Below are 144,179 nucleotides of genomic sequence, written 5' to 3'. Positions count from 1 at the left end.
TCCTTTCTCTTTGTTGAGTAGGATTCCCATAACCTTTTGGAAGTTTTTGTCTCTTCGACATTTTTCTATGTGTTCAGGGAGTATTTCCACCTCTTCCTATTCCTCATCGGCATCATGGTCTTTCTCTTTCTCTTTCTCATTCTTGGGTGGTTCTCGATGTTGACTATGACTACCATGTTCAAGTTTATGATTAGTCATTATAGGAATGTGCTCAGTCTTAGTGTGTTGTTTTTCAAAAGGTCTTTTGAAAAAGGAATCAGACATCATGTTTAGTAATGTAGGACCTATACCTATCTTAGTATCTTCTTGGTACAAAGGATTCTTAATTTGTTGCAAATTAATGGAAAATGTTTGCTGAATTTGAGGTGACGTGGTAGGTGAGGGAAAATGTGAAGATGCCTCACTAGTCAAACTAGATATAGATTGTGTAACAAAAAGTAAGCAACCTCTGCCATGATTATCACCCCTAGCACGACCATGTCTAAGTCTAAGAGGATAAAACACATTGTCGCTTCTAGTCGCAACAGTCATAGACAAGGACAAGAACCTAGACAAGGACTACACTAAGAATGAGTCTTAAAAAGGACAAGATAATAGCAAGAATGTTGTCCACCAAGGCACAAATGGCCTGATTTAAAGGCTAGAATAGGCAGAGATTATGACCAACATGACACAAGGTATGACAAGCATTAAGAGATAAAGACAAAAGGTAACTTAAGAGATGAGACTAGTCAAAGTATGAGACACAAGTCTTCAGCTAAGCAAAGTGTCATTGTTTCAAGACTGTTTGCAGATAGAGAGTGATAAATAGATGCAAAAAAATGTAGCGTGCAGGTCGCAGATAGCTAAAATAGACCAAAAATGGTAATACTGACACAAAGTCTCGTGCGAGAAACCTTTTCAGGTTGCGCAAGGAAGTATTCTGAACCACTTGAGATTATCCTCTAGGCTGCACGAAAGTTAGTGACAATAGTTTAATTTTGCACGAGAAAGTTTGACAAACCACACAAGAACTTGGATACAATCACGCGAAATAGTGATAGAACCCTATGATTTCGCGTGAGACTTAAAAAGATCTCACACGAGAAGGCAAACTAGTTTTACAACATTGACAAGATTTTTAGACTATTCAGATAGAATAGATAGATTTACCAAAAAAATTCAATTGGACAAATAGTGAGGTTGACTTAGCAAGACGTTTAGACAATGTTTTGAGTTTGCAATTCAGGCAATGTGTTCAAAGAAGACAGTGGGAAGCAAGCAGTATTCGAAAACAATCTTGCTGAGAACAAAGTAACTCTATAGGATAGGGGAGTTTTGACTTTTTTTTATTGTAAAATGGTTTGGACTTTGTTGATGACTTGATAACAAACATGCTTTATCCCTAGAAAGAAAAATTGGTAGAGAAGGAAAAACCTTTGTCCCACATCTTATGCGCATGCATGTACCTCACACAACCATGTCACCCCCTAGAGGGCACTTGTGTTTTTGGTATATTCAAAGGACTCAATAGTATATGCTGAACGAGTGCCCTTGTGGTAGGGGATGAGCATGTATACCACCTTCAAATGTCTAGTAGCATGTCTATGGTGAGTTCTATAGGAGAGTTTATTCCCCCTCCTTGCACAAAGATTATGCCTCCTTTCAGAGGTGAACCGAGTGGCTTCTAACTACAAGGTTTTTACTTGGCTTCCATTCATATTAATTCCCAGTGGCTCTACAAGCAGAGTTGAGACTAGCAACCCACACTAGCATCTAAAAGTGCACACTACTTTCTTAGCAAGCCAGGGGCCGGTGCTAACTAGTGCACAGCCAAAGCTTCCCCTTGATATGCGATATCAAGAATCAAGGGGAAGAAATTAATTTGTATTTGGAGTCTTTTGATCTACAAAGCATCTTGATTATACTGAGTTGGAATCTCTGACAAAAGGAGTGTGCTCACTTGGGTCATTCCCAGTGGTTGGATCACTTCGATAGGCCCTCTAAAGGATTGACATAGACTGGTGGTCTAGATTTAAGGGTCAGAGTTTCTAATTTCCCTCAAGGGGAAAGAGCATAATCCTCTACCTTATTTCCTCACCCAAACACATAAAATAGATTGATTACCCACTTAGCTTAATCAATCTAGACTTATCCTTCCTCAAGATTCTGATTCCTTAAAAGGAAATCATCATCCCTTCATAGAAAATGACTCATACTAGAGAACCACCAAGTTGCTTGCCTTCTTTGGAATGTCATCTGAAGCATCTAGGTTTTTGATTCACCCTTGGTCATGACCTCCAAGTGGTGAAGACCATAATCCCCTATTCTTCTGTCTTGCACCCTAGGCAGTTCACAAGCCCCTAATTAGACTAGTTTGAAAAAAAAAAAGCAAACACACTATTTTGTGGGTTTTAAACTTGATCTTTGACATGTGTATCTTCGATAATCATCCTACAAGCAAACTATTAATCCATGTTTAAGTGGGTTTTAGAAAGAATCTTCAGAAAATGTCCTGCAAACAATAGTTAGGTTGTAGCAAAAGACTAGAGAATAGATTAAGACAATCATGTTAGTTAAATTAGATAATCTTAAGATTGAAAACTGTTCAAAAATTAAAGTTTTTGTTACAAGATCTCGCGCGAGATCTCTGACAGAGCTGTGCGAAATTATTTTCTGGCTAGTGCAAAATTCTTTTACGGCCTGTGTGAAGAAAATAGGTGCCGCACGAAGTTTCGCATGCTCAAGCACTTTCTCGCATGACACATAGAGAATCTTCGTGCATGAAAATGAACAAACTCACATGAAGATTCAAAACCTGTATGGAATTGTATGGACATAGAACACAAAAATGATTTGACAAATGCAGAGGAGGCCTAAGAAATTGATTTTTTCAGCCCCACGGTGGGCACTAGAAATGTACCTATGAATTGTGGGCCTCTGAACCTCATAGACACTTCAAGATGGTCATTACTTGTAGAATCATCCTAGAGTAAACATTGAGTTGTTTATCCAAGAGGTCTGACAGAGCAACTTGTCACCTTCTATCTTGAAGGATTTTTCCTAATTAATGTCCTCAGATTTGAGGTATAGGAAACCAGACCTTCTAAGAATGAAGGATTTAAATGAAATTAATCTAAATGAATGTGCAAAGTATTCTATATGAGAGATGCAATTTATTCTATAAATTAGAAAATAATGTTTAATCTACATGTATGCATAGTATTAATCTAGATGATATTAAAGAAAGCTAGAATGCGATGAAAGCTTGAACAAAGTGAGTGAGTAATTCAGCAAAGATTTGATAGCATAAAGATTCAACCTTTGTAATGAGGAATTAGGAGTTCCTCAAATAGAATTCCTTGAATCTATTAATGGGTGAGATTAACTCAAATCAACAGTCAGGATTGAAGCAAAGATTTAGTTAGGATGGAAACTTCCTTGTGCAGGTGAAGTGAATTGTTTCTAATCTGAGTGTGATGAGCAGTTAACATAATTTTTCATAAGTGTGAGAGAAAGTTAACTAGATTGTTTCCAATTGGAGAGAGAGTTCGCTCAGAGTTTCCATTTAGAATTGAAGAGAGAATATCGAAGAAGATATTTAATTTAATAAGTGAGATATGAACTCATAAATGCCTTTTTCATTTAATTAAATAATTTCATTTAATTAATTAGCAATGACTTCCTATTTAATTAAATAATTTTTTTAATTAATCAAAATAAGCATATTTATCAAATTAAATAAATTTAATTCCTTAGTAAATTGGCCTTAAGATATAATTTAATTCAATTAAAGTATAAATATTAAATAATTAAATTAAATACTAATCAATAGATTTCAATGTGACTAATATGAGTGTGTACTATAGGGATTAGATTATGAGTATGATGAATACAAATTAGGGTTTTCTACATCTGACAATTAAGTCAAGTAGTGAGTAGTAGAATAAGAATTGCCTATTAGAATAGCTCTTAGGATTGATTAGAAGTAAACCAGAATTGGTGATCATGGAAATGAGCCAATTTTGGGGTATTACACCTAGTACTACTCCAATTTGAGTGTCCTTATTAACTATGTAGTTTCCCAAAGGTTAAACCCATTCTTCTTGAAACCATGTTTATAGAACCTTCATGAAGTATTTTTCCTTGTGAACGATACATTAAAAATCCCCTTAAGCTCATCCATTGATAAGTAGATTCAATAATTTCCATAGAAAGTCAAATTGTGATTTTTCTACCAAGATGTTATTTTGTAGTTTTTGAGTGAAAATCGTTGAGCCACATTTCATAAGTAGTGATACAACGTGAATCCATCTCTCATTAAAATAAATGGAGAATATAGAATTCATTAGATCTATGTGATTCTTATAGACTTAAAGTAAATGGACTTCCCAAGAGGTCACCCATCCCAATACTACTCTAGCTCGAGTGTGCTTAACTATGAAGTTTCTCCATTGCTAAACCCACTTTTCTTACAACCCCATTTGAAAAACCTTCACCAACTTTTGTGTCTTATAAACCATTCATTAGAAATACCATTAAGAGCATCAATTGATAAGTAGGAGAATATTTTCACAGAAAGTCAAATTGTGATATTGCTATTAGGATTTAACTATGTAGTTTTTTAGTCAAACACATTGACCCATATTTCACAAGTAATGATTCAACACAAATCCATTTATCATAAGAATAAATGGAAGACTTATCACTCAGTAGATCTAGATGATGTTGATAGGGGTAAAGCACCAGGACTTCCTGGGAGATCACCCATACCAATACTACTCTAACACATCTATCAACCATAAGTCTCATAAGTCTTTTTGCTATAACATCTATCCTACACATATACATTCTCAAAGGATAGTGACTACATATGATATTATTCCCCTAAAAAAAATCAATATAAAGTCAACTACGCTACCAATTATAAATATAATTTCTATGAAAACAAATAATTTAATAGACAATAAAAACCTAATCTATTGCCTTGTCATGTATAGTAGCTTCCTCAACCTGATGAAAAGTATTCTATTGCAAGTCACCTACTAAAAATTGTACATAAACCTAACTTGTATGTTGTAATTTATGATTCATTTAATTACTAATATGATTTTCATTACTAAACTATGAATTTAATAACTATAATTAGAATTAAGAAATCCTACCTTAATGTCATAAGCATAAATATATCCTCGCAATAAACCTAAATAAAATTCTATTCTTTTTTCCCTTAACTAATGTTAGTAATAATATATGTTATTAATACTGCATTACATGCTTACATCTTCATTAAAACTAGTGTTAACCAAAAGCTTAAATGCATTCTCCATTTCTTAAAGAAAATACAACTATAAAGGTTAAAAAAATATTTAGTTATTACTTTGATGAGTCATGATAACACTAGTTTTGGGTTCCACTGACTCGAGATATGTGAATGTTTCCAATTTGTCTTATTGCAATTCAATTCTTACCATTGGTTGCTTAGGGTATTAGGCCTATCTTTTTATCTTCAACCTATCACCATGTTTTGTTAGTCTAATAATTGAATACCAAGGATTAGATGATTTTGGCATTTGTCTTTCCTCTTGTTTTATCTCCTCAAACTCACTAGTCATGTGGGCTTAATATTGCCAAGGAGAAAAAGGAACTTACATGATCAAGAGTTTTTCACTCTACTAGGGTTTCATGTGATTGTTGAGTTTCCTTGCATATGACTCTCTGTTTGAGCTCTCCTTCTATTTTTTCGACCTATAAAACTATATTTTACTACTAGAGTTTCTAGGCTAGTTTATAATAGCCCCAACCAGTGGTGATCTAGATGTGGATACTGGTGTTTATGGCACTACTTCAGAAAGAAATGGTGCCTCCATTAAAGAAATGTCCTCACAAGTTCGTCTCAAATGTTTTTCATGAGGTAATCTTGATATTATCCTTCATTTGCAAGAATTTGATGTTGCTTGTGATTGGTTAGAACAATATACCTTGATAGAGTATTTTGTGGGTAGGACTCCTCCTAAAGCTATGCTTTGAGAATTGGTTAACAAGAGCTAGACTCCTCATGGAGCCCACCTTGACACTATGAAAAATATTACAAAAGGTTTTTGTTTTCTTTTTGCTTTTCCAACCCATCACAGGAAGATGCAATTTTTAGCAATGGGTCTTGGTCTATGTGTTCTTCCCTACTAATTTTTCAAAGACAATCAAGAGATTTCCTCATCTTTGATGATAAAAATCTTAGGGTTCCTCTGTAGGTATGATTCCCGGGTTTTCCCTTGCCATGTTGGCCTTTTATTGAGTCCATTTCCAAAAATCTTGGCCAAATTATTATAAAGGAACAAGAAATTTGTTTCAATGGTCATCCTTAGAAATGCATTTGTGTTGAGGTTGATCTTTCCAAGGATTTTAAGGATTCTATGGAAATACAAGTTGGTTCCCAAACCTTCTCTTGGAAGGTTCTTTATTTGAACCTTCCTAATGCTTGCTATAGGTGCTAGTCAGCAAAACATAAGATTAGGGATTTTCCTTTGGGCCTAGGGTCAAACCCTTACCTAAAGAGGTTCCTACCAAACTAGAAAAAGGAAAAAAGATAAGAATTGACTAGTATTGGGCACAAGGGTAAGGCTCCCTTGACTCCTAAATAGTCATATAAAACTCTCATTTTGCTTCCTCATATCTCAATAGGAGCACAAACCCCAGCTAGTAAAGGGATGCAAGTGGTTTATTTGGAACCATACCCTAGTGTTTCATAGGGGATCAAGGTGTTTGCTAGGGCTAACACCTCGGTTGTGATTCACACTCCTCTTATTATTTCTTCCATAGTGACTTATAATGTGTTTCATTCATGCAATCCTCTCGAATGTGCTAAAAAAAAACTAGAAGAGAAATGTCAAGCCATCAGTCCAGAGGATTTTCCTTCTGGCTTTAACTTGATTTCAACTTTCTTGTAGAAATGCTACCCCTCAAGGACGAAGAAGATATGGAAAAAAATTTATGAATTTTTTATCATGGAATGTGTGAGGTCTTACAAACCTCTCCAAAAAGTACTATGTCAGGGATACCCATCATAGTCTTGGCAATTTAAATTTTCTCTACATGCAAGAAATTAAGATCTCCAGTTTCATGCTTTCTTCTACATGTCTTATCATTTGGCCAGATGGCACTATATTTTCCTCTCAACATGATTCTAGTAGAGGTGGTGTAGTTACTCTCTTATCACCTCATCTTCATTCTACTATTATTGTGCATGGTTTTGACCCCATGCATAGAATCATTTGGGTTTTTCTTTTCATTAATAATCATTCCTTTGGAGTTATTAATGTTTTTATGCTCCCAATGATGTTGCTGAAAGATCTCAATTGTGGGGTTGACTGGCTAACAAGTTTCCTCCAACTTCTTGGGTTATGTGTGGTGACTTCAATATGGTTGAGCTAGCCTTTGAAAAAGATGGAATTTTTCCTTTTCACTGTTTAGCTGGGGAAAGGGAAGCCTAGTACTACATGGATAATAAATTGGGCCTTTTTAATCTCGATACTAATTGTTTCCAACATAGTGGGCTTTGGCACACTTGGTCCTACTTTCAAGTTGGCTCTAACCCCATTTTACAATGTCTTGATCATGCCATGATTACTGCACAATATTTTTTCTCCTTTTATGAGGATTAAGATTTACCTGTCATTCACTTGCAAGATGTGATGTTATCAAACCACTATCCCATTTATTTTGCTATTTCATTGTAGACAGTTGTCTAGAGAGTTGGCAGGTCTAAATTTTTCCTCAACATCTCAATGTTGATGCATGCCTCTACCATTTCTCATATCTTATGTGTCCAGAATTTAGAACCATGTTCACACTCCTAAATAAGGTGGATTCTATGGTGGAATGATGCCATTACCAAAAGTACTCACTTTCTGCACCCTTAACCCTTTTGATGTTGATTTGTAAATTCAACTTACCAAACTATGTCATTGCAAATAGGTTGCAAATAATTATGCTACTCAAGTGGCCCAAATCAACACTCAACTTCATTGGTTGGAGGTTGGTGATAAAGATTCAATGGAGTTCTTTCAAGCTCTTCAAGCCCATCATACCAATTTTGGGATTAAAAAAAATCAAACAGGGCACTTTTTTACTCTCTAGTCTCCCTAACATCCTGCAAGCATTTTTTTTATCAGTATGAGAATGTGTTTGCCTCATAGGAAAATTCAGTTGCTCAGGAGGAAGCTCTCAAAAATTCTATTTCTATTACTCCAAACCACCTAATAGTTGAGCAACGTGCTTTTTGTGAGAAAATTCTTAGCATTTGACACCTCAAAGAAGCAACTTTTTCCATGGCGGATGATAAATGCCTCGGGTGTGATGGGTTTTCTTGTAAATTTTAGAAACACCTCTAGGAGTATATTGGTCTTGATCTACACAAAGTTTATCTTGAAGCCTATCATTCCAAAAGCCTAGGAGCTATTATCAACAAGCAAAACATTAAATTCATACCTAAACCTAGATATCCTAAGTATATTTGTAATTGGCAGCCCATTACCCTCTCAATGTGTCATATAAGATTATTGCTAAGGAAAATCCTCTTAAAATTCATCATCTCCTTCCTTTAATTGTATAGCTTGAGAAAACTGGCTTTATCAAATCTAGATATATTCTAGACAACATCATTGTTGTCTAGGAAGGTATAGAGTGGGCTTGCAAATCCAATCAGCTAGCTAATTTTTGAAGATAGATTTTTCTAAAGCCTATGAATGGATTGAATGGCCATTCATTTTGGCTATGCCATAGGCTCTTGGTTTTGGTACCTATTTTCTATAGTCTATGGAGATGATGTTCGGTGATGATAATGCTTGCATTACCATCAATAACTCCTAATTTGATGCATTTGGGCTTTTTAATTCCATTCAGTAGGGTTTCCCTCTACCTACAACATTTTTTGTTCTTATTGTTGAAGGGTTTGGCTACTTGCTAGCCCACTCCATGTCTTTAGGTTTGATTCATGTCATCTCTTTACCAGAATCCTCCACTCAACTAGTAAATGGTCATTTTTCTAATTATTCCTTTCTCACTCTTTTGGAGGATGAAGAAAACATCAAGAATGCCTTGAATTTTCCTAACACTATTTGTCAAGCCTCTAGCTTTACTATTCAATGGCATAAAATTCTCTATTATCACCATTCTATTTTGCTAGCTCCACCTTGGCTTAACCAATTTGAATGGAAATGGGTCATGCACGGGGAGATTGTCCACTTTTTAGGCATATATGTCATGCCCAAAAATATGAGGGCTAAAGACAAAACTTATTTTTTATTTTTTATTTTTTAAAGTAATAATAATTAGGTTTACTACATTTCAACTTAAGTTCATAGTCATGACAAAGAATAAATTATTAAAGTTAAACTCTTGTTATAAAATTGGTAACGACATTGGACTCATTGTTACATTAATATTACAACAATATAGTGAAATAATTTAAATATAAATATAAATTGAACTTAAATTTAACTAAACAAACCAATTTACATTATATGTTAGTCTATTATACAATTTAAACAAAATTTATTAAATTTTAATTCCAATAACAATTTTGTTTAGATTTATGATCTATTCTAAAGAAATTAATATTTATACAACTAAAGTAAAATAAACTAAAATCTAAACTAAAACATACCAAAATAATCTATAGTTAAAACCATAATAATTAACCTTCTATTTTAAAAACAATATGGTCACTTATTTTAAAGAAACCACTAATACTAAACATATTTAACTAAAACTAAATTACTCTAATCTACTTAAAAAGTACTATTTAAATTATCTTAAATTTAAAAAAAAGCTTAGATAAAATAAAACATACTAAAACTAAAATTTAAGAACATTTAGATTAACTACTTAGCCAAATCTTAAAAATATATACTAATCCCAAAATGAACTACTAACTAATATTATCAAACTAACATTAAAATAAATGTTCCTAAACTAATTTATTTTAACTCTAACACCTTTTAATTAAGAATAATTACTAATGACTAAAATATTAATGTAAAATAGAACTAACTAACAAAACACTAAAATTACTTACTAATCTACAATAACAACTAAAATACACTTTACTACAAACTAAACTAAATTAACCATATTTAAAATATAATAATATTAAAACATACTAATTACTATTAACATAAAACAACTAAAATATAAAGCTACAAATAAACTTACTAAAATAACCCACCACCTAACATTACTCAACCGACCCATGCACCCCCCACCTTTTTCTCCTACCTAGCACACTATCTCACATAGGCTCATGTCAAACTAGGGAGACATGAGTGCTGGGCAGCCCATAGTCCATAGCCCTTACTTCGATGCCTATGTGCTTTAAAAGTGCCTGCACACATTCTAACTACCAAATGGGAATCCCACTTTCCCAAAAACCTATGCACTTCCCAAGTGGGGACTGCACATGATCCCAAGGCCCACGCATTTATTGTTGATCAAAAATTTTCATGGGGTATGTGAGTGCCAAGAGAAAATAGGAGGAGAGTCTTCAACATTTTTTATTGGTTGCTTGGGTCAAACGACTGTGCCTATCAGCACATGAGGAGTAGTTTTAGCGCATGAGTAATGGCATAAAGTTTAGTTGATGGTATGAAATTTTAAACAAACCTGCCCTCACCCACTCTCCTTAGCACTTCCCAAATGCTTACACTCCATCCCTATGTGGTCGCTCTACCCAAGGTAAAAATTGCAAGTGAGATGCGACTGGGTGTGGGAAGAATAAATTAGATTCCCAACTAAATGCATTAGCCACCCATAAAGTTCAATGCCAAATATCTCCATTAATAGGATGGGTGTATGCAAGGAGGAAAATTTGATGGTTTTGAAATGAACTATATGTATTAATATTTCTTTCTTGAGTGTTGCTGCCATACAGGGTACATGTGGGTAGTACAGGGGCTAGGCTTAAAAGGTAACATAATGAAATGGGCTGTGGATAAATTTTACACCAACTAGCTCCATTCAACTCTACCACCCCTCTCTCCATTCACACTATCCAAGGTGAGGAACTTCCAAGAAATACACTGGAAAGGGAATGAGAAGGGTGAGAAAATAAAAGTTTGAAAAATTTAACCTCCTTGATTTCCTTTATAGGTCTATCCTTTCCCATGTACAAGATAAAGGGGCCCAAATCAAGGCATTAGAAAAGGTGAGGGAGAAAGTTTTAAAATCAATTTTATTGGAGTTGACTTAAAAGCTTACCTAAGAAACTTGCACTTTCCTTGCAAAGTGATGAGACCACTTGAGGTTGCGAATTTCTATGGAGGTGCACATTGGTTATGTCTCAAAAATGTTTCTTTTTGACTAATTTTAAAATCCACCTTGTTGCTCTATCCAAATCTGATGCCTAGGAAAATGGGGGGGAGGGGGGTGAAGTTATTTCATAAAGTTTATTTTGTAAGAATTTCAGCTCAAGATATTTGACAAATTAGATATGTGTATAGAGATTTATATTTGTTATTATTCTTATTTATTTCCTTTTCAAATTTAAGTCTTAAAATAAGGATTTTACAGAGAATATTCTTTGTTACCATATGAAACCATAATTCACTTGCCCATACAAAATCCAGAGGCTTTTTTTCCCTAGGACATCTTTTTTTTCTTTTTCCTGAGTGTGATAATTTTCCAACTAGAGTAATTCTCCCAAGAGGAATATATATGTATGTATGTATATTTTGTGTCATACATTTTAATACAAGTGTATATTTTTGTCAATTTATGTTTTCCAATTAATCTTATAACAAGGCATATGTTTTCTCCCTAATTGGATTTTATTAAACTCTTAATTGGCACAAGGAGATTGAATCATTTGTATTTATCAACAATGTAAAATTATTTGTTTCCAATAATCACAATATAAATCAAATTTTGCCAACATGACATTATTTCTTCCTTAGCATAATTGAACTTGAAGATTTCATAATTGATCATCACCATTTAATATATTTTTTTTTACACACATATGCATCAATTGAACAACATAAGATACAATACCAAGAGGTTTTCTCAAACGTTTTTCTCTATTAATTAACTTAGTTCAAGGCTCCATGGGAAAGAACCAGTAAGAAAACCTAACATCCTTGCCAAATACATCAAAATTTAAATACATTTTTTTACATAATGTTTCAATTCAATTGAATTCTATTCTAGGTCATTCACAAGAGATATTTTTCAATATCTTCAATGCATAAAGGGAATCATGAGAAAGACAAGAACTAACCCAGAGGTAAAAATACATAATATGATGAACAATTCAAGCATGCATCCCCAACCCATTTTTGTACAATAGGTTCAACATTGAACAAGACTAGGGGGGAGGTGGATTTTCTCAATAGGAGACGTCAATCACCATACCATAACATAGCCCTTTCTGGGCTAAAACTCAAGAACTTCCATTCTTCTACAAATGCCCTTTTGAGGCCAATACAACAAGGATTTTCATTCCTTCCCTTCTTCAAGAATTCAGATTTTCAAACATGGTATGTGATGACAAGTAGGGGTCCATACACCCTACCCTCTTTCCCTCTTCTCACCATGAGAGGAGACTCTATACTATTGAGGTCCAACTAAGGCCCTTCCCCTATACATGACCACTTCTTCAATATCCAAGGGTGAGTAATGCCAAAGCAATCCTCATGAAATCCCCTCAAAATTTTAAAGCAAAGCATAAGAATAACATCCAAGAACAAGTTAAGATCCCTCCCCAAACAACCTCAACACACATACAAGAAATACAAGAACCACACAATGCCTTATACATAAATCAAAGTATGGACAATATGAAGAACATGATCAAAAGAGTGAAGAATCCTACCTTCACAAAAAAAGTTATGGTAAAATGACAAGTGACAAGTTGAGAAGAGCTTATCCTTCCTTTCCTTCAATCTTCAAACTTCTCTCTAAAAATAGAGATTAGGCAACAACCCCAAAACTTCTCCAAAATGCATCTAAATATGATCCTAACTCAACTAGACTTTAGGTAACCCTAAGGTAGAGTTTGAGTCACCAACTCATGAGGGATACAAATAAATTTTTGCAATCAACCAAAAGCAGGGTTTTGAGTGACCCTAAAAGTCAACCAAAGAAGTTAAGGGGGTGAAAAGTACTCCCAACCCATACCCTTACCCCTAGGGTACTTAAATTTATTTTTTTCAGGCCTTAAAGACTTGATAGAAACCAGAAAATAGCTAAGAGAATAGTAGGACCCAATAACAACCTTCAAGGAAGACAATGCAAAATAGCACAATTTAGCAAGGGGTTCAGTTCCATCTTTCCATTAGATTTCCTAACTAACTATCCTGCACAATCATTCCACACATTAGTAGCTCAAGAAATGGCATGCATATATGTAAATTATTTATTAGTAAAATCATGTAAATTAAAAACATCCATTTTTCTAATAATCAATTGTTCATCTCATTCTACTCATATTTTTGACCATAAAATTGCAAAATCAAAGTGTTAGTTTTGCATTCATTTACTTCATCATCATGCATGTTCATAGAGCATTAAATGATGAAATCAAATATCTAAAGGTAAAGCATCACACATTATAAAATAGCATAATAATGTTTGGTGCATCAAATAGTGTCCTGACATATCGAGTCATGAGAATCAAAATAGTAATGTATCCACTATGCTACGATGGTTTGGGGCGAGGCCTCACATCCTCCCCCACTAGGTATGAACTTCCTCCGAGAGTTCATAGAAAAGATATGGGTACTAAGATTGCATCTATGGTGCATCCTCCCATGAATTCATAACCTCATCATAGCAATCTCATTGGACCCTAACCTGGTCCAGCTCTTGACCTCGAAATGCTAGGGTCCATCGGGAAATAATATAGATAGGCTCCAGCGCTAACTAGCTGTCCAACTCCACCTGCAAAGCATCCCAATCTATAATATGAGACTCATCATAAATGTATCCTTTAAGTACTAAAATGTGAAACACATCATGGATGCGTGACAAGCTAGGTGGCAAGGCTAAACAGTAGGCAACTAGTCCTATCCTCTCTAAGATCTTGAATGGTCCAATGAATCAGGGTGCTAACTTAGAGCCCTTTTTGAATTGAATCAAACTCTTGTGCGGCCGCACCCTCAAAAAAACTCTATCACCAACTTGATACTCTTGATCTATCCTCTTCACATTATCATACTTCTTCTGCCTATCATGTGCCTCTCTTAGGTGTTGTCTAATTAGGGTCACCTTCTACTCCATCTCCTTAACTAACTAAGGACCAATAGATACTTGATCCTTGATCCTATCCCAACTCAAGGGTGTCTTGCAAGGTCTTCCAAAGAAGGCCTCATAAGGCGACATGCCTATGGAGGAATGGTGCCCATTATTATAGAAAAACTCGACAAGATGTAGGTATTCCTCTCACTTGACCTAATGGTCCATCACGTACATACATAACATATCCTCCAAAACTTGATTCACTCACTCGGTCTAACAACCAGTCTAGGGATGGTATGTTGTACTAAAATTGAGCTTGGTGCCCAATGGTGCCTACAACTCTCTCCAAAAAGATGAAGTGAACAAGGAGTCCCTATTAGAGACGATCTTACAGGGAATTCCATGAAGTTTAAAAATGTCCCTCAAAAACACTTGAGCTATGTTCTATGTTGTGTATGTAGTACACATCAGGGAGAAATGGGTAACCTTGGTCAACGTGTCAACTGTCACCAAAATGGCATCATGGTGACAAGATGACAAGGGAAGAACAACAATAAAGTCCATAGATATAACATCCCACTTCCACTCTGCAATCTCATGAGGCTAAAGGAGCCCACCGGGATGCCAATGCTTTTCCTTCAACCTTGAACACTCAAGACATCTCTCAACTATGTTAGTAATTTGCACTCTCATAGCTGGCCAATGATACAAAGGTCTCAAATCTGTATGTAACTTCTTAACACTAGCATGCGCTGCATAAGGTGCTCTGTGAGCCTCAAGTATAATGAGCTTGTGCAAACCCCCAATGGAACGTACATACATACATACTCTATGGTGCAAAAGTCCATCAAACTCTAAAGAATAGTCTAAATACTTCCCTTCCAAGGGTCTCTGAGAATGCACTATCTGACTCACTTCTGCATAAAGCTCATCTGCTGGCAAGTGCTGAAGAATCTGCTCCCTCAAACTGGTGCTAGAAGTCATAGATAAAAGCTCATGGTGCCTCCTACTTAAGGCATCTGCAACTACATTATCCTTTCCCTTAATGTAATGAACATCAAAATCATACTCACAAAGGAGCTCCATCCACCTTCTCTATCTAGCATTAAGGTTTGGCTATGTAAATATATATTGCAAGCTCTGGTGGTTAGAATGAAGCTTAAATCTATGACCTAGAAGGAAGTGTCGCCACCTCACTAAGGCATGAACCACTATTGCAAGCTCTAAGTTATGAGTAGATTAATTGAGCTCATGAGTCTTCAACTTCCTAGAATCAAAGGAAATAGGTCATCCATCCTACATAAGAACTACTCCTATACCATCCAAAGATGCATCAATACACACCACAAAATTTGCAGATGGATCTGGTACTACAAGAATTGGTGCACTCATGAGGGCTCTCTTGAGCTCTTGGAAAGCTCTATCACACTTCTCTATCCACTCATACTTCTCTCCCTTCTTCTAAAGAGATGTGATGGGGTGTGCCAATCTAGAGAATCTTGCAATGAAGCATTGATCATAGCCTGCTAGTCCCATAAAGCTCCTCACCTCAGTGACACAGGTGGGTGCTAGCCAATCCATGATGGCCCTAATCTTTGATGGGTCTACTAAGACCCCATCGCCTGATATGACATGACCCAAATAATGTATCTCAGGTCTAAAGAATGCACACTTCGACAAGCTACCAAACAACTGATTCTCCCTCAAATTTTGCAATACCTGTCTTAGGTGCTCTTCATGCTCCTTCTCATCACAAGAATATATTAGGATTTCATCAAGGAAAAAAACAACAAACTTATCCAAAAAGGTACGAAATACTCCATTTATGAGGCTCATGAACACAGCTGGAGCATTCGTGAGGTCGAATGGTACCACAGTGAACTCATAATGACCATACCTAGTATAGAATGTAGTCTTAGGGATGTCACTATCCACAATCCTCAACTGATGATAACCTGACTTGAGATCAATCTTGGAAAATACTCGGGCACCCTCCAACTGATCGAAGAGGTCATCAATCCTAGGAAGAGGGTATCAATTCTTGATAATTACTTTGTTTAATTGTCGATAATCAATACACAACCTAAGTGATCTGTCCTTCTTCTTAATGAAGATCATTGGTGCACCCCAAGGTGACACACTAGGTTGAATTAACCCCTTCTCTAAAATGTCCTCCAACTGAGTCTTTAGTTCACTAAGCTCATGAGTAGTCATCCTATATGGTGCTCTTGATACTGGCTCTGCTCCTGGCACAAGATCAATATGAAAATCCATTGCTCTAGGTGGAGGTCTACCAAGGGGCTTTGAAGGAAAAAAATCTGTAAACTCCTATAATATTGGAAAATTTTCGAGGGATGGCTCCCCCTCTAAATCTTCCTCCCTATCACTAATGGTGATAGTGAACAACTGACATCCCTTTTGCATGCACTGTCTAAGCTACATAGTAGAAATCATACAAAGGGATATGGGTCTCTTAACCCCAAGGATCACTCTAGAGAAACCATCGTCATCAACACATTCCACCCTTTTCTATCGATAATCCATCTTGGAGTTGTGGGCATAAAGCCAATCCATGCCAAGAACAACATCATAAGAACCTAGAGGGGTAATGCATAGATCAGACATCATGGACATGTCTCCAATTTGAATCAGGCAATTATGCACCAAGGAACTAATTGACACTCTAGCTCCTAAGGCTAACTCTACCTCCCAACTAACATCCTGCCTAACTACCACCAGCCTGCAACGCTCCACAACATAAGGAGATATAAATGAATCAATAGCTTCAGAATCTAATAAAATAGTAACTATGCTACCTTGTATAATACCTGTAGCCTCGATAACTATAGCCTAATGCTCAACCTAGTGGTTATCAACCACTACAAAAACTTTGTGGGATCTACCTACATCGCCAACTCTCAACTTTGAAAATGTCCCTCTCTGACCACTGGAGGATTGTTCGTGAGGACACTCTCTAGCAATATGACCCATGCCACCACAAGTGTAACATGGTCCTCGAGTATAAGATCATGTACCCTAAGATTTAGACTACTGCAGGCCTCCTGACCTATTAGATCCACTGAAACCACCCCTAGAAGAATGGGGCCTGTACTTTCTGATCCTACATGGGACCTTGTGAATGCCACTGCTTGGGCTTGGAGCCCTGATAACCCTGTGACGATTTCTACTACTGCTACTATTGAGGTTTTTGCTACTAAAACTATTGGCCCTTAGAGGACCCTGCTATGTACTTCTGATTCCCCTTCCAAGGGGGTTTCTGCTAGGTAGAGTTTCGGTTCTGAGATCAATCTCGTGACTCCTATCTACCCCGAGTATCCTCTGTGACTAGTGCTACCTCAACTACCTATCTAAAAGTAATAGGAAAGCCAAATGAACTGGACCATGGAGTGAGAAATTTAGGCTCATGAAGAATTGATGCACTTGAAGTTTCTTGTCCTTTATGTACTCAACATATGGAAGGAGCTTGAGAAATCTTCTCTAATACTGAGCTACTATGAGACCCCTCTGATATAGAGAATGAAACTCCTCAATCTGCTTTTGTCTGAAGTGCTTAGACATGTACCTCTCTCTGAATCTTGCTAAGAATGACTCTCATGTGAGGGTATCTATCCTCACTCCTCCTATAGTCTCCTCCTGATGCCAAAAATTGGACACATCTCTTCTTAGCTGATGAACTGCAAGATGTGCCTTCATATTACTCCCATAAGGACGTAATCCAAAGCACCACTAAAGACTCTATAACTAGGCCTTTGCTACTGTCCCCTCTATGGAACCAATAAAGAGTGGCAGTCTGAGTCATATAAACTCTTTGATATCATCTCCTATATGTCTAGGAGGTCTATCAAGTGGTGGTCCTCTCTAATGAATCGACTCGCCCTCATGCTTGTACTATCCCTCTACCAGCCTCAGTAGGGGACTCCTACTCCTCTCTCTACCTCTTACCCTACCTCCTCCAGGATCCTATGCTTCCCTTTTGGGAATCTGTTGCCTTGGCTATACTGTAGGTGTTATCCTCTGCTGGACTATGCCAATCAATGTCTAGAGGGCATCCAAAATATCTTGATTCAGGTTCGGGGGTGGAGGTGGTGGAGGTGGTGGTCCATCCTCCTGTCCTGCTCTACCACCTCTCACCCTATGACCTTTGCCTCGATGTGCTTTTTTTTAAGTAATAATAATTAGGTTTACTACATTTCAACTTAAGTTCATAGTCATGACAAAGAATAAATCATTAAAGTTAAACTCTTGTTATAAAATTGCTAACGACATTGGACTCGTTGTTACAATAATATTACAAAAATATATTGAAATTATTTGCATAACAATATAAATTGAAGTTAAATTTAACTAAACAAACCAATTTACATTATCTATTAGTCTATCATACAATTTAAATAAACTTTATTAAATCTTAATTCCAATAACAATTTTGTTTAAATTTATGATCTATTCTAAAGAAATTAATATTTATATAACTAAAGTGAAATAAACTAAAATCTAAACTAAAACATACAAAAATAATCTATAGTTAAGACCATAATAATCAACCTTGTATTTTAAAAACAATATGGTCACTTAACTTTAAAGAAAACAGTAATACTAAACATATTTAACTAAAACTAAATTACTCTAATCTACTTAACAAGTACTATTTAAACTATCTTAAACTTTTTAAGAAAAACTTAGATAAAATAAAACATACTAAAACTAAAATTTAAGAACATTTAGGTTAACTACTTACCCAAATCCTAAAACTTAATTAAAATATATACTAATCCCAAAATGAACTACTAACTAATACTATAAAACTAACATTAAAATACATATTCCTTAACTAATTTATTTTAACTCTAACACCTTTTAATTAAGAATAATTACTAACAACTAAAATATTAATATAAAATAGAATGAACTAACAAAATACTAAAATTACTTACTAATCCAAAATAATAACTAAAATACACTTAACTACAAACTAAACTAAATTAACAATATATAAAATAAACTACTATTAAAACATACTAATTACTATTAAGATAAAATAACTAAAATCTAAAACTAAAAATAAACTTACTAAACTAACCCACCCCCTAACTCTACCTAACCGACCCACACACACCCCCCTCCCCCCCAATCCTTTTTCTCCTACATGGCACACTATCCCACACAGGCCCACATCAAACTAGGGAGGCATGAGTGCTAGGCAGCCTGCAATCAATGGCCCCTACCCTGATGCCTGTGCACTTTTAAAATGTCTACACATATTCTAACTACCAAGTGGTAATCCCACTTTCCCAAAAGCCTACGCGCTTCCCAAGTGGGGACTGCACACAATCCCAAGGCCCACACAATTATGGTTGAGCAAAAATTCACATGGGGTACGTGAGTGCCAAGAAAAAATAGGAGGAGATTCTTCAGCGTTTTTGATTGGTTGCTTGGGCCAAAGGACTGTGCCTATTAGCAAATGAGGAGTAGTTTTAATGCACAAGTAATGGCATAAAGTTTACTTGATGGTATGAAAATTTAAACAAACCTACCCTCACCCACTATCCTTAGCACTTCCCAAATGCTTACACTCCACCCCTATGTGGTATCTTTGCCCAAGGCAAAACTCACAGGTGAGATACAACTGGATGTGGGGAGAATAAATCAAAACCCAACTAAATACATCAGCCACCCATAAAGTTCAATGCCAAATATCTCCATTAATGGGATGGGTGTACGCAAGGAAGAAGATTTGATGGTTTTGAAATGAGCTATATGTTTTAATATTTCTTTCTTGAGTGCTGTTGCCATACAAGGTATATGTGGTCAATAAAGGGGCTAGGCTTAAAAGTAACGTAATGAAATTGGGTGTGGATAAATTTTACACCAACCAGCTCCATTCAAGTCTGCCACCCCTCCCTCCATTCACACTATCCAAGGTGGGGAACTCCCAAGAAGTATGCTACTAGGGGAATGTGAAGGGTGAGAAAATAATAGTTTGAAACATTTAACCTCCTTAATTTCCTTTACAGGTCTGTCCTTTCCCACGTACAAGGATAAAGGGGCCCAAATCAAGGCGTTAGAAAAGGTGAGGGAGAAAGTTTTAAAAACCATTTTATTGGAGTTGGCTTAAAAGCCTACTTAAGAAACTTGCACTTTCCATGCCAAGTGATGAGGCCAATTGAGGTTGTGAATTTCTATGGAGGTGCCCATGGGTTATGTCTCATAAATGTTTCTTTTTGACTTATTTTAAACTCCACCTTGCCTCTCTGTCCAAATATGATGCCTAGGAAAATGGGGGGTGAAATTATTTCATAAAGTTTATTTGGTAAGAAATTTGGCTTAAGATATTTGAGAAATTAGATATGTGTGTAGAGATTTATATTTTTTATTATTATTATTTCTTTCCTTTTCAAATTTAAGACACAAAATAAGGATTTTACATAGAATAGTCTTTGTTACCATATGAAACCATAATTCACTTGCCCATACAAAATCCAGAGGCTTATTTTTCCCTGGGACATCTTTTTTTTCTTTTTCCTTGGTGTGATAATTGTCCAACTAGAATAATTCTCCCAAGAGGAATATAATTTTCTTTTCTTTTTTGTGTCATACATTTTAATACAAGTGTATATTTTTGTCAATTTATGTTTTCCAATTAATCTTATAAGAAGGCATATGTTTTCTCCCAAATTGGATTTTACTAAACTCTTAATTGGCACAATGAGATTGAATCATTTGTATTTATCAACAATGTAAAATTATTTGTTTCCAATAATCACAATGTAAATCAAATTTTCCAACGTGACATACTTTCTTCCTTAGCATAATTGACCTTGAAGATTTCATAATTGATCATCACCATTTGATCTTTTTTTTTCACACACATATGCATCAATTGAACATCATCAAATACAATGCGATGAGGTTCTCTCAATCTTTTTTCTCTACTAATTAACCTTGTTCAATGCTGCATCAAGAAAGAACTAGTAAGAAAACCCAACATCCTTGCAAAATACACCAAAATTTAAATACATTTTTTTACATAATATTACAATTCAATTGAATTCTATTCTAGGTTATTCACAAGAGATCTTTTCCAATATCTTCAATGCATCAAGGGAATCATGGGAAATACAATAACTGACTCAGAGGTAAAACAACATAATATTATGAAAAATTCAAGCATGCATCCCCAACCCATTTTTACACAATAGGATCAACATTGAACCAGATTAGGGGGGAGGTGGATTTCCTCAATAGGAGACATCAATCAGCATACCATAACATCGCCCTTTCGGGGCTAAAAGTCAAGAACTTCCATTCTTTTACAAATGCCCTTTTGAGGCCAATACAACAAGGATTTTCATTCCTTCCCTTCTTTAAGAATTCAGATTTTCAAACATGGTATGTGATGACAAGTAAGGGCCCATACACCCTACCTCTTTCCCTCATCTCACCATGAGAGGAGACTCTACACTATTGAGGTCCAACTAAGGCCCTTCCCCCTTACATGGCCACTTCTTCTTTATCCAAGGGTAAGTAATGCCAAAACAATCCCCATGAAATCCCCTCAAAATTTCAAAGTAAAGCATAAGAATTACATCCAAGAACAAGTTAAGATCCCTCCCCAAACAACCTCAACACACATACACGCAATACAAGAACTGCAAAATGCCTTATACATAAATCAAACTATGAACAATATGAAGAACATGATCAAAAGAGTGAAGAACCCTAGCTTCACAAAAAAAGTTATGGTAAAATGACAAGTTGAGAAGAGCTTATCCTTCCTTTCTTTCAATCTTCAAACTTCTATCTAAAATTAGAGATTGGGTAACAACCCCAAAAGTTTTGCAGAATGCATCTAACTATGATCCTAACTCAACTAGATGTTAGGTAACCCCAAGGTGGAGTTTGATCACCAACTCATGAAGGAGACAAATCAATTTTCGCAATGAACCAAAAGTAGGGTTTTTGAGTGACCCTAGAAGTTAACCAAAGAGGTTAAGTGGGTGAAAAGTACTCCCAACCCATACCCTTACCCCTAGGGTACTTAAATTTAATGTTTTTAGGCCTCAAAAACTTAATAGAAACCAAAAAATAGCTAGGAGAATAGTAGGACCCAATAACAACCTTCAAGGAAGACAATGCAAAATACCACAATTTACCAAGGGGTTCAGTTCCATCTTTCCATTAGATTTCCTAGCTAATTATCCTGCACACTCATTGGACACATTAGTAGCTCAAGAAATGACATGCATATATGTAAATTACGTATTAGGAAAATAATGTAAATTAAAAACATGTATTTTTTAATAATCAATTATTCATCTCATTCTACTCATATTTTTTACCATAAAATTGCAAAATCAAAGTGTTAGTTCTACATTGATTTACTTCATCATCATGCATGTTCATAGAGCATTAAATAATGAAATCAAATATCAAAAGGTAAAGAATCACACATCATAAAATAGCATAATAATGTTTGGTGCATCAAATAGTGTCCCAACGTATCGAGTCATGAGAATCAAAATAGTAATGTATCCGCTATGCTTCGATGGGTTGGGGCAAGGCCTCACAATATAGATAGTTTGGTAATTCCCCAGGATCCCTAGGAAATTTACCCAGATTTGGCATACCTTTAGGATGGAGATTTTATTCACTATGTGGAAAGATAGAAATTTTGTTCTTTTCACTCACAATTTTCTTGAAATAAATATTGCTATGTACACTAAGGTGTGCATTTGTAATAATGTAATGATGCAGATTCAAGTAAAAGAAAAAAAGGTGCCCCTCGAGGTGGCCCACTATTAAGAGCTCCTCAATCATTGGGGCAATGCCCCTTGTATTTTTGCTATAATTCCTCTAGATGCCTCAGTTGGTACCATGCCACCTGGAGGCTACCATTGGGGGCATAGTTCTTCAGGCCACCACTCACACACACTGCATTCATAGGCTTCTCGCCACTGCTCTCCAAGATGTGGTGTTGATGGATGGTTGCACCACTCATTTTTCTTACCCTGTGGTGGCACTAGCTGGTCCTCGATGACTCCTCCTTTTTCTTAGTGGGTGGTTTCTAGAAAGTGTCTCTTTTGCGTAGAGTTGGCCATCTCACCAACATGACCTAATACAAAGGATGTTGACCAAGCTCTTGATGATGCTACTAATAGTTAAATTATTCCTAGCCTACTTAGTAATCCTAAGGATGTCTAGGGTTTTCATGATTGCAATGAACCATCCCCCTCAACTGGCACTACTTTAGTTTCTTGAGGGTTGCTTTTATAAGTATTTTTTGATGAATAGTTGTTGATTCCAGCTTGGACTATGTGAACTTTGACAGGGTGATCTTGTATCCCCCAATCATTTTTTGTGAAATGTAATCTCAGTATATTATTTATTAATATAAAATGAGTATTGATCAAAAAAAATTATTACCAACAAAAGTAAGCTATAAAAACATTCACATCCCATGACCTCTATTTTAACTCTATTTGCAAACATCATTGTTCATTTCATGAATAATTACTTTGACACAAAGAAAACATTTTTATTTTTTGTAAAAGGAAATTAATTTATGTATTTTTTTTTTCTAAAGCTAAATTTAACTTGAATAATATTAGTTCAAGTAAATAACTATAATAAGAGAAAAATAAAAATTATGATCTATTTGTTTAAAATTTATTATTTCAAATTTCTTGTGAAGGAAGTAAGAATATGTTAAACTATTGAATACAAAATAATAAAACTAGCATAACATATTATTGATCGAAATAAAATAAAAACAAAGTATACAAGGTACAATCTAATACAAATGAAATTTGAAATCTAATGATAGGTATATGTAGGATTGGGGTTGGATTTGGTTTGTAGTATAAGGTTGGAGGTTGTCCTTCGAGTTCTTGTGCATGTTTTATTCATTTCCTATAAAAGGCCAACAACTTTAATCTATTCTTTATCTCACAATCTAGTACAACACATTAAATGCTCAAGATAATTATGGTTAAAACAAGTTTTATCTAAACTGCTATAAATTTAATTTGTTGTAGATGTAGTTGATTACTATTAATGATAAGTGCTCTAACAAAATGTTTAATAGTTAATTTAGTCTTGTTCTAACAAAAGTCATGAATACCACCATCTTAACATAATATCTTAGTCTCTATTAAAATAGCTCACTAGAAAACATCATATCCATGCAAACCTCAAAAAATCCCTAACATCTAGCTAACATGTGTCCCATCTAAAACTTATGCATCTAATACAAGCCTTCGTAGATTATTAAATATTTTTTTTCTCTTTTTCAAGGGCTTGAGAGAATAAATATGCTACAAGTGGAGCCCATCAGAAATTCATATCAATCTACCTCATCCCATGACCCATACAAAATAAATATAAACTTAGCACACTTAATTGAATAAATTCTATTTTTTTAGTGTCTTATTTGTCTAATTTACTAGCCACTCCATTTCCTCCTCTTTATTAAAATTATAATAAGAAAGGTAAACTTTTGAGAGGGGGGAGGGTGAATCAACAGTTCAAACTTGGACCCATAAAACTTTCATCACACATCCATCTCATACATTCAATGTATAAACTAAAATGACATGTAAAGAATGTACATATAAAACATGTAAGAAAGTAAACATTCATACACATATGACACCAGATATGATTACATAGAAACCCTCCAAGTGAGAAGGTGAAACTAGGGTGGGGTTGAGACCTACAAATCTTCATTACTATAGTAATTAAGTGTATCAAATGAAGCTTACAATTTTTTGATCATGAGACATGATCTATCAAATAAAAGTTCTATCCTATTAAAGGCTTACAAAGACTGTTAGGTCCCACCTTGTTAGAAGATTTCAACACCTTGTTAGAAGTCTGCCTTGCTAAAGGACTATAACTTACAACTAAGTAAGAACCCTGTTAATGGATTTCAATGTAGCCTATTAGGACTACTCTGTTAAGAGATTTTGATTGAAATCACTTGTTAAAATGTTTCAACATTGATCCTATAATCAAATTTTTATTACCTAATAATAGATCACCTCTAAACAATTGTCTTCTTGATCCTTCTTGATCAAATGTCTCTTTGTTGTATCCTTTTCCTTTCCTTTGTTTTGCTCTAATTAATTTTGCAATTTTGTCTCACTTCATAACTCCTTAGCCACCATGAAAGCTCTATTTGTGCATGCAAAATTCTCTCTTCGCTCATTCAAAATTCATAGAGAGTTTAGGGTTTGTCCTCTTTAAGAAGACTTTGGTGACTTAGTGTTATATATGAATCTATGGCTAAGATTCATCCATTTCGCTACTTAATCCTTCCCATTCTCTAATTGTCTGCATGTAATTGCATAGGGAATCCAACTTAAGATTCATCCTTATCTCAAGAATATCATCATTCATCCTTAAGTCAACTCAAAATTGGTTTACATAGTTTTTGGTGTCATTATAAACAAATATATGTCAAACTATCTTACTTAGCATCTAAAGTCTCTAATGCTCGACATACACTAATCTTTATACTGTTACTCAGCATTTGTATCACTTGGCATCCACTATTCACTTGGCTCCTGAATCACTCAGCATACACTATCTACTCAGCACGAGTGGCTCGACACTCATTGTGAACTCAACATGGTCTATTATTTACATGTTTTACTTGACATGTACTACTTTTTCAACATGAGCTAAGTAAATAGCTTAAATGTGTTGACACTCACTTGTCAAAACCAATATGAGATCAACACTCTTTCTATCTAAAAAATTCTTTTTTGGTTGATCAACCAAATTTGAGATGAGTTTGAAGAGCTTCTCCAATATCTAATTTGGAATTGAATATTTTTTAATAGAATTGAATTGTATTAAGGAGTCCCTTCCAAGTGAATTTGTGAGCATTAAAATTCTCTCCTACATTCAAGACTAACCAAAGAAACACCATATTCTTCCTCATTATTTGTCACGATCCCAAAATTTATTGAATTCTATTTCAAAATGGTTCTATTATTATTTTTATCAAGACATCATGCTCCACTCATCATATAGCTTCCTTATGAAACCCCCATAAAAGTCAAGGTTGACCCACCTAGGGAATGAAGTAGTCCATAGTAGTCCTCTTAGAGACTTATAAATAAAATAACCTAATTCCTACCCCCATTCAAGGGGTGACTCCCTAAAATGACTTATGATAAAAGTAAACATAAATTTTAATCATTTTATTCATTTATGTACTCATGACTATAAAATGATCTAAAAAATAATTGAAAATTTGCTAAAAAAAATCAATAGCCTTCATATTCTCTCTTCTTAAAATTTGTACATTTCTAAACAATAAACTTAGACAATTCTTTGCCTCATACCATCTATTTCTTTATTTTTTCATTTATATTTTAGTTGACAAAAATATTATGTTATTTTATGCATTTTCTATCATATTTTTGATTTCTTCTTTTGTTATTCAAGTGACTTTATAATCTAATGAGAATGTAACATTCTTAGGAAAAAAAAATTTGATAAAGATTATCATTTGTGAGAGATATTGTGTTTAGACATGCACATATCCCAATAGCTTCCTAGATAATGAATCATATATTTTGTTTCCATGTTTCTTATTTCCTACAATTTCTTCTCCTGAAATGAGTTTTTCATTCCTATACTATAAATTTCAATACAATAGTTTGTCTTCACGCTTTAATTAAAGTGATAAGAAGACTTTATAGATAACTCTTTTTCATCACTAGTTTATTAAATAGGTTTAACCTACTATAAAGCATATTTACAATCAAATCTTTAAAATATAAAATATACAACAAAAATATGAGCCATTTCCTAATTTATAAAATTACCATTAGTTTATTTCAGTTGTCATTCCTAGGAAATATCCTTAACTAAGGGAATGTGGAGCTTTGAAAGGTATTGATTGCATTTATAACATGGGTGCTTCAGGGGAGGTTCTTAGTGAAGTAGTTGGAGCAGATGACAATGGTAATGATGTCCTTGTTACTTAGCTTATTTGTAGTTCTAGTCTTTGTTTATAGTTTGGGGTTTTCTGAGCTTTCTCCATGAGGTTTTTTCTCTTGAGGATGTCACACTACTTAAGTATGTGGAGAGTGTTACAATATATCTTTAGATTAATAAATAAATAAATGTTGACTTCTAGTTTTCATAAAGTTGCATTCTAGTAGATAGTTTATAATAATAGTAAAAAGCTTTATAGGTTTCATGAATTTAATTAAAAGACCAACTAATTGGATTGAAATCAAAATAAAATAACAATCACATTATATTCTCTTTTTGAATATGGTATCAAGTTATGCAATGATACTATTGTGTGGGTGAATGTGGTTAAATGGTGATGACACAAAGAAGTGTTCATTGTGAGTTATTTGTTTTGCAAAAATAAATATCATGCTTCAAATTTTGCTAAAAGAATATTTATTTTTTTAAAAATACATTATTTTTTATTAAAAGTTTGTGAGTTTTGGTAGCTTGGATAGTTGTTCAACCAAATGCTATTATTTAGGAAGTAATTGTTTTTCTAACTAATTTTTCATATTAGAGACAAATATTTGTTAATTAATTGACCACTTTTTGAAATAACTAGAAATCAACTTGGTTAGGGTTGCTAAGTTATTTTTAATCTTGACCATCAATTGAGAATCAATCTCGATTATTAGTTTTCCAATAGGAGTGGTATAAAAGGGGGTTTGGCGGGGCATTTGGATAACAAGTTTGTAGAAGCATTTGTAGTGTTAACAAATGAGTTTGCAGTGGTAGCAAACAGTCTTGCAGTATTAGCAAGGGTGCAATGATAGCATTAGGGATACCAACAAAGAAATATCAGCAAGAGAAATTTAGAGGTTATCTAAGTTCTTCCAATGAGAGGCAAGAAATTTTGTATCTCTTAATTTTTTGAAGTTAATATAATTTCCTCAACTATAGAATTGGTTTTCCCTTAGAGGTTTTTCCAAGGACAATTTGTCCAAAAATATTGCATTCTTTGCGCTGTGAATTTCTTTCCATATTATATAAGTAAAGTTGCAGTTGTGTTATTTTTCAATATTAGCTAGGAATTTATGTGTTAGCTTAATAATCATTTAAGATAGGAGATTAAGAATTAGTGACTGCAATAGGAATTTTCACATGTTATCAGAGCTTTGTTGAGGTTAGACGTGTTTTTTCCCTAGGAAATAAATTAAGGGTTTATAAAACCTAGATTGATCTCTTTAGATTTATTATTTATTTGATACCTTGAGATGGCTTTAGCTAGCTTGAGAGATTAGGATAGATTGGGTGGTGCCTCAAATTTTGGTCTCTAGAAGGCCTAGCTTTCTTTATTTTTGGAAGAGAATGCTATCAAAGATTATGCTACTACTGGTATAGTTGTACCTATAAATGTTGCATAGCTTGCAACATACAAGAAGGAAGATGTCAAGGTGAGGATGATGATCCTTGATGGTTTCAAGGATCATATTGTTCCACATATCTCAGAGCTAGATACAATGAAGAAGATGTGGGATGTCATTCTGAATCTGTATCAAAAGGATACTACCAATAAGAAGATGATTCTCAAAGAGAAGATGAAAATGCTTGGATGAACCAAGGAGAATATGTAACAAGTTACCTCACTAGGCATAGACTTGTCAAGGATGAGACACCAGCTAATGGAGATAGCCCTAGTGATGATGACCAATTGAGAATAGCCCTAAACGAGTTTACTAAATAATGGATTGTCTTTGTTCAAGTTGCTAGTGGACAACATAACTTACCGAGTTGTGATCAACTATGGATTGATTTCTCTCAGGAGGAGTTTAGACTAAGTTTTGTCAATGGGGCCAACAAGAGTAAAAAAAGTGAGGTGGAATAATAAAATGTTACCCTAGTAGGGAGAGGGAACACAAAGAAGGGGTTTAGCAAAGAATCAAATTCACAAAGTGAGAAGAAGAAGGACCTTTCTAAGTTTAAGTGCTTTGGATATCATGAGTATGCTCACTATATCAATGATTTCCAAAAAAGGAAGAAGGAAAAGAAGTAGGTAGTAGCTTCAGTGAGTGCAAAAGAACTCTCTAGTAGAATGGATGATGAGTTTGCACTTATAGCTTGTATGATAAGCTCAACCTTACAGACTATTTGCTATATAGATAGTGGGGCATCACTTCATATGAAAGGAGTTAGAAAGTACTTCTCTAATTATAAGGAGGAGAACACCAATATCCAAATTTCTATGGGAAACTTGTCCAAACTCAACCCAGTTGGGAAACAAACTATTCAATTTAAGAGGGAAAATGGAAAGATAATTCTAGTTCATGATGTATTGAATGTGCCAAGCTTGGGTATGAATTTTATTTATGTATCTCTTCTTTGGGATAGGGTGTATAATGTACTCTTTAGATGGACACATGTGTTGATTAAGCACAAGGATTGGAAATCATCCATAACTATTAGAGTTAGGAGTGGTCACCTTTATAGGTTTTAGTTTGACACTCCTAAGGAATTCATGAGCAATAGCAGTCCCAAAGATCTTGGAGAGCTATGGCATAAGAAGATGGGCCATATTCATCATGGAGCACACAAATTGCTTCATGAGATGGTGACAAGTGTTCCAAAAGTGAGCATAGACCATGATGATGTATGTAAGGAATGTGTGTTGTGGAAGTTTTTGAAAGAACTTTTTCTGACTAACACTAGATCTAAAGGTTTTCTTGATCCAGGATATTCATATAAATGTGGACAATTGTTGATAGAGTCTCTTAGAGGATATGAGTACTACACTGTTTTTATGAATGCTTTCTCTAGGAAGACCTGGATATACTTCTTGAAGACTAAGGATGATGTTTTTGGTCATTTCCAAGAGTTTAAGGCTCTTTTTGAGAACTTGATAGGAAGGAAGATAAAGGTTTTTGGCTAGATAATTGAGGCAAGTACAAAGGAAATAACGTCCAGGAGTTCTATACCAAAGAAGGAATCAAGAGAGTGGAGTATTCCTTATAATCCACAATAGAATGGAGTTGTTGAGAGGAAGAACCATTCTATATTGGAGGTGGAAAGAGCTATGCAATATGACACGAATATGCCCTTCTACTTATGGGAAGAAGTGTGTAATAAAATAGTCTACATTCAAAATAGGGTTCCACACAAGGCACTAGGGAAGATGACATAAGAGGAAGCTTTTATAGGAAGGAAGCCAAATGTTGGTCACTTCAAAATATTTGGGAGTTTGATATATTGTCATATTCTAGGTGATATTCATACCAAGTTAGATCAAACTATAGAGAGGGGGTACTTTTTTGGGTACAGTGAAACCTCAAAGGTTTATAGGGTTTTTATACTTGTGACCAAAAGAATTGTTGTTAGACATGATATTAAGTTCATGGAGGACAAGGAATTTATAAGGTCTAGAGATTTTCTAGTAGATGATTAGAGTGAGTGACCATCAAAAGCTCTAAGGTCTAGTCGAGGGAAAAAATCACAAGTATAGTTACCAGTACAAGTGTAGGCTTAGGAGGTGAAGTTTCATACAACATGAAGCAAAATGTGCAATAGGAAATTCATCTAGAAGACATAGACATTGATATTTCATCCTCTATAGTTGACAGCAAGAACCATATGGTTCAAGAGATGGAAAGGGTTTCTCGAGAGTTTGTGGAAGCTCCTAGGAGGAGTACTAGAGAGTGGAGAGAACAAGTAAAGTTTAATGACTATGGGGCATTAGTTAGTCAGTTGGTAGATAGTGAACCTTCTAGCTATCAGGGGATTGCACAACATCAAGTATGGTAGGATGCTATGGTTGAGGAGTATAACTCAATTATGTAGAATGCTATGTGGGAGGTAGTGCCTAGACCAATATAGAGAGCAGTAGTTAGATCATGATGGATCTACAAGATAAAGAATAGTACAGATGGTAGCATTAAGAAATACAAGGCAAGGTTCATGGCCAAGGGGTTCTCTTGGAAAGAGGGAATAGACTATGAGGAGACATTTGCACCAGTGGCTAGGTATACTTCTATATGAGTTGTGATCTCATTTGCAACATAGATTGGATGACAAATCAATAAGATGGATGTCAAGACAATGTTCCTTAAAGGTGAATTCAAAGAAGAGGTATACATAGAGAAACTTAAAGGATTGGCAGCACATAGAAAGGTTACCCATGTGTGCAAATTGAAGAAAGCCTTATATCAATTCAAGTAGGCTCCTCGAGCGTGGTATGAGTGGATTGACACATACTTGTAGGAAATGGGCTTCATGAAGAGTGAAGGAGATGCTAACCTCTACTACTTGATGGTTGGGGGTGAAGTTCTCATTCTTGTTCTTTATGTGGATGACATATTTCTTAGAGGTGCACTAGGGATCATAGAAGACTGCAAGAGGAACCTTGTAGAAGAGTTTGAGATGAAGGATTTAGGACTTATTCACTACTTTCTATGCATGGAGGTGTACCAGACATATGGAGAGATTTTCCTTGGTCAAGGGAAATATTGCATTGAAATCTTGAAGAGATTCAAGATGGAGGATTGCAAAGCCATGTCTACACCCATGATCACAAATTAGAGGAAGGTAGATACATCTAAGGAAAAGGATATAGATCCCACATTATATAAGTAGTTGATTGGTTCATTTGTGTACTTTTTCAACAATAGGCCAGATATTGCTTTTGTAGTGAACTCACTTAGTCAGTTCATGGTTGAACTAAAGAAAATTCACTGGACAACAAACAAGCATGGTCTATGTTACTTGCATGGTATAATTAATTCTAGGATAAGATATGTTTGTGATGAAGGTATTAGGTTGATGTGCTATATTTACATAGATTGGGTAGGAAGTACAATAGACAAAAGGATCACTTCAAGGTGTTGTTTCAGTTTGAGATCAAGAGTAGTATCTTGGTTCAACAAGAAGCATAATACATAGCAGCTAGCATGGCAACACATGAAGCTATATGGCTTCAAAATTTATTAGTATCCTTGTTTGGTCAAAAGGTTGAAATTTCTCTAACACACTATGATAATTAGAGTTGCATCAAGTTGTCTAAGAATTGAGTATTTCATGATAGATCTAAACATATAGATAATAGATATCACATCATCAAAGATTGTTTACAACAGGGCGTTGTTCAACTATTGTACATACCTACAGAGGAGTAGGTAGTAGACATTATAACTAAGGCATCAGGGAAGGAAAAATTCAGTTTCTTTAGAGATAGGTGTCATGTAGAACAGCTTCCTTGCTTATAGGGAGTGTTAGTTTTGGTAGTTGGACAATTGTTCATCCATATGCTATTATTTAGCAAGTAATTGTTTTACTAAATAATTGGTTAGATTAGAGAAAAATGTTTGTTAATTAATTGATCACTTTTGGAAACAACTAGAAGTTGTCTTGGTTAGGGTTGTTAAGTTTCTTTTAATCTCAACTATTGATTGAGAATCAATCTTGGCCATTGGTTTTCGAATAGGAGTAGTATAAAGGGGGTCAGGATAGAGCATTTAGAGAACAAGTTTGTAGAAGCATTTGAAGTGTTAGACAATGAGTTTGTAGTGATAGAAAAAGTCTTACCGTGTTAGCAAGAGAACAGTAATAGTGTTGGGAATAATAGTGGAGAAATATTAGTAGGAGAAATTAGGAGGTTGTCTAAGTTCTTCCAGTGAGAGGTAAGGAATTTTATATCTTTTAATTTGCTAAAGTTAATATAATTTCCTCATCTATCAAAGTAGTTTTCCCTCAAGGTTTTTCTAGGGATAATTTATCCAAAAATATTGTGTTCTTTATGTTGTGGATTTCTTTCCATATTTTATAGGTGAAGTTGTAGTTGTGATATTTTTTTATATTAGCCCTAAATTTATTTTCTGTAGTTTAATAATTGTTTAAGGTAGGAGATTGATAATCAATGACTGTGATTGGAATTTTCATAAAGAAAAGAGCAATAGAAACACATGGATCTTGACTAAATGAAGAGAAAACAAAGGGAAGCACTCTTTTTATATTTATATTTTGTCTTTTGTAGTCACGAGAAAAATGAAATTTTGGAATCTATCATCTATATTCAATGATTTGTGCATGTTATTTTTTTATCATTCCAAACAAGTGGAATATAATTAAATTTTGGAATAAAAATAAGTTTGTGTTATAGAAATAACTGTGTGGATTCAAGTAATTTTAAGGGTTTCATTCAATCTATGTTTTTAAATTTAGAAAGAAAATTGGTCCACTATTTTTAGATTCATATCAATGTTTCACATTTGAATAATTTCTTCCAATTTTCAAGGGAAGTCTAAATGGTGCATGATTTTAAAAATTTCTACCTTTGTTTTAAGAATAGTCTCTGATTTCTTTTGTGTATTTTCATAGGAGAATTAATTGTAGATCTTACTTACTTTAAAGTAGAAATGGTGTCTCTTGTCTTCTAAGGATCATGTTGTCTCTTGTGACACTGTATGTTAAATTTGTTGTGATAGATCTTGCAATGTGTTGAGGAAAGTTTTGATTGGATGCACCAACTTTATCATTCTTAATAATTTATAAGTTAAAGTGGACTATCTCTCTATTTTCCTTATAGAGACACCTCTAAGGTAAGGTTGAATGATGGTTATTATGACCCCCTTTAGATAGGTTGCATGGTGCGTTGGGTTTGAGGGTAAATGAATTGATATTTTCATTGGATGAGGAGCTAATTCTTGATATTAAGCATTTGTCCTCTGATCTTTCTATCAAAGGTACGATCTATCACTTTAGGGGTTTCTAGTTTACCCTCCTTGACTTACACACATGGATTTCTACCCACTAGGAGCCTCTTTTATTTGGTATTATTCATATCTTCCCCTTGGCCAAGGTTTTGTTTTTCCCAACTTGAATTTGGTTGTGGATAGAAATTTGAGTCTAAGTGATCCTTCCTTTTCCTGTGAGGATTATTTTGTGCTCATGTTTAAGTCATGACACCCTAAGTTATCCCCCATTACTAAAACCTTTAGAAATATTTTAGGTTGCAGAATGCTTTCCAATTTTCTTTTTCATGTTTAGGTTAATTCCGTAATTGAAGTAGTAGCAAAAGCCCTTGGTGACTTTTTTTATGGTTGATAATGTGTCTATTGATATTATATATTTCACCTATGCTTGAATTCTTGTACTAATGAAAATTTCTAAGGGTCTTCTAGATATGATTAAGATTAAGATTTATAATATTTTTTGGGTTCAATCATTAGACTATGATTCCATTCCTTTTAGATGTAGGAGACTCTTTAAATCTAGACATGTTGCATATGAGTTTGGGTTAGAGAAGGTTAAGAAGAAAAATTCTACTACTTGGTCCAAGGGTCCTTGTATTGAATATTTTATTGTCTCTAAGACAAGATATTGTCATATTGTCTCTCAAGATTCTCATGATTCTAAGAACCATGTTGTTGTTGGTTTACCTTTAGCTGGTATTATTTATACTAGCTTGTGGTTGCTAGACATGAGACTACTCATAGTGCCACTGTTGTATCTACTGGTAGTATTTCTCCTACTATTGCTGCTCTTTCTAATTATTTTATTGGTAATATTTATGCAAGATACATAGGTATTGTGATATTCAAAGGCAGGAATTCTAGTAAATATTTGATTGTGTCTACTAGTAATATTTCTTTACTAGATATTTTTCCAATCTATTCTAAGCTATAATTTGATGTTGGGGGTCCTATTTATGATAGTTCTACTAGGAATGGTTCTTTGTTGATTATAGATGGCCTTGGTCATGTTGACTCTGATTTGGACAGTAATTTGTTTCTTGCATCTTCTTTGTAGGATGCTGGCTCTAATAGCCTTGAGTATTTGTGTTGGTAGGATGCCACTAGGGTTGAACATGGATTGATTTTTGTGAAGGGTAAGACCTCTAAGTGTATGGAAAAATTATTTTATGTTACCCTCAGGTCCCATAAGAAGTGGGTTAAAATCTAACCCTAAGTGGGTTTTTGTGTTTTTAAGTTGTTGAGTCTTCATTGTGTCATCTTTGGAACCAACTATTCTTATATTGATTTTGTTGGTTTGTCAATTGTTTCTAATTGGGAATATTAATGCTCTATCTCATGATTATTGTATGAAATTTCAAGTCCTCTTAAAAAATTCTTTTTCCATAATCCAAAAATATCATATATAAAAGGTTACAAAAATACAAAAGTTTGAATTTAAGCTTGCTTGAAAAACTAAAGAAATAAAAAATTGTTATTAAGAAAAATTACACACACACACACACACACACACACACACACACACACACACACACACACACACACATATATATATAAGTTGCTATTAAAAATAGAATCTCATAAATATGAGCTAAGAATTAGAATCATGCTAATATTTCAAATTTCCAAACTCTAATATTCTTGATAAAAAAATTTAGCTTTAGCTTCATTATAACTAATGAATATACAAATTGTCTCAAAGTATGTGTGACTATTTCGTTTATCATAGTTTGATATAAAAAATGATATTACCTAATATTGGTTCATCTTCATTAATTCATTTTAAAAACAATGTGAAGATGTGCACCATTAAAACTAATGGAAGGGCAACAAATAATTTAGATAATTTATTTGTTAATTCTCACAAATCTCTTGAAAAAATCCATTATTCCAAAATGAACATAATTTGTGACCAAGAATGTATGTATGCATAAAATATTTTCATTGCATCAATTAATCCAATTTTCAGCTTTACAAAAGTGGGGTGTAAATATTTCTACTTCCCATTGCAATAAATGTGTTTCCCACATGAATCACATAGGTTTTAGGTACTAAATTGGGAGGAAAGACAAAATTTCCAAAGTAGATAATGCAACTAGCAGTTGCATGCTTTTGTACATGCAACGATTAAGCCGATAGAAGAATTGTAAGTGTCTCTAATTTAAAAAAAGAAAAAAAATTTAAGTTAAACTTAGCTCCACAAAATAATTTAGTTAAATGTATAGCCAATCCCCCATACTTCTGAGTGTAGTTAGCCAAACTCTTCATTTCTAAGCCCAGGGTGAGATAGAGGGGGTGTGTGGCTAAGAAAAATCTCTTATTATTGTATTGTACTTGTGTGATATATTTACTGAATCTTTATGTGGATCAACATTGTCATAATTAAAATCATTCTATTAAATAAAAAGAAGTACAAATAAAATAATACATAAAAATACTTTTTTCATTAATTAAACTGACACTAAATATATTTTAAACTTTGTTTATGCCCATTACAATTATTATTATATGTTTCTTCTAGAACCAACATGCAAAAACTCAAGATATAAGAGTAAAAATTAGAGATTTATAGAAGTCAGATTTATGTAACTAAATATTTTATTTTTTAATTTAAAGAAAATTTTCACTTAAGAACTATATGTAATTTTTATGTTATTTGATAAGATTGTCAACAACAATAGAATTTCAATTTTGCACATTGTAAAATACTCCTCCAAATGTTGTTTAATATCTTACATATTAACAAATCTCTTCTTATTAATCCTTATAAAATACAGATATTAATACAATAATATTTATTTATTTATTTAATTTTCTCAATATACATTTTAATTTATTTTAATTCAAGCTCTTTAAACAAAATGAAACTAAAATACTTATATCAAAGTTTTTAAACTCAATAATCACTTTCATGCTCTTTGAAGAAAAATTATATATATATAATCATAATACTTCTAGTTAACTGTTTTAATTCTTTCTCATTTCTTAAGTGCACTAACAAGTAAAAGTAAAAATAGTCCTTAATAGAATCTGTTATATGATTATAATAATAATAAATGACTAATGTTCTTCATTAATAAACATTAACAAAAGTTAACTTAATACACTGGTTATTTTTATGGTTATTCTCACACTTCCTCTCAATAAGATCATGATTAACAACATATTATTAGGTATACATGACAATAGAATCTTTTACATTGAATTATTAACACCCTTTTTTCATTTTCTTTAAGTGCCTACTTTATCTCTTTCCAGGTGACTACAATAGCAATAGTTAGCTTTTGTTTAAAATTATGAAAATTCTAATTCAAATCCCACTTCTATATATTGATTTAAAGAGGCATTTATAAAAGCATAGAATCATTAAACATCTTCAATCAACTACTTATGAGGCTAAAATAATTTGGATTATAATTCTTCTATTATTTGTTATTGTGTAAGAGGGATAGTTACAATAATTATCTTTATTTTGAATTTCTTAACATATTTTCTTATGTCAAGAACAAAATTAAATTAAAATAAAGATGGCAGTAATATTACAAAATTGACAGTAAAAACTGTCAAATTTATATTTTGAATTATTTTTTAAAAATACATTTATTTTATAAAGCAGAATGAAAGTTGAAGACAAGTAATATCTTTTGGGTTGTGAAGAGTGTCAGATGCTCTTAAAATTTGAAATATTTTTCTAGATTTTTCCATATTTAGGAATCATTAAAAAGGAAAAAAAGAAGTTTGAGGCTTTTGTAGATAAGAGAAAATGTAAGTTACCACTATAAAATAGCTTAGCTGAATTGTAGAAATTAAACAACAAGAACAGAAGAATTTAATATCAAAAAAATAAATAAATAACCCAAAAAGAGATCTATGTTCATGAATAGAGGAAAACTCTATTTTTTGAAGCAGAATAATAATATTATTGTAACCATTCTTTTTATTAGATTCGAAAAAATTAGTGTACGAAATCTGTATATATTCTAATAGATAATAAAAAAACTATGGTCACTGAAGCTTGCTTATTGTTTGCAACAACAGTTTCAACATCATGTTTCTCTTATTCTATGCAAACAAATAGATAGCAACTATGGTAAAACCAAAAAGTAGAAAAGTTTAAGTTCTCTATTTTGTAAAGTTAATAATAAACTTAGTCTAACAGGGACTCTCTACAGATTTAAACTCCAATGATTTTAAAACAACCTATTATATGCAAATATTCATGCTTATTCAAACTATGAATCCAAGAAAAACATGATTCATAAATTGATACCCAATATGCTTATGCAAATTTCTAAGCTCCAAATCTATAACAACCCAAAATTGATAGCACACTTTTGATTCATTGGCCTTCAGAGGACAACAAATACATGTGACTGGAATAATTCATCTTTGTCATTTTGCATGAAATTTCTTTATGAATATCCACAAACCTATTATGTAGGCTTGACAGACATTCCTCTCACCTTGTATATGCTCCCATACCACCCTTTTTCAATTTGGACCACTGTCTGGTTGTATATCATAGGTTAGAATTTTAAAGAAAAAATGCCCACTACAGAACACGTTGAAAAAGTTGATGTGGCTCTCCTCATCCAAGATCTCCAAGTGCTTTGTGCTAGTGGAAGTAGGAACCCAATTGCCCATCGTCGTTCATGGCACAACTCAAATGAAATGTAAGTTTGGGCTTTGTCGAATCTAAACAACACATAATAGACCGCATTCACAAGCACATAAGAGCTTTATTATATTATTTAAGTTTCTATAACTCAAATAAAAATAAAATAATAATGGTAAAAACAAGTAACTTGCTTAAATAAAATGAAGAAAGAAAGATAGTGAAAGGTAACTTGCTAAAATACTAAGTAGAAAAAAATATGATTTTTTATTGTTATGAGGCTGACAATTTTTAGATAGCAAATTATAAAATTTGGGAGCAAAGCTCCCACATATAAGTCTATGGGCTTAATAATCTTTTGCTCCCACATATAAGTCTATGGGCTTAATAATCTTGTACACATATCTGACAGTCTGGCCCATAAATTATTTTGTGCCACAGAATCGAACGCTATCTATGATAAGGAGAGAGATAATAGCCCAAATAATGGCTAGTGTTGTTTTCAGCCATTATTCTCTCCTATAGCTATCGGTCCTCGTCCTATCACTTGTTATGTTTCTTTTACTCTAGAGCAGTAATATTTTCCTTTCCTCTATGGTCCTGCTATCCTTATTTGTTGTTCTTATTTCAATCTTATTAATGGTCCCTCCCCTTGTGGAATAGACGTCTCTATTTCGTCTATAGAACATTATACATTAATTGTAGAGGTTCTCTACTACAACAACAGAAATTAATTATTTTTTCCAACATGGCTACATTGTAACATTTCTCTAGTTTTCTAGTGGTCTTAAAAAGTAGGAAAGGTGGTGTCAGCAAAGAGGAGTTAGGTTGAAAACATTATCGTCTGAAAGCTGGTTTTACTTCTTCTCCTATAAAGGGCTATTTATAGAGTAGTGACGATTATTGAAATCAAGAAACTCCCTTGTTTGTGTGGAGAGTGAGTGAGAGCAGAAATAATGGAGGCGATTAGAGGATTAGGTAAAGCAAACCTAGTATCAGAAAGGAGTGTGAGTGTTCCCTTAGGTAGCCACAAAATTCTTCTCCCTAGTTTGGGAAGAGAAGAATTAAATCAAGTTGGCCTTTTTCATCTTCCTTCACTAGGCAAAAATACTTCTTTAGTTTCCTTACAAGGCTGATATGGGAATTGTTCCCCTGATTTTATATCTGGGAGTTTTGAGATGAAGGAGAAGTATAAGAAATTTTTCCTTGAAAATAAACATTCATCTTGATGATACTAAGAAACTTGAGAAAGAGAGGTATGATGATTATGACATCAAGGGAGAAGTGACATTACAGAAAGTGGCTCTTTTCAGCGTCGTGGACTATTCTGCAGATGGGGTTTGAGAGCTTATGGGCAATAGAGTATATCTGTAGCTTATCAGTTGTGACCAAGTTGACCCTGGTAAATTTCAAGTCAATGTGACGTCTCAAAATTTTAACGGTTTTGTACGTGTTTATGATAGAATTCTACTCATTACTTTTGATTTAGATTTTATGGTTTTTTTTCAATGTTTGGAATGACATCACAATATAATTATCATCATCTTTTATAATAAATACTTGATCAATTAACTATAAAAAACATATTTTATATATTGGCAATGTGTAGAGATTGGATCAGGCAAAACAATAAGCAAACTGACATATTTAAGGTGGGATTCATTAGTGGGACCTATTTCTAGAGACAGCCGCTGCAAAATCACTTTTAAATGGAACCGTTTGCTTGGTTTCCCTGGCGCCTTTCTCATAGAAAACACACACGCACAAGAGTTCTTTCTAAAAATACTCACCATTTTCATTCCTGGTCAAGGTCCAATCTATTAGTTTTGGTAGCTTGGACAACTATTCATTCATATGCTATTATTTAGCAAGTAATTGTTTTGCTAACTAATTGATTATATTAGAGACAAATATTCGTTAATTAGTTGACCACTTTTAGAAGCAAATAGAAACCAATTTTGTTAGGGTTGGTAAGTTGTTTTATATCTCAGTCATCGATTGTAAATCAATCTTGGCCATTGGTTTACCAACTAGAGTAGTATAAAAGGAGGTCAAGGGGGCATTTGGAGAACAGGAAAGAAATTTGGAGAAACAATTATAGTGTTAGCAAATGAGTTTGTAAGTTTGCAGTATTAGAAAACAGTCTTGCAGTGTTAGCAAGGCTGTAGTGTTAGCATGGGAATAGCAGTGGAGAATATCGGCGGGAGAAACTAGGAGGTTGTCAAGTTGTGCCAATGAGAGACAAGAAATTTTGTATCTCTTAATTTGTTGAAGTTTAATATAATTCCTCATCTATAGAACTAGTTTTCCCTTAGGGATTTTTCTAGAGACAATTTGTGCGAAAGTATTGTGTTCATTGTGTTGTGCTCTTCTTTTCGTATTTTATAAGTGAAGTTGCAGTTGTGTTATTTTTCGATATTAAGCTGTGAAATTTTTTTCAGCAATTTAATAATCATTTATGATATCAGATTAATAATTAGTAACAACAATAGTTGATTTTCCACATGGTATTAGAGCATTGTTAAGGGTAGAAGAGTTTTTCCCTACTAAAGAAATTTTGATCTCTTTAGATTTATTATTGCTTTAATCCCTTGAGACAACTTTAGCTAGTTTGAGAGATTATGATAGATTGGATGGTGCCTTGAATTTTGGTGTCTGGAATGCCAGAATTTCTTTATTCTTGGAAGAGAATGGTATCAAGAATTATGCTACCAGTGATGTACCTGTACCAATGGATGCAACATAGCTTGTAGCATATAAGAAGATGATGCCAAAGCAAGGAGGATAATCCTTGATGGTGTCAAGGATCATACTGTTCCACATATCACAGAGCTAGATACAACAAAAAAGATGCGGACACCATTCTAAATCTATACTAGAATGCTACCACCAATAGGAAGTTGATTCTTAGAGAGAAGCTAAAGAATACCTAGATGAACTAGGGAGAATACATCACAAGTTACCTCACTAGGCTCAAACTTGTCAAGGATGATTTAGTAGATATTGGAGATAGCCCTAGTGATGAGGAGCTAGTAGGAACGACCCTAAATGGGTTTACTAAACAATGGAGTTTCCTTGTTCAAGTTGTTAGTGGATGAGATACTTTACTGAGTTGGGATCGACTATAGACTAATTTCACTCAGGAGGAGTTTAGAAGAAGTCTTGTTAATGGGGCCAACAAGAGTTAGAAAAATGAGGTGGAACAAGAGAACATTGCCCTAGCGGGTAAAGGGAAATTAAAGAAAGGATCTAGCAAAAGATCAAATTCACAAAGTGAGAAGAAGAAGAGTAACCTTTCTAAGGTCAAGTTCTTTGGATGTCATTGGTTTGGCCACTATGTTAGTGATTTCCTAGAGAGGAAGAAGGGTAAGAAGTAGGTGGTAGCTTCAGTAAGTCCAGAAGAACTTTCCAGTAGAATGGGAGATGAGTTTGCACTCATAGCTTGTATGGTTAGCTCAACCTCGCAGTGTGTTTGCCATATAGATAGTGGGGTGTCATTTCATATGACAGGAGTTAGAGAGTACTTCTCTAGTTACAATAAGGAGGACACCAACATCTAGATTTCTATGGGAAACTTGTCCAAACTCAACCTAGTTGGGAAAGGGACTGTTCAGTTTCAGATGGAGAATGGAAAGATAATTCCACTTCATGATGCATTTTATGTGCTAGGCTTAGGTATGAATTTGATTTTTATATTTTTTCTTTAGGATAGGGGGTATAATGTACTCTTTAGAGGGACAAAATTGTTGGTGAAACACAAGGATGGGAAATCACCCATAACTATTGGAGTTAGGAGTGGTTTCCTTTATAGGTTGTAGTTTGATACTCTTAAGACACTCATGAGCAACAGTAATCCTAAAGATCTTCAAGTGCTATGGCATAGGAGGATGGGCCATATTCATCACAAAGCACTTAGATTGCTTTGTGAGATGGTGACAGGTGTTCCAGAGGTGAGCACAGAGCATGATGATGTATGTAAGGGATGTGTGTTGGGGAAGTTTAGGAAGGCATCTTTTTCAAGAAGTGATACCAGATCTAAAGGTGTTCTTGATCTAGTACATTCAAATATTTGTGGACTAATGTTGATAAAATCTCTAAGAGGATATGAGTACTATGTTACTTTTATTGATGATTTCTCTAGAAAGACCTGGATATACTTCTTGAAGACTAAAGATGAGGTTTTCAGTTGATTCAAAGAGCTTAAGGCTCTTGTGGAGAATTCGATAGGAAAGAAGATAAAGGTTCTTCAGTCAGACAATGGAGGCGAGTACAAAAGAAATGTCTTCCAGGAGTTCTGTACTAGAGAGGGAATCAAGAGAGAATGGATTGTTCCTTACAATCCACAATAGAATGGAGTTTTTGAAAGCAAGAACCATTCTATTTTGGAGGAAACAAGAGCTATGCTACATGATCAGGCCATGCCCCATTACTTATGGGCAGAGGCGTGTAATACAATAGTCTACTTCCCGAATAGAGTTCCACACAAGGTGCTAGGGAAGATAACACTGGAGGAGGCTTTCACAAGGAAGAAGCTAGATGTTGGTCACTTCAGGATATTTTGGAGTTTGGCATATTGTCATATTCTTTTAGATACACGCACAAAGTTAGATAAGACTGCAAAGAGGGGGTACTTTGTTAGGTATAGTGAGACCTCAAAGGCATATAGGATTTTCAGTCTAAGGACTAAATGAATTATTTTCAGACGTGATGTCAAGTTCATGTAAGATAAGGTATTTAGGAGATCTAAAGATTTGCCAGCAGATGATCAGAGTGAGCAGCTAATAGGAGCTCCAAGACCAAGTCAAGGGTAGTAAAGCTCAAGTACAATTACCAATATGAGTGTAGACTCAGGTAGTGAAGATTCATAGAGTATGGAGCAACAAGTGCAACAAGAAATTCATCTAGAGGACTTCGAGGTTGACATTTCATCCTCTACAATTGGTAGGAGGAACTAGGAGGTTCCAGATACACAAAGGGATACTCAGGAGTTTGTGGGAGCTCCTAGGAAGAGTACTAGATAGTACAGTGAACCAACCAAGTTCAATGACTATGTGGCATTAGTTAGTCAGTTGGTAGATAGTGAGCCTTCTAGCTATCATGAAGCTACAACAAGTTAGGTATGGGGAGATGGTATGGTTGAAAAATATTCCTCAATAATGAAAAATGATGTGTGGGAGGTACTGCCTAGACCAACAAATAGTGCAGTAGTTGGCACAGTCCAGATGATAGCATCGATAAATACAAGGCGAGGTTCATGGAAAAGGTGTTCTCTCAGAAGTAGGGAATAGAATATAAGGAGAAATTTTCTCCAGTTGCCAAGTATACTTCTATACAAACTATAATCTCACTTGCAACACAGATGGGATGGCAAATCCATCAAATGGATGTCAAGACAACATTCCTTAATGGTGAGTTGAAGGAGGAGGTATACATAGAACAACTAGAAGGCTTTGTAGCACACAAAAAAGAGACCCACATGTGTAGATTGAAGAAAGAATTATACAGACTTGAGTAGGCTCCTAGACATGGTATGAGCACATTCATACATACTTGTAGAAAATGGGCTTTCAAGAGTGAAGCAGATGCTAACCTTTACTACTTGGTGGTTTGGGGTGAGATTCTCATTCTTTTCTTTTATGTGGATGACCTATTTCCTATAGGTTCACTAGGGCTCATAGTGGATTGCAAGAGGAACCTTTTAGAAGAGTTTGAGATGAAGGATTTGAGACATATGCACTGCTTTCTAGGCATGGAAGTGTGGCAAATACATGGGGAGATTTTCCTTGGTCAAGGGAAATACTGCATTGAAATCTTGAAGAAATTCATGATGGAGGATTGCAAAGCCATGTCTACACCCATGATCACAAATTGAAGGAAGGTAGATACATCTAGGGAGAAGGATGTAAATCCCACTTTATACAAATAGTTGATTGGTTCACTTATGTATTTGGTCAACACTGGGCTAGATATAGCATTTACAATTAATTCTCTTAGTCAGTTCATGGTTGAACCAAAGAGAATGCATTGGATAGTGGCTAAGCATATGCTACATTACTTGTATGGTACTATTGAGTATGGGATTAGATATGTTTGAGGTGAACGTATCAAGTTGATAGGCTATACTGACATAGATTGGGTAGAAAGTACAATGGATAGAAGGAGCACTTCAGGGCATTGTTTCAGCTTGGGATCAAGAGTTGTTTCTTGGTTCAATAGGAAGCATAAGTCTATGGCTCTAAGTTTAGTAGAAGCAGAATACATAGCAACTAGCATGTCCACATATGAAGCTATATGGCTTCGGAAGTTGTTAGTAGCTTTGTTTGGTCGGAAGGTTAAGAATACTATGATACATTGTGATAATTAGAGTTGTATCAAGTTGTTTGAGAATCTAGTTTTTCATGATAGGTCTAAACATGTAGATATCAGATATCACTTCATTAGAGATTGTGTATAATGGGGAGTTGTTCAACTATAGTACATACCTACAAAGGAGTAGGTAGTAGAAATTATGACTAAGGCATTGGGGAAGGCAAAATTTATCTTCTTCAGAGATAAGTTAGCTGTCATGCAGAATAACTTCCTCACTAAGAGGGAGTGTTAGTTTTGGTAGATTGGACAGTTGTTCATCCATATGCTATTATATAGCAATTAATTATTTTGCTAACAAATTGGTTAGATTAGATACAAATATTTTTCAATTAATTGACCACTTTTAGAAGTAGCTAGAAACCAATTTTTTAAGGTTGGTAAGATGTTTTATATCTCAGTAGCCGATTGTAAATCAATCTTGGCTGTTGGCTTACCAATTAGAGTAGTATGAAAGGAGGTATAGGGGGCATTTGGAGAACAAGAAAGAAATTTGGAGAAACATTTGTAGTGCTAGCAAATGAGTTTGTAAGTTTGCCGTGTTAGCAAACAGCCTTGTAGTGTTAGCAAGCTCGCAGTGTTAGTAGTGGGGAATATCAGTGGGATTAATTATGAGGTTGTCGAAGTTCTACTAGTGAGAGGCAAGGAATTTTGTATCTCTTGATTTTTTGAAGTTTAATATAATTCTTCATTTGTAGAACTGGTTTTCCCTTAGCGGTTTTTCTAAGGACAATTTGTCTAAAAATATTGTGTTCATTATGTTGCATTTTTTTTCCTATATTTTATAAGTGAAGTTGCAGATGCAAATCTATTATTTTTTGATATTAAGTTGTGAATTTGTTTTTGACAGTTTAATAATCATTTATGATAGGAGACTAATAATTAGTTACTTCAATAGTTGATTTTTTACACTGTCCATTTTCATTGCAATTCTTGGATTTCCCCATCTACTCCCCAACAAAACGATCATGTTTTTTTTGCTAATAAGGTAATAATTTCCTCTCATCCAAAAAAATCATTCATTCAAATGAAAAATATGGTGATATATTATAATTCATCATACTTGTCTTCTAGAAGAGATGCCAATGGGACTGACAGAGTTGGATATGAAATTTCTACATAGTGACGGAACGAGAGAAAAAGAATTAGGTGATTTGTCAAAGATAAGTCCAGAACTGCACAGACAAGTGCTCAGTGGGTCACATGAATTTTTGTATCCTAGAAGATTGTATAGGTCCTCCACATATTAAAATAGGCATATACATTGAAATATTGTTAAGATATTCTTTAGATTATAAAAATAGAGTAAGAATGAAGGTGAATCTTTTGATATGCAATCCTAATTGAAGTAAGAGACACAAAATATTTTGTATTTTATAAAAGCTATCTTATTTTGTCCATTTTATGATCAAATGATTTACTTTGATTGTTTCTGAAGTTAGGGTTTTGAAACAAATTTAATTCCTTCAATTTATTTCTATTGTTAATAATTTTGTGATATTTTTAATAGTAAATTAATGTTCTTACTGGGTTCTACAGTGTGGATTTTTTGAAAATATTATACATTCTTTTATTTCAATTTTCTTATGCATTTATGTACTTCTTTTTAATAGAGATATGTTACAATAAGATATTCTCTATTTAATTCTAGAGTTTGGGTTTTGTAATTTTTTTGGCTAGTTTTTTTAATTTTAATTTTTAGGTACTTTCATGTCATTTTCAATGATAACCTTGTACCTATCACAAGAAGTTTAGGCAAGTCATCATATATAAATGGAGTACTTTGTTGGGCTCTACAGTTTAGATTTTACAAACATTCTACTTATTCTCTTTTATGTCAATTGTAAGATGCTTCTATTTTGTTTACAATAGTCACCTAATATGTCCTATAACAAGTTTAGTCAAGTCTTCATATGTATGATATTATTTTCTAGATTCTAGAGTTTGAACTTTGACATAATTTTTAGATAGTCTCTTTTTGTTTTAATTGCCTAATTCTTTTCTCTTAATTTCAATAGTTATCTCCTACTTGTCACAAGATTGTTTTTACTAGAACGTCAAACATAAATAATATACTTTACAATTCTAGATTTTAAATTTTTTAATAATTTTACTGTAATTTTTTAAAATATTCAATAATTTTACATTAACTTTTTTATTCAAATTGATAGATTGCTTTGTTACTATTTTATTTCAAGAATAACCTCTTAGCTATTAGAGAATAAAATTGTTCATCAAATGAACATGAAACCTAAATTAATGCTAAAATTGTTAACATTTGGAAACTATCTAGAATTTTATTTTATTTATTTTTCCCTTCTATTGTTTGGATTAATTTTTTCATTTGGGTGTTCCATTGTGTGTAGCTCCTGAGTTTGAGACCTCAAAAAGCACAATTTTTATTCCCCCAGATGAAAGATTTCCCTACACTAATTTTTCTAACTTTCGAGCAAACATAAGCATCGTGTTCGCCACCATGATTATTCCCACACTTGTTAACATCTTCAAAAAAGCGTTCCATACCATCAATGAATTTACCAAACCTTACAAAAGGGGACTTCAAATCCCTGAGAATTCTCTGATGATACACAAACAACACAAAAACCCTCTCCAATTCATCCAGTGGCTCATTGACGAGATCAAGGATGATGTTCCCTTCATTAATTTCAACCATCCCCAAATTGTTAAAGGTAGGATACATTGAATATTGAAGGAGGTGGATGAAGTGGATCAAAGACAAACACCAACTAAAAGATAAGCATTCAATTCAGTATGTAAAATACAAAGAATTATCACAATGTGCTACAACACTTCATACATAACTAAAATCTATTACAAGTCATTAGAATGCTACAACATTCTATCCACTCATAATCCACAATGAGAAACCCAAAATGGGCTCTACTGATCACAAGCCCAGCTTATTCTATTTATAAGAAAATGCATATTAAATGCTATAGCAAAGAGTTGGCAATACAATCAATGTTGGATAGTGATGCTAGTGTGTTGGCTAGTTATTAGATGATTGCACATTGAAAATGAGTGGTTTTTTTGTCTACAACTATTGATTTGAAGGCAAAGAGAGACAAATAAATAGAAATAAAACTGATTTCATTGCCTTATTGCCTTGAGAACAAAATAATGTTTTTATTTTTATTGCCCAAAATTCATAATTTTTTACCAAAAAATATTGGAATTTGTGGTTGAGCTATACTGCTTCCTAAAGCCATATTAATACTAATAGTTGCAATTGCACTTGACAATGTTTAAACTTTTCTTTACAAAGCAAATCCACAAAACAAGTCTAAGCCAATTACATATAGCTTAAACAAACAACATAATATTTATTTTCCACTTTCAACAATTTTCTTTTGCTCACTTAGACTTCCCTCTATGAAATCAACTCATACCTTCTCTCAAAAATTAAACTGGCATCTTTTCATCTATAGATCTTGGTAGCCGCTAATCTCCAATTTTAGAAGCTAATGATTTGTAATAAAGAAAATATTAGAAGCTCCATTGATTACTATAGTAGTTTAACATATCAACAAATAATTCCTTTTTTCCTAGGCCCAGCTCTTCATGCTATTATATCACTTGAAGGAGGTGGATGGAGTGGATCATGAGTCGATAGAATGTTGTAGCATTCTAATGACTTGTAATAGATTTTAGTTATGTATGAAGTGTTGTAGCACACTGTGATAAGTCTTTGTATTTTACATACTGAATTGAATGCTTAACTTTTAGTTGGTGTTTATCTTTGATCCACTCCATCCATCTCCTTCAAGTGGTATCAGAGCTAATGGGAGATGATCCTAGAGATCATGGAGAGGTTGACAAGTTTAGAATTGGTGAAGAGTGTTGTGGCATCATAGCCCAACAGGCAATGGCATTTGAATTTATCTTTTACAAGAATAAAGAGAAGAAAAAATCAAGAGACTGCTAAGAGAAAGAAAGAAGCCATGAAAAGAAGAAAGCCAAAGTTGAAGCGTGTTTGAGTTAGTGTTCTGTGACACTTTCATTTATAGATTTGGAGCATCTTTGTGCAACCAGGAGTCCCAAAGAATGCATACACATGACACAAAAGATATTGATCATGGAAATATTTATTATGTATTTGTGTTTTAATTATGTGTGTTTGATGTTATAGAATAGTTATTGAAGTTAGTTGTGGTTGTAGTAAGTGAAGGTTGGTTGGATTGGTGGTGAGTTCATTGGGATGATTCAAAGGAATTCTAAGGTCTATGATGGTGCAAAGGTCTGTGTCTGGGCTGATTATATAAATGTGTTGGGATTGGAAATGATAATTTGTTTGTCTAATTGTAAAGGATATGTTGTTCTTGATAGTGTTCATATAATAGGAGTTGGTAGCATTGATATCCCCCAACCAAGTGATGAAAATTAAATTAGTAAATTTTTGTTAATGAGGTATTTTAAACGGTGCATTATTAGTTTTATTCGATACCCTAGAGTTTGACTGAATATATTGATGAACCATGTATATAAAAAGAATTCCTATAGAACTAGCAAATACAACAGTTGGGCCCCCATGTATCTTGATATATAGATTTCTTTTTATAAGGACTCAATAATCAGTTTGATGCAGGTCAAACAAGGAGAAAAGCCAAAGTGATGATAGTTTTCCCATCATGTGAGTTTTTGGTAATCTAAAACCATTTGTGATGTTTTTACACCATGTGAGTTAGTGGTAATTTGAAACCATTTGTAATGTTTGGTGGTCTATTATAACCACTATTATGTGAGGTTCGTGGTTAGTCAAAACCATTCAAATGTAAAGTTTTTGGTCAAATAGAAACCATTTACATTGTTTAGGGGTAAATTATAAAATCCAATGTAATTATGACAAGGGAAAACAATATAAATGTAGTAGCATTAATGGAAGAAATTAAGGGGGAGTGTTGGTGGAGTAATTTCTCCACCTACCCACCAAAAAATATTTAGTAGATCCTTTTGCTTGTATAAGTTTACATTTGTAGTTTTAACAATATAAGTTTTGAAAGATAAGTTTTTTGCATTAATGATTTGAAAGCATAAGGCTTTTATTATTCATTACCAGTTAATTTGATAGAATTATCAAAACAAATGTAATCCATATAACCACACACAAAAAAAATAATAATAAACACAAACACTTTTATTCATACAATATTTCAAAAACTTATATCGTGTATTTCCCATGAACAAAACTAAATATGCATCACATATTACAAGAGTCCTTTCTAGCTTGTATATTAATTGATGTCTTAAAGGAAAGCTAATGTGAAATGAGTCTCTTCTTAGGTTAATTCTCATTCATAATCATAAGGGCCTTAAAGCTTTTGATAGTAATCTAAAGTGTTTTTATGCCATGTTGGAGAAAAGAAGCAACAAGATCATCAAAGTGGGTCTTGAAAAAGATTTGACTATTCATTAGAGTGAGGGACCTAGAAAAAGAACCAAAGGTAGTTTGAGGAAGAATGCCTCAAAAGAAAATGAGGAGCAAGAGCCTTCTGAGTTCAATGAAATCAACCAAGCTTTCTAGAGGATGTAGCAACATGAGATGGAAATAGGGGAGATCTTGAAAAAGATGGTTTAAATGTTCTGCGTTCATTTTGGTTTGTTTTTCTTGTTCTGTCTTGCTTGTGACTACTGGTTAAGTAGTATTTGGTCTCTTTTGTTATGTTTTCTTTGGGTGTGTCATGTTTTTCTCTTCTGAGACAATGAACTTATTAAATATCTAATTGTAATACTATTGCAAAGGATTTTGGGGCTCTTTCAAAACCTATTTTTGAATTAATAGAAAACTATGAAGGCCATAGCAATGACTTTGAGATACAAAAAGCTCTAGAGAAATACCAAGCCCTTTGGATCCATGTGGATGATACCTTGGAATATTTAAGGCTTGTGCTTCCGTTTTAAATAAAATTATTCTTAAGTTAAATTCAAGAAGGGAAAGGAAGACATTGGTTTATTGCAGGAAACTTGGTTTCAAAATATCTAATTAGTTCTTCACCAACTTCTCAATTGCATGTAGTTGTACTCTCAGGTGATAAAGAGGCCAAGGCTTGCTATTAAATCTTTAAATACCCTTAAGGGAGATTAAATACATAATTATGAGTGCCCAATTAGCTCCAAGCCTCCAACTAATCAAGGTTCAATGTTATAATAATTTTACCCAAACTATAACCTTCATTGTAAGCTTTTACTTTCATTGGTAGGACATGTTTTCATTCAGCTTCTCACTATAGAAAAAAGGTTACCACTCTTTCAACAAATAACAAATAACAAAATAAACACAAAGAAAATGAATAGTTACAAACCTGATAAGTATAGAGCTTCACATACAAGAGAGGCACTCTTTGCATTATTCTATTGTAATGCCTTGCAATGTGATTAATTGTCTCTTGCACATACTCCAATAAAAGATTTAGGTAGAGTTCTTCCTTTTCTGTTGTAGAGAAGAAGCAATGTTTAAGAGCAACAATATTTGGATGGTCTAGCATATGCATTATCTTCAGTTCACAATTTTTGTACTGTTTATCTTTGAGAACCTTCTTGTTGGAAATCTACTTGAAAAGCTCATTGTTGTTGAAGATCAAAGAGGGAGATCATTGTAAAAGAATTTTTTCAATCATTATTTTTTCATTGATTAGAAACCTACTATTTAGGGATAATATTTTCTTATAAGATCTAAGCACTATCACTTAGTTGATTGATGAAGAGGATTTGATCAACAAGGTGTAACAAGAGCACCTAAAGGAAAGGTTGATTTATGATGTTGTAATGAAGTGCAAGGATTAGTTAAGACAATGGTTAAGTTATGTATTGATGACATACTCAAAGATACATAGGTTGGTCTTACTTAGATACATTGAAAGAAGTTGTAACAAGGTTGACTGCATAGCTTTAACTAAGATCATCACTAGGTGCCAAGCAAGTTAGTTGAAGCTGAGAAAATTCTTAGTAGAACATTTCTAGTATGTGTCGAGTGATCTTTAGGTGTGCCGAGTAACACAGTATGTGCTGAGCTACTACATTATTTCAAATATTTAAGATTCGCCAAATCTAAGCCGACATAGTGGTTGCATTGAATTTTGTGAACAAGTTGGAAGATAAGGATGATGGGTTGTTGGCACAAAATCTTATTTAAACCATTTTTGGGCAGATTCCAAAGGATTATTCAAGAAGTTTCTAGAAGAAACAAAATGTGGGTTAGATACAATGAATCCTAGCTAATCCATGTGAATTGAAATTGAAATTGAAAAATAGAAGAATTGAGTGGGAAAAGGAACTCTAAGACTTCCATTTCAGTAGTCATAGACCAAGAAGCAAAGAGTTGTTGATACTATTGTTGCTTAAGTGCCAAATCTATGAAGTGGTTGAAAGGGTGTCAAGAAGGAGACATCTAGGAGAAGGAAGAGCATAGAGGCTCTACTTCTATGAGTGGTAATGAAGAGATGACTACACTGGTGCATTGAGTATGAAGACTTAACGAGATAAAGCTTGAGAGGGAAGACAAGCTTTTAAGAATTGTAGAGATTAAAGGCTAGGCAAGGGTATAAGCTAAGAAGTGATCTGAGATTTGCAAGATAAGTTGTATGTTGTAGTCAAGTCAAGATTTTCTAATACTCTGTAGAAATTGTAGTAGATCTAAAAATCCTATGGACTTAGGTTGATCTAGGAGCCATTTGTAAATCCTTTAATAGGGTGACATTCCAAGTGAATGTTCTAAAGTCCTCTAACCAGGCCCACTTCTAACAGGTTGGTTAAATCCTCTAACAAGGTCACATTTAATAGTGTGTTGTAAGCTTTTCACAGGGTAGACCTTTCATAGGGAATCACTTTAGAAGGGTGAAAATTGAGTACCATGTTACTATTGGTTTTTTCCAAATTGGATTTGTAGGTAAAACACTATGTCATGTGTTGATTTCTTATGTGTTTTACTTGCATGTTGATTTACAGTAACTTGCTAATTAGATAAGTTAAAGCTTGGATGAATGAATAATTTCACTATACTTAGATAAATGTTTGAATAGGACATTTAGACCTTGAATAACTGATTCAACCCCCCACCACCCGTCCTCTCAATTATTCTAAAGCAATTCTAAAAATTGTTATCAGAGCCTTCTATTGATTTAGTTTCAAGGTAGTAGAAGTAGGAAGATCAAGATGTCCAAGAAAGAAGTTCCTAAGCTCAACAAAGATAACTTTGATGCATGGAAGAGTTTGATGAAATTTCACCTTGGATCAATAGGTGATTATGCACAAACCTCAATTGGAATAGAGCATGTAACTCTTGCAGGACCCCTCACTATAGATGACTTAAATAGAAAGAAGGAGCATAACCAAGCAATGTTGGAAATTGTATCTGAACTTAACTATGTTGAATATGATGACATCAAAGACCGTAACACTGCATTCAAAATGTGGAAAAACTTATCAAATATCTATGGAGGTGATCAAAATGTCTAGAGAGCAAAAAGAGAAAGCCTAAGAGGGAAGTTTGATGACATGAAGATGGAGGAAGGTGAAAATGTTGCTGAGTATGTTGAAAGAATAAAAGAAGTGGTGAGTGCAATAAGAATTTTAGGTGGACAATTGGAAGAAGAAACATCCATCAACAAATACTTAAGAACTTTCATGCCCATCTATGTTATAAGAGTTTGAGCCATCCAAGAGTTAAGATGTGTACAAGGGAACACACTAACCTTTGAAGGAATAGTTAGAAGACTTACTGCATTTGAGGTATACAATTTTGACAACTATAGACTTGAGAACCTTGAATCTTCTTTCAAATCCAAGATGACAATAAAAGACACTAAGGAGGACACATCAAGCAAGATAAAAAGAAAAGGAAAATATGCATCTAGTTATAGCAACATAGATGAGGAAGATGTGGAATAGTTAGAAGCACTACTGGCCAAGAGATTCCATAGAGGTAAAGGAAAATTCAAAGGTAAGCTCCCTATCATATGTTTCAATTGTGATGAAGTAGGTCATATAGCTGCAAGATGTCCATAGAAGAAAAACTATAAAGAAGGAAGCAAGTTTAGGAATAAAAGAGAAGATGACAACAAAGATTACAAGGAAAAAGACAAAAGATACTATGTTGTTGAAGAGGATTCTGATGAAAATGATTATGAGGTACTCTATGTAGCCATGAAGGATGAATTAGACAAAGATGAAGCTGAAGCAACAACATTAGTTACCTGTGTGAACAAGAATGACAAGTGGACCATAGACAATGGATGCTCACATCACATTACAGGAGATAAAAGTAAGTTCATTAACTTTACTCAATATGATGGAAATAGTGTTAGATTTGGTAATGATGCTCCAACTTACAAAGAAAATTTCATGTGATAATGCATACTATGTTGAAGAATTAAACTACAACTTGTTGAGTGTATCACAAGTAGGAAATGTAGGTTGCAAAGTTGAATTTGGAAACAAAACTGCCAAGATCTATGATGCTGATGGAAATTTGATGGGAAAAGGTGAACAAACTAGGAGTGATTTGTTTTACCTAGATATGGAAGAAGCAACATGTCTTGTTGTCTGACTTGATGATGTGTGGTTATGGCATAAAAGGTTGTGTCATGTTAATTTTGATAATTTAATTAGTATCAACAAGAAAATGAAAGTTAGAGGATTGACCAAGTTGAAGAACCCTAAAATGAACTAGGGAAAATGATTAAATCTAGTTTCAAAAGAAAAACATACACTTCCAAAGAAGTAAGTTAGAGTTAGTTCATGTAGACTTGTGTGGCCCAATAGAAGTACAAAGCTATCTAGGAGACATATACATAATGCTATTTGTAGATGATTATTCCAGGATGATGACTACTATATTTTTTAAGTAAAAATTTGATGCAATTCAAATGTTCAAGTGGTATTTTTCTAGAGTTGAGAAGGAAATAGGAAAGAACTTGAAACGCCTAAGGTCAGATAGAGGAGGTGAGTTCACATAAGGAGAGTTTGAAACATTTTGCAATGACAAAGGTATCAAAAGGAAAACATCAACACCAAGAACTCCACCACAAAATGGTATTATAAAAGAAGAAATAGGTCAATGAATGACTGTGCTAGAACCTTGATGATGGAGAAAAATGTTTCACTAAAATATTGGAGAGAAGTTGTAAGCACTGCAGTCTACACACCGAATAGAGTTCGAGTCAAGAAAGGTACAAATGCAACACCTTTTGAATTATGGTATGGTCATTCACCTAATGTTAAACATTTCAAAGTGTTTGGTTGCAAATGCTATATTCTAAAAGACACTAGAAATGACAAGTTTAATGCAAAAAGTGATGAAGGTATATTTCTTGGATACTCCACTAGAAGTAAGGCATATAAGTGTTTGAACACTAACACTAACAAAATTGTGGAGAGTGCAAATGTAAATTTTGATGAGCATGCAAAATTTTAGGTTGATGAGTCAAAGAAAATAGAGGATTGTAGATCCTTTGTATACTTCTACAAAGGAATGATAGTTGAAGACAATGTTGCAAATCAAGTTGGGAATCAACAACAAACTTCATTATCTATCGAGTCTCAACCAGTGAATGTCGAGTTACATTGAGAAGCTAAGTTGTAGAATGTAGAAAATGTACATAGTGATTTTGAAAATAGTATGCAAGAAAGAAATGATGAAATGCTAGCTAAAGAAGAACAAAATGACTTTGAAGCTGAAGGATTAAATATGGAAAGAGGGACTGAACCCAGATTAGCCAAGTATATAAGAAGAGATCACCCTACAAATCAAATCACTGGTGATAAAAATGCTAGATCAATGAAAAGGAATAGACTGAGGAATGAATCATGTTTATTGAGCAAGGTTGAACCCAAAATAGTCAAAGATGCACTACAAGATGATGACTTGTATAAGGCCATGAAAGAAGAGATAGATCAGATTGAGAAGAACAAGACTTGGTCTCTAGTTCCCAGACCAGTTGATAAGAATGTGGTTGGGACCAAGTGGGTTTTTAGAAATAAATTTGATGAGAATGATGAAATAACAAGAAACAAAGCTAGATTAGTTTGCAAAGGCTATGCATAAGAAGAAGGACTGGATTATGGAGAGACATTTTCCCCTGTTGCAAGAATGGAAGGAGTAAGAACATTAATTGCATATGCTACATATAAAGGTTTCAAAGTCTACTAGATGGATGTGAAGTCAAGTTTTTTGAATGGTATATTGGAAGAGGAAGTCTACACAGAACAACGAGAGGGATTTGTTGATGAGAAGAACAAAGACATAGTTTGCAAGCTACACAAAGCACTTTATGGATTAAAACAAGCACCTAGAGCATAGTATCAAAGGTTGCACAAATATCTTGTAAAGATAGGACTTGAAAGAATAGATGACAACAAAAAATTTTACATTAAAGCTAAGGAAGGTAAAGACATTTTGATATTAGAAATCTTTGTTGATAACATGATATTTGGAGGAAACGATTTTTTATGCAAAGATTTTGTTGATCAAATGAAGCATGAATTTGAGATGTCAATGTTTGAGAAATCAAATTCTTTGTTGGATTGCAAGTACATTAGGTGAAGCATGGAATATTTGTGACTCAATCCAAATACATCAAGGAAGTACTCAAAATAGTTGGGCTAGAAGACTCAAAACCGGTTGGTACACCAATGGCAACAAGTTATAAACTATCAAAGAATGATGAATTTGCTAAAGTAAATAAAACAATGTATAGGTCAATGATTGGAAAGCTATAATATGTTGTACATAGTAGGCCATACATTGCATTAGCTATTAGAATAGTAGCAAGATTTTCTCGCAATCCAAGAGAAAACCACATAATGGTAGTGAGGAGAATATTGATATACCTAAAAGTAACTGATGACTTTGGTTTATACTAGAAGAGAAATGAGAAGTTTGAATTGGAAGATTACATTGATGCAGATTGGGGAGGAAACATTAATGATAGAAAAAGCACCAGTGGAGGAGCACTTTTCTTAGGAAAGAGGTTGATTACATGGACAACAAAAGGCAAAGTTGCACCTCACAGTCTACTGTTGAAGTTGAATATGTGGTAGCTAATATAAACTGCACCAATATTGTATGGATCAAACATTTGTTGCAAGGTATGAAGGAAGAAGTAATTGAGCCTATGACACTTTATTGTGATAATACAAGTGCTATCAATATATCAAAAAATCTAGTAATACATGTTAAAGCTAAGTTTATTGCAATCAAGTATCACTATGTAAGAAAGCTGGTGGAAGACAAACAAGTGAAGATGGAATATGTTAGCTCAAAGGAATAGATTGCTAATATCTTCACAAAAGCACTACATAAATATGTTTTTAAGTATCTTAGAGGTAAGTTAGGGGTGATACCCCTAGCTAAGGCTACTTGAACCAAAAAGAAAGAATGCTTTACATCAAATAAGCAGAATGTTGAAGATTTTACACATTGATGCAGAGGATGTTTACTTTGGGATCCATGCCTAAAGTAGTAGAAGTGTTGGAATTTTAAATCAGTCAGAAGCAAGGTGATAGAGGGAGACATTAACTAAAACTATAAGAGCTACATCTGCATATTAAGATGCTAATATGTCTTTGACACTATTGTCAAAGAAGGAGAAGTGAACAACTAATCAACAGTTGTTGAAGATAAAGGATCAGAAAAGAAGAAGGAGATAGTAGACAACTGGAATAAAGGTAAAGGGAGATTTTAGAGGTTGATTAGAACAATACAAGATGAATAATATAGAGGGAGAGAGATAAAGATAAAGGATATAGTAGCAAAGAGGGAAAAGTGAAATGAAACAATCAGAATAGTAGTTAGAGATGTGATGTTACAATTTACTTTTTGACATTTGACTTATTGTTCTAAGCTAGTAAGCTTTTGGTGGAATAGTTTAGCCTAATGGTTGATCAGTTTGCTTTGCCCTCAATGCCAAAGAGGGAGATTGTTGAAAATCTAATTGAAAAGCTCATTGTTGTTGAAGATCAAAGAGGGAGATTGTTGTAAAAGAATATTTTCAATCATTGTTTTTCCATTAATGTCAAATTTGTTATTTGTAGGGATGATATTTGCTTATAATATCCAAGTACTATCACTTAGTTGATTGATGAAGATGATTTGATCAACAAGATGTAACAAGATCACCTAAAGGAAAGGTTGAGTTATGATGTTATAATGGAGTGCAAGGATCAATTATGACAATGGTTAAGTTATGTACTGATGACATACTCAAACATACAGAGGTAGGTCTCACTTAGATACATTGAAAGAAGAAGTTGCAACAAGGTTGACTACAAAGATTTAACTAAGAACATCAGTAGGTAGCAAGCAAGTTAGTTGAAGCCAAGAAAATTCTTTGTAGAAGTCGAGTAACAAACATTTCTAGTATGTGCTGAGTGCTCTTCAGGTGTCAAGCATTAGGAAAAGCATAGTTGATGTCAAGTAACATAGTATGTGCCGAGCACCACTATTTCAATAGTACTGAGCTGCTACATTATTTCAAATGATGAAGATTCACCAAATCTAAGCTGACATAGTGGTTGCATTGAATTTTTTGAACAAGTTGGAAGATAAGGATGATGAGTTGTTGGCACAAAATCTTATGTAAACTATTTTTGGGAAAATTCTAAAGGATTATTCAAGAAATTTATAGAGGAAACAAAATGTGGGTTAGATACAATGAATCCTACATAATCCATGTGAATTTAAATTGAAATTGAAAAATGGAAGAATCAAGTGGGAAAAGGAACTCTAAGACTTCTATTTAAGGAGTCAAAGAGAAAGAAGCAGAGAGTTGCTAATATTATTGTTGTTGAAGTACCAAATCTGTGAAGTGGTTGAAAGGGTGTCAAGGAGACATCTAGGAGGAGGAGCAGCATAGAGGCTTTGCTTTTATGAGTGGTCATGAAGAGATGACTGCACTGGTACATTATGTATGAAGACTCAAGGAGATAAAGCTTGAAAGGGAAGGCAAGCTATTAAGAGTTACAAAGATTGAAGGCTGGACAAGGGTATGAGTTGAGAAGTGATCTAAGATCTACAAGATAAGTTGTATGTTGTAGTCAGGTCAAGATTTTCTAATACTCTCCAGAAATTGTATTAGATCTAAAAATCCTATGGACTTAGGTTGATCTAACAACCATTTGTAAATCCTTCAATAGGGTGACATTCCAAGTGAATGTTCTAAAGTCCTCTAACCAGGCCCACTTCTAACAAGGTGGTTAAATCCCCTAACAAGGTCGCATTTAATAGTGTGTTGTAAGCCTTTAACAAGGTAGGCCTTACATAGGGCATCACTTTAGAAGGGTGAAAATTGAGTACCATGTTACTAGTGGTTTTTCTCAAATTGGGTTTCCACGTAAATCAATGTGTCATGTGTTGATTGCTTATGTGTTTTACTTGCATGTTGCTTTACAGTAACTTGCTAGTTAGATAAGTGAAAGCTTGGATGAATGAATGATTTCACTATACTTACTGAAAAGTTTGAATAGGACATTTGGACCTTGAATAACTAATTCACCAGCACCTGCCCCCTGCACCTCAATTATTCTAAAGCAATTCTAATACTTCTTGCTTGAAAAAATTGTGGTTGTCTCTCTGCATTTTTCCTACATAATATCAACTAGCCAAAGCACATGCAAAATCAAATGACAGGCTATCATCATCTCATCTGTCATTGGTAAATAATCATTTCTATATCACTAAGAATATGAAATGTTCACATTCCATGGAAAGGAGTTATTCTTAAATATTAAATCACTGAATTCGTGATTCTACTTTTGGACACAATTTTATCATAGTTCATTAATTTTTCCCATGTTAAAATATTAGAGATAGTTAATTTGTTTTAGATTCGAATGTGGGATATTTTTTGGTGTCAACAATTAAAGTGCATTTTAAAATCTATCATTGAAGAATGCAAATAGATGCACTTTTCTAATAGTCAATAATAAAAAAATGTGATCTAAAATATTGATACCAAGAAACGAAGAAGAATGCAAAGAGACATGTCTTCCTAAAAAAAACACAGTAGAATCTTCAAATTCATAAACAACTGAATAATATTGAATAATATTGGCATAGATTCTACCAATCTGATAACAATCCAATCTGGTAACATAATATGTTTTGATGTCTTTTTTATTAAGTAATAAATCAATATCTAATATGATCTATGAAGTGAAATCTTTAATTGGATTTTGTTATCTTATGTTTATAGGCTGAGGACTCATTGTGTCATAGAGAATTTCATTATAGCCACTCATAGACAATTAAGAAAAATGCACCTAGTTTACAAATTATTAATACCCCATTTCCTAAATACCATGGACATCAATCGAGTTGCCTGTTAGAGCTTGATAAATACAGTAGGTATCATTGAACAAGGCTTTACTCCTACCAGATACTCATCAGAAATGTCATCTAAGGTCTACAAAAATTAGAAATTTAACGAGCAAGGATTGCCTGCCGACCTCTTTACTAGGTAACTAAAATGTACCAATTTCTTTAGTTGACTTATTTTAAATCTCCATTGACACGCAAGTTACATTTTATTGAAGAAATTCTAAAAATAAGAATCATATGTCTGGTACATTATTTTGCAAGCAATTTTTTCCCCTTAGTTTAAATTGAAATGTTGATTAAGCTTATTATTTGGTTTAACATATACTATATAGGGGAATGGTAGTTCCAAACTCAAATGTAGCTCATGGTTTAAGGCTTCTAATTTACGACTACCTATACACTGTTGACAGCCTTGAAATATGGTTTTCCCTAAAAACTGATGGAAAGAGGTAGAGAAACATAAAACAAATAAACTAAAATAGAGATGAAATTCAAAAACATATACAAGAAGTTTTCTCCAAACTCTATTTCATATATTTCAAAGCATAACCATTAACAAAGATATTCTAGTCCATTTGCATTCAAAATAGAACTATATTCAAAATTGAAGTGCTCTATTTTCTTCCATACTTTTGTAGAACTCATATGAATGCCCAGCTACAACAAACCCCCTATTTTTTACAAAAAATTTCTTCACACTACACAAAATCATCTTTTCCCTTTTTTTCATAATTAGAAAACAAAAACTATTGGCTGATAGGAAATAGGTTAGGAGAAGTACATTTCAAAAAATCATTTGTAACAAAATCAAAGGAAATCATAGTTCCAGATATTTTTAATTCAAAGACTGTCATATTCCAATGCATGATTTATGTGAAAAGATAGTAGGTAGCAGATGCAAGTAAAAGAGATGTGAGGATAGTAAATAAGAGTAGTTGGGGTAGTTGGGATTGACTCTCAACACTCCCCCTTAATCACAACTATAGTCTATGATTCCCAATCGATCACTTTGATGCACACAACTTTCCTTTCCCAATGGTTTGGTGAAGATGTCAGCATATTGGTCCTCTGATTTGCAATGCTCCAAAACAATTTTGCCAGTTGTGACGAGCTCCCTGATGAAATGATACCTCATGTCAATGTGTTTACTTCTTTTGTGATAGATTCATTGATAATGCTATGGCTGAATTGTTATTACAGTATATCTTTGTTGCATCTTCTTGTTCTTGTTTTAGCTCTTCCAACACTCTTCTCATCCAAAACACTTGACATGCTACACTTGTGGCTGCTACATACTTTGCTTCAGCTGATGAAAGATTGGAAATTGGTTATTTCTTTGAAGCCCATGATACTACACCTAATCCAAAATGAAAAGAATAGCGTGAAGTATTTTTCCTATCATCAATGCATCCTACATAATCACTGTCAGTATATCCTATCAACATAAAATCATTTGGTCTTGAATAAGATATTCCATGATTTCTTATTCCACTAATATATTTTAAAATTACTTTTCTTGCTTTCCAATGAGAAAATTTTGGAGAATTCATGAATCTTGAAATGAGACTAACTCCAAACATTTCATCCATCCTTGTGGCTATTAGATACATGAGACTCCCAACAAGTTTCTTACACAAAGCTGGATTTACATTAGATCCCTTGTCATCTTGACTTAGCTTCATACAAGTGGCAATTGGTGTTGGTGTTGATTTTCATTTCAACCTGTTAAACATCTCCAAAATATCATTAGCATACTTTTCTTGAGAAATGAATATAGAATTTTCATTTTGTTTCACTTCAATGCCAAGAAAGTACTTCATTAAACCCAGATCAATCATCTCAAATTCTTGTTTCATAGTTAATTTAAACATATCAATTGATAAATCATCGGTGATAATCAAGTCATCAATATATAAACAAACATTTAAGATCTCACCTTGCTCATTGAACTTAGTATATAAGGTAGGCTCACTATTGCACCTATTAAATCTATTTTGTAAAAGATAAGAATCAATTATGCTATACCAAGCTCTTGGGGCTTGTTTGAGTCCATAGAGTGCCTTCTTGAACTTGTAAACCTTGTTTACATGAACCATAATTTCATACCTAGTTGGCTGCTCCACATAAACCTCTTCTTCCAAGAAGCCATTGAGAAATTCTGATTTTACATCCATTTGATAAACTATCCACTTGTTTTGAGCTGCTATGGCTAATATAGTCCTCATGGTGTCTAAACGAGCTACTAGTGCAAATGTCTCATTTAATATACATCAGACTATTGTGAATAACCTTTTGCTACAAGCCTCACTTTTTGTTTTTCAACATTGCCATTTGCATTCAACTTTTTCTTGTAAACCCACTTTACACCAATCACATCTTTTCCTTGCAGAAGACTCAGTAGTTTCCATGTTTGGTTCTTTTCTATGGCATCAATTTCTTCATCCATTGCTTGAATCCCTTTTTCTTCTTTAATTGCTTCTTCATAGTGAATTGGATCATCAACATGTGAATATAAAGAAAGAAAGAAAAGTCTGATCTACTCTACTTTCAGCATTATCTTGCTCATAAATGTCTCTTAAACTTCTAATTTTGCGTCTCCTTAAGCTTGCTAGTGTGGGATTTGACATGTCACTTGAATTTGTAGATTGTGAACTTGATGGATCATCAATAAGAGTCCCAATTGAAGATGGTGTTTATTGCACATTTGATGATGTAAATGCTTGTGACTGTGGCACTGTCCTAATGCTTGATGATGGTGTCCTTTGACCCAATTTTTGACCTTGAATGGGTGTAGATGGAATCACATTTGAAGTACATGCTGATGCAAAATCTTCATCTTCCTCTTGTCATATATTGGCTGCTATATTAATTTTCTTATCCAATTTTTCATCCCATGCTTCATCTTCTACAAATTGCACATCTCTATTGATTATGACTTTTTGCTGATTGGATTATATAGCTTGTGTGCCTTTGATTCATCACTATAACCAATAAATATACACTTTTCTCCTTTGTTATAAATTTTTCTTCTCAACTAATCTAGCACATATGCATATGCCACACATCCAAATACTCTCATATGTGAAACATTATGTTTTCTTCCACTCCATGCTTCTCCAGGAATCACATTTTCATACTTTTGGTTGGACATCTATTCATTATATATGTTGCCATGATAATGCTTCAACCCAATACTCATTTGACAAATATTTTTCTTTCATCATGCTTCTAGCCATTTCTATTATTGTTCTAGTTTTCCTTTCAGCTATTCCATTTTGTTGAGGGGTATATCTAGTAGCGAATTTCTTGTGAATTCCATGCTCCTTGCAAAAACTTAGAAATTCATTTTAGATGTGTTTCCCACCTTTATCCATCCTCAATTCTTTGATGCAATGACCAGTTTGTTTTTCAACAAGAACCTTAAATTGACAGAAGTAAACAAATATTTCATCCTTATGTTGTAGAATGTAGACCAATGTTTTCCTTGAATAATCATCAATGAATGTTAAGAAGTAATGACTTCTACCAATGGAGGGTGTTTGCATTGGTCCACACAAATCTGAATGGATGATCTCTAAAGGTTTCTTGGCTCTCATTGACACACTTGCTAGAAGTGATTCTCTATGTTGCTTTCCTAAAATGCAACCTTCACACACCCTTCCTGGTTTCTCTATGAGGGGCAATCCTTTAACCATGCTTTTCTTGTGAAGCAAGTTTATTGCTAGAAAGTTAAATGCCCAAATCTTAGATTCCAAAGCCAATTTTCATCTTTTATTTCAGCTTGAAATATTGTTTGTGTGACTGTTGCATCTTTCTCATTTGCATCTTGTGTGATCATTGTAGGTTGTGCTTGAGCATTTTTAATATTCAAATCAAGCTTAATGCTTAAGGGAAACATTCTATTGTTTGTCATTTGGACTTTGGCAATGAGCTGATTACTTGGAAATTTGTCCAAGATTGTGCACACTTCATTTTTAAAAGATACTCGATAACCTTTTAAACAATTTGAACAATGCTTATTAAATTATGTTTTAAACCAGGAACAAAATAAACATAAAATATATGTTTCTTCTCCCCCTTCTTGGTTAGAATGTTGACATTCCCTTTTCCTTTGACTTCTACTTTGTTGTCATTACCCGAGGTTACATCACATTTTATACTTTCATCCAAACTAGAAAACATTTCTAAATTTCCTATCATGTGATTGTTGAACCCTGAATCTAAAAGCCATACATTAGCTTAGCCATTTTCTACCACATTACAAGCTAAGAACATGTTATTTTGAGTTTTATTTTCTTTGGTAAAGTTTGCACTTTTTTGTCTAGAATCATATTGCTTCTTTCTACAATCATTTAAATAGTGTCCAAATTTCTTGCAATAATGACATTGGATTGAGGATTTGTCATACCTTTTCCCTTGAGTTTGATTTTGAAATGCATTTTGGGCTGAGTTATGGCTGATACCTCTTCCACTTAAGCTTGATGGGTTGCTTCTTCTAGTTCTATTTGAGTTTCTTCCTCTACCTCTAAAATTTGTTCTTCCCCTGCCTCTGCCATGGCTAATTGAAACTTGTGTCTTGAAGGCACACTCCAAACTTGTAGATCTGTTCTTCTATTTACTCTATGTTCATGAGAAATGAGTGAGGCATGTATCTCATCAACTGATATTTGTGAGAGATCTTTTCACTCTTCTATGGTTATGACAATACTGTCAAATATTGAAGGCAAACATCTCAATATCTTTTCTACTACTATCTCTTCCTCAAGTGTTTCACCATGAGATCTAATTTGATTTTCCAATCCAAGAAGCTGAGTGAAGAAATAATCTATTGTATTTGATTCCTTCATGTCAAGAGACTCAAAATCCCTTCTTAGTGTTTGTATTTTGACTATCTTCACTTTTGCCATTCCTTGGTAGACTATTTGAAGAATATCCCATGCTTGTTTGGACTTTGTTGCTATTGAAATCCTTGGAAATATGCTTTCATGCACCCCTTGAAAGATTAAAAAAAAAGCTTTTGAGTCTATCTTCCTATTATCCTTCAATAAATCCTTATCTACTTGAGAAATTGCATTGTATGCTACTACATTTGTTGGTTATTGGTATCCATTTTCAACAAGATCCCATAAATCTTGTAAAGAAAATAATGCTCTCATTGTCACTGCCCAATACTCATAATTTTTCCCATTGAACTATGGGATTTGTGGATTTTTCAAGATTGTGCTTGCTACCATTGTTGACTGAGAAAAGGACCTTCCTAATCTTGAGAGCCTCCCAAAAAAAAATCTTCCCCCAATATTCTTTAAACCTTTAGCTCTGATACCACTGATGGAAAAAGCTGGAGAAACATAAAACAGATAAAATAAAATAGAGAAGAAGTTCAAAAACATATACAAGAAGTGTTCTCCAAACTCTATTTCATATGTTTCAAAGCATAACCATTAACAAAGATATTCTAGTCCATTTTCATTGAAAATAGAGCTATATTCAACATTGAAGTGCTTTGTTTACTTCCATATTACTGCAGAACTCATATGAATGCCAAGCTACAACAAACCCCCTATTTTTTACAAAACATTTCTTCACACTACACAAAAACATATTTTCCCCTTTTTTGTAAGTAGAAAACAAAAACTATTGGCTACTAGAAAATAGGTCAGGACAAATACATTTCAAAAAACCATCCATAACAAAATCAAAGGAAATCACATTTCCAGATTTTTTTAATTCAAAGGCTATCATATTTAAATGCATGATTTATGTGAAAGGACATGAGGCAGAAAATGTAAGTAAAAGAGACATGAGGATAGTAAATACGATTAGTTGGGGTAGTTGTGATTAAATCTCAACAAAAACATGGGTTTCAGAATACTTGTCTCTATATTACAAGTATGATGCTTTTGTTCAAAGAGACAAAGAATTGCAGGCATGGTGGGATGAAATAGTAAATGTGGGACATGGAGATTTGAAAGACGATCCATCTAGATATTACAAGATGGATTTAGTGGATGAAGAAATCAAAGTGGCCACATCTATCATTGGATTACATCTGCCCACCATGCAATAGTGAACTTTAGGTAGTATTTGTATGGAGGATACATGCCAAATATACCCACAATGAGAAGATGTCTGATTCCAGACAAAGTAACTTGTGAATATGATTAGCTCCTTAAGAACCCAAAAGAATATTTCTTGAGAAGAATATCTTGTCCAACACAGGCCACCCTTATCATGGTTGTTTTTGAAATCTTGTCAAAGCATGCCAAAAATGAGGTGTATTTGGGAAAATTGTAGGGATACAACTTGAGCTGCACAGATGATGAAGCTGTAGAAGAAGCATTTGAGAGACTTTCAAGGAGAATGATATAGATTGAGAGAAATATAATTGAGAGAAACAATTAATTCAAAGTTTATAAGAACATGCATGGTCTTAGAAAAGTTTTGATTTGTCAAAAGAAGGTGGTTTCATAGACCGTGGAGTGCCCAACAGCATATCCATCTACTTTCATTTTCTTAATCATCCAAAACCTTTGCTTCAGTCAATGTCAGTGCCAATAATTTTTGGAAGAGCATGGGAAGAATTGTGCACTACATGGCTTCAACTAAATAAATTTAGGTTGATGATTAATGATTGTAAAAGAGTTACATGCAACTTTTTGTCTTCAATGTATAAAAATGCTCACAATATATCATACGTAGGATGTGTAAGGCATATAATATTTTAAAATTAAATTTATCTATCTATTGTAATTTATTTTTTAAAAAAATTCTTCCAACTAGATTCTCAATTTCCAATGTTAATTGTAAGGTCTTTTAAGGTCACTTCAATAATTAATTTTTTTGGGGTTCATTTTATAGCCTTTTTATTAGTTGGTAGAGAGAGGTGAAAATAATGCTTTTATAACCATTTTCGATTTTTTGCCCTCCATAGAGAGACCAGTCACATGCGTGATGACCTCTTCATTAATTTCAAAAGAGATACCATTAATTTTGATAGTATAACCATTCCAAGTGCTCACCGACTACATTAACATCATCTCATTGAACCCTTCCATGGCCTCCACTAAAGGACAAAACTTTCCCTCAAAATTTTTCATCTAGGAACAGGTTGTCCTACACAACTCATCTTCAATTTGATGCATTTCTTTGCAATCCTATCTTCACTCATGTACACCAACAAATCCATCTCTAGGATTTCTTCTAGCCTAAAAATCTTGTTGAAAATGTAGAAAGAGGCAATTTTGGGTTTCTAGAGAATATGTGTTACAAAATATAGCTTGCTGATGAAGTATATAAACTAAATGTGTTTTCGGAAAAATTTCTTCCCTAAATAGTTACTCTAACTAATGTGATTGGAAATCATATGCTAACAATATAAAGCCTTGCATGATTGGTTATTCAAAATAGCCCAATCACTAATGTAATGATTTTAGAAATCACTACCATACTAAAATAAAACAAAATAAAGACCATTCTAAGTCATAATTAATACACCATTCCCCATCATACTTGATGATAGTTCCTTGAATCTTAATATCAACCATTTCAAAATAATGCTTTAAATAACTCTAGTCTAGGAAATAGCTTGTAGAGATCACATCACTCCTTTTCCCACAAATAACTCTAACAAAAATGCATTATTGCACCAGCTGTGATTCATTTCAAATAGAATCATCATTAATTGGGTTATAGAACACTTCACTCTCTATGACAACTTGAATTTTGATTGAGAGAGATGTTAGTTGTTACCAACACCTCATCCCACTCACCTCTATATTACCAAAGCTCTCAATTTATTCACCACCCTATTTTCCCTTAGGTACATGTTTTGTATTCTTGTTTCTTCCATTTTTTGAAGGTGAGACCTCATGTCTATAAGAACATTTTCCATAGCTCATCCTACTATCAACCACTAATTTGTAAAATCAATAATAAGTTTAGAGTCCCCCATCAGTAGAACCCTGTGTCTCCCCTATAAGACCATGAACTTAAGGGTCCAAAGGAGTGTAGGAGCTTCTAGCATATTAGAAGAATTTGGGCCAATGTTACTAGGGAAAGCTAGGTTAAGTGTCTCTTCCCTATCTATGATAAACCCTTAGGTACACCATAAAAACTAAGTTTTAGCCAATATCCAATAAGGGGCATGAAGGTGTGTTATCCCTAGCTAAAAAATTTGCATTATCAAATTGAATAGTAGCATCAAGAAGTAGTCATTTAGTTGCCACCTAACAATTCCAAGGGGTAGGAGGTCTATCTGGCTTCTTCCAAGTGGCCACAATAAAGTTTCCCTATAGAATATTGATAGTCATTATTGCAATTCCCTCTATTCTCATCGAGCAATGTCCTTGAAAATCTTGTTATTCCTTTCCTTCCAAACATTCCAATAGACATATGGGTGATTGACTTCTAGAGAAGCATGATCGGCAAGTGAGAAGAGGAGATCTTCCAATCAACAAAAAAATAATGTATGCTATCTCCAAAAACCCAAGATTTATTGAATTTTTAGTAGGATGGCCCAAATTTGTGACAAAAATAGGAAGGAGCAAAAAAGGTGGTATATGTCCTCCTCCATCTATTTACAAAGAGTATATCTATTAGTGAATTTGAAACCCCTTCTTCTCAAGTTATCTACCACTAGAATTTTCTCTTGGAGTGTGGTCCACCAAGAGAAATTTATCATATGTGTTAGCTGATGAATCCAAAGCTTATCTAAGTAAGGCATATGGACCTCCATATCAACCTACATATAATATGAGGAACTAATAGAGAAGTCACATTACTGAGTTTTATCCTAAATAATTCTATCCTAATTAAGTGAAGGAAGGATACAAATTAGGTTAACAAGATAATGTCCCACCTGAATATAGTTAATTTTATTCCACTTATAGGAAGGGTGATATAGTCCTTGATAAGAAGGTTGAATGTGATCTTTAATTCATTCATAATTGGTATAATTTTCTAAAGATTAGAAGCTTACCCCCATCTAATTGACCTCCCAAACTCTAATTGTATCCACCTTATTAAGCACCCATTGTAGGCCCCTTTGGAGGGAGGAAAGATTTTAGATTAGACTATTTCAGATCTTAGAAACATAAGGGAGGTCAATGTGAAACAATTGGTAAGTGAAAGTAGAGTCTCTAAAGTAATTGGCTCTTATAAGTTGTTGCCAACCTCCTAAATTCTTAGCTAACCATAATCATCAAATTTTAGTTTACATAGCTTTGTTAATATTTTTCACTTTTATGACAACCAAATCTCTTAGACTTTTTTGTTTACATAGTGTATCCTAGTTGACCATGTTGATCCTAACCTTCTCCTCCAAACCAATCAATAGAATGTTTCCTTGTATCTTCTTTAAAACTAAGGTCATATAGTGAGAAATTTTGAAAATGGGAAGGAAATAAATTGGGATGCCTTGTAGAGAAGCTATTATAAGTTGGAGTTTTTCCATAATGTCAAGGACCTTCCTTTTCCATCTTGCTAATATTTTTTAATGCCTCTCAAAGATAGAATTCTAAAATTGTTTATTGGTATCCTACACTGTGAGAGGGAGTCTCAAGCAAGTTTCTAGGAGGGAGGTAACATGAAAACCTAGAATCAAGGTGATGCAATTTTGTAGGGAGATCTTAATATTGTAGAAGTAAACCTTACTTTTCTCAAAATTAATATGTTGACTAGAGATATTGGCATACTAGTCCAAAATAGAAAAATGTCATCCAGAAATTGTAAAATGACCTCTAGGGAGGAGGACATAGTGAGCTTAATTCTCTACATCAATTCATTCTCTAAATTGGAAGTAAATTTTCTACCTAGAACCTTCTCCACCATAAAAGAGAACTAGACAGCTTGAGTTGGCCTAGTGGTGGAGAACTTGTACTCTTGAAAGAGAGGTCACAAGTTCAAATCCCACTAGGGGGTAGGGTATGTACGCCTTGTTTGTAACACCAAGCGCTTCTCAAAAAAGACTACGAGGTAGTCCCATATCACTGCCACCATACATAAACCCAAAAACTATGGAATAGTGTCGTGGACTATAAAACCCCCTTTCCTTTTTTTTTATAATAAGAATGTAAGGAGAACAAAGTCCCCCTATTGATGACCCCTAGCAATGTTGAAGGAGCTCCAAGGAGTACCATTAATAATCACAAAAAAATTGATCGACTAATTCATCAGCTAGATAACCCATTTACTAAAATGGATTTTAGACATGAGAACACAGGGAAAATCTCAATTAATCGATACATAGGCTTTAAAGATATCTAACTTGAGATCCATCCTAGGCCATTTGTTCTTTCCATATTATGGATTATTTTATGGGTTGACATAATAGTATTTAGGATTTTCCTGCTTGGCATGAATCCTTTCTTTAATGGACTTATAAAAATATCTAGGAGAGGTTTGATATAGTTAGGGAGAACCTTGGAGAAAATTTTATAGGCTATCTTACACAAGCTAATGGGTCTGAAGTTAAACACTGACTTAGGCTCCTGGATTCTAGGTACCAGTAAAATAAATGTGTTACTTAGGAATTTAAAAAGTTTATTAGTTCTTAACAAGTTCTTCATAGCTTTGGTGAGGTCTCCTTTAATAAGATCCCAAAATAATTAGAAGAACATTGGTGGGAAGCCATTAGGGCCCAATGCTTTATAAGCCTTCATAGAGAAAATTACTTCCTTGATTTCATCCTCAATAATAGAGTGAAGGATCTTCTTATTATCACTATTGCATAACATATTAGAGAGGGTGCTAATAAGCCCATCTCTAATATCCCTATCAATTTTAACATTTTGATTAGCCTATGATACTTTGAATAATTGGGCATCACATGCTTCGACATCATTAGGTTGAGACAAAGTAACATTATTACCATCTAATAAGATTGTGATGCTATTTCTCTTTTAGTAGGAAGAAGTAGATCTATGGAAGAAAGATGTATTTATATGTCCCTCTAAGAGCCATAAGACTTCGGAGCACTACTTTCAACAAAATTCCTTCCTATTTATGTTCTCCCTCCATTTTGTCTCCAGTTCTCCTCCTCCAAATGATCATTAGTCATCACCCCACCAATCTCCACACTCTCCTATAGTTGTTTCAAAATTTATTCAATGATATTCTCTTGTTTAATATGTTTCCAAAGGAACATTTTCTTCATTTGGTAACCTTCCATTTTATTTTTCATCCTAAATACAATTGATCCTTCCACCTTAACACTCTACCACTCAAACTTTATCACGAAATTCTAGGTGGTATTATCACATCATGTCATAAAGAATGGTTGGATACATTTCCATGTGTTCTCTTTCCAATTTAATAGAATAGACAAGAGGTCATATATTGTGAACAGAAAAGCATGTAGAGTTGAGGATGAGAAGATGTCCTAGCCTATAAAGAATAAATGTTTGTCTATTCTAACTTGGATAAGGTCCTATCCCTTCCTTTTATTAGATCAAACAAACTTAAAACACAAAATCTCTAGATCTAATAGATCATTCCTGCTAGTAAAGTTAGCAAGGTCAAGCAATCTATCAATAAAGTCAACCAATCCATAGTTCTTCTTAGATGGAGAGAGGGGGAATTCAAATATCCAATGAAAAGAGCCTTGACATTACTAGTAGTAGACAAAACCTAATAGATGTCCTCCTAGATAATCACTCTCCCACTTTGAGAGTTTGGAACATAAAAATTTAGTAGTAACCAGTACAAATCTTGATACTCAAATATGATTGATAAAAAGTTATGCCACAAAGAGATAACCTAATTACAAAACTTACTTACATTTGATAGCATAGCCTTCACAAAATGAAAACTAGCTCCAAACAAAAGATCAATAAAAATATGAACAAAATCTCCAAACTTCATATTAACTTCCTAAAGAAGAATGATGTCAACTTTATTGCAAAGAATCAATTATTTAACCACGTACTATTTTGAAGGGATATTCAAACCCCTTATGTTCCAAAGGAGGACCTTCATTTATTTGTTCTCTTTTGGGAGCCTTCCAAGTTCAATTGGCAAACACTTATTGATCTCCAGGTATGTCACCTTTGTTCTAGCCATTCTACTATGAGTTCTTCCCACCTTGACCTCACCTCCAATGGTGTCTATTAGGTTTCCCTGATTCCTTCTTTCCTACTCTTTCCACCCCCTATTTTTATCCATAGTGTGCACCTCCAATAAGTCCATCATTTGGAAATTAGAGGTTAATCCCTAAAATCCCTCTATTGTATTACTAGTGGAACCCAAGCTAGAGTCTCCCTAAAGTTGTTTGACATAGCACTCCACCCCTAAATTTTCAAGAGAACACATAAATTCCCCTTCCTTAATAGTTATGTTAAGTGTCACCTCTAGACATTGATAAAAAATTTCCTCTTCTTCCAATACATTTTCTTTTGAGCCTTGTTTGGTCAACATATTTGGGGTATTGAGGATCTCATCAATCTCCTTAATGAATGGCTAACCCTTTATGCTTGTAAGGTTAGCCCCCAATTTTTCCATCTCCATCACTAGGAAGTCATCATATGTAATCCCTTATATTTTCCATCCTCTGTTCTTATATTTTTAGTCCCCAATTTTATAGTTCAACAACTAGGGAGGCAATAAAAGTAGTTCCCACCTTGTTTTTGCCAATACCAGAAAAACTTGGAGAAGACACTTTCTCCTTATTTTTTTGGTGTAGAAATTGGCAATTAGGGTCAACATGACCAATATTTGATAACCTTCACCAGAAGGGGGTGCCCTTCTCATAAACTTATTCTAGAGATTTCTTTCCCCACTTGGAGTTAACATAGATTGATGCAAGGAGGTGCTTATTTATGGTAACATTGATTGAGATCTTAGCAAAGATTATCCTAGACTTAACTAGTCACCTCATTCAAAGTGATGAAGTGCCCAAAGAATTTTCCAATCCCAAAAAGGACCATTTCACCCTAGAAATGAAGTGGAAGCCCTAGAAGATGAACCCAAATAGGAGCCAAGCATTGAAGGTCAATGGTGGATCAAATCCAAGTTTCAATCTAGCCAAAACTATGCCATTTTTTTCCCATAGGGCCAAGTACTTGATTGGAACAGGCTTAGATCTCCCACCAATGTGAATTATAAGAGTAAAAGCCTTTCTAAAAGTATTGACACTAGGACACTTACCTTAAGTTTCCAATGGCCACACCACTTTTTGACCATCTCTATCATTGGATAGAATGCAAGAAACCATCCCACCAAGCATTAGACTAAAGGAAGAGAAAATGCTCTTAGCCAAGGAGTCTGGGAGAAAGATCTTAGGGCCCTTCTCCCCCAAGACCTCCTTTGAAAGATCCCTAGGCACAATAGTCTTGGATCATGACATGACCTAATTACAACTTTTACCTAAAACTAGTTATAAAAATGATAGAATCCACCTTGGGAGGGGAGGAGCATAGGAAGGCTAAATCATCTCTAGGGGCACTTGACATGGAGCAAGTGGGATGGGGAATGTTAACTCTACCTAAAACAAGACAATCTAGTTATGTAGACAAGAAATTCAATGCTAAGAAAAAAATTTAGGATCCGGTGTCCAAGTGGGAGGAGGCCACCTCAGACCCCATTATTGCAAGGCTCAAAAACTCCACTAAGCAGGAAAGTTGCAAAGTAGGGAAAGTTATGTTATTGGATGTCCTATTTAATCCTAATATTTGTTGTTCTTTTTGTTACTCTACTATGATTTTTCTTATTAGGTAGAAGAAAATATGCTATATAAGAATTGGTAGAGCCAAACATTTTATTTTGTTAAATTTAGTTTTCTAATGGTTTTTAACATATTCTAGTTGTAATGGCCCTAAGTCCAGTTCTCAAATTTGTGTTGTGATGTGAATGTTGTTGTTTGAATTTACTTTTCTCTCCCTATCCTCATAATAAAAAATATGGTAGATTACTTAACTAATTTTTTATTAGGTTTTATTAGTCCCTGCCATAAGGAAGGAGACTAAAGTTATCAAACTTCTCTATAGTATTAATTCTTTCATTGGAAATAGTGTAAATTTAAGACTATAGTTATATGATATATTAAAATTAGATGATCTCATATACTGAAATTAACATTTTCCCATTGGTTGTTATGCTTTTTTCCCGTGGTTTTTTCCTTTCCCACGACAAGTATGACCCAAAATTTTGCAATATGACAATTTCCATTTAAGAAAAATAGCTACTTGTCTATAGTTGCAATTTATGAAACATGCAATGTCTACAAAATATAAAACTTGGTCTCTAGCCATTACTTGCATGGAATGAGGTGTAAGCTTCTTAGAAAATTTATAACATAAATATGTGTGCAAACCATACATAAATTTAACATAGAAAAAGATTATTTCCATCCTCTCTAAATATTGAAATCCTATATGAATATTGAAAACTAGTTAAATTCTTTTTTTTAGGTGAAGATATTTTGGACACATTTTGTTGCCATCAAGTGGGCACTAGGGCATAGTAAGAAGCTCGGGTATTTCTTTTACCCTGTCTCTTTCTATTGTTTGTTAACTAAGGTGAACCCTAATTTGAGAATGCCATCAACGTAGGTGCCCAAGAAAATCTTTCACTATGAAAAGATCTATGAACAATTTTACTATTATTGCTGAAAAATCATACTTATATTTTGAAAATTAAAGTGCCAAAATTTTATTTATAGGATGTCATAATTAACCAAGTTATTTGTTGTGGAAGGTGGCTTGAATCCTATATTTGGTTTACAATTTTAATTATTTCAAAAGTTGGTTCTAAGTAAATGATTTCTTTGTTGGATCTTTAATTCTTCCTACATTGGACAAACCTTACTTGGAATACCTTACACAAATTATTGCATCTTCTGTTAAGCTTTAGAAATTATTTTGGGTAGCGTTTCCAAAGAACTATATTTTCTTATATTCCAGATATTTTGAGAAAATCATTATGGTTTAGAATATTGTGCTCCTCATTATGGCATAGATTGTTTGATGTTATTTTTTATTCTAGGAAAACCTAAAGAAATACAAGCAAATAATGCATAGATTTTGTAAGTTTGATTGTCATTTGTTTAAATTTTACAAACACATACCTCTATCTTTGTTTCACATTTGACATCTAGTTTCCATGTTCTGAAGGTAGATAGCATCTAATTTGGGTTTCAATAACCCAAGGCACAAAATAGCACCCTGGATCTAGAACTTCTTCATACCAACTATATTTCTCTTCCACAGGCATGGTTGATTGTTCCACTTACACGCAAAACCATATCTAATCCATTTGGTTTTCCCTGTACTCAAATGCAATGTGATTTTTTCTTTTTGTGTATCGATCTTTCATTGGGTCAGATTTTAAAATTTAGCCATTCATACGCAAGTTCGGTGGATGGGAAAGAGAAAGGGTTTTAACATTGCTAACAACAGACTGTGATTCATTTCAATTACTTGTAAGATTTTCCTATTATGAAATGAAAAAAATTGTCCACACCATGTGAATGCAACCTACTTTACCTTCCACTCAAATTTAAGGGCTAGTTATATTCTTCACATTTTGGCCCATTTACTCTTACTCATCATTTTTCCCTTATATATTTATGTAGAGTTGAAACATTTCAAAAGATACTTAATATTGTTAAAACATCAAGAAGACGGTCACCTAACATAAGAATTTAGTTATATCTAGAGTGAGTTGCATTTAAGAAAAAATCTCAATAGACAACAAAATAATATACCAATGTGGTTGCAATTCCACCAATATTATTTCAATGACACCTTTCCTAAGTTATCTACAGTGTATCATTCCCTCTCCTCTTTGTTAAGGACAATTAGGGGATAGGGTCCAATCGCAACTTGGGATGGATTTGAAATGAATTTTTTGTTAGAGGTTTTTGTGCAAGAAGAAAATGTCTTGGTCCTATGAATTCAATGACTATTTTGTAACTAGAAGAGAAGCTACCAACTCAAAACCAAAAAACCTCTTATTGTTATCTTGCTATTTATAGTTGGAAAATCTCTAATTGTTAAGTGGTATATGCGAGCCACAAAGGATCAAAAATTGGCTAGAAAAGGCAAACATATCATTTTTAGGAAGGAGTTATTGTTTAGATTCATTATGGAATTATCTAGAATGCCCATTGGTTTCTTCAAATGATAAGAGATCTTAAGTTTTACCATGCATGAATTAGCTATAATTTTTGTGAGTTCTTTTGGTTTCTAACTTCTAAATGACTAAATAAAAAATGACCCTTGTTGTCTTTGATAGGGAAGAGAAAAAATGTTCAATGCATTTTACGTTTCAATTTTCTGGACAAACCTTTTTTTAAAAGATAAGAGAAAAATTAAAAAGAAAACTTCAACTCAATCACTCTAAGTTGTTCATTTATATAACCTGTGCATTAGTGTTCATAGAACTTTTAATTTTAAGTCATTCTCTCTTTTTTATGTTTGCATTCACATAATCTTTGTGATATATGGTTTATAAAGCAGAGATATAGCCCTTGTGAGCTTCGAAATCAAATGTATACAAGGTCTAGTTTTTGTCATAAGATACAAGAATTGTGTGGATGCAGTACAAGTTTCTACCTATGCTTTAAATAGATGGATTATGGGCATACAATAATCAAATAGCCTATAATAATAATAGAGTTCATTGTATAAATAGTCTGTAATATGTTGTATATACTACGCTCTTCAAATTTAATAAAGTATGTTGTCTACATACATATCCTTTAGTACGTAGTGTGTACTATGGTAAACTTTATATTTAATAGAGTATGTTGTCTAATTAGTTTTATGTAATCTTTTCAACATTCCTAGTTAGGGATTGAATCCATTTCTACCCACTCTTTTACTCCTCAAATGTCTATGATTATGGAACAACATAATTCTTTTAGCACCTTCAATTTGGAAGTTATTACACTGAAATAAAATTTATGAAGTGTTGCAATTTCCAATGCTTGATCAGAGCTCAAAAAAAAAAAAAGTATACATCCAATGCTCTCCTAATGCATTGGGATATTCTACATACTTAATTTTCAAATGTTTCCCTCTTTGAAATGATGTCTATGCTATTACTACATGTTGATACTAGCACAATATATTGGTATGATACCATAAGGAGTGGTCCATGAAGAAGAGAAAAATGTTTCTCTTCTCTAGCTCTGATACAAGAAATATGATGAGCCACCTAAGAAATATCTATCATACAAAAATGAGAAATTAGAAAAACAACATATAAAGTTGTTCGATCTTGATCTGTCGAAGATTTAAATAGTCTACCTACTCCTTTCTCCTAAATCTCCCTTCAGAGCATGCTCCAAACACTTCCATCTAGATATGAAAATATAATTTTCAAAGATGTGTTGACATATTTGATATCTTCCCTTCCATTGAGAACTATACCAAGTTTACTATGATCTTCACAAAATATTCTCAAAAAACTTGAATGAATTCAACCCTTAGATTAGATTGAACTCATCTTCTAAATCTGATAACATAGGTCTAATTGTTCCTTCATTGATTTGTTCTCTCTCTATTTTAAAACTCTTTTCTTATTGAGATAAATATTCAATAGATTAGTGATTAAATGCTCTTGAGATAGCCATTATTTATTAAATTACCAAATTCATTGTAATTCCTAGATTATCATGATTTCACTCATAAATGTTCATATAAATTTTCCAATGATTTTTCTAAAGGCTATACATATCAATTTTGGCCACACCAAAGGGAAACTCAAAGGCTTGTTAAGTACAATTTTGATGAGGTTTCTCGATAGTTAGTCGATCAATTTTAACAAATTTAATCCCTATTCAAACTATTAAAATCAAATACCATACATTTTGACTTTAAAACTACTAAATAGCTTACATACATGTTCTCCAACATCACAAATTTATGTTGTGCTTTGCAAACCTGTTGTCTATCATGCAATTCATGCATACCTTTTAGTTAGCAAAAACCAAATTCACTACTTTTTCCCATAAATTTTGTATACAAAAGAAACTTATATAAAATAGTATTAAAGAAAAACAAATTATGAATATCTCATCTAAGTCGTTGAATTGTAGGTTTGCTTTAGTTTTAATTTCAAAGATATGGATAATTCTCTAACTCAACTTACTGCATTCATTTTTTAATTTTAACATGTTTTTACCATCTTATACACATGAAACATAGAATGGAGATAATATGTAACATAATAATTACTTCTCAAACTTGTAGGGTTTAGATAATTGTTATGTTAGTTGACCCTTTCGTAGTTCTACAACAAAGTAAACATTCATATATTGTTGTATTGTCTTTCTAGCACTATGGGAACTACTAAGTTTTGTATTCATAGTTAAAAATATATTAGTCTACTCAATCTTCTATGTGTGGTTTGACATATGGTAGAAAAATACATTTTTGTAGACTACAAGTTTTCAAAGTATGTTGGGCTAAAAAAAAATAGATGTATATTTCCTCATAATGCTTTCTTCTCATTCAAGCAACAAAGGATGAGAAACAATTATTCAACCCATGCATTAACCCTATGAAACCTTAAAGGATTTACTTTTTCTAATTATTTATTTTCTGGCATTTAATTTTGAATCTTTACTACCTGTGATTGGAGCTCTAACTTAAAATGCTATGTATATTGTTAATAAGTTCCCTGCGTTTTCTAGGTTCTACTTATTTATTTTGCATAGTTTTAATGTTAAACTTTCTTACTTTTTAATGTTACTAGAAGGACATCAAATTGCTTTGCAATGCGCTTTCTTATCTTGTCTTGATAGAATAGATAGAACAAGATAACACATGATTTTATTCCAAATTGACTTCCACAAAATATATATTAGTCAACATATTTTCAATCAAATAGGTCACAATAAAAGGACATCATAGATCCTCTAGACTACAACTAGCAATCAGAGCATTCAGCAAATCTAAACCATGCCATCAAAAAAATCCCGACATGCTACACCAAAAAATCATGCCTGCTATCATACTATCATACTTAATTTTAATTAATGTTTTTTTTTCATTTGATAGTATAGAATTAAAACACTTGTCATCATTTCATTATGTTCTAGGTTTCAATCTAGCTTCATCCTTGATTTAAATAAGAATTTCTCATTATATATTATATAATTTTTAATTTTACATATAAAAAATTCTCAAGATTTACAGGTAATTGATTTCTTCTATTTTCTATTGAAGAATATCTTTATTGTATGCTACTCTTAAATCAGAAATGTTAGAAATATATAGTAGCATTTTCTTACAACTACACTTCTCATACAAGTTTAAACCAATGATTAAATTTTTGTAACCGTTTGACGTTTTCAATCAATCGTTGCACAGCAAGAAAGATAAAATTAGAGATCATTCAAATATTGCTATTATTTTGGAAACAACATTATTGCACAGCAAGAAAAATAAAATTAGAGACCATTCAAATAATGCTACTATTTTAGAAACAAGAGTAGGCAAGAGAGGAGGAAAATGAGATTTAACTACATAGCTTATTGACGATTCAAACATTGTGTGCTCAAAATGATTATTTCCTTATTTAGTAGAAACTAATGGCATAGATGGGAACATTATGACATGGTATAAACGAGACACATTAGCAGTTTTATACAGACGGGCATGCACGATGAACTACTAGGACATAACAACAACAGATTTATTGCATAAGAGTGTCATAAGGTCTAATATTATACTAGTAGAGCCCAATATTGTCAGGTACGCCCACCCACAAGAGTAACGAAAGGATATGCATCAGGAGAGTACTGCGGAGCTGAGCCAGGAGAATCACTTGGTACGTAAACTGTCACAGGAAGCCCTCCACTCTTATGGCGACCTCCTCCTGTTTGTGCCATTTCTATCTTTTTGCGTGGTACTTGTGAATAAACTATTTCACTCATCAGCATTGTTGCCAAAATGAGAGCGAGGACCTTCACAAAGCTCTTCATCTCTCTTCTTCAATCAATGAATGTAAATGAACTCATGTTTATCATATAAATTCATCTAAAATCATGTCGTGCGTTAAGTTAAAAAAGTCGTCGTTTCAAATGGGTCATCCACGACTTGGACGGGTCGCTCCCGGTGTGGAAATCTCCTCCATTAATTGCGGGTCTTCCATAGACAGACGGCTTAGAAAAGTCTGTATTTTGCACGGGTCATACCCGTAATGGAATTGCTTTAGCTTTGACCAAATAATTATGTGCTTGCATTCAAATTCTGTTACTTTCCGACACATCACTCGAATTAGTTATAATGTTTTATCTCTATATATATTCAACTATATAGTTTTGAAATTAAATTCGTATTTTATAAACGAATGAATTGAATTGTAACAAATATTTATAATTTCTACAATGTATTTTTAAACAGATTTTTAAATCAAATATAAACTATTATTCATATAATATAGATCAATAAATTTGATTTCAAAATTAAATTGTATTTGGTAATAATATTTTGCCTCCTCTAGAATATTAGATCTAACTTTCCTTATTAATAGATTTATTGATCGAATTGATCTATATTGTTCATTTGTATTGAAGAAATATTGAGGATCTCTATGGAAATATGGCCCATTATCATTCTCTATTCATTAAGATGCACAAAACATGATGCTTACCTATTCTCTATTTCAGCACAAACTATTGGAATTTAATGCGGTGGTTGTCTTGCCCTTGGAGCCAAATGCCCACCTACCACCTGACGACCAGCAGAACAACCAGAAAAATTAATACAGGTAGGTGAGATTTTTCAAATTTGGAAACGAGAGGGGAAAATGTTTTAGGTCAAAAGACAAAAAACAATGATTAGATTCATTCGACTAGACAGAAGGAGGAGAAGAGGAAGAGCTCAAAAGTTACAGAGCAGATAAAGAAGGAAGAAGTTGATCTGCAGATCTAGTCGTCAGAGTGCAGAGAAAAGGAAGTTCATTTCGTGCCTCTAGTTGCACGTGTTTCCTCCGAGATCATTCTATATGTTTATTGTTTTTTCGAGTTCATCCTATTGAAGCAGTGATTGCTCCAGGCACCATTGTATGTAGCCATTAGAGCTGCAAGTTTATTGAAGTTTGAAGTTTTACCATTTAGGGTTTCCTACTTGAAGCTGAATGCTCCCAAATTTTGTAATAGTTTAAATAAAAAATTGAATAGAAGGCAAGCAAGCATACTTGAATCTATTGCTCTTCTCTTGTATGTTGCATTTGAGTAATTTTTTTGAAAACTTAAAGCTTTGGCTCTCTGGTTTTAATGGTGAAAGCATTCACATTGAAATTTTTTAAGTTATAATTTTTCAGTTATCCAGAACACTTGGCATCCTTTTTCTTAGTTGAAGCCAAGCTCACTCGGCATCTATTGTTGTTGAGCATTTACTTTGTGTGTCGAGCTTCCTATCACTCGACACCTATTACCTGTCACTTGGCACCTTCAAGTGTCGAGCAACCTTTCACTTGGCACCATCAAGTGCTGAGCAAGTGCCGAGGAAAATTTCTCACATGGTATCAGAGCTTTGAGGGTCCACATCCAAAGTGAGTTAGGGAAAAGTTTTTTCTTGGGATATTTGACATGGCAGGAGATGCAGGAAAGATATGGCAGCAGCCACCATCCTTCAATGGAAAAAATTATGATACATGGGCAAAGAAGATAAGTTACGGTTGCAAATGATTTGCGGGAGTTCATAGTTAATGGGTTCAATGATGTGACAAAACCAACTCAATATGTTGCCCTCACAAATGCACAAAAGAATCATTTGAAGGAGTCAAGGAGGAAAGATGCAAAAGCATTAAGTCTTATTGAAGTAGCAATGACAGAGATAGTATTTCAAAAGATTGCAGCAGCAAATTATGCAAAGGAAGCATGAGATATCCTTGAGACAAACTTCAAGGGGACTGATAAAGTCCACACAGTTAAGCTACAGAATATAAGGAGGGAGTTTGAGAACCTTTAGATGAAGGAGAATGAATCAGTTGTAGACTTTAGTTCAAGGATCTCCAATGTAATCAATCAAATGAAGTCAAATTGAGAAGACTATCAAGAGTAGAGGATAGTGAGAAAGACATTGAGGAGCTTACCTCATAAATATGACAATTTGGTCATGACCATAGAAGAGGCAAAAGACCTCACTGTTTTGACAATGGATGAGTTAATGGGTACACTTTAAACCTATGAGCATAGGATCAACAGATCTACATCTTCTTCTTCCCAAGAGCAAGCATTCAAGGCTTAGTCAAATCCAAGAGGAAGGGGGAGAGGAAGAATGGATCAGGAAGAAACTCCAGAGGCAGAGGCCAAGGTAATGGAGGACAAAGGAATGCTACAGCAAAAAGCTCAGGAAGAGCAGATGGAGCAAGTAGCTCACAAATTACTTCAAGAGGAGGTAAGAAAAATTACAACTCAAATAAGAGTAATGTAGGATGCTGCTACTATCATAAATATGGGCATTATGCAAATGAATGATGGAAGAAGCAAAATGATTAGTCGGGACAAGCAAATGTGGCTGATGTGAACATGAGAAATGGAAACAATGCCACTACCTTCATCATGTGTAATGTTGGTGAAGAAGGAAGCCCTGAGGTTTGGTACCTTGAAAGTGGATGTAGAAACCACACGAGTGGTAATGAAATCTTGTTTTCATTCAATGAAAAGAGTTTCAAATCAGAAATTAAGATGGGTATTTTGTCCCTGGTATGAAGCACAATTTGATGGGCATTGGTCAACTCATTCAAGATAGATACAAAGTGCTGATGGAAATGACACATGTGTCATTCATGAAAAGGATGGGAGTAAGAACCTACTTGCAGTAGTTCAAATGACAAAGAACATAATGTTTCCATTGAGGATAGAGACATGTTTCTCATCTCAAGTTTGTGCTACACCTCACACACAATCAACTCTAAGGAGTGTGATTGAAGACCCTTCACGGTTGTGGCATCTTAGGTATGGTCATCTTGGCTATGCTGGTTTAAATTTATTGTCAAATAAAAGAATGGTAGAAGGTTTGCCATGCATAGAAAATTCATGTGACAAGTGCAAGGCTTGTATTTTGAGTAAGCAACATAGGCTTCTTTTTAATTCTAAAAACTCTAGGAGGGCTAGATATCCCTTAGAGTTAGTGCATATTGACCTAGTCAGTCCTATGCAAGTTACTTCCATTGGGGGGAGTACTTATTTTATGACATTCATATATGATTTTAGTCATAGGACATGGGTGTATTTCTTAAAGAATAAATCTGAAGCATTTGATAAATTTATAGAATTTAAAGCCCAGGCTGAAAGAGAATGTGGACACTATATCAAGGTCCTAAGATCAGATAGAGGAGGGGAGTATACCTCCAATTCTTTTATAAATTTTTGCAAGAAACATGGCGTAAAGAAAGAGCTCACAACCAGCTATACACCACAGCAGAATGGAGTGGCTGAAAGAAAGAACATGACCATTGTTGAAATGGCAAGGAGCATGATGAAAGAGAAAGGTCTCCCAACTAAATTTTGGGGAGAAGCTATGGCAACAGTAGTTTACCTAATTAATAGGTGTCCTACAAAGGCAGTCCATGATAAAATTCCAATGGAAGTATGGTCACGAGGAAGATGGACAGTTGAACACCTAAGGGTGTTTGGATGTGTTGCATATGCACATGTGCCTAAAGAAGAAAGTCAAAAATTGGATAACAAAGGTGTGAAGTGCATCTTCATAGGGTACAGCTCAGAATCAAAGGCATATAGATTGTATGACCCATTGAACAACAAGATGACTCTTTCAAGAGATGTGGAATTTCTTAAAAATCAGTCTTGGTATGGTTCAATTGATGAGTCACCAAGCACTTCTAGTAAAGTGCCAATTATGAGCGAAGAAGATTCTGATGAATAGCAAGAAGAAAGAGCAGATAGAAGAAAAGGCAAGCAACTTTAGTCATTGCTAAGCTCCTCTAAGCATGATTGAGTGTCAGTGCTGAGTACCAGTGAAGATCGAGTTGGTTGGCAAAGCAACAACAATGAAGATTCTGATCCCACACTCTCCTCCCTGTTACCAAGAAAGACCAAGAGTCCTAGGGAGATATACTAAGATGAAAGGTATGAAGATTATGATGAGAGTGTTAATTTTGCATTATTTTCTCATAGTGATCCAATCTATTTTGAAGAAGCTATTAAGGAGAAGAAATGGTGTAAGGCCATGAATGAGGAAATAGATGCTATAGAAAGAAATGAGACATGGGAGCTAACTGAATTGCCTCCCAAGAAGCAAGTGATTGGAGTGAAATGGGTCTATAAGACCAAATGCAATACTGAAGGCAAGATTGATAGGCATAAAGCAAGGCTAGTAGTCAAGGGCTACAAATAGCAGTATGGCAGAGATTATGATGAGACATATCCCACAGTTGCAAGAATGGAAACCATGCGTGCTGTCATAGCAATTGCAGCTCAACACAAATAGAAGGTACTTCAAATGGATGTGAAGTCCACCTTCCTAAATGGTATATTGAAAGAAGAAGTCTATGTGGAGCAGCCACCTGGTTATGAAGTTGCAGGTGAAGAGAACAAAGTTAATAGATTGAAGAGAGCTCTTTGTGGGCTCAAGCAAGCTCAAACGGCTTGGTAGAACAGGATTGACTCATATTTAATGAGCAATAGCTTTAGCAAAAGCAATGGTGAGCCTACTCTCTACATCAAGGTAGAAAATAGAAATGTGTTAATTGTTGTCTTGTATGTAGATTATTTAATTTTTACTAGTAATGACAATGCTCTAATTGGTGAGTTCAAAGATGCCATGAAAAATGAGTTTGAGATGACAGACCTAGGTCTCTTGAAATATTTTCTAGGAATAGAAGTAAAAAAAATGCATGATGGCATCTTCATCTCTCAAGAAAAATATGAAGGGCAGATCTTGGAGAGATTTAAAATGCAGAATAGTAAGGTAGCCCCCACACCAATAGTAGTAGGTCTGAAGTTGAGCAAAGAAGACAACAAAAAAAGAGGATCCAACACTATACAAGAGTGTGGTTGGAAGTTTAATGTACTTAATTGCAACTCAACCAGACCTAATGCATGGAGTAAGTGTGATTTTCAGATTTATGAAAACACCAAAGGATTTCCATTGGCAAGCGGGAAAGGGGATCCTAAGTTATGTGAAAGGTACCAAGGGATTTGGAATTTTGTATACTACAAATGATGATTTCAAGTTGGTGGGATACATAGATAGTGATTGGGCTGGAAGTTTAGATTATAGGAAGAGCACTTCTAGATACATGTTTGATATGGGATGATGCAATTTCATGGGCATCCAAGAAGCAACCTATTGTTGCTCAATCTACAGCAGAGGCTAAATACATAGCAGCAAATGCAATAGCATGCCAAGCTATTTGGTTAAGGAGGATCTTGACAGATTTGAATGAAAGGCAAGAGGATGGAACCATAATTTATTGTGACAACATCTCATCAATTGCATTGTCCAAGAATCGAGTCTTCCATGGGAGAAGCAAACACATAGAAATTAGATATCGCTTCATCAGAGAGTTGGTGGAGAATGAGGATATCAAGATAGAATTTTCTAAGTTTGAGCAGTAGCTAGCAGACATTTTTACCAAGCCATTAGGCATTGAAACTTTTGTACACCTAAGAGAGTGTCTTGGTGTAGTTGATGTGGATCAGCTGTGATCCCTATTTTGTTTGGCTCGGGAAAAAAGGGGAGTGTTGAAATTTAATTTGGTGGTTGTCTTGCCCCTAGAGCCAAATGCCCACCTACTACCTGACGACCAGCAGAATAGCCAAAAAATTTAATATGGGTAGGTGAGATTTTTCAAATTTGAAAAATGAGAGAGAAAAATGTTTTAGGTCAGAAGACAAAAAGTAATGATTAGATTCATTTGACCAGACAAAAGGAGGAGAAGAGGAAGAGCTCAGAAGTTGTAGAGCAGATGAAGAAGGAAGGAGTTGATCAACAGATCCAGTCATCAGAGTGCAGAGAAAAGACAGTTCATTTCATGCCTCTAGTTGCACATGTTTCCTCTCTAATCATTCTATATGTTTATTATTTTGTTGAGTTCAACCTGTTGAAGCACTGATTGCTCCAGGCACCATTTTATGCAGCCATTAGAGCTGCAAGTTTAAAGTTTAAAGTTTATTGAAGTTTGAAGTTTTACGATTTAGGATTTACTGGTTGAAGCCGAATGCTCCCACATTTTGTAATAGTTTAAATCAAAGATTGAATAGAAGGCAAGCAGGAATACTTGAATCTATTGCTCTTCCCTTGTATGTTACATTTGAGTAATTTGTTTGAAAGCTTAAAGCTTTGCCTCTCTAGTTTTAATGGTGAAAGCATTCACATTGGAATTTCTTAAGTTATAATTTTTCAGTTGAACAAAACACTAAGCATCCTCTTTCTTAGTTGAAGCTGAGCTCACTCACCATCTATTGTTACCGAGCATTTACTTTGTGTGTTGAGCTTCTTGTCACTCAACACTTGTTGCCTATCACTCGGCACCTTCAAGTACTGAATAACCTTTCAGTCGGCACCATCAAGTGCCAAGCAATCTGTGACTCGACACCTTCAAGTGCCGAGCAAGTGCCGAGAAAAACTGGCACTCGACACCTTCTTGTGCCGAGCAGTTTTTAAGTGCTGAGAATTTTTTTTAGGTTTAGAGTTGTAAGTATTGATTTTAATTTATATTTCTCACACAAACATTGTTGCCCTAATTTTTTTAGTTGCCACTCAGCCAGGTAAGTACACACAAACACACAAACTTAATTTTGAAAATACCGACATCGATTGCGATGGGAAATTAAAGTGAATTCCAGACTCCAATTACATAGATGTCAGTGAAATGGTAAATTTTTCTATACCAAGTACACCATTTCACATGCAATCCATGTGCCTTTTCCCAAAGACTCTAAATAAATCCTATTATCGACTGTCTATGAATCTAAACATCAACTACCTCTTACGACTTTGGTTTCTTTTTTATTATTATGATCAATCCCAAAATTTTCCTACCTTTAATATCTCCTTTGAGATGGAAGGACTGCTTATTCAAAAGGTTCAGATATTCAACTCTGCGCAAGATTTGGAATGGACAAGTGAAAATATCTTGACAAGTCCAAACAGGGTTCTTTACATTTGCTTCATTCGAACTTCCTATGATATTGATCCATTCATCTTTGCAATCTAGTTAAGATGTCTTTTGAGTGGGATGTATAGTTTGCAAGTGAAGCCAGGGATGATGTTGAGCTTTTTTACTCGACATGATCTTGGTATTAACTTAATCGACCGTGTCAGGTATTTATCACTTTCTCAATTTCTTCAACATATCAATAAGTATTTCTCAATTCCTTCAACATAATTATAATTTAGTTTTGAATCTTCATAAGAAGGTGTTGAATTAGTAGAATAAATTTTCTAAGTTTATATTTATAGTTGAATCAATAGACTAATTTCATTTTCCTTTGAATCAATTAGGTATCCTCAAGATGAATTCAATTGGTTTTGTCAACAAAGAAAGACATAGCTTTAGATAAAAGAAGTCTACCAATATTATCAAGACATTTTGTGGATTGTAACAATCAAAATAATAGCAGCAATGTTCCTCCAATATTTGTATTGCAGTCAACCCTATTAAGAATTCAACTTCATAGCATAATAATTAGCTCGACACAAAAAGGTGTCAAGTGACAGTTTGCTCAACACACAATGGATAGACACTAGGTGCAGAGTGAACTCAGCACATGAAGGAGTCGAGTAGCTTGGCACAAGGGAACTTGGCACAAGAAGGAAAGGTGGACCTTGGCTCAGTGGTCGCCGAGTGAACTTGGTAGGAACTGCATAGATAAACTCGATGGACTCAGTAAAGACAACATATCTTACACAAACTAAGTGATCTGTTAACAAACTTTCTGTTTGAACATTTCTCCCATTAAAACATACAGGACATAACTTCAAAACTTACAAGTATGAATATCTTAAATGTAAAACATGTAATGTCAAATAGAAGGGAGACAACAATAAGCCAAGTATGCCTACTTTCTTGCTTGCTTTCTATTCGACTAAGTTCAAACTATTACAAAATCTAGGAGCATTTGGCTTCAACCAGGAAAATCTAAAAATGTCAAACTAATAAAACTTAAACTTAAAACTTACAATAGTATTGATTACATACAATTTTTTTTGGTTAAATCATTGCTTCATAGGAAAAAACAATACAAGTTTACAAAGAACAAGGAGATCAAGTTTGTGCTCCTGCAAACACTATCTTCTTCCTGAACCTTCCTTCTGTTCTCTGACCTCTAACTTAATTTGCTAATCATTTTCCTTCTCTTCTCTATTCTTTGCTCTACTTTGCACTTTCTAACATCTTCAACTGATTGAATGAAATAATTCATTTTGTTTATCTTCCAACAAAAAGTTTTCCCTCTCATTTTTGGATTTGAACTCACCTACCAGGTTGAATGTTGTCATGCGAGTAGGTGGGCTTTTGGCTCTAGGGGCAATCAACCAATTGCATTAAATTTTTGACACTCCCCTTTTTTCATGAGCCAAAAAAAAGAAAAAAAAGGATCACTCCTAATCCAAATCAACTACGCTGAGACTCTCTCTTAAGTACACAAAAGTTCTAATGCCTAAGGGCTTAGTAAATATGTCTATTAGCTACTGCACAGACTTGCAAAATATAATTAGGATATCTCCATTCTCCACCAACTCTCTGATGAAGTGATATCTGATCTCAATGTGCTTTCTTTTGCCATGGAAGACTAGATTCTTAGATAGTGAAATTGAAGAGATGTTTTATTGTAAATTGTGGTTCTATCATCTTGCCTTTTATTCAAACCTGTCAAGATTCTCCTTAACCAAGTAGCTTGACATTTTGTTGTATTTGTTTTTATATATTCAGCCTCTATTGTAAATTGAGCAACAATAGATTATTTCTTGGATGTCCATGAGATTGCACCTAATCCCATATGAAACATATATTTAGAAGTGCTCTTCCTATCATCTAAACTTCTAGCCCAATCACTCTCTGTATAACCAAATAAATTTGAAATAATTATCTGTAGTATACAAAATCCCAAATCCCTTAGTACAATTCACATACCTTAGGATCTTCTTTCCCACTTGCTAATGGGAATCCTTTGGTGTTTCCATAAATCTAGAAATCAAACTTACTGCATATATCATGTCAAATCGAGTTGCTGTTAAATAAATTAAACTTCCAACCATACTCTTGTATAGTGTTGGATTTACACTCTTTTTGCAATCCTCCTTTCTTGACTATAGACCTATTGCTATTGGTGTTGAGGCTACCTTACTATTCTACATTTTAAATCTCTCTAAGATCTTTCTTGCATATTATTCTTGAGAGATGAAGATGCTATCATGCATTTGTTTTAATTCTATGCCTAGAAAATACTTCAAGAGACCTAAGCCTATCATTTCAAATTCATTCTTCATGAGCTTTTTAAACTCACAAATTAGGAAATTGTCATTTCTAGTGAAGATTAAGTCATCAACATACAAGAAAACAATCAACACTTTATCATTTATTTCCTTGACGTAGAGAGTGAGCTCACCATCACTTTTTCTAAAGTCATTGCTCATCAAATATGAGCCAATCTTATTGTACCATGCCCATGGAGCTTGCTTGAGCCCATATGGAGCTCTCTTCAATCTATACACTTTGTGTTCTTCACCTACAACTTCATAACCAAGTGGCTTATTCACATAAACCTCTTCTTTCAATACACTATTCAAGAAGTCATACTTCAAATCCATTTTATATACCTTCCATTTGTGTTGGGTTGCAATTACTATGATAGCACGTATGATTTCCATTCTTACATCTAGGTCATATATTTCATCATAATCTATACCATACTGCTGCTTGTACCCCTTGACCACTAAATGTGCCTTATGCCTATCTATTTTTCCTTCATCATTGCACTTGGTCTTGTAGACCCATTTTACTCCAATTACTTGTTTCTTTGGAGGCAAAGTAGTTAACTCTCATGTCTCATTTATTTCAATAACATCTATTTTATCATCCAAGGTATTACACCATTTTTCTTCATTTACATCTTTCTCAAAATAAATTTGATCACTATGAGAAAATAATGCAAAATTTACACTCTTATTATAATCTTCATCATACCTTCCATCTTGATATATCTCCCTTAGACTCTTGGTCTTTCTTGGAAATAGAGAGGCGAGAGTGGGATCTAAATTTTTAGTATTGCTGCTGCTACTATTTTGCATGCTAGCTCAAGTTGTCTTGAAGTTCTTAGAGATGTCACTTAGCATGTTAAGGGTTACTTGCCTTTTTCCATTTATCTACAATCTATGTTTGTTGCTCAATCATCTTGCTCATCACCAATGTCTTCCTCTTCCTCATCAATACTTGGTACTTTGCTTGATGTGCTCGAAGATACATCAACAAAGCCATCTCATGACTGATTCTCAAGAAACTCGACATCTCTTTAAACGATGACCCTTTTGGTGACTAGATCATACAACCTTTAAGCCTTTGATTTTGAGCTATAACCCATGAAGATACATGTAGTGACCCTTTCCAATAGGCCACTAGAAAAAACCCTAAATATAATACACTACTAAAGTATATTGCTGAAATAAAGGAATAATAGTGCCAATGTACTCATTCAATGAAAACCCAATTGTTTATACAAATGATATGGAAATTTTCAGCACCAAAACATTATGACATGGCACATTACAGAAAAACCCTAACTGACTATGTACAAATGAGAACTTGTTACAGCTACAAACTGAAATGAAGAACTTGGATTGATCAGGTACTAGAGACTGACTACTAAAGATGATATGGTGAAAGTGCTACTCCACTTGAAACTCCAAACCAACAATTAAGCAAAAGTGAAAGGATTGAAATATCCTTCCCACAGCTGCAATAATTCAGGTGATCTTTCACACCCTCAAAATTGCATACCAATTGAGAGTTTTTGTTCTCAATGGCCAATTGTGACTACTTGTAGAAATCCTAGGCTCCACAATGCATATCAACAAAAATCAATAATAAATCTCAATGATAGGCAATGAGCCTTCAATAACTATTTATTCTTTTTTCCTTGATAGGTCGACATCTTTTTTTAATTATTTCTCTGCTCCTTCCAGCAACCTCTAGAACATTATTTTATTTAATGACTTTATAAGATATATCACTTAATTAAATATAAAGTTACCTTGTAATATATATTTTTATCGATAACTTTATAAATAATTAATTCCTCCAAAATGGGGACATTACAGGTCCACACCCCTTAAAATTGCTTGGCCTCAAGCAATCTTAATGCTGGATGCTACAAAATCACTTCTCCCTCCCAAGTAGCATCTTCAACTGGTAAATTTTTACACTTAACTAGATACTCTTTGATTACTCTCCTATGAAGTTGCTTCTCTCTACTATCTAGAATCGATTCTGGCACTAAGATCAATTTTCTATCATCATCCAAGGGAGGTAATACTATAGAAGGCATCACATTTTGACCCAACACTTTTTTTAGGTGTGATACATGAAACACATTGTGCACTCTACTATTTGTAGGAAGCTTCAACTCATAAGCCACCTCACCAACTCACTTGACAATCCTAAATGGTCCATAATAGCGTGGCTTAAGTTTCTCTACACCACTCTTCTTGAGAGTGGACTGCTTATATGGCTACAACATGAGCTAAACCATATCATTTACTTCAAAGCTACACTTAGTCCTCTTCTTGTCTACATACTACTTGTGATGGTTCTGAGCTCTATCAATGTTGTCTCTGAGAGTAGCAACTATATCCTTACTTTCCTATAATAGTTCACCTACATGGGGTACCTGACTGTCTCCCAAAAAAATTCTAAGAAACTAGGTGCCTCATAGCTGTAAAGTGCCATGAAGGGTGTCATTTTTATAGTCATATGGTATGTAGTATTATAACAATACTCATAGAGATATATCCATCAAACCCAAGCTCACTGTTGATCTACCACATAATTCCTCAAATACCCTTTCACCCATTTGTTGACAATCTCTATTTGACCATCAGTCTATGGGTGATAACTAGTGCTAGGTGTAAGGTCAGTACCACACAACCAAAATATCTCCTGCCAAAAGTGACTCATGAAGTGGCTGTCCCTATCACTCGCAATGCTCTTAGGCCACTTCACGAGTCAATTTTGGCAGGAGATATTTTGCCTCAGGACTTAAGGCTACGCACATACTGCAAAACATCAACCTTAAGTCCATTCCAAGTGAACCATTTTCATACTAACCTATAAGTCTTAAAATACCCAAGATGGCCTGCTGTAGGTGAATTATGGAATGCTTTCAAAATCAACTGCTTCACTTTCGATCCTGGGACTACGTAAATCCTATTCTTTTAAATGATCAAATCATCTATGAGAGAGTATCTGGTGTTAATTGTTGTTCTCTCCACTATAGCAGAGGCCCACATGTCTTTGGCATATTATGCTACAATCAAGTGGCGCCAATCCTCTGATATCTGAATCATAGAAGTGAGGTGTGGCCTATGAGATACAGCATCTATAATAATATTATGTGTCCCCTTAACATATGTGATATCAAAATCATATCCCTGTGACTCACTCACCCACTTTTGCTGGTGATCATTCAGGTCTCACTATCCCAAAAGGTGCCTCAAACTATTATGATCAGTTTTAATACAAAATTTTCTGCCCACAAGATACTATCTAAATTTGGCCAAGGCATGCATGATGCCCAACATCTCCTTATCATATATGTTGAATGATCTCTCAGTCCCTCTGAGTTTCCTACTCTTATAAGCTATAGGATGCTTGTCCTACATGAGTATAGCACCAACTACCTCTCCAAAAGCATCACATTGAAGCTCAAATGGCTTTGTGAAATCAGGCAATGCTAATACTGGGCATGTAGTCATTAGTTTCTTGAACCACATAAAAAAATCATGTGCCTCTCAAGTCCACGCAAATGCCCCTTTCTTCAGCAAATCTGTCATAGGTGTTGCATGTTGTGAGTAGCCACTAACAAATCTATGATAGTATCCACATAGACCAAGGAACCCTTTTAACTGTGTAAGGTTCTTTGGTGGTGGTCAATCAACAATAGCACAGGTCTTTTTAGGATTCATTCACACTCCTTTCACACTAATGATGTGTCCAAGATATAACAATTTTGTCATCCCCAAATCAAATTTGGACTCCTTGGCATACAAGGACTCCCTTTGTAAAATGTTCAATACTATCTCCAAGTGCTCTAAATGTTCCTGCCATGTCCTATTATAGATCAAAATATCATCAAAGAACATGAGCACAAATTTTCTCAACTGATGGTGGAAGACTTTGTTCATAGTAGACTGAAAAGTGGTAGGTGTATTAGTCGAACCAAAAGGCATGACTACAAACTCGAAGTGCCCACAATGACACCTCAAAGAAGTTTTCTCAATATCCCACTCTCGAACTCTAATAGGGTAATAGCCTGATCTCAAATCAATTTTTTTTGAAATAACAATCCCCATGCAATTCGTCTATCAACTCATCAATGCATGGGATGGGATACCTATTCTTTATAGTTCTCTTATTCAACACCCTGTAATCAATACACATTCGTAGAGTACCATCCTTCTTTTTTACCAAAACAACAAAAGATGCAAAAGGTGACTTACTTGGTCTGATGTGTCCCATTGCTAGAAACTCCTTGATGGTCCTCTCAATCTCATCTTTGAGTCATTTTGGGTGTCGGTATGGTGTGATCATGATAGGCTTAGCACCTTCCTCTAGCTCAATAATGTGCTCAATGCCTCTGTCTAGTGGCCTGCCTAGTGGAATCTTGTTAAAAACCTTCTCATACTTGATTCTCAATTTCTGAATATCTAGATGATATTCAGTCTTATGCTACTCTTCTTGGGTAGGCATCAAGGCACATATTATGGCCCATTCTATATTATTATGCCTAGCTAATCTCTCCATTTGTCTAAGTGAGATAATCCTGACATCACCATTTCGAATAGCCTTCAACACATGAGTCCTGCCATCCACCTCGAACCATATCTCCATATCCTCTAGTCTTAGAGTAACCTCCTTCAACAAATGTAGCCATTGCATCCCAAGTACTATGTCCATGTCACCCATGTTGACCACATGATAGTCTTCCTTAAACTCATAGTTGTTCAAGTGCAAAGGTAGATCTTGCATCATCCTGTCACAACGAAGAGTATATCCATCAACTACCTTGACTCTCAATCCTTCAAACTCCACAGTACTGAGTCCACACCTCTCCACAAATCATGCATCAATGAAATTATGTGTGGTACCTATATCTAATAGAGTAATAACCTTCTGCCCTACCAAGACTCCCCAGAGTCTAAAAGATCCCTCTCTTTGAATACTAGACATATGTGCCTCTTGTAAATGTACCTCTGGAGCGTCTTTTTTCTCAACACTATCTATCTCCTGCTCACCCTCTATCCCATTAGGATCCTCATCATGGTGCTTTGAGCTATCTGAATCTAAACCCTCGTAATAAGCTCACATTGCCCGATTAGCCTTCCCCTTAGGCCTCATAGGACAATCATGACCAATTTCATAGGGACCTTTACAAAAGAAGCATAGCTTCTTCCTACGTAGGTCATTAAGTGTTTCCTTATCCAAGGGTATAGCTAACTTTCCTTGTGAGTCACTAACCTTCTCTTTACCCTTAATGAATTCCCCTTTGTTATCTCTAAATGATGAAGAACCCTTCAAACTAAACCAGTTTGCTAGAGCAACAAGTTCCATACTACAGGCTTTCTTCATGGCTTCCTGTAATGTAGGAGGATCAAAAGCCTTTACCCACCCCTTGAGTGGTTCAATTAATCCCTCTATGAATAAAATGACTAGCCTCCATTCTGAAATGTCAGGCACCATCACTGCAAGATTCTGGAAGTCATTGATAAATTGTTTTAAGCTTCATGTCTGTCTCAATTGGGCTAACTCCCAGAAATAAACTTTAAGATTTTTTTAATCAAACCTTTCTATGAATCTATCCATGAATTCCTGATAAGTGGTTATCTAATTGTGTTGCAATGGGATCATGCCATGTGTCCACCAATCATGTGTTGCCCCATCTAAGTGTAAAATGGCATATTGAAGCACTTCAAATTCTATCATAGTCTTCAGAGATAGGAAAGTATCCACCTTATGAACCCAAGCATGAGCAATCATTTTTCCACTGCCATAAAATGTGGGTAATGTTAGTGTAGTTTTCTCTTTTTCCTATTTTGCTAGGTTTTTCCTACACTTTTAATAATCTCGCTTAGGTTAATAAAGCATGTCTTATTCAGTGAATGGTTGTGACGTGTCACTTTCCTACATGTGAGCATCCATTAGCTATCTTGGGAAGATACTTTTCTATTTTTAGTCTGATAGATGGTTGCTCCTCATTGGTCGGTGTTGCCATCTCCTCCCTCTTCCTAGCCTATATAAGCATGCTACCTGGCTTGTATTTGCATCCTCTTAATGTTATTTTGCTTCTAGCATTTGTATTACTCTCTTGGAGACTAACTACGTGTTGTTATTTTGATTTTCTATCATTTGCATTCATAGTTTAAATATTTATTCTTTGCACTAGTTTTCTGGTTTATTAATCTTTTTAGATTCTAGCATGGTATCAGAGCTTTTCTATGTGCAAGAGTAGATTTTAGTTTCCTTATTTGAGAGATTCAAGGGGGGCTAATAAATTTTATTTTAGTTTCTTGAAAAATGAAGTATGCTCTTCTCTTGCATCTTTGGATGATCTTGAGAATCAGAAAAGTTTTGACAAAAATGGTTTTTCTCTGGGGTTTCAATCTCAAATCTGACAACCAACTTGCATATTTAGAGTTTTCAATCAGTATTGCAAGTTTCAATATGCCATTGATGGACTTAGGAAGCTGATCTAGAATTTTCATGTCATCTTTTGGTTACTGGGGTCGTTTCTTGATTTTTGGAGCCATTTTTTTACTATTAAAGGCATCTAATTTCCACTACAACATCTTCTCTACATCAGCAAGAAAAATGCTTTCTGGGGTTTATTTGTAGCCTCGAAAAACTATCTGGGTATCTTTTAGATTTTGCATGGAATCTATATATTTTGTAGGATCGAGCACAGAAAGCTACAGTCATACCCCTCTCCATTAGCAATTGCAAATTTGAATTTAGTTTTCAAATGTCTTGTTCTTGCTCGTATGGACTCCAATTTTGATGATTCTTGTTATGACCTTGGTTATGTTTTTGTACTCTATCTAGTAGTAGAGTTGTTTTTTGATTTTCATGCATAAAATTTTCAGAAATTGCAGATTCTGGGCTGTAACTGTGCACAGTTCTCATTTTGGAAACTTTAGAGGATCATAACTTTCTCATACGACCTCGTATCAAGGGGATTCTTTTTTTGAAAGTGCATGATTTTTCAAGTAGATCATTGTGGTGCTATTTGTTTGCCTGATTATTGTGCCTAAGTTTTACTTTCAACATATGCTCTTCATGAGGGTTTGTAATGCATTAAAATCAAGACCACTAAGTATTTCTTTCTAGCGGTAGTTGTAAACGCACTAAAATAAAGTTCCAAATCATATTTCTTTTCTGGAGGGTTCTTTGATTGAGTAAAAAGGGGGGGCATTGTCATCGGTAGGTTCTCTTCTTTTTAACATTTCTTCTCTGCATTTCTTTATCATGGATCAAACAAATATGCCCATCCTAACTCCATACAATTACTTTGAGTGGAAATCACACATGACAATTCACTTAAGGAAAGTGGGATTAAATAGGATAACTATGGGACTTGAAATTGAACCTGATAAAGATGAAGATAAGCCTAAGTGGTTTAACAAATGTGATGAGGCATATGGAACATTGTGTTTGTCTGTTTCTCCTAACTTGCTATTTCACATTGAGTCTTTGGATACACCAAATGAAGTATGGACAAAGCTAGAAACACTATTTGGCACACAAGATTCAATGAGGGGTCATATGTTGGAAAATGAATTAATTAGTTTAAGTCCAGGCAATTTCAACACAATCCAAGATTTTTTCACCAAATTGAAATCACTAAGGCTACAGTTAAAATAATGTGAAATTGAAAAGAAAGATAAACAATTGATTCTTAGTATTCTCTCTAAGCTAAGTTCAGAATATTCTGTGTTTGTCTCTACCTTCTATGCTACTAAGGGTGCACTTCATACTCAATTCACCATGCCATCTCTAGATGATTTTGTTGTCAATCTTACTCAAGAATAGGACAAGCTAATCCAGATGGGCACTCTTCAGTCCTCTAAGTCACATGGCTTAGCAACCAACCAAGGCACAAAAGAACAAAAAGGACAAAGTAGTAACAACAATAGTAAGGATGAGAAAAAAATAATAGTGAGGAAAAGAAGCATCAAATACCAATTTCTTCAAAAGAAACTATTGATACCTCATCCTCTAAGGGCGATAAGCCTAAGAAAGAAAAGGTAAAATTTTCCTATTGTAAAAGACCTAGTCATGCTGAACATAAATGTTTGAAGAAACAAATTGATCACTTGACATACATTCTTGAGAAGAATAATATTAGTGTTCCTGAGTCTATCAAACAAATTTCTAATCAAGAGTCTAACAAGACAATAGAAAACAATAAGGGGAAAGGAAAGGGCAAGGCTCTTGTTGCAGTTGCTTCCTCACCATCCACTTGGATTCTTTATTTAGGTGCTTCACACCACATGGCTTCATCTAAGGAAGAACTTGCATCCTTGGAGCCATGTACTATGCCTTCTATTTTGATGGGTGATGACACTCCTATTGAGGTGTGTGGGAGAGGGTCAGTTGATGTGGGGGATGGCACATTCCATGATGTTCTTTGTGTACCCTCATTATCAACTAATCTCCTATCAATATACCAGATCACTCACATAGGTTTAGGCAAGCGAGTTGAGTTCACTCTTGGTTCAGTGGAGATATGTGAGTTGCATAGTGATTCTGTAGTTACAGTTGGGAGAGCAGATCATCAGTCCCAACTCTATCTATTTTCTCACTTTGTTCCTGATCCTCCTTCATCTATTTTGTTCACTCACTCTAATGATGTGAGTAAATTATGGCATGAGTGGTTTGGCCATCTTAACTTTCACTATTTGCATCAGCTCAACCAGCAGAGCATGGTCACAAGGTTGCATTTGGTTCTATTCTCAAGAGGTGTTTGCCAAGGTTGCATTCTTGGTAAGCATCCTATGCAAAACTTTGACAAAAGTAAGGCATGAAGAGCTTCACAGACACTAAGAGTTAGTTCATAGTAATTTGGCTGGTCCATTTCAACATCCTTCTTTCAACAAGGCTCGATATGTCCTCACATTCATTGATGACCTTTCTCGATATACATGGGTGTGATTTCTCAAATAGAAGTTAGAGGTATTTGATCATTTTCAAGACTTCAAAATTTTTGTAGAAAAGAAATCTAGGAAATCCATCAAGGTTTTGCGCATAGACAATGGTGGTGAATATGTCAACCATTGGTTTAAAAGATTTTGCACTTCAGAGGGGATCAATTTATAGCATTCAATTCTATACAATCCTTAGCAAAATGGAGTTGCAGAACGGAAGAATAGATCCTTGAAGGAAATGGAAAACTGTATGATTCAGTCTAGATCTCTTGCACCATAGTATTGGGCAGAAACCATTAACTATGCTTGTGATATCCAAAATCATGTTCGTCATTGAACCTTGAAGGGAGTTACTCCTTTTGAAGCTTGGAGTGGTCAGAAACCATCAGTTAAGTACTTTCGAGATTTTTGCTCCCCTGCATGGGCCCACATTCCTACAGAGAAATGTATGGCCTTGGATTCGCAAAGCAAACCTTGCATATTTGTAGGTTATCTTGATGGTGTGAAGGGTTATCGGTTGCTCCACCCTACTACACATGAATTATTCATTGAGAGGAGTGTTCAGTTTGAGGAGGGATCTTCAAGATCATTTTCTATCACTTCTCCAAATCCGTATACCTTGACATTAGAGTCACTTGGAATACATGAAAGATCTTCTGATGAGTTAGATTCACCTAAACAATCTTCTACCTCTACTTCTGATGCAGAAACTGATTCAGAGAACTCACCTCCTTCCTCTCCTAGTCATCATTCAGAGGTTAATGATTCCCCTCCATATTCTCCATCTTCCTGTCCACTTTGGGCTAGATAGACCTTGTAGTTTGTACGTGATTGGGTTGGGGATCCATTAGACACCGAGAAAATTCATTCACAATTCTAGGATGATCCACATGTCTTCATTTCTACTACCTCAGATGCATAGTCCTTTCATGAGGCTTCTAGTATTCCTAAGTGGGATATAGCTATGCAGGAAGAGTATAGTTCCTTGATGAGGAACCACACTTGGAATCTTGTCCCTCTTCCTAAAGGAAGAAAACTTGTTCAATATAAGTGGATTTATTAGACAAAATTTGCAGTAGATGGGTTAGTTGACAAACAAAAGGCTCGCTTGGTCCCCAAAGGATTCTCCCAGGTTCCTGGGATTGACTACTCTCAGAATTTTGGGCCAGTTGCCCAAATGAATTCCATTTGAATTGTTCTTGCCATTGCTGCAACTAATCATAGGTAAGTACATCAAATGGATGTGAAGAGTGCTTTTCTTCATGGTGACCTTCATGAGGAGATCTACATGGAATAGCCATAGGGATTCCTTTAGGATTCTTCACTTGTGTGCCATCTTTGGAAGTCTCTCTATGGCCTCAAATAGGCTCCTCGGGCTTGGTATGTGAAGATGGACTCCTTCCTTCTATCAGTTGGGTTCACTCGGTGCCATTTTGATCCTAATGTCTACATTTTGCAATAGGGTGATTCACTTCTATTTTTAGTTTTGTATGTTGATGAATTGCTGATCACAGGAAGTTCTTCACCCACCATTAAGGCTGTCAAAATGGCCCTTTAGGATAGTTTTTTGATGACTGACTTGGGCTTGTTGCATTACTTTCTCAGGATTGAGATCCTTCAGTCTCCTTCTAGGATCACCATCACACAATCCAAGTATGCTCTACATTTACTCTCAAGGTTTCATATGGCTGAGTGTAAGCTTGCTCCAACTCCTTTCCTTTCTAGAGTCAAACTTGAGGCTTAATGTTCTTCTCCACTTGTTGATGGCACTTTGTACCGCCAACTTGTTGGGAATCTCATTTATCTGACTCATATGAGACCTGACATCTCCTATGCTATAGGCACGGTCTCTCAATTCATGTAGGAGCCCCATGAGTTGCAATGGAAAGCAGCCAAGCAGATCTTTCACTACATTTAGGGTTCTTATAGTTGTGGGATTCACTATGCAGTAGGTATTGAGCTTGATTTGGTTGGCTACACAAATTTAGATTGGGCAGGTGATTCTAAGGATCGCAAGTCTATTTTAGGGTATAGCTTCTCACTTGGGTTAGGTCTTGTTTGTTGCTCGAGCAAAAAGTAGTATGCTATTGCTCTATCTTCTACTGAGGCTAAGTACCGGGGGGCTGTAAATGCTACCACTAAGGCCATTTGGCTTGAACATCATCTTACTGAGTTTGGTATCTAGATTAGATGGCCATCAGTCATATTTTGTGACAACTAGAGTGCCATTCAAATCTCATAGAATCTGGTTCATCATCAGTGGACCAAACACATAGAGGTCCACATGCACTACATCTGGGAGCTCATCCATGGTCATGTCATTGACCTTCACTATTGTCTGAATTTTGAGCAAGTTGCTGATATCTTCACCAAACCCTTCACTGAAAGAAAGTTCCTTCATTTGCGAGCTTTTCTGGGGGTGTGGGATGCTTCATCTTTTGGGGGGGGCCTCTTTCTCTCACTCGAAGTTCTAACTTTTTTTTTGGGGATCTCTTTTCTCTCTCTTTTGGGAAATCTTATGTACATGGGTACCTCATCAGGCTTGACTTGTCGGGACCCATTTCTACATCCACCTAAGCTTTTCTTATGGGGGAGTGTTAGTGTAGTTTTTTATTTTTCATATTTTTCTAGGTTTTTCCTACACTTTTAATAATCTTTCTTAGGTTAATAAAGCATGTCTTATTAGGTGAATGGTTGTGAGGTGTCACCTTCCTACATGTGAGTATCCATTAGCTATCTTGGGAAGATACTTTGCTATCTTTAGTCTGATAGATGGTTGCTCATCATTGGTTGGTGTTTTCATCTCCTTTCTCTTCCTAGCCTATATAAGCATGCTACCTCGCTTGTATTTGCATATCTTGTTTTTGCATCCTCTTAATGCTATTTTGCTTCTAGCATTTGCATTACTCTATTAGAGACTAACTATGTGTTGCTATTTTGATTTTGTATCATTTGCATTCATAGTTTAGATATTTATTCTTTGCAATATTTTTTTGGGTTATTAATCTTTTCAGATTCTACCAGGTAATACCAACTTGTTTGTGACCTGTTGCAACTCACTATGTTTATCTTCCTGCTTATGCCTGGCAACTCTATAATTTAGGTAGTTGTCAAATGTCTACCCATCCTATACATATGTTGGTAACAAATCCCACTCATTCCTTGCTTTTTGAAGTTCATCTACAACATCTATTACCACAGCATCAGGTGTGCATGCTAGAGTTTCTTCCTTGAATGTAGGATGTGTGGGTCTGTCAGCTATTCCAGATATGTCCTATGTTGTGATCCTGCTACGCTCTTGTCATCCTAGTTAGTATCATGATTATTTCTCCTATTTTCCCCAATAAAATGTTGCATCATAACCATCATTGCGTGTGTACTTGCCTCTATTGACTGTAGAAGCATCTCTTGATGTTGTAAAGTCTCATCATCTCACACACTTCTGAATGGGCTTTGAGAATGTCTCTTAGCCATATCCTTAGTTACATTGGTTCCTTGTGTAGATTGGCTAGATAAACCCTATCAGGCTAGCAGGAAACCTACTCTGATACCACTGTAATGACACTTTCCAATAGGCCACTAGACAAAACCCTAAATTTAATACACTGCTAAAGTATATTGCTGAAATAAGGAAATAATAGTGCCAATGTATTCATTCAATGAAAACCCAATTTTTTTTTACAAATTATATGAAAATTTTCAGCATTGAAACATTATGACATGGCACATTATAGACAAACCCTAACTGGCTGTATATAATTGAGAACTTGTTACAACTACAAACTAAAATGAAGAATCTAGATTGATTAGATACTAAAGACTGACTATTGAAGATGATATGGTGAAAGTGCAACTCCACTTGAAACTCCAAACCAGCAATTAAGCACAAGTGAAAGGACTGAAATATCCTTCTCATAGCTGCAATAATTTAGGTGATCTTTCACACCTTCAGAATTACATACCAATTGAGAATTTTTGTTCTCAATGGTCAATTGTGACTACTTGTAGAAACCCTAGTCTCCACAATGCACGTCAACAAAAATCAATAATAAATCTTGATGATAGGCAATGATCCCTCAATGCCTATTTATTCTTTTTTCCTTGATAGGTCGGCCTCTTTTTTTAATTATTTCTCTGCTCCTTCTAGCAACCTCCAGAACATTATTTTATTTAATGACTTTATAAGATATATCACTTAATTAAATATAAAGTTACCTTGTAATATATTTTTTTATCGATAACTTTATAAATAATCAACTCCTCCAAAATGGGGACATTACAATACACTTCCACTTTTATCATCTAGCTTCTACCTTTGTTCCTTGGGCACATGTGCATATGCTACACATCCAAACACTCTCAAATTTTCAACTATCCATCTATTCCTTGAGCATGCCTCAAGCAAAATCTTGTCACGAACAGACTTTGTACAACACCTATTGATCAAGTACACTATTATTGCTACAATGTCTCTCAAATATTTAGTTGGGAGCCCCTTTGATTTCATCATGCTTCTTACCATTTCAACAATGGTCTTGTTCTTTCTCTCAGCTACTCCATTTTGCTATAGAGTATAACTAGTTGTAAGTTCTTTCCTTATGCCATTCTTCCTACAAAAAATTACAAATATATTGGAGGTATACTCCCCTCCTCTATCCATTCTAAGGACTTTTACATAGTCTCCACATTCTTTTTTAGCTAGGACTTTAAATTTAACAAATTTATCAAATGTTGTAGATTTATTCTTTGAAAAATACACCCATGTGCTACAACTAAAATCATCTATGAATGTCATAAAATAAGTACACTCTCCCCAATAGAAGTAGTTTGCATATAGCCTACTAGATTAGAATACACCAATTCTAATAGTGCTCTAGCCATTCTAGAATTTTCAAAATTAAAGGAAAGTATATGTTGCTTACCTAAAATGGAAAGTTCACACTTGTCATATGAATCTACTATTCTTGGCAAACCATCTACCATTCTTTTCTTAGACAATAAATTTAAACCACCAAAGCCAAGATTTCCATACCGAAGATGCCAAATCTTGGAGAGGTCTTCAATTACAGTCCTAAGAGTTGATTGCTTATGTACTACTACACATGCATGCTCAGGAGGTGCAACGCTGACTTGAGAAGATAAACATATCTCTATCTTCAATAGGAACATCTGGTTCTTTGTCACTTGGACTATTGCAAGTAATATATCACTCCTATCATTCTCATGAATGACACACTTGTCATTTTCCATTATCACCTTGGAACCATTTTGAATGAGTTGTCTACCACTCATCAAATTATGCTTTATACTGGGGGAAAAATATATATTTTGTATTTCCTTCTTCTCACCTTGCTTGCTACATGCCATGATAGATCCTTTGCCCACTATGGGAATGGTTCCATTATTTTCCATCTTAATTTCAACCTTAAAAGTCTTATCAATGAATGAAAATAAATATTCATTACCACTTATGTAGTTGCTACAACCACTATCTGGGTACCACACCTCAGGGGTTGCCTTTTTAACTAATGTTACACATGATGAAGGCTATGGGATTGATTATATTTCCCATGTTCACATCAACCACATTAGCATTATGCTTTCATTGATCACCCTTCTTCTTCTAGAATTCACTTGCATAATGCCCATAGTTATGATAGTAGTAGCATTCAACATTGCTCTTATTTGTCTAATATCATGTTAAGAATTTGACTTCACAAAATAAAAATTCACTTGACACAAGAAGGTGTCGAGTGATAGTTTGGTTGACACACAATGGATGCAGAGTGACAGGTAGTATTGAAGGAGCCAAGTAGCTCGACACAAGGGAAACTCGGCATAAGAGGGTGCCGAGTGAGCTTGGTCACCGAAGAAAAGGTGGAGCTCAGCTTAGTGGTTTCCATGTGAACTTAGTAGGAACTATAGAGAGAAACTTGGTGGACTCAGTAAAGACAACACATCTTACACAAACCAAGTTATCTATTAACAAACTTTTTAACCGAACATTTCTACCATTAAAACATAGAGGAGATAACTTCAAAACTTACAAGTATAAATATCTTAAATGCAAAATATTTAATATCAAATAGAAGGTATACAACAATGAGCTAAGTATACCTACTTGTTTGCTTTCTTGCTTTCTATTCAACTATGTTAAAACTATTAAAAAATTTGGGAGCATTTGGCTTCAACCAAAAAATCCTAAAAGCCTCAAATTGAAAAAATGTAAACTTCAAACTTACAGTACTAATGGTCATATACAATAATTCCTAGAGCAATCATTACTTCATAGGACAAAACAATACAAACTCATAAAGAACAAGGAGATCTAATTCATGCTACTAAAAACACTATCTTCCTCCTAAACCTTACTTCTATTTTTTGATGTTTGACTTGATCTATTGATCATTTTCATTTTTTTGCTCTATGCTTGCTCTGCTCTGCACTTTCTGATCTCTTTAACTAATTGAATGAAATAGATTCATCACTTTTGTCTTCTACAAAAAAGTTTGCCCTCTCATTTTTAGATTTGAACTCACTTACTAAGTGGAATGTTAGGCAAGTAGGTGGACATTTAGCTCTAGATGCAACTGACCAACTGCATTAAATTTATGAAAAGCCCTAACTATAAAAGAATCTACGGAGCCATTATCTTTGCATCTAGAAAGGCAATATATTAAAACCTTAGTTGTACTCTACTTTGCAGAAATTGAGATGCTTAATTCTTTTGAATATAGGAAATTCAAAATTGTGATAAACATAGAAATTGTTTGAAATGTAAACTTGGATGAGAAAAATAATTTTGTACAAGTGCCCCTCCTATAAAACTCACAAGAGTAGCTAGAGTTTTCTCTAGAGGCTCTACAAGATGAGAAAGGTAAATCCAACCATGGACCAATCATTAGTGCTTTAAAATATTATTAAATATTTGACAGTGAGACCACAACTGATGGAAGCGATGGTATGTTTGATTTGTTTAGTCCTATGATAGATGGATTAGTACACTGACTATTATTCATGAAATATAGGTCAATGAGTTTGATTAAAAAACTATAATATTTAATCATAATAACAATATACAATTTGACTTATTAAATCATAATAACAATATACAATTGGACTTACTATGAAAAAAATAAATAGGTTACTTTTATTATAAAAATGATGATTTAGAATGATGCATTTTGACCTACAGTTGTTGCATTTTATCAATCAAAACAGATTTTGGCATGAAGAAATGGATGTCAGATCTTTTCTTTTCTATACAATGGGAGGGAATCAAGTGCAACAAAAACTACACAGTTAGAGTTGTAGAAATGTAAGTTGAATCATATCACTTACATGTTATTTTGTATGTTATGGCAATTGGGTAGTGTAGGAAAGGCTAATGAGAGTCTGTTTATCTCATTGTGTTCATTAGTGATGTATCAGGAAGGAATTTGTCTGGACCTATACCAAATCATATCAACAACTTAAGTGAATTGAGGAATACGGGAGAACTCTTTGTATCATATTTTTTCTTTTCATTTTCTTAATCTATTGGTACATATTGAATATAGTAAAACCTATATGTTTCTTACAATCCAAGATAATTTTTGTTTGACTTTTTGAATTCAATAGGATATCCCATTTTTTGATTAATTATCAAGACTATCCTGAGAGCTTAAAAAATAGAAATCAGCTCTCTATTTTTTAATGGTAGAATGTAATGTCCATACAAAACATACATGCAATTGAATTTAAAATCTATAGTGACAAAGAATACAATAATTTTAATTTTACTCACAAGTTTTTTTCTTCTACCTTTTGTCTTGAACAGTTCTTTCTAAGACAACCATTTATCAGGAATCTTACTTGATTTATGCAACTTAACAAGATTGGAGATACTGTGAGAAATAAGTCACAACTTAAAAAATTTTCTCAGCACTTGCAATTGTTGAGTGCTAGGTTTGCTCAGCACCTAAAGGAGCTGAGTGGAAATGTGCTCGGCATGTGAAGGTGTTGAGTGATAGTTTGCTGAGCATGTGAAGGTGTTGAGTGACACGTAGTAGGTGCCAAGTTAGCTCGGCACAAGAAGAAGCCGAATAAGCTCAGCACACAAAAGAGCCGAGTAACCTTGGCACACAAAAGGCAATTCTCGAAAACAATGGATGTCGAGTGAGCTTGGCTCAAATTGAAAACTTATAACTTAGAGAAATTTCAATGTGAATGTTTCCACCTGTAAAACTAGAGAGCCAAAGCTTGAAGCTTCTAAACAAACTGTTTAGAAAATAATGTATAGAGGAAGAGCAATGGATTCATGTATGCATGCTTTCTTTCTATTCAATTTTGTTTAAAAACCCTAAAATAACCCTAAACTAATAAACCTTCAAACTTCAATGAATTTTATACTTGCAGCTCTAATGGCTGCATACAATGGTGCCTGGAGCAATCACTCCTTCAACAGGACAAAACCAACAATAGCAAACAAATAGAGAGAACAAGGGAAACACTTTCCAGCTGGATCTGCTAATCTCTTTTATTTTTGCTTTGCTTTGCTCTACAACTTCTATCTTCTCTTCTCTGCTAAACTGATTCTCTTGTCTAGTCGAATGAATTAGAGACATTCCTTTTTGTCTTGCTTCGAAAATCATTTCCCCCTTCTTTTCAAATTTCAAAACTCACCCACTGTAGTTATTGTTTCTATTTGTTCTGGAGTCTATCAAGTGGTAGGTGGGCATTTGGCTCTAAGGACAAACGACCATTGGATTTAATATTCCAATACTCCCACTTTGTCACGAGCTAAACAAACAAGGACCACTATTGATCCAAATCAACTACACTAAGACTCTCTCTTAGGTGTACAAAACTTCCAATGCCTAATGGCTTAGTAAAAATGTCTACTAGCTGCTAAGTTCAGACCTGCAAAATTCTATCTTGATATTCCCATTCTCCACCAACTCTCTGATGAAGTGATATCTGATCTCAATATGCTTACTTCTACCATGGAAGACTAGATTATTGGACAATGTAATTGAAGAGATGATGTCACAATAAATTGTGGTTCCATCCTCTTGTCTTTCATTGAAATCTGTCAAGATCCTTATTAACCAGATAGCTTGACATGTTGCTGCATCCAATGTTATATACTCAGCCTCTACTGGAGATTGAGTAATGATAGGTTGCTTCTTGAATGCCCATGAAATTGCACCTGATCCCATATGAAACATGTATCTGGAAGTGTCTTCCTATCATCTATACTTCCAACCCAATCACTATCAGTATAGCCTACCAACTTGAAACTATTTGATGCAGTATACAATATTCCAAATCCCTTGGTACCTTTCACATATCTTAGGATCTTCTTTCCCTCTTGCCAATGGGAGTCCTTTGGTGTTTCCATAAATTTAGAAATCAAACTTACTACATGAATTAGGTCTGGCCCAGTTGCAGTCAAATACATTAAACTTTCAACCATACTCTTGTATAGTGTTGAATCCACTCTCTTGCTAGAGTCTTCCTTGCTCAACCTCGGACCTATTACTATTGGTGTTGGGGTTGCCTTACTTTTTTTCATTTTAAATCTCTCTAAGATTCTCCCTACATATTTTTCTTGAGAGATGAAGATGCCATCATGCATTTTTCTTACTTCTATGACTAGAAAGTATTTCAAGAGACCTAGGTCTGTCATTTCAAACTCATTTTTCATGGCCTCTTTGAACTCACCAATTAGAGCCTTGTCATTACTAGTAAAAATCTAATCATCTACATACAAGACAAAAATTAACACATTTCCATTTGTTGTCTTGATGTAGAGAGTAGGCTCACCATTTATTTTGCTAAATCCATTGCTCATCAGATATGAGTCAATCCTACTATACCATGCCCGTGGAGCCTGCTTTAACCCATAAAGAGCTCACTTCAATCTATATACTTTATTATCTTCACGTACTACTTCATAACCAAGTGGCTACTCCACATATACTTCTTCTTTCAATATACCATTTAGGAAGTAAGACTTCACATCCATTTGATATACCTTCCATTTGTGTTGAGCTGCAATTTCTATGATAGGATGCATAGTTTCCATTCTTGCAACTAGGGCATATGTCTCATCATAATTTATACCATACTGCTATTTGTAGCCCTTGACTACCATGCTTGCCTCATGCCTATCAATTTTACCTTTAGCATTGTATTTGGTCTTGTAGACCCATTTCACTCCAACCACTTGTTTCTTGGGAGGCAAATCAATTAGCTCCCATGTGTCATTGATTTCTATAGCATCTATTTCCTCATCCATGGCCTTACACCATTTCTTCTCCTTAATAGCTTCTTCAAAGTATATCGGATCGCTATGAGAAAATAATGTAAAATTAACACTCTCATCATAATCTTCATACCTTTCATCTTGGTATATCTCCCTAAGACTCTTTGTCTTTCTTCGTAAAAGGGAGGAGATTGTGGGATCATAGTCTTCACTGTTGCTACTTTTTTGACTAGCTTGGTCTTTACTGTTACTCAACACTAACACTCAGTCATGCTTAGAGGAACTCGGCAATGACTGAGGCTACTTGCCTTTTCTTCTATCTACTCGTTCTTCTTGTTGTTCATCAACATTTTATTCACTCATAATTGGCACTTTACTTGAGGTGTTTGGGTGACTCATTAGTTTGTCTATACCAAGACTGATTTTCAAGAAATTCCACATCTCTTGAAAGAATCATCTTATTTTTCAATGGGTCATACAATCTTTATGCCTTTGATTCTGAGCTGAACCTTGTGAAGATGCACTTCACACCTTTGTCATCCAATTTCTACCTTTTCTCTTTAGGCACATGTGCATATGCAACACATCCAAACACCTTTAGGTGTTCAACTGTCTATCTTCCTCGTAACCATGCTTCCATTGGAATTCTATCATGGACTGCTTTTGTAGGAGACCTATTAATTAGGTAAACTATTTTTGCCACAACCTCTCTCCAAAATTCAGTTGGGAGACCTTTTTCTTTCACCATGTTCCTTTCCATTTCAACAATGGTCCTATTCTTTCTTTCAGCCACTCCATTCTACTGTGGTGTATAGCTGGTTGTGAGCTCTTTCTTTATACCATGTTTCTTACAAAAATTTACAAAAGAATTGGAGGTATACTATCCTCCTGTATCTGATCGTAGGACCTTGATATAGTGCCTACATTCTCTTTTAGCCTAGGCTTTGAACTCAAAAAACTTATCAAATTCTTTAGATTTAGATTTCAAAAAATAAACCCATGTCCTATGATTGAAATCATCAATGAATGTCATGAAATAAGTATTCTCCCCAATGGAAGTAACTTGCATAAGACTGACTAGGTCAGTATGCACTAACTCTAATGGATATCTAGCCCTCCTAGAATTTTTAGAATTAAAGGGAAGCCTATGTTTCTTACCCAAAATACAAGCCTCACACTTGTCACATGAATTTCTTATATGTGGAAAACCTTCTACCATTCTTTTATTTGGTAACAAATTTAAACTGGCATAGCCTAGATGACCATACCTAAGGTGCCATAGCCGTGAGGGATCTTCAATCGCACTCCTTAGAGCTGATTATGTGGGAGGTACAACACCAACTTGAGATGAGAAACATGTCTTTATCCTCAAGGGAAACATTTTGTTCTTTGTCATTTGAACTACGACAAGTAAGTTCTTGTTCCCATCTTTTTCACGAATGACACACGTGTCATTCTCCATCAGCACTTTGTATCCATTTTGAATGAGCTGACCAATGCTCATCAAATTGTGCTTCATATCAAGGGAAAAATACACATTTTGTAATTCCTTCTTCTCACCTTGCTTGGTGCAGACCATTATAAATCCTTTGCCCACAATTGGTAGAGTTCTATTGTTACCCATTTTAATCTCAGATTTGAAACTCTTGTCAATGAATGAAAACAAGGTTTCATTACCACTCATGTGGTTGCTACATCCACTCTCTAGGTACCAAACCTCAAGGTTTTCTTCTTCACCAACATTACACATGATGAAGGTAGTGGCATTGTTTCCACTTTCCATGTTCACATTAGCCACATTTTCTTATCTCGACTAATCATTTTGCTTCTTCCAACATTCACTTTCATAATGACCATATTTATAATAGTAGTAGCATTCTACATTACTCCTATTTGAGTTGTAGTTTTTCTTAACTCCTCTTGAAGTATTTTGTGAGCTACTTGCTCCATCTACTCTTCTTGAGCTTTCTGCTCCAGCAGTTCTTTGTCCTCCATTACCTCGGCCTCTGCCTCTAGATTTTCTACCTAAGAAATTTCTTCCTCTCCCCTTTCCTCTTGGATTTCACTGAGCCTTCAATGCTTGCTCTTGGGAAGAAGAAGATGCAGATCTATTGATCCTATGCTCGTGGGTTTGAAGAGTACCCATCAACTCATCCATTGTCAAAATAGTGAGGTCTTTTGCCTCTTCTATGGTCATGATCAAATTGTCATATTTATAAGGTAAACTCCTCAATAGCTTTTCCACTATCCTCTACTCTTGATAGTCTTCTCCATTTTATTTTAGTTGATTAATCACATTGGAGGTCCTTGAACTAAAATCTGCAACTGATTCATTTTCCTTCATCTGAAGGTTCTCAAACTCCCTCATATTCTATAGCTTTACTATACAGAATTTATCAATCCCCTTGAAGTTCATCTCAAGGATATCCTATGCTTCCCTTGCATAATTTGCTACTGCAATCTTTGGAAATATTGTCTCTGTCATTGCTACTTAAATAAGACTTAATGGTTTAGCATCCTTTCTCCTTGACTCTTTCAAATGAGTCTTTTGTGCATTTGTGAGGGTAGCATACTATGTTGGGTCTGTCACATCACTGAACTCATTTATAACAAACTCTCAGAAATCATTTGCAACCATTATGGTTTTCATCTTCTTTGCCCATGTATCATAATTTTGTCCATTAAAAGATGGTGGCTGCTGTCATATCTTTCCTATATCTACTGCCATGTCAAATATCCCAAGAAAGTAAATGCCCTAACTCACTATGGATGTGGGGCCTCAAAGCTCTGATACCATGTGAGAAGTAAGTCACAACTTTAAAATTTTGTTCGGCACTTGCAATTGTCAAGTGCCAATTTTTCTCTACACCTAAAGGAGCTGAGTGGGAATGTGCTTTGCACGTGAAGGTGCCGAGTGATAGGCAGTAGGTGTTGAGTTAGCTTGGCACAAGAAGAAGCCAAGTAAGTTTGGCACACAAAGGGCAATGCTAAGTAACAATGGATGTCGAGTGAGCTTAGCTCAAATTGGAAACTTATAACTTAGAGAAATTTCAATGTGAATGTTTCCACCATTAAAACCAAAGAGCCAAAGCTTGAAGCTTCTAAAAAAACTTCTCAAAACAATGAATAGAGGACGAGCAATGGATTCAAGTATGCCTACTTTCTTTCTATTCAACTTTCATTAAAAATATTACAAAATTTGGGAGCGTTCGGCTTCAACTAGAAAACTCTAAAATAACCCTAAACTGGTAAAATTTCAAACTTCAATGAATTTTAAACTTGCAGGTCTAATGGCTACATACAATGGTGCCTGGAGCAATCACTGCTTCAATAGGACAAAACCAACAATAGCACACTTATAGAGAGAAGAAGGAAAACACTTGCCAACTAGATTCACTGATTTGTTTTCTTTTTGCTTTGCTCTGCTCTGCAACTTCTATCTTCTCTGCTGTGCTAAATTGATTCTCTTCTCTAGTCAATGAATCAGAGAGATTCCTTTTTGTCTTGCTTTCAAAATCATTTCCCCCTTCTTTTTAGATTTCAAAACTCACCCACCACAGTTATTGTTTCTATCTGTTCTAGAGTCCGTCAGATGGTAGGTGGGCATTTGGCTCGAAGGACAAATGGCCATTGCATTTAATATTTCAACAGATACTGCAAGCGGAGTCAAAATTGATCATTCGTTACATATACCTTTTATTAACTATGAATGACTATTCAAAGCAAATTACAAATATTTTGATCGGATGTCCAAGCGGCTTTGAAACAATAATCTCAGTAGTACAATCCCAGACTATCTCTCCAAATTGAGAAACTTGAAGGAACTGCACGTCCTCCTTTTCGTGGATGTTTCAATAATTTTGTAGTTTAATTCACATGTTATTATTAATTTTGAAGTCAATCTACTAATGGATCCTAGATTTTAATCATAAATATTATAAAAAGTCTATGACACATTGAATTCAAAATCTAATAACAAATGTGCTTATTATCTATATCTACGAGAAGTTTGTTGAACAATAACTTTAGCAGAGTTGTTCCCGAAGGATTTTTGCATAATAGATTATTGGACATTAGGTAAACTCTCATTGTTTCTAATATAATATCCTCTAAAGAACTATAAACACGTGTACTTGGGTATTGTTAATATTTGAGAATTTTTAAAAAATCCTTTGCCACGCATTTTGGGAATCTGGGTCTATGTAAGAATAGTAGCCAATGCTAGTCAAAAGATAACAAAATGAAGATTGTGTTAGGATCAACGATTGGTGCTTCCATTGCTACTTTTGTGGTGTTGATATCCATTCTTGTGTACCGACGAAGAAGACACCAGATGAATCTAGAGCCACAACCATTTTTAAGTACTAAGAGAGATTCAAGAAAAGTTATGTTCTTTGCAGTTTTTCTTGCGATATATATCTTGACAAATTTTAAACATCACATACTAATGCCTGAAAAAATAAGTCAACTATCACCTACAACATACCTCTAATCACCTATCTTTATTATGTTTTGTCAATGATATTGCAGATGGACATTTAATACCAGTAGCTGTAGCACACCCTTTAAGCTGTCGTTCATTCAATCTGCTGGAGATGAAGATAGCCACATCCAATTTCAGCCAAAAGATTGCAGAGGGTGGTTTCGAAAGTGTTTACCTTGGCAGGTTAGCTGATGGAAAAGAGGTGGCTGTAAAGCTGCCATCCTCCTCCTCAAAGCAAGGAATGACACAGTTTTTAAATGAGGTAATGGAAAAAGTCTTCGGATTGAAGATCAAATATAGATGTTTAATTGGAGGCAAATAGCTGTTGTTTTCAAATTAGGGGAATCTTGCCTTAGTTTTCATTTAGATTTAAATTCAATTAGTGTGCCTTCATTTTTAAACTCTTCCAAGTTCCATATATCTAAGAATCAATTGTAATTCATTTATCATTTAATTAAAATATTTCTAATAAAGCTATTTTATATTTCTTTCTAAGTATTCTTTATTTTAAACCATTCTTTAAGTTTAAAATCCAATTTCTTTTGTTGATGTTTAGATCAATCTCCTTTCTAATTCTAAATATGTTATTCTTATTTTCTCAGAGTTTCATCTAATTTATCTAGAGTATAATAAAAATACAACACCACTTATCAATGAACAAAGTAGGATTGCAATAGCTACTCTTACACACCACATAAAGAGGAAAAAATTAACTTTGAAAAAATAAGTGAAATTTGACTATTTAGTACTTTTAGCATAGAAATGAAGTCTTTCATCCACCCTACAATGAATTAATAAAATGATTTTTTTTCTGACTTTGTGTACATGTCTAGTTTTCATTGCAAAATGCATCGACTTTTCTTCTTCTTTTGTTTACAGTTGGTAATTCTCCTCTTCCATTTCTACAAACTATATCATCTAGATGTGTAGAATATTTTTTCATACTCAGATACCAATTCTAGAATTTGAACAACAACAACACACTTATATTTAAATGACAAAGAAATATAGAAGATGCAAAATCTTTATTGATATCTCAATAACAGTTTTTGTGATTTAAATAAATATTTATCTGAATTGAGATCATGATTAAAAAGTTATTATAATCTTAGTAATCCTTAAACATTACAAAGAAATTAAGATTAGCAAAAAATTGTCAACATTAACTATTCAAAACTTTTAATTTTAAACCAATATATAATCTTACCAACTAATAGATAAATTTTATTACGTAATATTTTTCTATTTTTTTCAAACTCTACCATTTGTTTAAAATCCTCATTACTTTTGTGATGATCAGATCAACCTCCTTTCTCAAAAACATCACAACAATTTGGTATCGCTGATTGGCTACTGCAATGACTCCAAAGAGCTTATGCTTGTGTATGAGCATATGTGTGGAGGATAACTGGAGGACCACCTCTATGGTAAGATTTGGTATCGCTGATTGGCTACTGCAATGACTCCAAAGAGCTTATGCTTGTGTATGAGCATATGTGTGGAGGATAACTGGAGGACCACCTCTATGGTAAGATAATTATTCATAAGAAAAGCAAGTAATATTAGTTTAAGACACACTTATTAATGTTGATGTCCTCCTGTAGGTTCTCTATCAAACACTTCCACGCTTGATTGGAAAACTAGACTTGGAATAGTGCTAGACGCAGCACAAGGTAAAACCTTTGCATATCCCCTTGATTTTTCTTCTTGATCAATAAACTCATGTCTTAATTATTCATTTTCTTTCTTAATGCCCAATGCGTTTCAAAGGCTGGAATATTTGCATGCAAGTTGTACGCCGAAAATAGTTCATAGGGATGTGAAGAGCTCAAACATACTTCTCGATAGCAACCTGTGGTAAATTTTGGACTTTTAAAAGTCATTGGCGATGACAGAGTCACAAGTCATATAACAACAACAGTAAAAGGAACAGTCCGATACGTAGATCCAGAGTAAAATGGTTTTCATTCCTACTTTTTACGATATATATTTTGTCGAAATTTTGGGTCCATATATCGGCTAAGCTAATTTGATGGCATTATCTCTAAACTGTGCAAATGCTTTTGTTAATGAAAGTTACTTTCATATGACTAAGTTGACAGAGCAAAGTGATGTATATAGCTTTGGAGTGGTTTTGTTGGAGATGATATGTGGGAGGAAATCAATTGATCCAGATCTATTTGAAGAACTAAGCCTTTTGAAATGGGTGAGCTTTTATTTATAACACACTCCAATGTTTTATTTTAACTAACTTGTTGAATATCTAAATATAGGCAGATTTTATAAAACTGATTGTATATGCAATTTGTGTTCTCTTGTCAGGTAATGCTACATCTTGAGGGGACGACGATTATGGTGGTGTATTGCCAAACATCATAGACCAAAAGCTGTGCATGTCTGATATCGACATGAAATCTCTCTACCCAATATTTAATTTGTTACTTAAATGCATTCAGAATGAAGCATCGAAGAGGCGGACCATATCTCAAGTGGAAAAATAGATAAAGAAGCCATGGCTATAATTACACCCAAACCTTCAAATAAGCCTTTATATTCCATGAAGTATAGTTACAGCCTACTCCAAATTGTCAGATAATTGCAAATGATATTGCGTCCAATCTGACCTCTGATTTCTATAGCAATTCATGATTTGAATTGTTATATATGTGGCCGTTTAAACATCATGTATTAAAGCTTTAATTATTTGGCTAAATGTGTTAGGTAATTAAAGTTAACTTACTATTTCCAAAGCTTTAATTCTTTTGTTAAAAGTATTAAATAATCAAAATTAACTTATTATTTCTAAGCTTAATTTTTTCTTAGTATGATGTATAATAGTAACTAGAATGTGTAACTCTGATAGCAAAATTAATTTTGTAGTAAAGGGCATTTTGGTTTAAAACACCAGATTTATAAGTAGTTTTCCAATAAAATTTTAAGGTCATATAGGTGTTTTTAAAATAATCAATGATTTCTACTTGTTCAATATTAGAAGATAAGAAATCTTAGCTTTTTGGTATTAGAGGATAAGGAATGATATTATTTTTATTCATTCTCTAGATTAGTAGTGATATGTATTAATTATTGAACATACCTATGAAAAAAATGTAAAATTTGAATATACAATGGTATGTAAATTTTTATTCTAAATTAATACTATTTTTGAAGTATTAGATAGCAGCCGAAAGGGGGCCTGACCCCGAAGTACAAAATGGTTGAAAAACTAGATGGAGAAACCTCCCACTTATCTAGCCGATACTAGTTTTATACTTCAAAAAACAAATAAGGACTAGCTCCAAAATAGAGTAATCTTTACCACTATTCCTATTCCTAACAAGCATGTAGAACGGAAAATTATAGCAACAGTAAGGAGACATATTGCTGCTACTAGTCCAGTTCTTGTTCTTATACATAGAAAAGCCCCTGTAGTGAACCAAGTTCAGTGGGATCCAAAACATAAAAACCAAAAAAATACAGAGCTAGGGGCTAGTTTCCCACATTCTCGCCCTGTTCCTCATTCTTCTTTTCCTTAGGCTCTTCACTATTTAAGTCCACCCCCTCATCTTTGATGGGTTTATAAAGGAGCATCTTCAACTAATCCTTTGCCAAGAAACTTTAGATGAAGCAGCTAGTTTCACTCTCTTTGCCTGTATCCTTCTTAACCTTGTTTACCTATAGAAAATATAGAGTGGTGGAAGCAAAGTTCTCAAACTTCATGGTGAATTCCTCCAAGGTGCCAATTTTTTGACAAATGCCAATGTGGTTATCTGTAAGCCCCTTTATTGAATTCTCTAGCCTCTCTAACCAAGCCTTGGTTTGGCTTTGACAGCAGCTATGTCTCCCTTTCTCCCCCCCATCCTTGGGAGTATCTTTCATGGGGGAAGTGATATTCTCTCTTGTGCTTATATTTGGGGACAAGACACCTTCTAGTGTCTCTGAGATATGTGAGGGGTTAGGTAGGCTAGAAATTGCCTTCTTCCCAGTATCTGGGTGAGGCCTCTTCCTTTTGGTGGTCTTTCTATCACTCCCATTAGATTCAAAATGAAATTATTATTTAGGGGGGCTTTAAATTTTTCCATTTGGAGCCAATTACTAGCTCTCCTAGTAGATTTCTTGCACTTCCTTGTGTTTGTGTTAGACTCAATAAGACTTATTTTCACCTTAGAACTAGGAGTTGTTTTGGCTATTTTATGGCTTGAGCTAGGGTTGGGGTCCATGGAGACTTGGGGAGCAACAATAGCTAGCAGGTTGATTAGAAGTGGTGGATTTAAGGCAAGGTGGTGTTTGCAAAGTTTGTTCATGAAACCCTAATGGATGATGTAAAAGGGTTTGCCTTCCTCTTTATTTTTCCTAGCATTGAAGACATAGTCTTCCATGGAATACAAAATATGGTACAAAAAAGAAATCAAATAATGGTTCTTAAAATGTTTGAGAATGGGGAAATGGTAGTAATAAAGTACCTATAACGGATCTTTAGGAGTAACATACCTTATAATAGCATAGAAAATGATATCCCAGGGCTTTGGAAGATCCTCTCTAGAAAAACTGCCACACATGCAAATTGACTCCTCATTAGATTTAAAGAACTTCCTCAAATTGGTTTCATCAAACACCCTGGCCCACTTGCACAAATTCTTACCCTCTAAGGATAACTCTCCAACCCTAGGCACAAGGTCTTTTGTGATTTCATCTACCATCCCATTAATATTTACCTTCTTATCAGTCCAAGAGTTGATGAATTGCATCAAAATATGTTCATCATGCTTTTCCATTCCTTCCATGAACAACATCAATCCTCCTTCCTGTAGATGAACCCAAGAAACCTTACTTTTTTCTAATATAATCCTCAACCTTCAGTGATTCAATGTGGTCCCTGGAACCCATTTCTTCACCAAGCTCAACCACCAACTTCTCATATTTTTTTGATATGCCCTTGTTGTAGACCAAATTGTGTTAGCCACAATAGATTAAGTATTTTACACTTAAGATAAACATGTTATGACAACCAAAACCTATCATAAGCTCACAAGGTTACATAGTTTCTTAAATCCCTCTCTTAGTGGCATGTGTGATCAATACCTTACCTTCTAAAATTAACCATCACCAATTGTACTTGAAGTGAGGTTTGCTGAAGGTGTCCTTGTCATCCAATTTATTTTTTTTTTTTTTTACATCTAAAAAAATCCATGCCACTCATCCTTTTCCTGAAGCAATTAATGTTCATAGTTAGAGTATCACAAAATAAAATCTTCATGAAATCTTTCCAAAGTTTAACTTTATGAAAATAAATCTGATGGCTTTCCCACCCACACAAATTCATAAAGATGTGTCACATTTTGTAATTATTCATATGACATTGTGAGAAGTACTCTCACTTTCCATCATTACTTGAGTTGATGATGAAGTTTGGCTAATATCTTCCCAGTCAATTTTTCACATGACGTTATGGCCAAATTTTGCCAATTCATCCACCACACCATTTCATTCATGGTAAATGTGGTCCACATGGACCTCTTGAGACCCCTCCATCAACTTGTGGATTTCTTCTATTATCATTTTGATATTCTAGCCTCAAATTTTTTGTTTGATGTCCCTCCATAGTTCCTAGCATAAGACAGCTCTAACTCCCCAGTACTATTTCTAATGACACCCCTGGTTGTTTTGGTGCCAGCCACAGCCAACCCATCAAAATTAAGTTTTATCGATGCTTTAGGAGGGGAGTGCCACATCATTCTATTCCTGGCCATAGCTTTGGAGCTATTAAAAATTTATACCATTGGGCCTAAGTCCCAAGTGGATGCCCACTTCATATCTTTCCTTCTCGGGGCATTCTGGAGGGGGGACTTCCATCACTTCCTTTAAGAAGCTTGCAACCTACTAGACCACTATTGAATTGGGTGTGGCATTGTCCTTGAAGATTTTGTTATTTTTTTCCTTCCAAATTTTCCATGAGACATATGGGGGAATTATTTCCATAATTTTTTCAAATATGGGTGATTACATGGCCTGTCTTAATGAGAAAATTTATGTAAGTTCTCATTAACACACCACTAGACCTCCCATGATGCAAGGACCCCCCTCCAAAAATTTTATGCAAAAGGGTAATGGATGAGAAAGTGTGGAATAGATTTCGCTTCTCTGTAACATAGCGTATAGTAGATAGCTAAAAGGCACCCTCTCTTTTGAAGATTATCAATGGTGAGAATTGTTCTATGTAAGATTGTCCACCAAAACAAATTTATCTTTGGCAAGATCCATAGGTGTCAGACCTTCCTCCAGTCCTTCTTGGCCCGATCCCCCCTAGACAAAAAGATAAGCATATTTCACTATGAGGTCCTCATAGGGGGTAAGTCTCCAAACCAAAGAGTCACCAACTAGGGTGAAAGGGATCTGATAACTTTGGAGAAGATTTTGGAGTTCTAGAGTGAGCCTCATCCATGTATTCTCCTAATTATGAATTATTTTCCATTGTCTTTTGGGGTTGATATTGCTTCAAATCAAAGTACCATTATGTCTCGTACATAAATTAATATTGATATATATACATAAAAATTTTATTTAATATATTTATGAAAAAAATGTAATGAAAAGATAAAAGGTTAAAAGGGAAAGATGGTACAATGTGAATTTTCATGTGATTATAAAGAAACAAAGTACATATTTTAGATAGGAGGTAAGTTTCTAACTATTTGAAATTTTTTTAAGTTGGCCAAGCTCTTAAATTGCCATTTCAAAATCTATATAAAATGAAAATGGAATGATGAAATGAAATAACTATGAACTATTAGAAGATTGAAGGATTAAAATACTATATGTATGTAGATTTACAAACTCATGACTAGTTTCTACTAAGGTTCAAACATATTTTAAGGGACCTAAAGTTTTATACATAAAAATTTTATATGAGAAAAACATTTGTTAACTAAGACCCAACCAAAAGTATCAAGTTAAACAAGGTTAATAGAAAACTAGTTATGACTAGGTTTGACCTTTTCACACTTAGTTTAAATTTACTTAGGCGAGTTGAGTTATTTGTCTCAACTCGTGTGGTGTAGACATGTGTCCTACATTATGCATGTACACTTGCTATTTTAGCTGAACTGCAATTGTTACATTTTTGGAGGTTTAGTCACTAATTTTTTCCAACCATCTCAAATCCTTCTCTTTTCCTACCTCTACAACAATTTGTTCTATTAGTATTCAAGAATTCTAGAGCATCTCAATAGATTAGAGTGACTCCATTTGTGTCTCTAATACCATTCCTTATTTTATCTCTAATTGATTCTTAGTTTCTTCAAGGTATCAAAGATGAAGCATCAAACTCTAATTGTCGAAAATGAAAAGCATCAAAATGTTGACAGAGAGAAAAAGAATGCCAAAAAGGAAAATGAAGAGAAGAACAAAGAAAAACTTTATAACTTCAAAATATATAACTCATATCAATAAAGAAAATCAATAATTTATTGAGTTAAATGTTTCTTTTGTAACAAAGCTAGTAATAAAGAACTTTGATGCATGAAAAAATAAATTGAGCACCTTAATTTTCTACAAAAGAAACAATAATATTGATGTAACCAATTTTGTCAAAGTATCTTCTTCAAATCAAGAACTACCTAGGAAAAAGATAAATTGAAATGAAAGGTCTTTCTTTCACAAGAAATTACAATATTTGGTGCTACACATCATATGTGCTTTCATTTAGATCCTGATGGTTGTCCTCATAATTTAGATAGTTTAGATGATTTAGTAGATGAAAATTATTTTTGTGCAAATTCATCAATTGCATCATGACCATTTGAGGAGGCCTTATAAGATTCTTTTCTTATTACCTCTTTTTTCAAGTATAGTTTTATTCCCATTGGTTTTTCTATCTTTCTCCTTTTATGAGAGCTTGCATTGTACATGGGTACCTCACTAAGTGAGTAGCTAAGAATAATTTTTTATCATGTCCTTCTATTTTATTAGGTTTTTTAGTATTTATTTTATTTATACTTTGGATTTTAATCCAAACTAGTCATCCATCAATGTTCAATCCTTTTCTATAGAAGTCATCATACTTGAATAGTCTACTAGAGATGTGTACATTTTACTTCAACACATCAGATTCCTAGTTTCTTGGGAAAACTTTCCACTGCTCCAATTCATTCCTCCTTTCATAGTTGGATTTGGTTCAATATTCTAACTATGTGTACTTCACTTCTCTAGTGAATCTTATTGGCAGTGGGCCAATGCCCCTCGCAAGGTTTACAACATAGCTTAACCACCTCTTTTGGTTCTATAAGACTAGTGGTTGTATTGAGCATTCACAGGTCGATCTTTTGGTGTAACAAAAACCCTAGCCTTTTCTAACAATTTTTATCAGAGCTTGGTCACATGTTTAAATCCCGCAGGCCATGGTGAATGATGCTTGGAGGGGGATTGTTTCCATTGGGTCAACATCCCTTGTAAGGTTTGTGACATGGCTTAACTGCCTCCTATGGCTCTATAAGACTATTGGTTGTATCAGACATTGACATGCAAATCTTTTGGTGCAATGGTAACCCTGGCCTTTCTAACAAATCTATGGTCAAGTTTTTATATTATAATTTTGTGTTTTATTTTATCACTTAGATCTTGTTGGTTTCTTCAAAAGAAAAAAATAAGAATAAACCAAAACAAAGCTAAAATATGCTTAAGTTTGTGCTAATTAAATTAATTAATGTAAAACAAGAAGAGCTTCTAAACTATTATTTTCATGGTCTCATTGGATTCTACCCCTGAATAATATTTTTCCAAAGAAATCCTATTGAGGTCTTGAGAAAAGTGTACCAAAAATATTTTTTAGGGTTTCCACATTTTCTAATACTTGGTACTTTATTATCGTCAACATTCCTTTGAGTTTTCTTCTATCTAATGTTAAGATGAATAACTAATTTGGGTGAAGATTATCATTTGTTATTAAACAAATATCTGAATGTATTCTAAAGTATCCATAATAACTATCTAATTGAAGATGAGTAAACAATCGACCATTGATAGTTATAATTTTTTTATGTGCAGCCACAATTCTACTATCATAATTTATTCTCATTTTTTTTGCACCCTTGACTTCTTTATTTGGAGATGCAATAAGATTTTTTTCTTTTTTCTCCTGCCAAGGAACATGTCTCTACTATTTATTCTCTAATTGGCAATGGACCTACCTCAACTTGATGTTAACCTAGTTAAATACATGAAATACCCCTGTGTTCATTACAAATAAATAAATCAAAACATTACATAATTTCTTTCCATTCATTTTGGCTTAGTCTTGCTACTTCTTTATAGGTTTCTCTCCTTCTGATTATCCTAAGGGGATATTATTAAAACTAGTAGTCCATCAAGATAACTTGGGGGGGGGCGGGGGGGGGGGGGGGGGGGGGGGGGGGGGGCGGGGGGTGGTGTGTGAATTAGTTATCCAAAAATTAAAACATCTATATTCTTTAACCAAACTTAACCATTCAATCAAAGTAAAAAGAAACCATAATAAGATGTAAATAGAAAATTACACTAGGTATGTTAACTAGGGAAACCCTTCATTAGAGGGAAACCCTGATGGGAAGTATGCCCACAGGATGATGTGTTGATATAAATATTCCTTGTTAGTAGATGGACCCTATTAGGATTCTATTACAACATTTAATAGAGTGAGTCCCTATTAGGATCTCTGAATCCCTATTAGGAGATTCCAACCCTGTTAGGAATTGTGCCAACCCTATTAGGAGTTATAGTATAATGTATGCAAGAAGAGCCCATTGCCAAAACATGCATTTTCAACTACAAGAAGATCTCACTACTCAATCATGAAATTTACTATTAGTTTCTCCTTTCTTCTATTCTATCAACCAAACGAATCACTATCAGACCTTGTAGACTAGGTCACGAACCTCATATTAAAATATCAAACCTTTGATCACTCTACAAAACCTCACCAATGAAGTTTTCTTCACTTCTGCTCTTCTTTGCTCAACTTCACATTATCCTCTCTCTATTGCTTACAATTATCATCCACATCCATATCATGATAAAGGAAAATTCCCTTCCTTTATACCAAGTCCATAAAAATAATTCTCTGAGTCAATTGGTAGACCTTCTCAATTAATTATTATAGAACCACATTAAGAACACGTTACACTTACCAATAAAATTAATCTTCCATCTTAAAACTTGAATATCTTTCTGTACACATGATATTATGATGAGAAATATTTTTTATATTGTCATCAATATGTCTTCTACACATCCTCAGCCTCAATTCTCAAAATAACAATTATGCTAAGAGATATAACAAGTTTACCAGAACATGCCTCTATAACTCTATCTCAGAATAGATGTTTCCATAACATACATAACTTCTACCAAACTTATAATTTTTTCTTCTTACATTAACTACATATACTAGATACTCATAAGTATCTCCCATAAGTTTGGGTAGTGTCAATACTCAACTAGTCGTCTATACCTACTTGATCTTTCCATTTTTCTTGTATCAGATACCACAAAAAACTACTATGTTGACATCAATAACAAACTCAGTCATGAATGTAACATATCATCATAGTAACATCTCTACAATACTACCCCATAGGAATATCATCAGTATCCATGCTTCCAAAAATCTTTCCCTTTGGCATTGATGGCAACATAGATAAAAAACATCTAGTTCTATGAATACCAATAAAAGACTATTTATCTTTCTTTTCAAACCATCTTTATCAATTATTCTCCCCCATTGATATACCTCAATGTTCTCTATGAAACTATCATTCCATGTTGTACTTCTTCCTCAAGATCTTCTCCACATGATGTGAAGCTTCTCTCCCCTAATGTTTATCATGTTGATCTTCTCCCCCATTGACATCAATGTCAAAGGTTTCAGCAACTGACATCTTTGCATCAAACTTTTCAAAAACTAATTCTTACCAGCACAAGTGTCCATAGACACTATTTAAAATCACATCCAACAAGGGTAGGTAGGGGTATAACCCCTAGCATATCTTGCAAATACTCAAAAGTCTCTTTGGGAAGAGGCTTAGTAAATATATCTACATTCTCCTCTTTAGTACTTACATAGTCCAATATGATTTCTTTGTCTGCAACCTTCTCTCTCAACATGTGATACTTGATAGAAATGTACTTGGTCTTTGAATACAACATTGGATTCTTAAACATATTTATTGTACATGTGTTGTCACAAAGTATGAAAACAGGTTCACTTATTTCTTTCCTTATGTCCTTCAACATCTACTTCATGCAAACAACTTGATTGCAATTTTTTACTACTACTACATATTCTACTTCTATTGTACTTTGAAATGTACAATCCTTCTTCTTTCTTAGCCAAGAAACCAATCTTCCTCCAAGAAAGAAGGCTCCACCACTGGTGCTCTTTTTGTCATCCATACCACCTACCCAATAAATATTAGTATAAACACTTAGAGTAAAATCATTACATCTATCATACCACAATTGAATATTTTATGTTCCCTTAAGATATCTAAATATCTTTTTTACTGCTACATAATGTGCTTCTCTAGGATCAGATTGGAATTTTGCAGCAATTTCACTTGCATTTTCTGTATCTAGCCTTGTGTGAGTCAGATATTGCAAACCTCCAATCATAGATTTGTACTTTTTCTCAATAGTAGGTGTCTCATCCTTTTTAGATAACTTGTGTCCAGTTACTGTAGGTGTTCCAATAGTTTTACATGTTTCCAATCCAAACCTTTTCAGTAAACCCTTCAAGTACTTAGTCTGAGAAATAAATTTTCCTTCTTTATTCTATATAATCTACAATCCTAGAAAATATTTCAAGTCTCCTGTCATACTCATTTCAAATTATCTCCTCATTTCTTCTACAACCTTCTCACTTTCCTCATCATTTCCTCTAAATATGATATCCCCAACGAATATTATCAAAATCATCAAATCATCAACAATTTTTTTCCAATATAGATTACTATCTGCCATACCTTTGCTATATCCATGCTTTTCCAAATGCTTGTCCAACCTTGCATAATAGGTTCTGGGTGCTTGCTTCAAGCCATATAATTCTTTCTTCAATCTGCATAGTATATCTTCATCATTTGTCAAAGGACATCCTTCAAGCTGTTCAATGTATACCTCTTCTTCAAGTTCTCCATTCAAAAATATTGACTTGACATCCATCTGATATACTTTGAATTTCTTTTATGCTACATAGGCTAAGAATAATCTTATTATTTCTATTCTAGCCACTCGAGCATAGGTCTCATCATAGTCTATTCCTTCTTGTTGTGAGTAACCTTTACATACCAATCTTTCCTTGTTCCTTACAACTTCTCCTTTCTCATTCATCTTGTTCATGAATACCCATTTTGTTTGTATCACATTCGTGTTCGTTGGTTTAGGAACCAATTACCATTTCTCATTCTTTAGTATTTGATCCAATTCCTCTTTCATAGTTTGTTTTTAGTTATCATCTTTACATGCTTCATCTTTATTCTTTGGTTCAACTTGAGATATCAAGCATAGTTCTTCATGGATTCTACTTCTTTTCACTACACCTTTATCCTTTCTTTGAATGATCTATTCAGATGGGTGATTCTTTATCGTATTCTTTCCCGAAGTAGGATTTTCTATCTCAACTCTTTGCTCTACTAAAAGTTCTAAGCTTTGTTCCCACCTTAACTCTCCTTCATTCTACAAATCATTGTTGGTCTCAAGAAATACTACATCATTCCTTGGCTTAGTAACAACATCATCATCTGAATTGTAATCAACTATTCTCTCTTATATCCTAAATTTCTCATTGATTCTCACATTTTGCACTTTCCATAATAGTCTTAGTTCTTAGATTATAGAATCTATAAGCCTTTCTTTTCAATGAATAAATATTAAATATACCTTTATCACTTCTAGCATAAAACTTTGCAATATCATCATCTCCTTTGAAATAACACTTATTGTCAAAAATTCTAAAATACTTAACTATAGGTGAGTGACTAAACCACAGTTCATTAGGATTCTTGTTTGTGTCTTCCCTAACTTGTACTTTGTTCATATGTAGACTATTGTATTCACAAATTCTACAAAACATCTTGGATACATCATTCTCAGCTAACATAGCTCTTGTAGCTTTTGTAACTAACATTTTCCTTCTCTCTGCAATGTCATTCTATTCAAGAGTCTTCAACTCAACTCTTTCTTGTGCTCTAGGATTGAATCTTTTCTCTTCAATCTATTTACCATTCTTCAAATCATTGCTAATGATAAATTTTACATTTTCATGGTTAACCTTTGGATCAACAATAGTTACCAAATGATCTCTTCTACTACTTCCTTTTCCTTAATCAATTCAAGTTCATTATCACAATCTATCAAGAATCTTTCCATGCTTTATTTAAATTCTTTATCTTCTTCAGAAATTAAACTCTTTCTAGATTTCCTTATTCTCTTATGGCATGTAGATAAGAAATGACCAAACTATTTACATATCCAACAATTTTTTTTCATACCTTCTAGTTCTCTCTTTGTAAGTAGATCAACGACTTCCTCTACCTTCTTGTCTTCTTTGGATCTAGATCTATATTTTCTTGAACTTCTATTCTACTATATACAATAGAATGATTTTTGATTTGCAAACTTAATACTCTATTCTTTACACAAATTTGATAACTCTCCAAGAATTTATACTATTTGGGTGTCAAAATTTTCTCTACCAAACTTAGGACTATCTTTCCTAAACATGCTTGCCATAAATCTCCCAAAGCCATTAATCCTTATCTTCAAGGACTTGATGCTCTTATACTAATTGTTAGTTCTAAATAATAGTCCACCAAGATAACTAAGAGAGGGGGGGGGGGGGGGGGGCTTGGTGGTGAATTAGTTATCCAACAATTAAAACATATATCTTCTTTGACCAAACTTAACCACTGAATCAAAGTAACAACAACCATAATAAGATGCACATGGACAATTACCCCAGATATATTAACTAGGCAAACCCTTGATCAAAGGGAAAACCCTAGAAGGAATAATTCCCACAAGATGATGTTCTAATATAAATATTCCTTCTTAGAGGATGGACCCTATTACGAGTTTATTACAACATTTAGTACAATGAGTCCCTATTAGGAGAATTTGAATATGTGTTAGGAGATTGCAACCCTTTTAGGAGTTGTGCCAATCTTGTTAGGAGTTGTAGTATAATTTCTTATTATGTTCTCCTTTATTTTTTTCTATTAGCCAAACCAATCACTATCATACCTTGTAGACCAAGTCAAAAACCTTAGATCCAAATATCAAACCTTGAATCACTCAGTAGAACCTCAACAATGAAGTTTCCTTCACTTCCAATCTATTCTACTCAACTTCGCATTCTAGTCTCTCCACTACTTACAATTATCATTCACATCCATATAGTGATAAAGGAAAATGTCCTTCCTTTATACCAAGTCCATAAAAATAATTCCCTAAGTTAGCTATTAGACCATCTCAATTAATTATTATAGGACCACATGAAGAACACATTACACTTAGCGATAACATTAATCTTTCATCTTGCAACTTGAATATCTTTCTGTATACATGATATTATGATGAGCAAGGTTTACCATGTCATCATCAATATGTATTTTACACATCCTCAACCTTGATTTTCAAAGTAACAGTTTTTCTAAGAGGTATAACAAGTTTACTAGAACATGCCTCTGTAAACTCTATCTTAGAATAGACATCACCATAACATATATAACTTCTTCCAGACTTATCATTTCTTCTTCCAACATTAATAATATATACTAGATACTCAAAGGTATCTCCCATAACTTTGGATAGTGTCAATACTTAACTAGTTGTTCATACCAACTTGCTCTTTCAGTTGTTCTTCTATCAGATACCATAGAAAACTTCTATATTGACATCAATGAAAAACTTAGTCATGAATGTAACATATCATCATAGTAACATCTTTACAATGCTACCTCATAGGAATATCATTAGTATTCATATTTCCAAAAATCTCTCCAATATTCCAACATATATTGTATCCATGATAATCTTACACAACACATGGATCAAATTTCAAAGCCACAATATTAGCTTGCGATAAATTTAGTTCCTTTTTAACTATCTTTCCCTCTTTCTTCGTTCTCTTAGATTTTTCTTTTTCCTTTTCTTACCTTTCTCCTTAATCTCCCATCTCCCTCCATTTTCTTTTCCTTAACTTATGTTTTCCCCTTCTTTTAGTTTCCTTTTTCTCCTCTTACTTGGCCTTGGTTTTAGGTTTTTTCCTCTTGGATGCCCCTGTCGATTTTTTTTATTTTACTTGGATCTCTTACCTCCTTATTTTATATTATATTTTTTTCTTCCTAAATTTATCTATAATCCTTAACTTTAATGTTTTTAGTGTTCCTTATCTATGATGTTTTCATTGTTTAGTATGTTTATCTTCCCTTTCTTTCCCTTTTCTTCTCTTGTCCCTCAATGTTGTGTTTAGCTATATGTCTTTCTATTTTCTCTCTCTCTTCTCCTCCTATAGTTGACCTTTTCTCATTTTATAATTCATGACCTTTGGATTTTATTTATTTCTTTTTACCATTGTATCCTATATAATATTTCTCCATACATTCAAAAAATAATCATATAAGGATACAATAATTCACATGGAAGGATTTTTTTTGTTCTATTTTTCTTTATTATGAGGTCTAATTTTGAATTTTTAGTTAACCTTTATCTCTTGCAAAACAATTTTTATAGGTATAAAAATATGTATTCTTCTCTTTATTTTGGATTAGTAATAACCTTCATAATCCCATAGTTTAGATAATCAAACATAAGATAATTCTGTGAAGTTCAATAGTTATAAAGATGTAAGGAAGAATAGCTTGAGAGAATTATTCTGTTAAATTTTCTATTATGTTCTATATTTAAATATATGTAGATTAAATCTATTGAAGTGTAAACCAATGGTTATTAATACTAACGAGTTGATCATAGCTAGCGTTGGTAGTTGTTTTCCATGTTGGTTATTAATACTAACAAGTTTTAAGAATGTAAGGAAGAATAGTTTTTCAACCCAATACAAGAATTATATTTGAAAGGGAAGAGATGTGTATATATCCAAAAGGATAAAATATGTTCAATTTTTTTTTACAAACTTGACATGTATTTTTTTAATTGATAGTCTAGGATGAAGCTTATTATATATCTAAACATAGGGTTGAATAAACCTTGAGCTATAATGGAGGTTGTCTTACTCCATTCTTTTTGCCCCCATTCCCTCACTTAAATAAGGTGCAAAACATTATTTTAAATTTAATAAAATCAAGAACAAGAACATTTACTTCGCAAAAATTGAAACAAAAAAAATTTGAAATTGATTATTAATAGAAAATAATAGCTAATATTTATTATTATAGATAACATTTTGCATATTAATTTTGACTTTGAAATGAAGAATAAAATGTTTAAATAAGACATAATTACAAAGTCAGCAAGGGAAATTTAAATTAATTGGGCACTTTCAATTAAGAAAATGAAAGTATGGAGATGAAGATTACATTTGCATATATATACAAAAATAAATTCATTTCCATTATAAGTATGATGTTTAAGAATGATGACAACATAAACACTAAAATATATAATTATAGTTATATTATAATTTATTGATTGACAATAAATAATGTACTTTATATTATAACTTATCTCTTTATTAAAAAAATTGAATTTCTAACTTCCACAATGTACTTTAAATTATGTGTGTGTGTGTGTGTGTGTGTGTGTGTGTGTGTGTGTGTGTGTCTATATGACATAGGGAAGGATAGAGAAAACTAGGTCCAAAGGCAACACCCAACTATTCAAACCACCTTACGAGAGTTAACACAATGAAAGACAACACAAATAACAACAACCAAAGGAGGAAGAGAGTGAAATACTTTCATTGATTCATCAAAATATCTTCATACATGCCTAGATGTAAGGTCTTCTAGGTTACGAAAAAATATAAATAGACTCACATTCAAAGATCCAACAACAAATTCACACTTTCCACTTCTGCTCTCCAATCCTCTTCAAGAAAGCTACTTAACTCCAAGCCTAAACACCCTATTTCTACTTGCCAAAATGACTTATAGATCATTCTAGAACAATAAATAAGAGGAAGGCCAATCCGACAATGGTCTGGACATAGCCCAAGAAAAGATCTTAACATAAATATCATAATAGAAATAAATCTTGCAAGTTAGCTCACAAAAATTATGTCCAAATGTTAACACTTGGTATAAATAGGAAAACTTAGCACACGAAGTGTTTCTTGGCATACACTAGGTAACTCAGCACATGAAGGTCACTTGACATACACTAGGTAACTCAATAGCAATTGGGACTTGGTAGTAGCTGGAATTTGGTAACAACTGGAAATTGGAACTCGGTAATAACTAGCACTTGGCAGTAACTAGAACTCAATAGCAACTGGCACTCGATAGTAATTGGAACTTGGTAGAAACTAGCAAAATGAACAAAAAAAAGACAAGATAAAAAGGAAACCTAGGATGCTCCTACATTAGACAATAGGGTTGGAAGAAATGGTTCTCCTAAATCATTGAAATGTTACAACTTGAGCTGAATCCAACTCAGATTGAGAAATCCATGAAATGTCTTCAATAGGTCTATTCTTCCACTTCACCAAATATTCATAGTAATCTTTTCTTCTTGTGTGCTTGCCAACTCTCTGATCCAATATCTGTTCAACTTCTTTAATTTGCTTCTTAGGATAAACATCTGATATAAAAACTTCATAATCTAAGTCATGATACTTATACAAATCAGCAATATTGAATATAGAAGATATATCCATGTCATGAGCTAACTCAATTTCATTTCCACTACCACTATCAAACTTATTGAAGATCTTACAAGGTCCAAATTTCTTCATCTTCAGCTTACTATGTGTTCCAACAAGGAACCTTTCTTTCTTCAAATGAACCATCACCTCATCACTAACTTCAAAATCATGATGTCTTCTAGATTTATCATCATTCTCCTTATACTTATGATTACTTTGTTCCAACCTCAACTTCACTTCCTTATGCAAATATTCCATAAAATAAAAAAACTATTCTCCTACAACACTTCTCTTCTCTTCACCAACAATATCTCTCAAATCTAATACTCCTCTACTCTTCATTCCAGTAACAATCTCAGAAGGTGTCTTCCCTATTCTCCTATTCACAAAATTATTATATGCAAACTTAGCTTGTGCTAACACTATTTCCCAATTACTTGGCTTGTTCCCAATTAAACATCTCAACAAATTACCCAAGCTTCTATTCACAACTTATGTCTATTCATCTAGTTGTGGATGGATTGTAGAACTAAACTTCAACTCAGTACCCATCTTTTTCCAAAAACTCTTCAAAAAATAACCAACAAACTTACTATCTCTGTCAGAAATAATACTTCTTGGTAATCCATGCAATCTCACAATCTCTTTAAAGAAAAGTTCATCAACATGCTTAACATTTGATGTCTTCTTACAAGGTATAAAATGAGCCATTTTATAAAATCTATCCATTACAACAAATATGGAATCATGCCCCTTCACTATCTTAGGTAATCTAAGAACAAAATCCATACTAATGTCACTCCAAGGTTTCTTAGGAATAGTAATAGATGTATACAAACCAATATTTTGACTTACTCCTTTTGCAACTTGAAAAAATCCACAACTCTTTAAAAAAAATTGAACATCCTTATACATTTGTGGCCAATCATACCTCTCTTTCAAAAAAATCAATGTCTTATCAATTGTGAAATGTCCATCCAATCCAACACTATGCTTTTCATTAATCAAATTCAACCTCATAGAACTTTTAGGAATATCCAATTGAATGCCTTTGAACAACATACCTTTTTGAATGAAATACTCACCATACTAGTGTGATCTATCAGATTTGGTGCTCTGCACTCTCTCGATGCCTCAAAAAAATTAGGATCAATATCATACAACTCTTTCATTTCATCAAAACCAAGAACTTCAACCTTCATTTAAATCAATAGAGAATGTCTTCTACTCAATGCATCAACGACTTTGTTAGTAACTCCACTCTTATGCTAAATAACAAATGTGAAACTTTACATTTACTCAACTCACTTCATATGTCTTTAATTTAATTTATGTTGACTTCCCAAGCACTGTAAAGATTTATGATCAATATACAACATAAACTCCTTAGGAATCAAATAATGTCTCCACTTCTTCAATGCTTGAACAATAGCATAAAAATTTTGATCATACATAGAATACTTCCTTTTGGCATGGTTCAACTCTTCACTAAACAAATCAACAAGTTTACCTTCTTGACTTAATACAACTCCTATTGCACTACCACTTGCATCACATTCATATTGAAATACTTTGTTAAAATTAGCTAAAGCCAATATAGGTAAGCCAACAATCTTTTGTTTCAAAGTCTCAAAACTCTTATTAGCTACATGTGTCGACTTGAATTCCTTTTTATCTCCCCTCATTGTCTCAGTCATAGCATTACAAACAACACTGAAATTCTTTACAAAATTTCTATAAAATCTAGCCAAACCATGAAATGATCTTATCTCACCCACATTCTTAGGTGTAGCCCATTCCAAAATTTCATTAACCTTCTAAGGATCCATCTTCAGGGTCAGTGCAAGAAGTTGGGTCTCACTTTTGGCTAAAAAGTGAAAATATTTTTCTTGTTTTTGAAATATTTTGTCAATTGATGTCAAAATTTGAGGTATTTAGAGATTGAATATAAAAAAACTCCAAAAATAAAATTTTTAGTGTTCGGAATCTAGTTTTTGAATATGTAAAAACCACTTTTTCAAAATGCCTATTTTAGGACCATACCACGCTCATGTACGAACACCATAATTTGACACAAACAAACAAATTTTCACAAATATTTTTAAAGGGAGTTACCTAATACACCTAAGATTGATGACAATATTTTTTCTTAATTTTTTATTTATTAATTATTAATTGGCTATAAAGGTAAATTTTAAAGCCTCTCATGTACGGACCACATAATTTGATCAAAATCTCACTTTTTTCAAAAAAAAATTTAACATCAAAAGAATTGTATATAGATTGATAACATATAAATTAATTTAAGAAAAATTATAAAATAAAAAAGTTATTTAAGTTTTAGTGAATGTCACTTTTTAACGTTTGGGTGAATGCACAAATTTGGGTCACAATTTTGCAGAAGTCAAATCTATAAAATGAGACCTCTTAGAAATGGGTGCCCAATTTTAAAAAACAGGGACCCATTTTTTGCTCTGGTGCCCAAACCTAAATTTAAAAAATGGGCACACATTATTTTTAAAAATTGGACCCGTTTCTCAAAAAATTAAAATTTTGAATTTTTAAGAAATGGGCACCTTTTTTTTTAAAATAAAAAACAAATACCCATTTTTTAAAAATTAGGTACCCATTTTTTTAAAGTAAAAAATGGTTAGCCGTTTCTTAAAAATTCAATTTTTTAAGTATTTGATGGATTTTACATGCCGCTTTTAGCTTTTCAAAATGGGTACCCATTTTTTTAAATTCAAATAACGGGTGCCCATTTCTTACAACATGAGGCGAGATTTGTTTTCCTGCCTTGGATTTTGGTTTGGGACAGGCTTGGTGAGACCAAGCCTATGCCTTGGCCTCTCAAGATTTGGCTAAGGCATTGAACTAACAAATTCATGCCTTGCTATAATTTTTAGAGGGTCTTCCCAATCAAATTTTTTTACGAAACAAAAATCCATTTAGAGCTCTCACTATCTTGATTTCAGAAATATAAATTTTATAGAGTTATGATTTTATTTACTATTTTATTATTATTTTTTAATCGAAGGTGGTACCTAAATGTAAAATAGCAACGTTCACTAAAACTTTAATAACTTTTTTATTTTATATTTTTTCTTAAATTAATTTATATTTCATCACTCTATATTCAATTCTTTTGAAGTTAAAAAAAAATTGAAAAAAGTGAAATTTTGATCAAATTATGGTGTCCATACATGAAAGGTTTTAAAATTTTCTTTTATAGCTAATTAAATTATATATTTTTTAAATATTCATTAAAAAATTCAAGAAAAATATTCTCATCAATCTTTGGTGTGTCAGGTAACTCCATTTAAAAAGATTTGCAAAAATTCATTCATTTGTGTCAAATTATGGTGTCCATACACGAGCATGGTATGGTCCTGAAACAGGCATTTTGAAAAAGTGGTTTTTAAAGACAAATACAAAACAAATAATCTATCATATGGGTATACAAATAAATTACATATTCAAAAAGAAGATTCTAGGCACTACAATTTTTATTGCTGGAGTATTTTTATATTTAATATCTAAATGGCTCAAATTTTGGCATCAATTGACAAAATATTTCAAAAACAGGAAAAACACTTCCACTTTTTGGCCAAAAGTGAGACCGAACTTCTTGCACTGACACTTAGGAGATAGTTTTGATTAATAAATAATGAAAAAATTGCAAATAAACTAATAACACTATAAAATTTACATATTTAAAATTAGAATAGTAAGAACTATAATGGGTTTTTTTCTCATCAAAAAATTTAATGGGGATGACTATAAAAAAATTACACCAATACTAGAAATTGTCGATTAAATGCCTTAGAAAAAAAATAGATCATAAAGGCATGGCTTGGTAGGACCAAGCCTATGCCATACCTTTCCCCAAGGCAAAACCCCATGAAAAAGTCAGGTGCCATACCAAATTCCCACTTATGTCTCAAGAATCGGGCATCTGATCTATAATTCAAAAATTGGGTCCTTGATTGCTTTCAACCATTGTACCCGATTATTTAAAAATTGGGTACATGATTCTTTTAAAAATTGGGTATGCAATTTTTAAGCAATCAGGTACCCATTTCTAATGTACCTGTTGGGCCCCAAAAGTTGCCCCACAGATCGAGTTTCAATGATTGAAATGATTGAATAATAGTTTCGATCTGCAATAGCAAATTCGGTCATGCTTATTCTATTTTCTTGTCCTCTTATACAATTTGCAAGCTACTGATTCAAATTCAAAATTTGTGCAAACATGAGATCAAAACAACAAAGAAAGAAGAAAGCAAAAGTTCTGACAGATGAGGAGATTGTAACAAATAAAGAGAATGAAGCATGATGTCAACGAAAGAGAAGACAAAGAATTAGAGACTTGAACAATGTTTCAAATGAGAAAGACATTGAGGATACCATGATGGATGAAGTGGTCAAAGAAGAGAACCCAATACAAGAAAATTTAGGTGCACATTCTAATCATGCATTTAGTACAAGTGTGTCTCCAAACCCTTGAATTTTCTCTCATGATGAAATTGATAATTTTTTAAAAGCAGGTTACGATTTAAATGATTTAGATTTTCTTCATGAGAAGCAATTTTCAAATGATCATGCACAAAAAAAATCCAATTGAAATGCATGCCTCAAAATAAATACCAAGAAAATTTGAAAATGATATGCAAATCCCAAATAACAGTGAAAATAGTAAAGTGTCTAAAAAAAAAATTGCATGAATGTAGACATAGAAACACCAACTACTGAACAAACATGTCTGAATGATAGTAGATTGTTTGAACATAATTTTCATATTCCTAATGATGTGTTAGATAATCTTGAGGGATTGGTTTCATGGAGACAAATTAGGACACATGCTAATAGATTGTATAGGCATTTTTTTTATAATAAGTAATTTGGGTTTCAATGTCAGTTAATGTTGCAACTAATTAAAATGTCTAAAATGCAAAAAGTAATGAGAAGTTTGGGAATTTATGTAAAATCCAATAATAAAAATGAGTCTTTAAAGCAAGTTGTATCCACTATTGCTAGTGCCTTTGATGTTATCAAAAAAAGAAGTCAGTCTAAAGATAAGAATGTAACATGATGAGCAATAACAGCATCATTAGTTAACAAATCAAAATCTGACAAAAAAATGATTAGCAATGTAAGTGGATATCTTAATGTGAATCATAATACTTTAGAAAGAGCTATAAAGAGAAGGGTTAACTTTGAATGTGATCCAACAAATATTTTATGAACTTCTAGTGGTAGACTCCCAAGATGTGATATGAAACTTACTAGTGAAGTCAAAAGTTTGATTGAATTTTTTTGGCATGATAATACAAGAGTATCACCTAATTCAAGAGATGTTCTTAAATTGAGAATTGGGTCAAAAATACATTATCCACATCCTAAACACCTTTTAGACATGACTCAAACTGAATTGTTTTTAAAAAAATAAGATGGTAAGGTATTAAATATTACCATTAGTCAAAGATCTTTTGAAAAGTGTAAACCATGGTATGTAAGGATTAACAAGGAAAGAATCACATGTTGTTGTAAAACTCATATTCAATTTCATTACCATTGTGATATATTTTGATCTATACATGGTACCATGCATAGTAAAGAAATGTTGCAAGAATGTGGTATAAAAATACCACCTCAAACTATAAAAGATTTCATATCAGGTGTTTTTTGTAATCCACCTAATGATCAATACTTTCTTTTCAATGCATGTCTTTTTGGTGCAGCAATCTTTCTTTTTTATATGAATGTTTGAATAAAAATTCTTTGACTACTTTTGGACAATAATTAGTTGAGGTCAAAAGATTCAAAACTATTGAATATCCATTGAAGGATGGGAAGATTGGAAGAAGGTGTGATCTAATTATAGATAAAGTTAGTTGTCATGAATTTTTGGATGAGTTTAAGAGTGTGATCATACCAAAATATTTTAAACACTCTCAATATTCTTGATGGCTTGATGGACAATTTTGCATATGTAAGAATACATTTCCAATTGATACTATAATTTTAGTTGTTGACTTTGCAGAGAACTACATGCTTGCACCGCAAGAAGCGGTACAACCACAATATTACAATTTAGTGCAAGTAACAATTTATATTCATATAGTTTATAGGCATGCACCTGATAGCATAGAGGAGGATCAAAAAATATTGAGAGAGTACCATTTTTATATAAGTGATAATAAACTTCATTCATTTGAGTTTGTCCAATATTGTTTCAAGGTCTTTTATGATAAGTTAAAAGAGAGACAAATTCAAATAACACAACATTGGATATGGTCAGATAATTGTACAAGACAATTCAAGAATGCTAGAATGTTCTATTGGTTGAGTAGGACACATAGGCAAACTAACATCCAACACGTGTGAACTTTTTTTGAGGCTAGACATGGTAAAGGAGAACATGATGGTGTTGGTGCATGTGTGAATAGATCCCTTAGTAGAGAGCAATTAAAATTTGAGGAAAAAGCTAAATTAAAAAATACACATGAGATTGTCGAATGGCATAACAAATATTTATACATGAGTTTAAGTTAGAACTCTAAAATTAAACATTTCTTCTACCTAGTTGAAGAAAATAATATCACTTCAACATATGACTGTGATACAATTAGTGGGTCAACTAAATTGCATTCATTTAAGAGTTTAGATTCTAACACTTAGATTATATGGACTAGGGAGCTTGTTTGTTTTTGTCAATTTTGTCTTGCAGGTGAATGGGAATAATGTGACAATACAGAATGGGTTGAAGATTGGCAAAAAAGATCATTAGCACCTACTGACATGCATTTTGATGATGATATAGTAAATGAAGGCCAGAATGTTACTTTTACATCAGAAGACTATGATTGTATTTCAGACCTCATAGAACCTAGTATGCACAATTTAATTAGATTTTTTTGTGATCTCATGCTTCAATTTATATAATTTGCATATGTACACTCATGTGATTAAAGTGTTTTTGTACTTTATCTTATCTTGTAGGACATGTTTATGCTATTATTGTACCTAGTGATAATGATGAAAGACTGAGTATTGGATAGCTAGATATGTGGAATCTAAGAAAAAATTGACATGTCATCAAGTAGACGATGATATTTTGAATATCCAATTGGTTCTATCATTGTAGTTGACACCTAGCTATGTAGATACCTAACAAGAAGAAATGGTTTGCTGGCATTAAACCAAAAAGAAGATTTTACACTAGTCTCATTTGGTTGTAGCAACAAATATCAAATTAGAAAGATAGAAAGGGAGACCCGCCAATTAAGTATTATGGAAAATTTTAGTGGATGACCACGAGACAATCATAGATGCATTGCAAAAGAGAGAGGATGTAGATGGTATAGTGGGATGACTACATTTAAATCAAACACATCTAAGTTTTTTTCATTATTGTATTATTGTTATATATATGTACCTATATAATTTAATTACATGTATGTTTGTGTTATCAATACCAATTTAGAGAACTTATATATACCTCTTATTCAGGTCTCAATTACAATTTATGAAAATTTAAATGTTAAAGTGGATTGAACATCAACATCTTGTGCAATTTTACATAGTAAGTACATACAAATTGCACATATATTTACATAGTTTAGATATCTCATATTAATTTATGTGTTTATTAACATGTGTTTGTGTTTTAAAATTTTATTTTACAGGACATCATTTGAAGAGATGTGTTGAACCAATTTTATATTTTGATTTCACTTCTATAAATAAATCATTAACATTGACTTACATATATTGTGAAATATGTTGTACAAACTAATTTTAGAGATTTTACTTCTATTTGAAAGTTAAAGATATGCACCTGATAAATTATAAATTAATTGTCAATTTAAGTAATGACCTCCTATTTTGTTCCATTACTTTTACATTCAAGCATTTTTAAATTAATGTTTTTTTGAAGTTTCAAATTACTATTGATTGTAATATTAAAAACAAGTCACTTGTACATGATAATTTAAATATCATTACTCATTCTATTGATTATATGTCATTGTTATGTTGATAATTCACATGTATTTTTAACCATGTTGACCATGTTAAGTGAGAGGGAGGGAAGGATGAAGGCACTAAGAGAATCCAAGAGGTTTCTAAGAGGTTTTGATGGATTATAAGGGTTCCTAACAGGTCTTAAGGGGAGATGGGGAGTCCTACCAAGTCATAATGTGTGTTATAGGTTAAATAAAAGGTTTGAATATATCTTAGTAGGGTGAAAAGGCCTTATTAGGTAATAACGAGTCTTACATTACCAAATGACACATAAGGACCTCTTATGATACATTTCTAGGTATTTTTATCCATATATATGTTAAGGGGACCTAGAGAGTCCTACTAGTTCATTATGTTTGTTATAGGTTATAATAGGTACTGATATAATTACTAGCACATAATAGGTATTGTTAGTTAATAATGAGTCTTACATCACCAAAAAACACATTAAGATCACTTGTGATACATTTTTAGGTACATTATCCATACATGTGTGTCTTAGGGACATATGAGTCCTAATAGGTCATTATGTCTATTATAGGTTCTGATAGGTATTGATATGTTTACTAGAACATAATAGGTATTGTTAGGTAATAATGAGTCTTACATTACCAAACAACACATTAAGATCACTTATGATACATTGTTAGGTATGTTATCCATACATTTTTTAATCAAGTAGGTCAATTTTATTTATATGAACCTCAAAGCATAAATTTGATGTGATATTTATCGAATAATATTTTTTATATTGGTACTAATTCTCTATAAATAGTTAAAATTATTGTTCATCTAGCATATATACTTACAAAACATGTCATATGTTCATGACTAAAATATGTCAGAATAAAGAAAATGGTTCGAATACTTAAAACATGATGAACAAAAATTATATATACTACATACACAAGCATGATAAGAAGTCATAAAAAAATAATACATGGTGCAAAATACATCATAACATGATCTATGAAGTTAAAAAATACATATATAATACAATTTTAACTGTCCTAACACAAAGTGTATACATCATAAAAACACAATCTACAGGTGCCAAAAAGACCTAATCTATCTGATCGAATGTCCTGTTTACTCCATGCAAAGAGGATTCAGATGGATCATCATGTGTAATATGAGCCATCTTGTCATGTGGGACACCCTGTGAGGTAGATGGATCACCCTGTGTAACATGAGGCACGTCTCATCATGTACACGCTTAATTTAAATGGGTTTCAAAATGTAGCTTACAAATAAATTCAATATTCACTACATAATAAAATAAATACCACATGAGATGGGCACCCCTTAGTAATGGGAGGAGGCACACTATGAAAACTACCAAATGCAGTGGTGGTGAGGTTCTGTAATTTACAATACATACATTTTTAAAAATTGATTTTAGAGCATAATGAACTATACATTATATACATAAATCACAATTCTAACCTCAAAGGATGATGTAGGTACCTCAATTTGGCTAAGTCCTGTGCTCTCAGAAACACTCACGGTGACATAGTTCTAAAATTATGGATACATAAATGTTTGGTCAAAATTATATATACATGAATAATTACAAAGTATGCAAACTAAAAAGTACATAATTTGTACGCTACATTTTTTATACACTATAAATTTAACATGTATATATATGATACCGGAGTAGTAGCCAATGTCATAAATGTTTCTATAGGTATGCTAACATGATGATCATAAGATGGAGTAAAAAATAAACTATATTGAGGCCTCTATGGATGAGTACGATATGGCTCCTATTTATAAAATCAAAATGCATAAAATATATATGTACATGTGAGTGAAAATTGTTTATATTATAGGTTAATAACAATGTACATACATAAAAATAGTACAAAGTATTTTTCTTCAGTCAAAAGTTCATAGTGTATGTATTTGAGGCTGTGCCCCAATGGTAACTAGAGTAGGGCCTGTACTAACATAAAATTGTGTAGCTGTGGACAATCCCTACAAAATCAGATAAAAAGAACATATGAGCACATGTTATTAAATTTGACTTCAAATGTACATTTTTACAATGTAGTTTAAAGTGCATACCGTATAAGGGACGCCAATGTCTGTAGGTCTTGGAAAAAGAGTATACTGCCTCCTAGGAGGAATGGTATGTTACAACCTCTATTATTTCAAAAGTACAAATTAATATGGTTAATACAATTACACATGTATGTAGAAAGTAAATAATTATGTGTACTTTATATTTAAATTAAAATTAAAATTTTACCTACTGCTCTTGACTCTCTCTAGGCTCTCCGTGCTATATGAGGTCAACAAATGATGACACATCTATCTCATTACTACCATCACCATGGGCAACATATACATAATCATCAAAATTAGCATCCTCGGCATAATAGTCATCATGTGCTGCACCAGCATCGCTCTAGGGGCCTATACATATGCCTCCATAGCTAGTAAAAATATGTCTAAGTGGAGGAGCATGTGTTGCCTGCATCCACTGCTATACTAAATTTATGGAAAGGGCACTCAAATGGGTAAGAGTAGATGAAACTACTCGATGATGGTGAGGAGTAGGCACAACAGGCATAAGAAGAGGTACAAGAGGCCGAGCTGGCCTGCGATTTCTCATTCTATCACTCAACTTTACCCCAGGCCTATCTTGAGGCACCTCTCCACCAACCTCTTGAAATGGTTTCATATAAAAATAATTGGGTTTCAAACCCAATTCAAAGTCAACCCATAGCTTCATAAGGAAGTACATGGGCACCTCATGGTTAGCGTGTGGTGGATGGTCAAATATCATCCACCACCACTCCCAAAAAAGTGCTTCTATATGTGGATGTGTACACCACCTAATGGAAGTGTGAGGATTATTCTCATTAATTTCCTCACCCATCTTAGGGTTTACAAAATCACTTTTAAAATTCTCTTTATCTATATTGAGGTTATGAACTTGTCTGTATGATAAGCTGTCAGAATAGAAGGTACACATGCTTTCCCTTCAGGATCTAAATGAATCAATGTTAGAATCTAAATTATGTATGGAGTGAATCACACCTTGCATGCTATCTGCAAGATGTAGTAGGTGAAGAGGCGAGTGGGTCTCATGTCGAATAGCCTCTATATCACACATGAGGTCATTAAGGTTATGCCTCATGCTCTCATGGAGCTCATCAGTGGTGGGTGGTGGAGGTGGGGGTGGAGGTGGAGGTGGAGATGGCGATGGAGGGGGTAGAGGTGGGGGTGTGGGAGGGGGAGGTGGTGGCGGTGGGTCCATCAAATATAATTTGCATATATCTTTAAACAACATAAAAAATGACAAAATCACTATTTAATAAAATTTAAATCTAAAATATCAACTAGATATAAATGCGCATATCTTTATTAAAATCATATCAATTAAATAAATAAAGTTAAATAGTTAAGTCAAATTCAACATTAAATACTGAATTTAAGTCTAATCATAAAATAATACTCCAAAAAACTATATCTAGGTTAGTTCAAGATTTCTTTTCTTAAGATGAGAGCCACCTAGCTAATTCTTCTTTCATGTACACTTATTTTGTGACACCGGGGGATTGTATTCTCATTATGGATTATATGTTCATCTCAAGATCAAACAAATTTAAGATTATGACAAGGTTATGGTCTATAATTTTGTTATGTTTATGGTTTTCATGATGGCTAAGCTTAAGATTATTATAATGATTATGGTCCTTTAATGTTAGGGAACTTACCTAGGATTATGGTTCTAATTAGAATTATATTTAGGTTTTGGATACTTATTATGGTTCTATTGTTTAAAGGATATATAATAGATGGCATTAGGATGAGAGTTAAGGTTAAAATTAGAATGAAAGCTTAGAGATAGAATTATGATTTGATTAAATTATTTATGATTATAGTTTGAATCCTAAATATTATCCACTTTTTAATGCAAACTATAAGTCTAGATCATGTCCTAATGAGCTAATACATGAACCTTATCCTTAACCATATAATAATCCTAATTCTAATCATAAATACTTAAACTTCATAAATTATCATTTTTCTTAAGATGTTTTAATGAATTGCTGGATATAAACCTTAATTATAAACCTTAATCATAAACTTTAGTTATAAACCTTAATCATAAATCTAAATATATTTATTAAATCTAAATTATAATAGTTTATATCCTATTTATAGTCTAGAATTGAATACAAATCCTAATACTAGATCCTAATAGATTAAATGTTTAATGTTAAACCCTAACCTTATACATGTAAATCATAGTTAAGGTAAAGATTAGGGTTTAACATTTAAGCTTAATATTTTTATTTAGAATTAGGAGAAGGGCTTAACATTTATGATTATTTTTAGGATAAAGGTTTACCATTTAGGATATAAAGGTTTAGGATAAGGATTCTAACTTGACATAGTTAAAATTTAAAAGTTAATGTCAAGGTTTAATATTTTTTTAATTAGGCGCATGCAATCATAAAATGGATGTAATCATGTGAACTCGAGTCACACTAAATAAACCCTACATGATGCTAGAAAGCTATAAAGTGTAATGAGATTATGATCTTGTAATATGGATTAGCTCTTGAACATGCCCATAATTCACTCAAAAGCACTTGCAAATCAACTAGAATGATTTGCATAACCCTATTACAAAAAAATTAGATATCTCAAAAGCTTGAGTTGATGGCACATTTATAGAAATCTCTAGGAGTTCAATGGTTTGGATTCATTCTCCATGATTAGTGGAGGTTGAATCCTTGATTGATGAATACATGATTAAGCTTTATTGGTGGGAATTAATTTCACTTTCCATTAGTGATGATATGGATAATTGATCATTTTAATTAATTCATTTAATTAATAGTTCTAGCCATAGGATTTAAAAACATGATTTGATTAATTATGTTAGGATTAATTAATGAACCAATGCCCCTTTTTAAAATTTTTTTTTTTTATATTAATTTATTGATGTTTTTTCATGGGCCTCTAGAGCAGGAAGC

Source organism: Cupressus sempervirens, chromosome 1 (assembly GCF_028749045.1).
Source record: "Cupressus sempervirens isolate cs-2001-9-10 chromosome 1, ASM2874904v1, whole genome shotgun sequence".
Taxonomy (NCBI): Eukaryota; Viridiplantae; Streptophyta; class Pinopsida; order Cupressales; family Cupressaceae; genus Cupressus; species Cupressus sempervirens.
The sequence above is the reverse complement of the archived record's forward strand: the minus strand, read 5'-3'. Positions refer to the sequence as shown.